General features: G+C 43.9%; 1 protein-coding gene across 2 annotated transcripts; it reads left to right on the forward strand.

Annotated features, from left to right (window-relative positions):
• Nucleotides 1-247: 247 nt before the first annotated feature.
• MAPK11 (mitogen-activated protein kinase 11) lies at nucleotides 248-79329 on the forward strand. Of its 2 annotated transcripts, XM_069764926.1 has the most exons (13): nucleotides 248-416; nucleotides 16801-16882; nucleotides 18391-18520; nucleotides 25894-25952; nucleotides 37073-37184; nucleotides 50798-50827; nucleotides 51508-51555; nucleotides 61758-61872; nucleotides 64392-64463; nucleotides 65840-65919; nucleotides 67259-67337; nucleotides 67654-67827; nucleotides 77838-79329. In XM_069764926.1, exons 3-13 carry the CDS (start codon nucleotides 18506-18508, stop codon nucleotides 77909-77911), a joined length of 858 nt encoding a protein of 285 aa, XP_069621027.1. In that variant the 5' UTR covers nucleotides 248-416; nucleotides 16801-16882; nucleotides 18391-18505; the 3' UTR covers nucleotides 77912-79329. The 2 variants fall into 2 exon arrangements, with proteins under 2 accessions (XP_069621027.1, XP_069621028.1); XM_069764927.1 differs by lacking the exon at nucleotides 16801-16882 and having other exon boundaries at nucleotides 252-416.
• The last annotated feature ends 64850 nt before the right edge of the window (nucleotides 79330-144179 follow it).

The following is a 144179-nucleotide window of genomic DNA, read 5'->3' on the forward strand; positions in this document are numbered from 1 at the left end:
TGACACAACTTGCATGTGTGCCACCATCTGTCCACATGAATTCCCCCTCCATCTCTGTACATTGTGTATTAGGAGGCAGCTGCTGCTGAACATGTCCTGAGCCTACGGTCTGTGGTAGTGATGATGGCGGCTCCGAGTTCCTGGACAGCTGCTGGTACACGGTGTGTGGCATGGAGGTGCTTCCCACTATGGTGCCTCTCGAAGTCCTCTCTCCTCCCCCACCCGCCCAGACCGCTCCTCCTTCCGCCTCCTCCCGCCTCCTTCCTCCCGGGCAGCCAGAGCTGTGTCTGCCGGTTCCACAAAATGAGCAGCCGCGGCGGATTTTACCGGCAAGAGCTAAACAAGACGGTATGGGAGGTACCGGAGCGGTATCAGCATCTCACCCCTGTAGGCTCCGGGGCCTACGGCTCGGTCTGGTAGGTGAATGGGCCAGGAACAAGTGCTTCCCTCCTTCCCGGGCCCCTGTGTCCGAGGCTGGGAACACCGCAGTATATGGTGGTGCTGTGCCTATAGGTGCCAGGTGCCCTATAGAGTGCTGGTGTATAGGCTGTATGTGCCCTATATAGTGTATGTGCTGCTGCCCTATATAGTGTATGTACACGGTGTGTATGTGCTGCTGCCCTATATAGTGTAAGTACACAGTGTGTATGTGCTGCTGCCCTATATAGTGTATGTACACAGTGTGTATGTGCTGCTGCCCTATATAGTGTATGTACACAGTGTGTATGTGCTGCTGCCCTATATAGTGTATGTACACAGTGTGTATGTGCTGCTGCCCTATATAGTGTATGTACACAGTGTGTATGTGCTGCTGCCCTATATAGTGTATGTACACAGTGTGTATGTGCTGCTGCCCTATAGAGTGTATGTACACAGTGTGTATGTGCTGCTGCCCTATATAGTGTATGTACACAGTGTGTATGTGCTGCTGCCCTATATAGTGTATGTACACAGTGTGTATGTGCTGCTGCCCTATAGAGTGTATGTACACAGTGTGTATGTGCTGCTGCCCTATATAGTGTATGTACACAGTGTGTATGTGCTGCTGCCCTATATAGTGTATGTACACAGTGTGTATATGCTGCTGCCCTATATAGTGTATGTACACAGTGTGTATGTGCTGCTGCCCTATATAGTGTATGTAGCTAGTGCGTATGTGCTGCTTCCCTGTATAGTGTATGTAGCTAGTGTGTATGTGCTGCTGCCCTATGTAGTGTATGTACACAGTGTGTATGTGCTGCTGCCTTATATAGTGTATGTACACAGTGTGTATGTGCTGCTGCCCTATATAGTGTATGTACACAGTGTGTATGTGCTGCTGCCCTATATAGTGTATGTAGCTAGTGCGTATGTGCTGCTTCCCTGTATAGTGTATGTAGCTAGTGTGTATGTGCTGCTGCCCTATGTAGTGTATGTACACAGTGTGTATGTGCTGCTGCCCTATGTAGTGTATGTACAGTGTGTATGTGCTGCTGCCCTATATAGTGTATGTACACAGTGTGTATGTGCTGCTGCCCTATATAGTGTATGTAGCTAGTGTGTATGTGCTGCTGCCCTATATAGTGTATGTAGCTAGTGCGTATGTGCTGCTTCCCTGTATAGTGTATGTAGCTAGTATGTATGTGCTGCTTCCCTATTTAGTGTATGTAGCTAGTATGTATGTGCTGCTGCCCTATTTAGTGTATGTAGCTAGTGTGTATATGCTGCTGCCCTATGTAGTGTATGTAGCTAGTGTGTATGTTCTGCTGCCCTATGTAGTGTATGTACACAGTGTGTACTGCTGCCCTATAGAGTGCTGGTGTATAGGCTGTATGTGCCCTATATAGTGTATGTGCTGCTGCCCTATATAGTGTATGTACACAGTGTGTATGTGCTGCTGCCCTATATAGTGTATGTAGCTAGTGTGTATGTGCTGCTGCCCTATGTAGTGTGTGTAGCTAGTGCGTATGTGCTGCTTCCCTATATAGTGTATGTAGCTAGAGTGTATGTGCTGCTGCCCTATATAGTGTATGTAGCTAGTGTGTATGTCCTGCTGCCCTATGTAGTGTATGTACACAGTGTATGTGCTGCTGCTCTATGTAGTGTATGTATCTAGTATGTATGTGCTGCTGCTCTTTGTAATGTATGTGCCTAGTGTGTATGTGTTGCTGCTCTATGTAGTGTATGTGCCTAGTGTGTGCTGCTGCCCTATGTAGTGAATGTACATCGTGTGTATGTGCTGCTGCCTTTTATAGTGTATGTACCTAGTGCGTATGTGCTGCTGCCCTATGTAATGTATGTACCTAGTGCGTATGTGCTGCTGCGCTATGTAGTGTATGTACCCAGTGCGTATGTGCTTCTGCCCTATGTAGTGTATGTACCCAGTGCATATGTGCTGCTGCCCTTTGTAATGTATGTACCCAGTGCTTATGTGCTGCTGCCCTATACAGTACAGACCAAAAGTTTGGACACACCTTCTCATTTAAAGATTTTTCTGTATTTTTATGACTATGAAAATTGTACATTCACACTGAAGGCATCAAAACTCTGAATTAACACATGTGGAATTATATACTTAACAAAAAAGTGTGAAACAAGTGAAATTATGTCTTACATTCTAGGTTCTTCAAAGTAGCCACCTTTTGCTTTGATGACTGCTTTGCACACTCTTGGCATTCTCTTGATGAGCTTCAAGAGGTAGTCACCGGGAATGGTTTTCACTTCACAGGTATGCCCTGTCAGGTTTAATAAGTGGGATTTCTTGCCTTATAAATTGTGTTGGGACCATCAGTTGTGTTGTGCAGAAGTCTGGTGGATACGCAGCTGATAGTCCTACTGAATAGACTGTTAGAATTTGTATTATGGCAAGAAAAAAGCAGCTAAGAAAAACGAGTGGCCATCATTACTTTAAGAAATGAAGGTCAGTCAGTCTGAAAAATTGGGAAAACTTTGAAAGTGTCCCCATGTGCAGTTGCAAAAACCATCAAGTGCTACAAAGAAACTGGCTCACATGAGGACCGCCCCAGGAAAGGAAGACCAAGAGTCACCTCTGCTTCTCAGGATAAGTTTATCCGAGTCACCAGCCTCAGAAATCGCAGGTTAACAGCAGCTCAGATTAGAGACCGGGTCAATGCCACACAGAGTTCTAGCAGCAGACACATCTCTACAACAACTGTTAAGAGGAGACTTTGTGCAGCAGGCCTTCATGGTAAAATAGCTGCTAGGAAACCACTGCTAAGGACAGGCAACAAGCAGAAGAGACTTGTTTGGGCTAAAGAACACAAGGAATGGACATTAGACCAATGGAAATCTGTGCTTTGGTCTGAGGAGTCCAAAGTTGAGTTCTTTGGTTCCAACCACCGTGTCTTTGTGCGATGCAGAAAAGGTGAACGGATGTACTCTACATGCCTGGTTCCCACCGTGAAGCATGGAGGAGGAGGTGTGATGGTGTGGGGGTGCTTTGCTGGTGACACTGTTGGGGATTTATTCAAAATTGAAGGCATACTGAACTAGCATGGCTACCACAGCATCTTGCAGCGGCATGCTATTCTATCCGGTTTCCGTTTAGTTAGACCATCATTTATTTTTCAACAGGGCAATGACCCCAAACACACCTCCAGGCTGTGTAAGGGCTATTCAACCAAGAAGGAGAGTGATGGGGTGCTACTCCAGATGACCTGGCCTCCACAGTCACCAGACCTAAACCCAATCGAGATGGTTTAGGGTGAGCTGGACCGCAGAGTGAAGGCAAAAGGGCCAACAAGTGCTAAACATCTCTGGCAACTCCTTCAAGATTGTTGGAAGACCATTTCCGGTGACTACCTCTTGAAGCTCATCAAGAGAATGCCAAGAGTGTGCAAAGCAGTCATCAAAGCAGAAGTTGCCTACTTTGAAGAACCTAGAATATGAGACATATTTTCAGTTGTTTCACACTTTTTTATTAAGTATATAATTCCACATGTGTTAATTCATAGTTCTGCCTTCAGTGTGAATGTACAATTTTCATAGTCATGAAAATACAGAAATTTTTTTAAATGAGGTGTGTCCAAACTTTTGGTCTGTACTGTATAGTGTATGTAGCTAGTGTGTATGTGCTGCTGCCCTATATAGTGTATGTAGCTAGTGCATATGTGCTGCTGCCCTATATAGTGTATGTAGCTAGTGCATATGTGCTGCTTCCCTATATAGTGTATGTAGCTAGTGCATATGTGCTGCTTCCCTATATAGTGTATGTAGCTAGTGCATATGTGCTGCTTCCCTATATAGTGTATGTAGCTAGTATGTATGTGCTGCTTCCCTATGTAGTGTATGTACACAGTGTGTATGTTCTGCTGCCCTATAGAGTGCTGGTGTATGTGCTGCTGCTATATGTAGTGTATGTATCTAGTGTGTATGTGCTGCCTTCTATAGTGTATGTATCTAGTGCATATGTGCTGCTGTTCCGCTATGTAATGTATGTACCTAGTGTGCATGTGCTGCTGTTCCTCTGTAGTGTATGTACCTAGTGCGTATGTGCTGCTGTTCCTCTGTAGTGTATGTACTGTACATAGTGTGTATGTGTTGCTGTTCCTCTATGTAGTGTATGTACCTAGTGCGTATTTGCTGCTGCCCTATATAGTGTATGTACATAGTGTGTATGTGCTGCTGCCCTATGTAGTGTATGTACCCAGTCCATATGTGCTGCTGCCTTATGTAGTGTATGTACATAGTACACCGTGTTCCAAATTATTATGCAAATTGGATTTAAGTGTCAAAGATTTGTTTTGTTTTTCAAATAAACTCATGGATGGTATTGTGTCTCAGGGCTCAACGGATCACTGAAATCAGTCTTAAACACATGTGATAATTAGTTTTCCAGGTGATTCTAATTAAAGGAAAACTACTTAAAAATGATGTTCCAAATTATTAAAGGGAACCTGTCACCCCCTTCAGGCGTTTGTAACTAAAAGCGCCAACTTGTGCAGCACTAATGCTGCATTCTGACAAGGTGGCTCTTTTAGTTATGATGCTTGCACACGATGAAATAAATGTTTATAAAATGTGCCCCCTCATACTGTGAAACCGTCCCAGGGGCGGGACTTTCCTTCCTAATCACGCAGCACAGCTGTCACTCCGGGCCTGTGCGCGCTGGGCGCCGTCTTCTCTTGCAGCATTATCGTCCCCGGCGCCTGCGCATTAAGTTTTTTGGGGGGCGTGCGCAGTTGTGCTGCCCTTTGTACTTACAGCGCAGGCGCCGGTAACGTTTATTTCAGCGTGTGCAGGCATCATAACTAAAAGCCACCTTGTCTGAATGCAGCATTTGTGCTGCACACGGTGGCTCTTTTAGTTACAAACGCCTGAGGGGGGTGACAGGTTCCCTTTAAGCAGGCCACAGTTTTCAAGTAAGATGGGAAAGAAAAAGGGTCTCTCTGCTGCCGAAAAGCGTTGAGTAGTGCAATGCCTTGGTCAGGGTATGAAAACATTAGATATTTCCTGAAAACTTAAGCATGATCATCATACTGTTAAGATATTTGTGGCTGAATCTGAGCACAGACGTGTTCGTGCTGATAAAGGCATAATGAGGAAGGTTTCTGCCAGACAAATTCATTGGATTAAGAGCAGCTGCTAAAAAGCCATAACAAACCAGCAAACAGATATTTGAAGCTGCTGGTGCCTCTGGAGTCCCTCGAACCTCAAGGTGTGTAGGATTATTATTATCATTTATTATTATAGCCCCATTTATTTCATGGTGCTTTACATGTGAGGAGGGGTATGCATAATAAAAACAAGTACAATAATCTTAAACGATAAAAGTCACGACTGGTACAGTAGGAGAGAGGACCCTGCCCGCGAGGGCTCGCAATCTATAATGGATCTTTCAAAGGTTTGCTGTGGTGCATAAACCTACCGTATTTTTCGGACTATAAGACGCACCGGACCATAAGACGCACCCCAAATTTGGGGTGAAAATTGCAGAAAAAAAGATTTTTTATAAGATGGGGGTCCGTCTTATTGTCCGAATTTACAGTATCTTACCTGAGGGCTGGCGGTGGCAGAGCAGGGTCACAGGAGGCAAGGTGTCGGCAGAGGTGGGGTGGTGCTGGGATGAGGAGGTGCTGGGATGAGGAGGTGCTGGCATGAGGAGGTGCTGGGATGAGGAGGTGCTGGGATGAGGAGGTGCTGGGATGAGGAGGTGCAGTGAGAGGTATGGCGTGAGAGGGGTCCCAGGCTTACCGTGCAGGCAATGCAGGCTTACCGTGGCGGCAGAGGTGCGGTGGCAGAGGTGCAGCGGCAGAGGAGGCGCAGTAATCGGGGTCCCTTTCCCCGGTATGGTGATTCAGCAGCCCGGTAAGCAGCAGAGCCGGGTGAATCCTGTTGTTATCGGTGGGCGCGGCCATCTTCCTGAGGCCGCGCGTGTGCAGATGAAGCCCTCTGCTTCCCAGGGCTTCAGGAAAATGGCCGCGGGAGGCCGCGCGTGCGCAGATGGAGATCGCGGCGGCCATTTTCCTGAAGCCCCGGGAAGCAGAGCGCTCCATCTGCGCACGCGCGGCCTCGGGAAAATGGCCGCCACCACCGATAACAACAGGATTCACCCGGCTCTGCTGCATACCGGGCTGCTGCATCACCTCACCGGAGAAAGGGACTCCGCTTACTGCGCCTCCTCTGCCGCCACACCTCTGCCGCCACACCTCTGCCGCCGCACCTCTGCCGCTGCACCTCTGCCACCGCACCTCTGCCGCCACGGTAAGCCTGCATTGCGACTATTAGACGCACCCCACATTTCCCCCCCTTTTTTTGGGGGGAAAAAGTGCATCTTGTAGTCCAAAAAATACGGTACTATTCGGCCACTCCTAAACATTATTCACAAGCAGAAATGGTTGCAGTGGGCCCAGACATACTGGAAGACTAATTTTCAAACAGTCTTGTTTACTGATAAGTGTCGAGCAACTCTGGATGGACCAGATGGATGGAGTAGTGGATGGTTGGTGGATGGTCACCATATCCCAACAAGGCTGCGACGTCAGGAAGGAGGTGGAGGAGTAATGTTTTGGGCCCGAATCATGGGGTCAGGGCTGCCACTAGAAATTTCGGGGCCCCATACTGGCAAAATTTTCGGGGCCCCCTTGAGACTCCGCCCAGGCTCCACCCCAGCCCCGCCTCCAGGCTCCACCCCTCGAACTGTCCACAGTCCCACCGCTCTCTCTTGGAAAATCTCCACTTCTCACCTATCACACATTAACAGTTCCCATCACCAGATCACACATATAGCCGGCCGCTTTTGTTTTGGCAAAAGATTTTTTAAGCCGCCACCAGAACACGGTTGACGCTTTTGGCCGGGCCCTACTGTACTGTAGCCTACTAAATATTTGTTAAAATATGCAATACAATTTAGGTATATTTTTATTTATTTTTCAATTTTTAAAATGACCTATAATACTACATACAAGGAACAAATACCACAGCACTATGACCAGATGACATATTACCACCACAGTGACCGAATAATATCAAACACAAGGAACAAATACCACAACACCATGACCAGACCGCATATTACCACCACATAGTGACTGAATACTACAATACTGATCAGTAATAAAAAAAAAAAAAACCCACAATACTATCACCATCAGTGCCATTATACACAGGAGATCTGTAATTAGTAAGCAGTGTCTACAGGTAATACAGTGATCACCGGTGACATTATACACAGGAGCTCTGTATATAGTATACAGTGTATAGTGTCAGTGTATAGTTAACACTGACTCACCAGTGACGTCTCTAGGTGAAGTCCTTCATCTTTCATCCAGCACAGACTGCCATCATTTCTTCCAGCCAGGACTCGTCTCTGCAGGAAATAACACAGTTATCTCGAGTTCCACTTGCAGAATACATAACTTAATTTTCACAGCCTCTACATTACACCACATAAAGAAGGTGACATAGTATCACTCTGCACAGTAACAGGACCTCCCCCCATTTAAAACAGTATACTCAAAAAATAAAATAAATACATCACTGCAATAATAATATCCCTTAATTAGCCCCTATGGTAATATTCGCCATCCTAGCCCCCGTGTGTCTCATTGCAGGCTCCAGCCATATGTTCTCCCATCCTGCCCTCATGAGTATCCATTCTGCCCCATATGATCTCCGCATCCTGCCCCATCTGTCTCCATCGTATCCATCCTGCCCCATCTGTCTCCAATCCTGCCCCATCTGTCTCCAATCCTGCCCCATCTGTCTCCATTCTGCCCCATCTGTTTCCAATCCTGCCCCATCTGTGTCCAGCACTCTGCCCCATCTGTGTCCAGCACTCTGCCCCATCTGTGTCCAGCACTCTGCCCCATCTGTGTCCAGCACTCTGCCCCATCTGTGTCCAGCACTCTGCTCCATCTGTGTCCAATCCTGCCCCATCTGTGTCCAGCACTCTGCCCCATCTGTGTCCAATCCTGCCCCATCTGTGTCCAGCACTCTGCCCCATCTGTGTCCAATCCTGCCCCATCTGTGTCCAGCTCTCTGCCCCATCTCTGTCCAGCGCTCTGCCCCATCTCTGTCCAGCGCTCTGCCCCATCTCTGTCCAGCGCTCTGCCCCATCTCTGTCCAGCGCTCTGCCCCATCTCTGTCCAGCCCTCTGCCCCATCTCTGTCCAGCCCTCTGCCCCATCTCTGTCCAGCACTCTGCCCCATCTCTGTCCAGCGCTCTGCCCCATCTCTGTCCAGCACTCTGCCCCATCTCTGTCCAGCCCTCTGCCCAGCACTCTGCCCCATCTCTGTCCAGCACTCTGCCCCATCTCTGTCCAGCGCTCTGCCCCATCTCTGTCCAGCGCTCTGCCCCATCTCTGCCCAGCCCTCTGCCCAGCACTCTGCCCCATCTCTGTCCAGCACTCTGCCCCATCTCTGTCCAGCGCTCTGCCCCATCTCTGTCCAGCGCTCTGCCCCATCTCTGTCCAGCGCTCTGCCCCATCTCTGTCCAGCCCTCTGCCCCATCTCTGTCCAGCACTCTGCCCCATCTCTGTCCAGCACTCTGCCCCATCTCTGTCCAGCACTCTGCCCCATCTCTGTCCAGCACTCTGCCCCATCTCTGTCCAGCACTCTGCCCCATCTCTGCCCAGCACTCTGCCCAGCACTCTGCCCCATCTCTGTCCAGCACTCTGCCCCATCTCTGTCCAGCACTCTGCCCCATCTCTGTCCAGCACTCTGCCCCATCTCTTCCCAGCACTGCCCCATCTCTGTCCAGCACTCTGCCCCATCTCTTCCCAGCACTCTGCCCCATCTCTGTCCAGCGTTTTGCCCCTGTGTCTTCCCTGGGCCCCCGGATCGCCGCTCTCAAGAAAAAAAAAAAAAAGACGTTCTTCTTACCTGCCGCGCTCCTGCGGCGGGCGAAGTCTCCACGCAGCTGCAGCGTGCATGCACTCGCCGGCGACTGACAATGATGTCAGACGCCGGCGACATGCACGCACGCTGCGGCTGACGTCAGCGCCTGCCAGCCTCAGATTGGCTGGCGGTGCCGCGGCTGTTAACTATTGACGTGCGGGCCCACGCCCGCACGTCAATAGCTTTAAACAGCTGCAGCGTCGGCGCTAAGGGCCCGGTTCAGCCTGCGGCTGCCGGTAGGAGCCCGGTGAGCAGATAAGACGGGGCCCGATGCGGGCCCCCTCTGCTCACCGGGCCCCATACGCCAGTCACGGCCGTCATGCCCTGATGGCGGCCCTGCATGTGGTAACAGCTGGTAGGACCCTTTAAGGTTCCTGAGGGTGTGAAAATGACCTCTGCAAAATATATAGAGTTTCTGACTGACAACTTTCTTCCATGGTATAAAAAGCAGAAACGTGCCTTCAGGAGCAAAATCATCTTCATGCATGACAATGCACCATCTCATGCTGCAAAGAATACCTCTGAGTCATTGGCTGCTATGGGCATAAAAGGAGATAAACTCATGGTGTGGCCACCATCTTCCCCTGACATCAACCCTATAGAGAACCTTCGGAGTATCATCAAGTAAAAGATCTATGAGGGTGGGAGGCAGTTCACATCAAAACAGCAGCTCTGGGAGGCTATTCTGACTTCATGCGAAGAAATACAAGCAGAAACTCTCCAAAAACTCCCAAGTTCTATGGATGCAAGAATGGTGAAGATGATATCAAAGAAGGGTTCCTATGTTAACATGTAACTTGGCCTGTTAGGAGGTTTTGGAGTTAAATAGCTTTTTTGTTCAGTGAATGTGGCCTCATAATGCTGCAAATTCCACAAATTAGCATTTTCAGTTCTTTAAAACATATCAAATGTTTAGAAATTCTACTGTGCCTAATAATTTGGAACAGTACAGAGTTTTTATTTATTTTGGAGATTATACTGTTATCATTGGGAGGTTTCTTCAATAAAATTTGATGTATAACCTAACGGGTGATGACTTTTATTAGACTGACTGTCATTTGCACCAACCATTTAGGAAAATCCGAGAAAAATGTCATTTGCATAATAATTAGGAACATGGTGTATGTATGTGCTGCTGCCCTATGTAGTGTATGTACACAGTGTGTATGTGCTGCTGCCCTATGAAGTGTATGTACCTAGTGCATATGTGCGCTGCCGTATGTAGTGTATATACACAGTGTGTATGTGCTGCTGCCCTATATAGTGTATATACACAGTGTGTATGTGCTGCAGCCCTATGTAGTGTATGTACACAGTGCGTATGTGCTGCTGCCGTATGTAGTGTATGTACACAGTGTGTATGTGCTGCTACCCTATATAGTGTATGTACCTAGTGCGTATGTGCGCTGCCGTATGTAGTGTATATACACTGTGTATGTGCTGCAGCCCTATGTAGTGTATGTACACAGTGTGTATGTGCTGCTGCCCTATGTAGTGTATGTACACAGTGTGTATGTGCTGCAGCCCTATGTAGTGTATGTACACAGTGTGTATGTGCTGCTGCCCTATGTAGTGTATGTACACAGTGTGTATGTGCTGCAGCCCTATGTAGTGTATGTACACAGTGTGTATGTGCTGCTGCCCTATGTAGTGTATGTACACAGTGTGTATGTGCTGCAGCCCTATGTAGTGTATGTACACAGTGTGTATGTGCTGCTGCTCTTCATAGTGTGTACATTCCTCCCATGTCTGTATGCACTGTCTATAGATAATGAGGGTAGCCCCCCTGATAACTGCGCCAGTGTGTCACTTTAGTGTAGCCCCTGCCGTGGTCCTCATCACAATGACCGCTCTTTCATGCATTGCCGTAGATTAGTGCCAGCTTTAGCATGGAGAAGTACAAGACTGGGGCAGTAAGGTGAGCGGTGCTAATGTCCCCACTGTGATGATCGTCAGTGTGGGCGCTTTGTGGCACGCGGCATAACCGTCACAAAAAATCCAAAGCTGTTTGCAAGACGCAGGTCACTTTGCCATCACAGACTACAGTGTCGCTTTTTGTGACTGCGACTCTTCGGGCTGGTCTGCAGTTGGGTTGTGGCTTTGTTTTTTTGTCAGTTCTAAGAATGATTGCAGGACAGCAAGTTTCAGACATATCACATGTATGGTGTCCTGCAAGCAAGGTAGTCCTAGCCCAATGATTGCTTAGCAAGCAGGTCACCTCCCAATTACTTCCACTCCATGTCAGGAAAAGTGGAGAGGCCGGACACGCATGGCTTTCAGCTGGAACGCGAATCCGTTCATGGAAGCTTCTACAGGAACTGGTGCAATGTGACCACTAAGTACTCCAGTATACGTCATTAGTCCGTAGTGTGACTGCGCCTACAGCCGCCACCAGCTCGTGGGCAGGAGTTGTGTTATAGACATACAGAGTATGCTTATCCCATAGAGGAGCCACAATAAGCCACATTAAAGGGTAACTGTATTTTAAAGTCACTTCTTCAGGTTAGGTTTTGTTCGTGTGTAATTGAGGAATAGCACTATCTGGCCATTATATGACTTGTACCCTGCATTTTATTTTCCAGTTTTTGCTTTTACAGGCTCAATTTCTTAAAGAGCTATTCCTAAAATGAAAGGTTATGCCTCTCTTGTTGATGGGTCTGTCGGAGAAAGTCGAGTGCGGTTTCTGTTTTCTCTGGCAGACCCATTGACAATGAATGGAGCAGATGCCGAGAATGTAAATCTCCGATCTAGGGATTGCTGGGGGTCACAGCGATTAGATACATAGTGATCAGCAAGTTATCCCCTAACTTGTAGATAGAGGATAACATGTTTTTTTATATAACTCTTTGCTTTGCAATTGACTCTGAGCTGGTGGGAAGAGACTAGCTGCTATGATCTCTCCCATATACAGCAAAGCACACAGAGATGGATTCCGGCTCTTCATTCCTTATCACTCAGATGAGCAGCAGAATGGAAGACATTAAGCAGTGTAGATGTGAATCCAGCACTGGGGTGAAGTAAGAGACTTATTAGAAGGCTCAGCACGATCTTTGTGTATTTTGTATATTCAGTTATGTATTTCTGAGTGGATGAGTTTAGAGAGGGGGGGTAGGGGAAGCGTAGTGATTAGGGAAGGAAGCTGCATTCTCTGATAAGATCTGTTATATTTGCCTGCTGATTTATACATGCTTTGTTGAAGGTCGTTCCATTTACATTGAATGCATTGCCTCCATCCAAGGTGGGGGTACACAGATGGGTCACAGAATCTTGTCATCTTCTCATCCCTGGTCCTCTCCAGGATTTTCTGCATTATAGGATGTTTTGTAGATAGTAAGAAAACAAATGAAATACTTGCTGCTTTATCTGCATATTTAGTAGTGGATATGTCAGGGCTCTATGACAAGGAACCAGACTGTTGTGTAGTATCAGGAAGGCATTAGAAAATGTACGATAATGCTATTTCTGAGAACCCTGATTAGCTGAGCCGATAATATCTCCAGTGCATGGGGGGGAAAATGTCACATTTGCCCTATATGTCCTCCCTTTTGCTATAAAAATAAGTCCCAAGTTTAGTTGAGACTGAACTGAGGCAAATAAAACATATCTGCTGTCGTCTGGCTGGAAAGTAGCCATGTGCTAAGAGGTGTATGCATATTTAAAGAGCAGTTCCATTCTCTATAGGGAAGCTGTGTTAGTGGAAATAGCACAGCCTAAATGGAGAAGACACCCCAACATATAATCCAATGTGCCCTTAGGCTTAATTGCGTTCACAGGGTCTGTCACTTAGTAGGGCGGCAGAAACACCCCCAACAGATTACTGTCAAATATTTAGCTGTCATGCTAGAAAAATGCATTACAGACACCACCTTATTACTGTTCTGTACAGCTAAGGTACCAAGACGGACCCTCCATGGCAGTCACAACACATGGGGCGCCTTTAAGAGATTTCCCTATTTTTTGCACTTATGGCATATTAAAGGGAATCTTGTAAGTTGGATAACCCTGACAAGCCGTCTATATGGGCATGTAGGTTATTGGATGTTGCATAAAATGATGCCTTGACATCTGCCATCCAATGTTGTTTTTCTAGAGAAATCCAAGGTGGTCTTAATATGTAAATTGGAGGTTAAGAATTGACTAGCCGTAGCCTTAGTGTACGCGCTGTAATGTCTCTCCGGTGCCGGCGGCGGCCATGTGAACACAAGTATGTGATTTGCATGCATGCGGCAACATGCCATAGAGACGTTCGCAGCCTTACTCAATGCAAGTGTATTGAGCGAGGCTACACATGTCTAGTCGGAATGTGGCCGTAAGTATGCAAATCACATACTTTCTGTCACATGACTGCCCACTTCCTGCAGTGTGGATTCACTAGTCTTGGGACTGTAGACCACCTCCTGGTAGCTTCTCCCCATCCGCTGCCATTGGCTGATGGGTCTCTCACAATACACACATTCAGGGGAGACCAGTCATTCCAGAGGAGCGGCGTGGAGCAGCCTGTTGGACTAGTCACCCTTGTGGTTCGGTCATCGGCCAGCTTATAAAATGTGCTTTCACTGAAACACTGGAGCTTTCTAGAATCAAACATTCATGGCGGACGTCCTACAGCCAGTGCCTGACGCATGTTGGATTGGGCAGCAGGTATCTCCTGCCAGGTTCCCTTTAGAGATAAATCTATATTCATGTATGTTACTGATTTCTGAAATGTAAAACAATGTGGTTACTCTTTAAGGTTTGCGTTAAATACCTAAATCATAAAATGGTTCAAGTAAAAGTCCATGAAAACTCCTTGCTCTCTGGGGATTTCTAACCATAACCGCCTTTCTCCTCCTGCAAAGTGCTGCCATCAAAGGCTATTTTGCCCTGGATGAGACGGAATTGGCAGGAATTGGTCATGTGATGGCATTGTGAGCGCGATATTATTGGGTGCATAATTTTATGTTTTACGCCATAAAAGAGCAGACTAGGGGGCAACTGTTATTTCATCAGAGGTTCTGAAGGAAACTCGAAAGAAGGTCTGTTTTAGAGTTGAGCAAAAAAAGATCTGCACAATCCTAGTCTAGTAGCCACATTTGTAGTCCATGGCTGCCCAACTAAAGCCCTGAGAACTGCCTTCTATATGCTGGCATTCCCTGTGCCTCTTATGATGTTTTGCCAGGATTACTAATCAGGAGTGCGTCACACCGATGACGATCAGCCTACTAATCAGAAGTGCCAGGGATGTGAACGGGTGAAGGATGTTCACAGGGCTCTATGAACGTAGCCGCAGCAGTGGACCCTGCAAGCCTTTTTGCTCAACTCTTGTCTCCATGACTAAAAGTAAAAATCTGTAAGACTTGTGAAAGCCTTGGCACGCAGTGCTGCTGCCATCTCCGGTGCCCACTGCTCCCTCGCCTACACGCCGTCCCATCCATACTTGTATATAGTGACGTGTCCTCGCCATGTCTTGGAATAACACCTCTACACCATTTATCATCTCTGCCTTTATTTTTAAGCTTCTTGTCCTATAGAAACCCGCTGAGCTGTGGGATTGGGTTAATAGCTTAATCCAATAAAAGTATTTCAGGTCTTGGAACCAGTCGTTCCAGTTGTATGGATTCACTCCTCCCTGCATTTTTAGAATATTAATATAGCAAGGATACTCATTAGTACATTACTAGTCACCGAGTGCTCGTGTCAGGGCAGCAGGTTTGTAATGGTGGGCAGGTTCTTAGAAATGTTGTATCCTGTGGTTAGCGTTCACACTTAGCACACTGATGTTACTAGAGGCCGAGACACCCTCCTAAATTATAAATGAACTGATCAGAGGAGCACAGCTTCTCTAGGCATAGATCTTTGTGCATCTGATATAGGAAGAAATCTGCTTCGTGGCTAGAAAAAAAATCGCTGCAAAAACCGAGCATCTGTACAGTAAGAGACATAGAGGTTTCCTATGCAGTACATTTATCACTGGTCTGTGGGGCACTCGATGAGCAATTCTCATGGATCTGCCCTTGTGCACCAGGACCGAGAAATGACCAAATCTGCTAAATATGTAGGAGCAGGTTAGTCTGACCTCTTTTTTAAAGGCACCGCAAGGCTGGTACTACTACTGATTGGGGGATCCTGTGTAGTATTTTTGAAACGAGAATTCAATTAATTTTTCCCTAGAGAGCTCCGTACTTGTTCCCTCAAAGCCAAGGACAGTTTTAATCAGGGCTGTGGAGTCTGAGTTATGGAGAGGGTGTCATGGAAATTAAGTCGGAGGTTTGGCTTACCGACTCCACAGCCCTGGTTTTAATGCACCACTCCAGCGTTGTTGGTGTTTTTTAATTTCAGAGCTGGAGTGGTGCCACTAATGTAAGTTCCCTGACCCCTAGAATTATGCTTACTAGCCGCTGTCTTCAGCTGTTCCTGCCACCACTCCGGTCCTGCACCATCTTCTGGCTCACCGGAAGCTAGTTAACAATCACAAGCTCTTAGTGTAAGTCTAAGAGCCTCGTTCTGCCCTCATTCTGGCTCTCATCGACTTACATTAGGTAGTGACTTCCAGCTTGCCCAGCATACACTGGAGTGATCCTGCAGGTCACAAACTGCAGAAGACAGGTGAAGGCGGTTTTCTAGTGAGTAGAACACTCCATTGGTGCGAACAAAACACACATTTACTATGGATGTCTATGATCACAGCTGGATATAAAATGAGATAAACTATCATAATTGTTTATCTTTCCATTATTGCTTTCCATAGGTCTAGCTGGATAGACATGGTCTTATAATTTACCTTATTTGCCTACAACCAGTATATTTGTATTTTTATCCCTTCTCTATATGATGGTCTTATGAGTGCCTGGTTTAGTAATCACTGTGTTATATATATCTGGGTACTCTGATCACCCATTGTGGTGGATTTGAATATCTTTTGCTCATATAGTGTTATTGCCCATTTTTTCTATCAGCAGTCCTCACCAGATATCTTTTGTTGTATTCTCTACCCATGGGTAACTGACCACTGTGTGCAGAATAGGGTACGATCATCTCCCTAACACAAAGTGGATCAGTCCTCATATTTATGGTCTATTACTTCCATCATTATATCTTGATTTAGGGCTTTATCAGGGTATTTAGGGCTGCCAATGTTCAGCAGGGTCCCATACTGTTTCACAGTAGGTTGGGTGCCAACCCCCACAGTCAGGCAGCGAGAGGCAACAGGTCTCATTAGGATGATTAGAGGCCCGTTTTTACATCCACATTTGATGTTTACCTATAAATATGTCTAGTGAAGGCTGTTGGTGAATAAAGACCTTTTTCATTTCATAAAAAGGGTATGGGGACTTTTGCTACCTGTTTAATAAGTTCATAACCTCATTTCCTGTTATGATTTTTGTATTGAGTTTTGTGGGAATTTCTTGAGACCTTTTAAATTATCAATAAAAGTTATATTTTATTGGGTCATTTTTTTCTCTCTGATTTTCCTGGCTGTCTTTAGAAAAACTGCATGAACCAGTGCTCATATCACTGAACGCCTGCTCTCTCTTCCCGTGGACAGAACACTGCTCAGACAACACAGGGTGAGGGTAAAACCGTGTGGCAATGATTTTTTTGAACCACCAACACGCAATAGCTTAGAAAACAGTCTCAGAAAATACCCAAAATGTGCAAATTAGAGTCTCACCCTCCCACTGACCGGGATTAGAGTTGCTTCCAGGGCCGACTACCCCCAACAGTGACTTATTGCTTTTGGTGGACTCCCACTGAGAGGAGGTAACAACAAGCTTAGGAAGCTATCCAAGAGCAGTGAGGTATGTGGCCAGGTGACCTGATTGTCCCAACTTGGAATCTTTCAATGTCTTTGGGGTTTCAGTGATGGTCAATGAAGCAGTCATGTGCTCTTCCAGCTGGGGCCATGGTCCCCTAAGCTGACATCCTGTAGAGTATCTTGGAAAAAGTCTCCTTATATAGTTCACAGCTGGCCTTCAACCAGCATCCAGAGGTCAATAGAAATATGTGGATGAGGTTAACTGGCATTGTTCGATTATGTAATCTATTTGCATAGTTTTTCCTCCTCTGTTTTTCCAAGTCAACAAACTAGATGGCCTGGACAATGTTTAATCAACATATCAGCAAACATCATTGTTCTGTGACCCTGTATTACTGTCTTGCAAATATAGCAGACAACAAGTTGTAGGAGCTTATTAGCATTAGCAATTCATCCATTTAAAATTATCAGTTTAACATACAAGAAGAGTCAATACTTCAGACAACAGTTTATGATTCTGGGCCTATTGAATTTACGTCTGGCATAATTAAGAAGAAATGCTGTATCGCCACAGCATGGTTTTATGATAAGTCTGCAGTGTAGACAGGTTTCCGATCACCTGATGAGCGGCCAAAATGCTCATTCATCGGGTGAAATGATCTTTTCTGCAGAACTGGGGCATCCTATGTGCATTATATGTAACAAATGGCTCAGTGCTCATCGCTTACTTTGGTCTGCTTATGTAAACAGGCTATTGAATGACCAATGGTTAGTAAAGGTTTACTGATCATCGGCCGTATTCTGCCACCAGCCAATCTATGTAAACTGTCCTTTAATCACAATGGCAGGAGAACCTGTTTTGTCTACTTTGACATTTCTAGTTCTCAGAAATCTCTAGGCATGTATGCAGAGTAATTGATTATATTCGCACATTTCTGTAAGCTGCGCTTTTATTAGCTGTTGGCTTTACACTTTGTGCTTCTAATAATCTGGTTTCCAGAACCATGTTCCCTCCTGGCATTACTCATCAAAGCTTTCAATGCATCCCGACAGCTAGGAGAAGGGTTTTGGAAACGTTTCCTTTGTGGCTGGATTCATTCCCAGCCATGAAAAATGATAACTAGGAGAACCAAACACAATTTCTGAGTTCTTCGGCATAGTTTTTTCACTTTTAGTAGTGTGTAAATAAGAGTGGGCTGCACTGGAGAAGCGAGACCACACTATACACAAAATTGGTCACGTTTTTCATGTTACATGCTCTGGTATGCATTGGTCTCAATTTTTTCCTTGCGCTGATATTTATTTTCCTTTCTTTTCCAGTTCGGCATATGACACAAAGACGAGACAGAAGGTGGCCGTAAAAAAGCTTTCCCGACCTTTTCAATCCCTTGTCCATGCACGGCGGACCTACAGGGAGCTGCGTTTGCTGAAGCACATGAAACATGAAAATGTAAGCAATGCTTTCCTACTAGGAAAGTGTCAGTGCAGGATTAGTCACTGTGTAGGTGTTCCACTGTATAAAACTATTAGGATATATTCACACATGACAGATTTATGGCCAACATTTCTGCAACTCCATCATACATGTGTACAAGGTTTCTGCATCAAGCGTGTGGTTCTCCTCAAGCCCCCTTTAGATGATGGTAGAGTCACAAACGCTAATAATTCTTAAATGTGGATCAAAAGAACAGTGACCCGCTAAGCAGCTCAGTAAGCAGTGATGTTTTTGGGTTTTTTGCTGACCGCTAGTTCTCTAAATAACCCCGTAGACTATAATGGATGTGTTTTGTCTGTGAAAAATAGAAAACCCATACATGACTCACAGAAGTGTTAATGAGGCCTAAAGGACACATATAAAAGATTCAGTGTTTAGGAGCTAAGCAGCCACTGTGCTATGTATGGCAGCTGATAACCATCGCTGGGCGAAAGTGGGTTAGCATGGCAGCCAGAGGCCTTCCGAAGGCCCCATTATTGTTATGTTAGTCTTCCTAAGGCCGGTTTCACATTAGCGTTGCGGACGGCTGCAGACTTCCTCTGTGAAGCCTTGCCCTCGGCCGCACCTCCGCTGCTAGCTCCGCCTACTTCTGCATGCGGCATGCATGCGGCCTGCGTACCTATCTTTAACATTAGGTATGCAGGTTGTGCCGCTGTATGCGGATGCTTCCGCATGCGTTGTTTTGACGGTGCAGCGACCAGCGTAGAACGCAGCTTGTAGCAATTTCTTTTTTCTCTGCATCGTCAAAACGACGCATGTGGAAGCATCTGCATACAGCGGCACAACCTGCGTACCTAATGTTAAAGATAGGTACGCAGGCCGCATGCACGTAGGCGGAGGTGCGGCCGAGGGCGGGGCTTCACGGAGGAAGTCCGCAGGCCTCCGCAGCTCCTCAAAACGGTAGTGTGAAACTAGCCTAAGAAGTTTAGACCATAGTATAAGTGATCACTTGACAGGTTCAGGTACGCTGAGAGAACTGAAATCTAAAGTGAGAGTAATTAAAAAAAAGTTTTAAACTGCGTAAAATAAGCAAAAGTTTAAATCGCCCTCCTTTCCGCAGTTCAAAAATAAAGAAACTTAAAAAGAATAAACACATTTTCATATTTTGTGTTAGTGCAACCATAAAAGTCCGGTCTATCAAAGTATAAAGTTACTTAAATTATCAGTTAAACTTAATATAAAATGACCTAGTCATGAAATGGCTAAATCTACAAATGAAGTGTGTTTTACCATGACTGGTGTAATAAACATTGATTTTCTGGTGAGTGCACAGAGGCTGTACGCCACTATTATGGGGGCCACCATGTGTCTAAGGCAGTGCGGAGACGTAATGTGAGTGCATGAGCCCTGTGGTCGATCTTGGCACTGACTGTTTGGTCAGAATGATTTATTTTACTGCCATTTTCTAATTCAATCAGCTCATTGGTGAGCGTAGAAAAGATTTCACCTGACATTTAATCCTCGGATCTTTGTCATATCACATTATACACAAAGTGACATTAAAAAGGAGCACAGTTCTAGGTTTCCTTCATTATCAGCGTATTTCTAGTAAATGCTGCAGGAAAGTATTTCTTCAGCTTATCTTGTTACAGGAAAGAGCAGCCACAGCGGTGTATTACATAATGTGTAACCTGCCATGTGAGAATTGCACAAATATGTCCCCTTTCAGGAGAGATGTCCATTACAAAGAAGAAAAAAACATAAAAAAGTAATGCTCCATTTAAAGAGTTACCCTCATTGTAATTTTTATTTCATAAAGCTATAATACTTTGTATTATATCTGATCCGAGAAACCTGCTTCTTTCTCTTCCAGGACTAATACTTTGTTTTCAAAATTCTCAATTTACAGGTAAAATCTGTATTCAGTGAAGACAGATTATGTTACTTAGATAGAAGGTGGTGGTTACTACTGATAAGATTCTGTGCAGAAAGGAGGAGAGAGAAAGTGGGAAAAAATGTTTCTATCTCCTTTCTTCTCCTCCCCCCATCCCCTCTACACAGAATCTTATCAGTGGCAGCTGCCAATGTAACAATCTGTCTTCACTGAATACAGATTTTACCAGTAAACTGAGAATTGTGAAAATGAAAGAGCAGTCCTGGCCGAGAAAGAAGCAGATTTCTCTAAGATTTATTACAAAGTTGCTTATTTTCATGTGTACCAGTGATTTATGAACGATAAAATGCCAGTTACACTTTAAATGGCTGCTGATTGGCTTACACAATTCACCGAGGGGAAACCTCAATGGCAAAAAATATTAAAATACAACTTTTATTTAACTAATTTAAAAGGTGAAATAAACACACACCACCAAAGTATGATATTGACACTGAATTTACCCTACCTAACAGCAGAGGATGACACCCTAGATCCTGCACACTGGCGCCCCCGCTCGTCATCGGCTCACCCTACTGGCCCTATCGGCCCTGATAGGAACTGGGGAGAAGGAAAGAAGACACAACGATAAATGGGAATGTCAGAAATTAAAGTGTATATGTGGCACTTTTCAATCTATAGTGGTTGATTTCACAGATTACCTCTTTATTTGGAAAGTGTTGTTAATCTATTTAGCCCTGTGTTCTTCAAAACTGCCTGACAGCTGGGGTTGGCACCCTAAATGCAATGATAATGGCGCCCCCGCTCCTCGGCGGCTGTCCCTCCTATCCCTTGTTAGATATAATTTTGAAGGAGAGAGTAAAATGGTTAATACCGACAGCTATAGAGATGCACGTTTTTGCCACACAGGGTTTCACACTAAATGTTGCCACTAGTGATGAGCGAGTGTACTCGGGGTTTTCAGAGCATGCTTGGGTGGTCTTGTAGATTTTGTGTCTCCACAGCTGCATGATTTGTGGCTGTTAGATAACCTGAGTACATGTGGGGGTTGCCTGTTTGTTATGGAATCCCCACATGTATTCAGGCTGTCTAGCAGCTGCAGGGACACAAACATAATTTCGAGCACACCCAAGATACTCGGTGACCACCCAAGCATGCTCGGAAATCTCGAGTAACGAGCACACTCACTCATCACTAGTTGCTTGGAGGTCCAGCATCATATGGACCTTATGCCTCTCATCTTTCTATCAACTGCCAGATAAGTCTATACTGTTTACTCACTCCTGATGAACCTATAGGAGTGATAGTGTAAAGGTGTGCAGCCTTTCAAATGTGAATCTAGTACAGATTGATTACTTTTGCTCTGCTGGCCATGTTGAGCTTTTTATTTGACTAGATAAGTAGGGTATACTTGTCTACAGTTTGGGTGTCATTAAATGCACCTTTCGATTGTTGGATGTGAATAAGGCACTAAGCACTTTATCCGGTCTGTATTTGTGAAAATGTATCAGTGACACAAAGCCATATACTGTTTACAAAATCTATATCCTAGAGTGCAAGATGTGACTTGTTGGTTATGATGTCACATTGTGCTTATGGCTCTGATGGCCATTCTGAACCCCTCCTCCTTTTTTAACCACCTCATTAACATAAATGTAGGTGATTTCTAACGAACCTGCTACATTTTCTGTTGCTAACAAAGCACTAAGCAATTTTTCCGAGTATCTTCATATTGCTAATTGAGCAGTTTAATGCCATATATTATAATCTTGGCACTATATGGTTATGTTCTTGTCTTTTTAATGTGTGTGACAGCACCTAGTGTGAGATCCTGTGTGGCAATAAGGTGTATCTGTATAGCTGTTGGTATTAACCACTTTACACTCTCCTTCAAAATGATATCTAACAAAGGATAGGAGGGACAGCCGCCGAGGAGCGGGGGCGCCATTATTGTTGCATTTAGGGCGCCAACCCCCGCCGTCAGGCAGTTTTGAAGAACACAGAGTTAAATAGATGAACTCTTTATTTGGAAAGTGTTGCTAATCTGTGAAATCGACCGCTATAGATTGAAAAGTGCCACATACGCACTTTAAATTCTGACATTCCCATTTATCGTTGTGTCTTCTTTCCTTCTCCCCAGATCCTATCAGGGCCGATAGGGCCAGTAGGGTGAGCCGATGATGAGCGGGGGCGCCAGTGTGCAGGATCTAGGGTGCCACCCTCTGCTGTTAGGTAGGGTAAATTCAGTGAAGCATAGGGACAGGCACCTCCCTAGGGATTTTCTCTAAGTGTCAATATCATACTTTGGTGGTGTGTGTTTATTTCACCTTTTAAATTAGTTAAATGTTGTATTTTAATATTTTTTTTCAATTTGGGTTTTCCCTTTGGTGAATTGGTTATTTCAATATAGTCCCAATTTTTTATTTTTTTTTTCTGTGATGTTTAAATACAAGTAGCCAATCAGCGGTTGTCTGACAGCATTTTTATATAGTTTTATATAGTCCAATTGCACTTCGATGCGCATAGAGTGATCATTACTACAATCTTTCTGTGCGAATATCAGGTCTTTGTTCTCGAAAGCTCACATTCTGTTTACACGTGAGAACATTGATTTTAACCAATCTTAAAAATAATTTCAACAAACGAGCACTTAGCATTTTAGACAGGCAGATTATTGGGAAATGACCGTTCCCGGGAATGCTCGTTTCTTATAATTGGCTCGTGTAAATACTCTCCAACATTTGACACTTCTGCAACTAACGTCAAAAGATGGTTAATGATTTTCCAATCCACCTTTATTGACCAGGGAACATACAGTATTTATAAATGTTATCTATATTTGGAAATGAGTGGACATTTCCTCACCAGATTTTATCACAAGTACAGGCATTTAGGAGGCTGGAGAATTCTGCAGAATAGTACTCATCCGTAGCCGTAAATCCCTATGAAATACAGGATAGAACAAGAAGCGGTTTCATAAAGGGGTTCTCCGTTTTTAGAAATATGATTACTGTAGTAAAAAATAACAAAGCCAGATAGTAATTGCCCTACCATTAGTGCCGGCTCTATGCAGATGATCTGGTCTCTGTTTTGGGTGAAGCAGTGAAGTCAGGTTGACTGCGTGCATGACCACTGCAGCTAATCGCTGAGCTCAGTCAGTTTAGGCTAACGGACTAGCTTTTAGAAGTATCTTTACAATCTGTAGACACCATGTTTGTCAAGAACTTAATTTTTATTGCTACTTGGTGCATTTATTTAGTAATTTTAGGAAGTAAAGTTCAGCATATAGTAAACTAACCACTGCTTGGATTCCTTACCCCCTGTTTATAAGCCTCATCAGTAACGGGGCGACTCACCCACCGAGGTTGTTTTTCCTCAAGTCGGAATGAGCAATGTAATAAAAAGCTAGCACAATTATAAGACGCATACAATAAACTCTGCCATAGGTTACACATGGTCAGACTGCAAAATCTGATACAATGACTTTTTTTCTTCTTTGAAGACATATGGAAATATTTATCGATTCTGGTCCAGGCACGCCTCGATAATATCACTGTTCCTTGTTTTTAGACATCAGATGTCTTCGTGTAGTTCCATGAAAGCATCGTCGGCACGAGTCACTGTCATCTCCACATTGTGCACCCTACTTACACGTACATTAATTTCTGCTGTCATTTTACCGTGGAGGCCGTAATATCATGTATTAGCCGCAGATAAATGGAGGAATGGTGAAAGAAATACTTTCCTGTTCTAAAGAATATGTTATGAAATATCAGCCTCGGTTCCTTTTTAGGCTCATTTTTATCATTGATTTCTATGCTCCAATCTTATTATAACTGCTGATCTAATCCATCAGAATGTGATTTATGACGGTCTCTGAAAAGTACTCCTACGTGGAGATGTTCTAATTGAATTAACCCTATTGGTGAATGTATAAAAGGCTTTTGCAGGCTATAAATCCTCAGTCTGTCATCTAACCGCCGTCTGTATGTCACATCTCATTAGTTACTCTCTAACAAGACACGTCTTAAAATGGCGTTAGAGTTGTCTTCTCTGTGGCAGTCAACTTCGTCAGGCTGGGTTCACACCAGGGTTTATCACCGTCTGCAATGCCTGGTCTGGCGGCTGGTCTTCTGAATTTGCTGCCTGGTGTCTGTGGGGCGGTATCTTGTTAGTCAGTTTGGGCATTGCCATCCGATGGACTAAAAAAAGGCGTTCTTGTGAACCCAACCCTAGCAGGGAAAATTTAGTGATGAGCGTAAATGCTCGTTAATTGAGTTTACCGAGGGTGCTCCGGTATGTAGAGAGTATCGAGGGTGCACGAGTGAGATGTTAACGTGCGGGAACGGGGACGCCAACATCTCACTCGCGCACCCGCGCATACTGGGGCACCCTCGGCAAACTCAAGTAACGAGCACTTAAGCTCATCACTAGCAAAATCGTAACTTGCTTTTAAAAACAAGCAACTTTGCAATTTACCTAGTTTTTAAAAAATCTCTCTGTAAAAAGAGGGATTTTTAGTGCTGTTTTTCTTGTTGCCTAGGTTACTAGCCACTTCTGGAGTCTATCAGAGGTGACCAGTATCCTAGTCCAAGGGGCATGCTCTTACAAGCTTATTGCTATACAGCTTGCGAGTTCATTTCTGGAGTCGGCCAGCTGCCACGCCCCTATTTTTGCCATTCAGATGCCCAAATTGTAAATCTGAGAGGGCACAACTCGCTGTGGATACCAGAAAGCTAGGAGGCAGGAGAGCGGTGCTGCTCCTGAAGATAGACAACCCTATTTAAGTGTTCCCATATTAGGCTACATTCACATTTGCGTTGTGCGGTGCTGCGTCGGCGACGCAATGCACAAAGCAAACAAGAACGCATGCAAAACGCATAGTTTGTGACGCATGCGTCCTTTTTTGGCCGGATTTTGGGCGCAAGAAAAATGCAACTTGCTGCGTCCTCACGCTTGCGGCAAAAAAGACGCATGCGTCACAAAACACATGCAAACGCATGTCCATGCGCCCCCATGTTAAATATAGGGGCGCATGACGCATGCGTCGCCGCGGCTGCGCCCGAAGCACCACTGCAAGACGCTAATGTGAACGTAGCCTTAGTCAGTGACATGCCAGATATGGTATGTGGCCTCCAGATTTGCCGTTGGAACCATTTCTATTATATATAATGCATATAGAAGGTATTGCCTTTCTAAGAAATAGAATGAGAACTGTCTCTTTATCTCTGCCTGATGGTTATTCATCAGGTAACAAGCCATCGCTGGCTGGCTGCTACATTTCTGGATCCTCTAGTTACCTGCCATAACTCTATATTCAGTGCACCTTTATGAGCCTTTAAATCTCAGTAGATGTATTTTGCAAGCAGAGCTGCGTGACACCTTCCTTCTATGACATCTTTAGGATAAAATAGATCAGTGGTTTTCTCCTATTTGAACTCGATGTCTTTTAACTTTGCAATGTTCTTGACTGAATATGTCACTTGTTTTTCAGGTGATAGGACTACTCGATGTCTTTACCCCATCTACTTCAGTTGAAACTTTTAATGAAGTGTAAGTATTTTCATGCCATGGTGTACACATCTGATTGAGTGTTCATACAAAAAGTCCAGACTGGTCACGAGGAACTATTTTTTTTAGATAGAATTTAATGCAATTTTACGTTACCTTGAGAAAGCACTAGATGGGTTAAAGAAGAATTCTGGTGACCCAGGCTTTCCTAATATTACTATAACATATTGGTGTATTTATACTGTCACATCTTGCTCAGCTGCTTTTCTTTGACTCCATGAATTACCCTGGGCCAGCAGCAGTGAGGAAGCTTGTATTGGATCCTGCGATCAGATTATCGCTTGGGGTCATAACAGAGGCCGAGATTATTTTTAACACTTTGTTGGCTTGTTCTTATAACTGGAGCTCCTATTCTTCCGTGAAAAACTGAATAATAATCCTAAAAATGCAATGACCTTAAGAGATTTATGCATGTGTATTCATAAATATATGTATAGAAGTGCACACACATACATATATAATGTGTGTGTGTATAAAAAGAATCAAAATTACAAAGTGATATGCATCCTCAATCACCACTGAAAAAATGTTGAAATTTCACCCTTGTAGAACACCACCTCAAAGTGAAAAGTTATTGTGCAGCTAAATAATGTAATGTAGAGTGCTTGGACCAAGTGTACAAAGAGAAGAGATGCACGTAACCATACCCATGGCACGCCAACCTACAGACAACGCTTTCATTATAAACTATAGCTTATCAGGAGTTTTTTACTTTTGTGAAAAGCCCCTCGAAAGTGAGACAACGCCTTTCATCAATGGAAACGTGCATGATTTTCTCCAAGGTGATAATATAGTTAAGTATATTGACAACTGAGGTTGTTGTCCACTGTACACTTTCTGATGTTTTACAATATGGAAAGGATCTTTAAAATGAAATGTATTTTTCAGATTTGCACATAGTGGAGCACAATCTTGGCTAGAGATGAGTGACCAATTCACAGGACACTGGCGTAGAGGACACATCAGTGCTCCACTCCCTGCGAGCAGCCTCCTACCTGCCGGTATCTCGCCATTGGTGTAGACCTTGCACAACGTTGCCTCTTGCTGCAAAGGTGGCCTTGCACCAGGCACACTAATCAAGAAGAGGCGCCGTGGATTACAGAAAGCAGGCGGCGCTACACAAGGCTCCCATGTCAGACACCTGCTAAATTGATTCGCTCATCTCTAATCTTGACTCCTGATGTGTCATTGAAAGAGTTTTATGGTTTTCTATACATAAAGCTTCGTCAGTGTTTCCTAGCAGAGGATGTCCTCTCTGAGTTATGTTGTCTGTACAATGTCCTGTTAGCTACATACATCATCAGCGTGAATCTCTCCTCTTTACAACACTGCATGTCTTGCGTTCAGACTGTCTAGCTTAAAGCTGGAAAACCCCTTTAATGAGCATGTGACAGTAGAGCGGGCTTGTAATGATGTACATTTATGAGGAGGTGACAGTTCTGCTTACACCTCACCATGTGTTTCCTTGCTGACCACCACTGATGGCTTTGGGCACCTTCTCATTTCTGTTTTAAGAGCCCAATTCCTGTTTTTTTTTCTATAAATCCTTGTTGCTTACACCTAAATTGAATATACAAAATAAGCTACTTTTCTGTTTTTTTGTCTACCACTTTAGCTCAGCAGCTAACAGTTGCAGAAACTGATACCTCATTCTTTTTACAGGTCTTTTTTTTTGCACACTTTTGCAAGGGATGGGGTTATCTCACAACAGGGGTGTCAAACTGCATTCCTCGAGGGCTGCAAACAGGTCATGTTTTCAGGATTTCCTTGTACTGCACAGGTGATAATTTAATCACCTACACACATAATGAGTTGGTGATTAAATTATCACCTGTGCAGTACAAGGAAATCCTGAAAACATGACCTGTTTGCAGCCCTCGAGGAATGCAGTTTGACACCCCTGTCTCACAAGACAACGCACATCAGGATCAGTACATGGTATTAGACATTGTCCATATACTAGAGACCAAAGTAAGTTTTCCTGCAAACGGGGTAATAATTTAGTTTGGTGTCCCCTCCTGTGCACAACTTAGGCAGTTTTGAGTTTTCATCATGTCACCACTCATGCGGTTCTCAGACTTGGTCACATGTCAACTAGCTTCTCTGTGTTTAGTGAAAAAAACAACTCCTGCTTCAGTGAAAAAAGCAGTAAGAGAAGCTAGTTGGCATGTGACTGTAAGCATGAAAATCACATATGAGTGGTCATTTGATTACTCTTGGAACCAGCAAGCCAAGCCAAATCCTGACCGTGAGCATAGTACACACTGTTAGGATTTGGCATGCTACAGTGCTTAATTTTATAATTAGTTCTCCTAGCATAAATACAGATATAGTATTTCTTAACTTGTCGTACTGAATAATACTTTATGAAAGGTAATCTGTCACCACATTTTTTTTCTGACGTAATCTGAGAGCACTATTTTGTAGAGGCAGAGACTCTGATTCCAATTATATGTCACTTACTGGGCTACTTGCTGTAGTTCTGATAAAATTGGTGTTTTGTCAGCAGGAGTTTATTACTAGAGGACTAGTAAACCTGCTGCCAGGTAATCATCCATATTCATGAGACCTATATAACCTCATCCCCCACCAATAATTGGCAGCTTTCTGCCCATATACTGTTTACACAGAAAGCTGCCCATCAGTGGTGAGAGTGGGCTTATACAGAGCTCAGCATTCAGAGAACTGCTAGATCTGCAGCAGATAAAATTGTATTTTTACAATTTTTAAGTCAAAATGACAACAAGCAGATTTGTAAGTGTGTCATCCCCTACATCATGCTGCTCTTAGATTACATAGTAGAAATATGGTGATATCTTCTCTTTAACATAGCCATATTTGAGGTTATCTGGCTAGTCCTGGATTGCTACATGTGTACAGAATCCGATCCAATAACAGTACAGCAATTAGAAATACATCACCAGAACTATCAGTAAATGAATACAGTTCAAGGACCATCATCAGTACTTGAATACGGTATATCCCCCAAGCTTAGTACAGCAATCAGTTGCAATATCAGACCAGACCCATATACATTTATGTAGACTACACCTATCAGCATGTCCTTAAAGGGAACCTGTCACCCTGTTTTTTTCAGTAGGAGATAAAAATACCGTTAAATAGGGCCTGAGCTGTGCTTTACAATAGGGTATTTTTTGTCCCCTGATTCCCTACCTATGCTGCCGAAATACCTTACAAAAGTGTCCTTTTTCACCTGTCAATCAGGCTGGTCAGGTCAGATGGGCGTGGTCACAGCGCTGTTTCTCCCCCACATCTTGCTTATGTTCCCGTTGGTGGCGTAGTGCTTCTCGCATGCGCAAGTGCCGAATGCACTGCGCAGCTGTAGAAAAAGAGCGCGCTCGCCGCTATTCAACGGTTTCTCGGTGGGCGCGGCCATCTTCCTGAGGCCGCGCGTGCGCAGATGGAGTCTCCTGCTTCCCGGGGCTTCAGGAAAATGGCCGCGGGATGCCGCGCGTGCACAGATGGACATCGCGGCGGCCATTTTCCTGAAGCCGAGATTCGAACTCGGCTTCAAGAAAATGGCCGCCGCGATGTCCATCTGCGCATCCCGCGGCCATTTTCCTGAAGCCCCGGGAAGCAGGAGACTCCATCTGCGCACGCGCGGCCTCAGGAAGACGGCCGCGCCCACCGAGAAACCGCTGAATAGCGGCGAGCGCGCTCTTTTTCTACAGCTGCGCAGTGCATTCGGCACTTGCGCATGCGAGAAGCACTACGCCACCAACGGGAACATAAGCAAGATGTGGGGGAGAAACAGCGCTGTGACCACGCCCATCTGACCTGACCAGCCTGATTGACAGGTGAAAAAGGACACTTTTGTAAGGTATTTCGGCAGCATAGGTAGGGAATCAGGGGACAAAAAATACCCTATTGTAAAGCACAGCTCAGGCCCTATTTAACGGTATTTTTATCTCCTACTGAAAAAACGGGGTGACAGGTTCCCTTTAACATTAATAATAATAATGACAATTAATTAATGACCTTGAAGATGGGATTAAGAGTAAAGTGTCAGTCTTTGCTGACCACACCAAACTATGTAGGATATTAAAATCTGACCTTGACATTACAATATTTCAAAATGATCTGGATAAGATGACTGAATGGGCAAACACTAGGCAAATGAGGTTTAATGTAGATAAATGTAGAGTAATGCACCTAGGACGGAGTAATCCTATGGCTGCATATACATTAAATGGCAGTATACTCAGGACTACAGATTTGGAGAAGGACTTGGGTATTCGGGTAACAAGTAAGCTGAGGAGCAGTACTCAGTGTCAAGCAGCAGCTGCCAAAGCAAACAAGATTTTAGCATGTATAAAGAGATAAAATCCTGTGATCCTAACGTATTATTACCCCTTTATAAATCACTGTTGAGGCCACATCTACAATATGGGATCCAGTTTTGGGATCCACATTTTAAAAAGGATATTCAGAAGTTACAGTCAGGTCAAACACTGGCAACTAGATGGAAGGCCTCTCATATGATGAAAGGTTGGAAAAGTTGGGCTTGTTTAGCTTAGTAAAAAGATGCCTGGGAGGGGATCTCATTTACATTTATAAATATATGTGTGGCCAGTACAAAGGACTGGCACATGACTTAAGGTACCTTCACACATAACGATTTTGTTAACGATATCGTTGCAACGTCACACTTTTTGTGACGTAGCAATGATATCGTTAACGAAATCGTTATGTGTGACAGCGACCAATGATCAGGCCCCTGCTGGGAGATCGTTGGTCGCTGGGGAATGATCAGGACCTTTTTTTGGTCGCAGATCACCCGCTGTCATCGCTGGATCGGCGTGTGTGACGCCGATCCAGCGATGTGTTCACTTGTAACCAGGGTAAATATCGGGTTACTAAGCTCAGGGCCGCGCTTAGTAACCCGATATTTACCCTGGTTACCATTGTAAAAGTAAAAAAAAAAAACAGTACATACTCACATTCCGATGTGTCACGTCCCCCGCCGTCAGCTTCCCGCACTGACTGTGTCAGTGCCGGCCGTAAAGCAGAGCACAGCCGTGACGTCACCGGGGACTTCGGCATTGTTGAAGACAGTTTCAACGAAGCCGAAGTCTTTCCCCTGATCGTTGGTCGCTGGAGAGAGCTGTCTGTGTGACAGCTCCCCAGCGACCACACAACGACTTACCAACGATCACGGCCAGGTCGTATCGCTGGTCGTGATCGTTGGTAAGTCGTTTAGTGTAACGGTACCTTTATTCCTTCCACGGACTGTCCTGAGGATTAGGGGGCACTCATTACGGATTGAAGAAAGGCGATTCTGGTAGCTAAATAGTAATGGGTTCTTTACAGTAAGAGCAGTCAGACAGGAATACTCTACCACAAGAGGTAGTAATGGCAGACACGAGAACAGCTTTTAAAAAAGGGCTGGATGATTTCCTCATTACACATAATATTGTGGGTTATAGCTAGATTAGTGACAAAATGTACAATTGGTGAAGAAAGGTGCAACTTAACGGAACTAGGTCTTTATTCAACCTATGTAGCTATGTAACATTGATGAGTAGTAGTGGGAGTCATCAAAAGTCATCCTGACACAATGCCCTTAAAAATAACAGGGTCATTATAATATCCCTTAATAAAAATATCTGCCCTTCTCTGTGACCCTAAATAAATAATTGCACTTCACTCTGCTCCCTGTTCTCTCCTATAAAGTATTCCCTCCAAACCATCCTGCCCCTTATGATCTACAACCACCACACTGCTACACTGTCCCCCGTTATTAGCCATAATCACAACACTGTCCGCCCTTGTTGGCTATAACCACCCCAGTGTCCGCTCTTATTAGCTGTAACTGCCACACTGTCTGTCCCTATTAGCTGTAACTGCCACACTGTCCGTCCCTATTAGCACCATCAAATATATCATTACGGGATCACCCTTTGCATATTACCATAAAACATCATAAAGAGAAAGAAGTATGCAAGGAAATGGGATCACCGGTACAATCTTAGTGAACAAAATATTCAATTTTATTTATTGAGAACAACACACAAAGAACATTTAAAAACATTTAAAAAGCCTCCACCACATAAGTAGAGGTGGCGGGTCCACAATATAACTTTATACAAACATTTTATTGCACAAGAATCCACTGACAGGCCACACAAGGTAGATATTGTACATAGACCATAATAACAATAGATTCTACATGAGAAAATTCATAAATAGTACATAATCAGAGTACAAAAGAAGTATATGCCACATAAGTGTAGGCAAACCCCCCTGATGAGAGGTCTAATTGTATAACCCTAATAGGCACTCCAATACAAAGCACACAGGGCAATACATAATATAAAGAGGGTACCAAGAAGGTGTGCAAATGGCAGGCTACTGTTAGGCTACTGCCCCAATAGCGCAGGTGTAGTACGGCTATAGCACCAAAAAATGCCCACACCTGTATTAACAGGCTAGATATCAACACAGCCCCAGCTACAAATAAAGCAGGGCGTATCAAAATAGTGCCACCATTCTTACCCAACCTACAACAAACGCGGCGCCCAACGTCCTAGAGCCCTAGTCTGCTGGGCATAGTGTGTCATATTGGCCCTGTCAGAGTCCTGGACCAACACGTGTCGACGCACTCAGCATCTTCCTCAGGGTCAGAGTAATTAGCTGTAACCGCCACACTGTCCGTCCCTATTAGCTGTAACTGCCACACTGTCTGTCCCTATTAGCTGTAACTGCCACACTGTCCGTCCCTATTAGCTGTAACTGCCACACTGTCTGTCCCTATTAGCTGTAACTGCCACACTGTCTGTCCCTATTAGCTGTAACTGCCACACTGTCCGTCCCTATTAGCTGTAACTGCCACACTGTCCGTCCCTATTAGCTGTAACTGCCACACTGTCTGTCCCTATTAGCTGTAACTGCCACACTGTCCGTCCCTATTAGCTGTAACTGCCACACTGTCTGTCCCTATTAGCTGTAACTGCCACACTGTCTGTCCCTATTAGCTGTAACTGCCACACTGTCCGTCCCTATTAGCTGTAACTGCCACACTGTCCGTCCCTATTAGCTGTAACTGCCACACTGTCTGTCCCTATTAGCGATAACTGCCACTTTGTCTGCCCTTTATTAACGATAACCGCCACACTGTCCGTCCCTATTAGCTGTAACTGCCACACTGTCCGTTCCTATTAGCTGTAACTGCCACACTGTCCGTCCCTATTAGCTGTAACTGCCACACTGTCCGTCCCTATTAGCTGTAACTGCCACACTGTCCGTCCCTATTAGCTTTAACTGCCACACTGTCCGTTCCTTTTAGCTGTAACTGCCACACTGTCCGTCCCTATTAGCTGTAACTGCCACACTGTCCGTCCCTATTAGCTGTAACTGCCACACTGTCCTTCCCTATTAGCTGTAACTGCCACACTGTCCGTCCCTATTAGCTGTAACTGCCACACTGTCCGTCCCTATTAGCTGTAACTACCACACTGTCCGTCCTTATTAGCTGTAACTGCCACACTGTCCGTCCCTATTAGCTGTAACTACCACACTGTCCGTCCCTATTAACTGTAACTGCCACACTGTCCGTCCCTATTAGATGTAACTGCCACACTGTCTGTCCCTATTAGCGATAACTGCCACTTTGTCTGCCCTTTATTAGCGATAACCGCCACACTATACCTATCCTCAGTGTCCTCCCACCCTGCACCCTTTCCATACAGGGCCCCTCTTCACATTGTGCCTCACCCCATACTGCCCAGTCTCTTTACTGTGCCCCTTCTCACCGTTTCCCCACCCCCATACTGTCCCTTCACACTGTCTCCCTATGCTGGCCCCTCTCTATATGGTCACTTGACACTACCGAGTCTCTATACACTGTGCCTCCTCACACTCGCCTCCCCCTATTCTGTCCCCTCACACTCCTCCCTATAAATCTTCAGTTCCATTGGAGTGGTTATCTTCCACCCATCCTCTCCTACTCTGCAGAGCAGGAGTGACAGCAACAGCCATGGAGAGGTTGGGAGGTGACAAATTGCCACCCACTGGGAAACACCTCATGTTGTGCCATGAAGTGAGATACTAATCTGACTGCACATGTGCACATGCAGTATATAGGTCCCCACCCCCAAGTTACGCCCCTGCCATCAGCAACTGTACATGATATTAGGCATTATCCATATACTCCACTGACATCACGTGAACATGACTTGACAGTTGCAGCCAATCACAGAGCTCAGAAGTCCACTGCCGTCTACATCGGCATCACTGCTAAGTCCATTGATTGGATACAATTGTCACATCATGTCAACATCATTGCTGCAGTTACAATAAGACCAGAAGGGTGGCTGATTGGGCAGTGATTTAGTAGAGCGGTCTTTATTTGTGTGCACAGGAAGCTGATGGATTACAAAAAAAAAATTAAAATAGAAAACCCAATTTGTCCAGCTATAACATCAGGATCACTATTTCACAAATTCCACAAATCTGCTTGAATATTGAAATAAAATCATCAGTGTCTCCTTATTAACATGTCAGTCCCATTAAGTGTTGGCTTACACTCAATGGGACTGACTTACTAAAGTGGTCCTAATTCATAGCCCAGCATCCACTGTCCATGGCGTGATAGGCAGACACTCAGTGGGACTGACTTACTAAAGTGGTCCTAATTCATAGCCCAGCATCCACTGTCCATGGTCTGATAGGCAGACACTCAGTGGGACTGACTTACTAAAGTGGTCCTAATTCATAGCCCAGCATCCACTGTCCATGGTCTAATAGGCAGACACTCAGTGGGACTGACTTACTAAAGCGGTCCTAATTCATAGCCCGGCGTCCACTGTCCATGGTCTGATAGGCAGACACTCAGTGGGGCTGACTTACTAAAGTGGTCCTAATTCATAGCCTGGCGTCCACTGTCCATGGTGTGATAGGCAGACACTCAGTGGGACTGACTTACTAAAGTGGTCCTAATTCACAGCCCGGCGTCCACTGTCCATGGTCTAATAGGCAGAGACTTAGTGGGGCTAACTTACTAAAGTGGTCCTAATTCATAGCCCGGCGTCCACTGTCCATGGTGTGATAGGCAGACACTCAGTGGGGCTGACTTACTAAAGTGGTCCTAATTCACAGCCTGGCGTCCACTGTCCATGGTCTGATAGGCAGAGACTTAGTGGGGCTAACTTACTAAAGTGGTGCTAATTCATAGCCCGGCGTCCACTGTCCATGGTGTGATAGGCAGACACTCAGTGGGACTGACTTACTAAAGCGGTCCTAATTCACAGCCTGGCGTCCACTGTCCATGGTCTAATAGGCAGACACTCAGTGGGGCTGACTTACTAAAGTGGTCCTAATTCACAGCCCGGCGTCCACTGTCCATGGTCTAATAGGCAGACACTTAGTGGGGCTAACTTACTAAAGTGGTCCTAATTCATAGCCCGGCGTCCACTGTCCATGGTGTGATAGGCAGACACTCAGTGGGACTGACTTACTAAAGCGGTCCTAATTCACAGCCTGGCGTCCACTGTCCATGGTCTAATAGGCAGACACTCAGTGGGACTGACTTACTAAAGTGGTCCTAATTCATAGCCCGGCGTCCACTGTCCATGGTCTAATAGGCAGACACTTAGTGGGGCTAACTTACTAAAGTGGTCCTAATTCATAGCCCGGCGTCCACTGTCCATGGTGTGATAGGCAGACACTCAGTGGGACTGACTTACTAAAGCAGTCCTAATTCACAGCCTGGCGTCCACTGTCCATGGTCTAATAGGCAGACACTCAGTGGGGCTGACTTACTAAAGTGGTCCTAATTCACAGCCTGGCGTCCACTGTCCATGGTCTAATAGGCAGACACTTAGTGGGGCTAACTTACTAAAGTGGTCCTAATTCATAGCCCGGCGTCCACTGTCCATGGTGTGATAGGCAGACACTCAGTGGGACTGACTTACTAAAGCGGTCCTAATTCACACCCTGGCGTCCACTGTCCATGGTCTAATAGGCAGACACTCAGTGGGGCTGACTTACTAAAGTGGTCCTAATTCATAGCCCGGCGTCCACTGTCCATGGACTGATAGGCAGACACTCAGTGGGACTGACTTACTAAAGCGGTCCTAATTCACAGCCTGGCGTCCACTGTCCATGGTCTAATAGGCAGACACTCAGTGGGTCTGACTTACTGAAGTGGTCCTAATTCATAGCCCGGCGTCCACTGTCCATGGTGTGATAGGCAGACACTCAGTGGGACTGACTTACTAAAGCGGTCCTAATTCATAGCCCGGTGTCCACTGTCCATGGTCTAATAGGCAGACACTCAATGGGACTGACTTACTAAAGTGGTCCTAATTCATAGCCCGGCGTCCACTGTCCATGGTCTAATAGGCAGACACTTAGTGGGGCTAACTTACTGAAGTAGTCCTAATTCATAGCCCGGTGTCCACTGTCCATGGTCTAATAGGCAGACACTCAATGGGACTGACTTACTGAAGTAGTCCTAATTCATAGCCCGGCGTCCACTGTCCATGGTCTAATAGGCAGACACTCAATGGGACTGACTTACTGAAGTAGTCCTAATTCATAGCCCGGCGTCCACTGTCCATGGTCTAATAGGCAGACACTTAGTGGGACTGACTTACTAAAGTGGTCCTAATTCATAGACCGGTGTCCACTGTCCATGGTCTAATAGGCAGACACTCAGTACTACAACATTCATTATCTGTGTCTGGTAATCGTTACTCACACATTGGAGCAGACGGCCCAGTCAGCAGGGTGGAGGCAACGGCAGCTTCACTACAAAGGCCTGAGACGTTACTGGTCACTAGCCCAGCTCATCTTCTGGGTTTATTATGGGACCTGTAAAGACTATTTATAAGCACATCTAACCAGTCTGTGTTTGTAGACTCACAAATATGTGCTCCAGTATTACATGTATGGAGTCAGTAAAGCCTTCCTTTGTCATAATGATGTGATAAATGGTTTTATACCCAGAGATGACTGACGTTCGTATGTTACCTGCTGTGGAGGAAGCTTCTTCTCAGGATAATGGTCTAGTAGGTAAAGTGCTGAGTATGGTGGTGCTGCTGTCTCATGCTATAATCTTCTTACTTGTTTCTATTCTACAGGTATCTAGTAACCAATCTAATGGGAGCGGATCTAAATAACATTGTGAAGTGCCAGAAGCTGACAGATGATCATATCCAATTCCTTATATATCAGTTACTTCGAGGACTAAAGGTGATACATCTACACATCTGCTAGTAGCAGCTTATATAGTGCCATCATATTCCACAGCACTTTACACACATTATCATCGCTATTCCCTATCAGTATGTCTTTGGAGTGTGGGAGGAAACCGGAGAACCCGGAGGAAACCCACACAAACACGGAGAGAACATACAAACTCCTTACAGATGTTGTCCGTAGTGGGATGTGAACCCAGGACCCCAGTGCTAACCACTGAGCCATCATGCTAGCCCTGCCCATTTTCATTTACCTCCAAAAATGTGGACCTGTTGTGTTCAGACCCCAAACAACCAACAAAACAATATAGTCTCTTTATACTGAACGTACCAGGAGGGGGCCACATGAAATAGGTCTATGAGGGTTTTACCAGATTAAAGAAAAAACTTTACCTTCTAAAATAATACCACTTGTCTGTTCTGTGTCTGGTATGACAACTTAATTTCAGTAGGTTCAGAATTCAGTGTTTTTTAATTTCCTAATATATTTTTATAGTGATCAGTTTCTGTTTTTTTCATGCAGATTCCCTGCATTGGCATTGGTCACCAGTAGAGGGAGCATTGGGATTGGAGCAGAGTATCAGTACAGCAGCTCTGATTGCTATAAGCATACATTAACTGGTTTTTCTGGGACTGTTGTATTGATGCTATCCTTATCATAGGTTATGTACAATGAATCTGTCAGTAGGATCGGTCCTCCTAATGTATGGGCATGCAGGTCATAGGAAGCTGCATAAAATGATATCTGATGTTTTATTCCAGAGAAATCCATAGTTTTCTGCATGGCAATTTGCTCCAGGCGTTATTTTAACCCCTTTGCATCCCTGTCTTAGATGTGAGCTCACATCTTTCCCCACACTTGATGGCGGATTTAATCAACCATTTAGTTCTTTTAACAGTCGATCATATTTTGATAGATTGTACATTTCTGAACACAGCGATATCAAAGTGTATTTTTTATTTTTGGTTGTTTTATTTTCAATTGGCTAAAAGGGGGCGATTTGAACTTTTGTGGGTTTTCTTACTTTTAGAACTCTTTTTCACACTTTTTTCTGACTCAAAGCTACTATCGATTGTTGGATCGCTTGTGACCTGTATAGTAGAATTCTCCATGGGCCAGCATTCACAGCAGATTCACAATGACAGGCTGGGGCATTTCAGAGACAAACAAATGCATGTTGCCCACAGATTGGGTATGTGCCATGCTAAGTTTTTGTTACAGTCATTTCTGCAGGATAATCGATGAATTAAAAAAAATAGTTTTGCATGTATTGTTTATGCACTTTGGAAGGTTTTTTTAGTCATTAGAGTGGATAAATGCTGCAAAAATACTGAAAGAATTGACATGCTGCAGATTTGAAACTGCTTCAAATCTGTAAGAAAAAAAATAAGCAACATAGGGATAAGATAAGACTTTTTTGTATAAATCAGGTTTATTGAAGCAAATAAACAATACAAACAATGGTACAGTGCTGAAACAATTGTTAAACATTACGGGGTACAACCCGTAGATCGTACAAAAGGAGAAAGTCTCAGCAAGTATTAAATGTAGTTGGCCACTGCCAACGATAACACTTTCAAGTTAGCAATGATACTTTTCATAGTTGAAACATATAAACAGCATCAAAGGCAATCAAGCATTACTAGCTATATTTAATCGTTTATATTAGTATAAAATGTCGCTAGATATAAGAAGTAAGCAGAAGTAGAAAGAAGTAAAGAAACGGAAAGAGGAGGAAAGAAAGAAGAGAAAAAGATTTTAAAAAAAGGGGGGGGGGAGGAAAGGGGTGGGGAGGAGGGGGGGAAAGGAAAGCGGGTGAAGGTAAGAGGGTACGCTAGGTATGAGGAATGCTGCACCCCTCCCGGGCTGATCATAGGCCCCATGTAGTGGAGAGAAGAACATTGAGTCACCAACATTGGCTTTAGGCCACGACAGCAGGCCAGAGGGTAGGGGCAACAACCATTATGCGAACGCTCCCATATCGGCTCCAGATATGAATTAGGACCTGGACAACCATACGTCCAACTCCGGGGTCTCCCTGAATACAATCCATGAAGCCCAAGTGTTAAAAAATTTTGCCGAATCCCCCATGGATTCACTTATCAATTGTTCCATTCTGTAAATGTTGTTAAGCTCCGCAACAAAATCAGAGCCTGAGGGGTAACGATCCTGCTTCCAGTATCTAGGAATCAAATTCCTGGCAGCCGTAGGAAAATGTCTGAGAAGACTCCTCTTAAAACCAGAGATCGACATGTCACACAGAGACAAGAGGGCTAGTTCCACTGTGGGTTGTATTTTGCGAAAGGATAATTTGTTATGGAGATCGAAAACTAGCATCCAGAATTTCTTTATGGGTGGACATTTCCACCAGATATGGACATAAGTCCCTTTTTGTGATGTGCATCTCCAACAAATATCCGGTATCACCGGGAACATAGTATGAACCTGGCAGGGGCATCTATACCACCTCGACAGAACCTTGTAACTCCTCTCCTGTGACACAGCCGACAGCGAAGTCCTAAAGGTGAACAAAAAAATCTTATCTCTTTCCTCTTGGGACAATGAAATCCCCAAGTCACTCTCCCATCTTGAGAAAAACGTTGGGAAGTCATGTGTTGGGGTCTGACTCTCCTGGAAAAGATTATATAAGAGGGACACCTTACGAGACAGAGGCTCCTCAGTGAGACACATTTTCTCGAAAGGGGTTAACACCCCCATGGACTTATTAAGTTCAAATGATGTGCCTATGAAGCTCTTTAGCTGTCCGTAAAAGAACCAAGAGCCCTCAGGAGGTTCCTTCCCCCCCCCGGTATATTTCGTGTAGGGACTTAATACCTGTCTGATTTATGAAGTCAAATATAATGGGTCTTGAAGCTCTATTTTTACTCAGGAAATTTTCCCTACGGAGACCTGCGGGGAAGTGAGGATTGTCGTAAATTGGGGTTAGTGGACCCGGGGCTGTAGAGGTTATAGTATTTCTGCCACTCTGTCGTACAAGTAGAAGCATGTTCCTAGTCATGAATGGAAGGTTCGACCCCCCCCCCCCCCCCCCGTGTTCCATAGTAACGTCTGAGGATCCCCGCCAACGAGATCACCCTCCAGGCCCACCCATTTCTTGTTGTTACTGCTGTGGTATAAGTCTAAAATGCAAGTACCGAATGAGGCACGACTATATACTAGGAAATCTGGTAGGCCAATTACCCCCCTCTTCTTGGACCTGCTTAATACAAAATGTGATATTCTTGATCTAGCATGAGACCAGACGAATCGGATGACCGCTTTCTTGAGTCGCGAGAAGAAGGACGCGGGAAGATATAACGGGATTGTCTGGAAATAATATAAAAGGCGAGGCAATAAGTCCGTTTTAATTACATAAACTCTACCAAACCAAGACAGTTGAAATTTATGCCACTTCTCTAAGTCCAGCTCCGCTTTTTGCAACGCCTTTTTAAAGTTTGCATCGTACAAACCAGATGTTTTGGCTGTTATTCTGATCCCCAGATATGGAAGTGAATCGAAGCGCCAACCAAACGGGAAAGAGGTTCGCAGCCCACTCACCTCAGATGGTGGTAGGGATATGTTTAAGGCCATGGATTCATGGGAATTAATTTTGAAATTGCTTAGGTGACCGAATTTCGATAATTCTAAAATGATATTGGGTATGCTAGTTATGGGGTAGGTAACATATAAGAGGATATCACTTGTGTTCCTCTGATCTCAATTTAACTCCTCTTATGGAGGGGTTATTGCGCAAAATAAGACTTTTTATAGTGTGTGTGTGTGTGTATATATATATATATATATATATATATATATATATATATATATATATATATATATATATATATATATATATATATATAATGTGTGTGTGTATTTATAGTGACAAGCAAAAAGGGTAACAATGTTTTGAGCTTTTGACTTTCAGGCTCCATATCTCACTATCCACTTCTGCTTCCCAGGTGAAGCCATCATCATTTTATAGACAATCATCTTGGCTATCTCATGCATAAATTTGACTTGCAACTGTTTAGCATATGATTAGTTATAAAGATTCCTGTCATGTTACTAGATTGTTACGGTTTTGCTCCTGGTGGTGGTAAAATCTTTCTTGTATACTACAATCTACAACCTGTTGTCACATTCCCTAATAGTGCAGTGTGTTATTAGGTTGATTCCCAAGGAAAAGGTCATAGGCTCCAATCGAGAAGCAGCCATGAAGAAGATTTACCAAGAAAAGAGAAACCGCATCATCCAGCTCATCCATGGCGGTCACCCAGCCAAGAAAATTGACACACTACATCATGAAAGTGCCATGACAGTTGGAAGAACACAAAATGAAGTCCATCCATTCAGAAGCCAAGAGATGAACATCCAGGCAAAATATTGGAGTCAACAAGTCGGCTCATCCAAAGGTCTATCCGTTCTGGCACAACAAACGTGGCTCATATACTTCGTTATAGTGAGATCACAGATGTCCATGAGAGCACCGTGTGACGTATGTTGCATAAGTCTGGAATGGTGGCTTGAGAAAAGTGAAAAAACCTCGAGTTCAATATTGTCATAAGAAACATCGGCTCAAGTTAACACAAAAGTATGAAAGGTGAACAGTAGAAGATTGGAAATGGGTGATTTGAAGTGATAAGAAAAAAGTCAATAGACTAGGCTCTGATTGGTGCAAATGGGTCTAGAAGAAACAAGGGAAAAAGGGTCTAGAGAAATTGAAGGTATTGTCAAGTTTGGTGGAGGAAGTCTGATGAAAGGCGTTGGATACTTGGCCAGGATCTATGGTGGTCTCAATGCTGAGCTAGCTATATGTGAGTATAGACGAGTTACTTTGTACACTCAAGTACTATGGGTATGACAAGGAATGCAGTGTTCCAGCAGGTCAACAACCCGAACCACCCATCAAGATTGGCGAAGAAATGGTTCAATGACCATGAAGTAGAGGTGATGGATTGGCCTCCACAGTCCCTACACCTCATCCCAATTGAAAACTTGTGAGTAGAGCTGGATAAAAAGCTGTATACATTCCCAAGTGAATCGACCTGTATGCACCAACTTTGGGAACGTGTAGAAGAGACCCGGGATCAGATTTCGGTCGAGATATGCTTTTATCTGATCAAGAGCATGTCCAGAAGGATTCAGGCAGTGTTGAAAGCCAATGGTGGATTTACAAAATAATTAAAATGTAATTTTTTTTTTTAGGAGAAAAACAGTAATAATGCAGTGTCATGACAGGAATCTGCTAAACTAATCATAGGCTAATTAGTTGCAAGTCAAATCTATGTATTATATAGCCAAGATGATTGCCTATAAAATGATGGTAGTCTTACATTTGGAACCTGAAAGTCAAAAGTTCAAAACAGTGTTACCCTTTGCTCACCTAATTTAAGCAACAGGTCATTTTCTGATGACACATTCCCTTTAAGGACGACAGAGTGATGTCAGTTATTTCAAGTGTGTCTTAAGTCATATAATTGTACTCTACCTGTAGGCAGCGAAAAGCAGAAATGTGCTGTTGCAACCTATTGAACGCACAGTTAGAGCTCGCATGAATATACATGTGTTTCCAGGGTCCCTCCTATTTCTTTATCGTATGTGAATGCCTCCTTTATGTTCCTTTTATTTCTCTTCTCTGCACAGATGACATTCACGGCATTATCCATTATTGTTTACCCTTACACAAAAACAATGCTAGTCAGAATGCGTATTCTCTTCTGCGCACATTTCAGACCATATTAAGGAATTGCATAAATGTCAGACTTAGAACAATATAATAATGCTTATATGTGGTGTTATTGTTCTGTGGCGCTCACCTTAGCACTTCACGTGGGATGTTTATCAAAAATTGTTTTAGATGCTAATATATGCTTACCATTATAAAAGAATTGATCAAAATATTAAAGGGAACCTGTCATAAATTTTATGCACGCTTGATACAATGGGCAGCATAAAATCATCATTACAAAGAATTATGTTTTACTCTAAATTGCTGCAGAGCAGTTTTAGGCCACATTCACATGGTCAGTGTTCGGTCAGTATTTTACATCAGTATTTGTAAGCCAAAACCAGGATTGGAACAATCAGAGGAAAAGTATAATAGAAACATATGCATCACTTCTGCATTTATCACCCACTCCTGGTTTTGGCTTACAAATACTGACCAAATACTGACCATCTGAACATGGTATTAAAGAGGCTGTCCAGTCTACACATCTGCAGTCACTCTGTGACTGCAGACTGGTGAATTCTCACTGCGCCCACGCTGCGTGCTGTGAGGATTCTCTTGCGCCATCAATGAGCAATCATGTGATGGTAAGTATGAGATTTGTATAGTTATGGTCATATTCCATTCCAACTAGACTGTATCCGGCATCTCTCAATACACTTGCATTAAGTGAGGCCAGATACAGTTTTGTTGGCATGTGACTGCAAGTACCCAAATCTCATACTTGCAGTCACGTCCCCTCCTCTCTCTGCACCAACTTCAGAGAATCCTCATAGAACATGTTGTGCGAATGTGAGATTTTACAAGTCTACAGTAAAATGGAGTGACTGCAGGCTTGTAGTTTAACCCCTTCCTGACCCATGACGCCACGTAGGCGTCATGAAAGTCGGTGCCAATCCGACCCATGACGCCTATGTGGCGTCATGGAAAGATCGCGTCCCTGCAGATCCGGTGAAAGGGTTAACTCCCATTTCACCCGATCTGCAGGGACAGGGGGAGTGGTAGTTTAGCCCAGGGGGGGTGGTTTCACCCCCTCGTGGCTACGATCGCTCTGATTGGCTGTTGAAAGTGAAACTGCCAATCAGAGCGATTTGTAATATTTCACCTATTATAACTGGTGAAATATTACAATCCAGCCATGGCCGATGCTGCAATATCATCGGCCATGGCTGGAAATACTAATGTGCCCCCACCCCACCCCTCCGATCGCCCCCCCCAGCCCCCCGATCTGGCCGGTACACTGCTCCGGCTCCCCTCCGTCCAGTGCTCCGCTCCCCCCCGTGCTTGTGTCCGCTCCCCCCGTGCTCCAATCACCCCCCCGTGCTCCAATCACCCCCCCTGCACTCCGATCCACCCCCCCCGTGCTCCGTTCCAGCCCCCCCGTGCTCCGTTCCAGCCCTCCCGTGCTCCGTTCCACGCCCCCCGTGCTCCGTTCCACGCCTGCCACACTCCGATTCCCCCCCCCCCTGTGGTCCCCCCCCCACCCCATCATACTTACCGATCCTGTCGGGGTCCCGTCCGTCTTCTCCCTGGGCGCCGCCATCTTCCAAAATGGCGGGCGCATGGGCAGTGCGCCCGCCGAATCTGCCGGCCGGCAGATTCGTTCCAAAGTGCATTTTGATCACTGAGATAGATTATATCTCAGTGATCAAAATAAAAAAAATAATAAATGACCCCCCCCCCCTTTGTCACCCCCATAGGTAGGGACAATAAAAAAATAAAGAAAAATTTTTTTTCCACTAATGTTAGAATAGGGGTAGGGGTAGGGTTAGGGGTAGGGTTAGGGGTAGGGTTAGGGTTAGGGTTAGGGCTAGGGTTAGGGTTTCGGTATGTGCACACGTATTCTGGTCCTCTGCGGATTTTTCCGCTGCGGATTTGATAAATCCGCAGTGCTAAACCGCTGCGGATTTATGGCAGATTTACCGCGTTTTTTTTCTGCGCATTTCACTGCGGTTTTACAATTGCGATTTTCTATTGGAGCAGTTGTAAAACCGCTGCGGAATCCGCACAAAGAAGTGACATGCTGCGGAATGTAAACCGCTGCGTTTCCGTGCAGTTTTTCCGCAGCATGTGTACAGCGATTTTTGTTTCCCGTAGGTTTACATTGAACTGTAAACTCATGGGAAACTGCTGCGGATCCGCAGCGTTTTCTGCAGCGTGTGCACATACCTTTAGAATTAGGCTATGTGCACACGGTGCGGATTTGGCTGCGGATTGGCCGCTGTGGATTCGCAGCAGTGTTCCATCAGGTTTACAGTACCATGTAAACATATGAAAAACCAAATCCGCTGTGCCCATGGTGCGGAAAATACCGCGCGGAAACGCTGCGTTGTATTTTCCGAAGCATGTCAATTCTTTGTGCGGATTCCGCAGCATTTTACACCTGTTCCTCAATAGGAATCCGCAGGTGAAATCCGCACAAAAAATGCTGGAAATCCGCGGTAAATCCGCAGGTAAAACGCAGTGTCTTTTACCCGCGGATTTTTCAAAAATGGTGCGGAAATATCTCACACGAATCCGCAACGTGGGCACATAGCCTTAGGGTTAGGGTTGGAATTAGGGTTGTGGTTAGGGTTGTGATTAGGGTTATGGCTACAGTTGGGATTAGGGTTAGGGGTGTGTTGGGGTTAGTGTTGGAGGTAGAATTGAGGGGTTACCACTGTTTAGGCACATCAGGGGTCTCCAAACGCAACATGGCACCACCATTGATTCCAGCCAATCTCGTATTCAAAAAGTCAAGTGGTGCTCCCTCACTTCCGAGCCCTGACGTGTGCCCAAACAGTGGTTTACCCCCACATATGGGGTACCAGCATACTCAGGATAAACTGCGCAACAATTACTGGGGTCCAATTTCTCCTGTTACCCTTGTGAATCTAAAAAAATGCTTGCTAAAACATCATTTTTGAGGAAAGAAAAATGATTTTTTATTTTCACGGCTGTGCGTTGTAAACGTCTGTGAAGCACTTGGGGGTTCAAAGTGCTCACCTTACATCTAGATAAGTTCCTTGGGGGGTCTAGTTTCCAAAATGGGGTCACTTGTGGGGGGTTTCTACTGTTTAGGCACACCAAGGGCTCTGCAAACGCAATGTGACGCCCGCAGACCATTCCATCAAAGTCTGCATTTCAAAAGTCACTACTTCCCTTCTGAGCCCCGACGTGTGCCCAAACAGTGGCTTACCCCCACACATGGGGTATCAGAGTACTCAGGAGAAACTGGACAACAACTCTTGGGGTCCAATTTCTCCTGTTACCCTTGGGGAAATTAAAAAATTCTGGGCTAAATAATTATTTTTGAGGAACGAAAACGTATTTATTATTTTCACGGCTCTGCATTATAAACTTCTATGAAGCACTTGGGGGTTCAAAGTGCTCACCACACATCTAGATAAGTTCCTTTCGGGGTATAGTTTCCAAAATGGGGTCACTTGTGGGGGGTTTCTACTGTTAAGCCACATCAGGGGCTCTGCAAATGCAACGTGACGCCCACAGAGCATTCCATCAAAGTCTGCATTTCAAAACGTCACTACTTCACTTCCGAGCCTCGGCATGTGCCCAAACAGTGGTTTACCCCCACATATGGGGTATCAGCGTACTCAGGAGAAACTGGACAACAACATTTGGGGTCCAATTTCTCCTGTAACCCTTGGGAAAATAAAAAATTCTGGGCTAAATAATTATTTTTGAGGAAAGAAAACGTATTTATTATTTTCACGGCTCTGCATTATAAACTTCTATGAAGCACTTGGGGGTTCAAAGTGCTCACCACACATCTAGATAAGTTCCTTTGGGGGTCTAGTTTCCAAAATGGGGTCACTTGTGGGGGGTTTCTACTGTTAAGCCACATCAGGGGCTCTGCAAACGCAACGTGACGCCCACAGAGCATTCCATCAAAGTCTGCATTTCAAAACGTCACTACTTCACTTCCGAGCCCAGGCATGTGCCCAAACAGTGGTTTACCCCCACATATGGGGTATCAGCGTACTCAGGAGAAACTGGACAACAACTTTTGGGGTCCAATTTCTCCTGTTACCCTTGGGAAAATAAAAAATTGCAGGCTAAAAATCATTTTTGAGAAAATAATTTTTTTTTTTTATTTTCATGGCTCTGCGTTATAAACTTCTGTGAAGCACTTGGGGGTTCAAAGTCCTCACCACACATCTAGATTAGTTCCTTTGGGGGTCTAGTTTCCAAAATGGGGTCATTTCTGGGGGATCTCCAATGTTTAGGCACACAGGGGCTCTCCAAACGTGACATGGTGTCCGCTAATGATTGGAGCTAATTTTCCATTTAAAAATCCAAATGGCGTGCCATCCCTTCCGAGCCCTGCCGTGCGCCCAAACAGTGGTTTACCCCCACATATGGGGTATCAGCGTACTCAGGACAAACTGGACAACAATATTTGGGGTCCAATTTCTCCTATTATCCTTGGCAAAATAGGAAATTCCAGGCTAAAAAATCATTTTTGAGGAAAGAAAAATTTTTTTATTTTCATGGCTCTGCGTTATAAACTTCTGTGAAGCACCTGGGGGTTTAAAGTGCTCAATATGCATCTAGATAAGTTCCTTGGGGGGTCTAGTTTCCAAAATGGGGTCACTTGTGGGGGAGCTCCAATGTTTAGGCACACAGGAGCTATCCAAACGCGACATGGTGTCCGCTAACGATGGAAATAATTTTTCATTCAAAAAGTCAAATGGCGCTCCTTCCCTTCCGAGCCTTACCATGTGCCCAAACAGTGGTTTACCCCCACATGTGAAGTATTGGTGTACTCAGGAGAAATTGCCCAACACATTTTAGGATCCATTTTATCCTGTTGCCCATGTGAAAATGAAAAATTGAGGCTAAAATAATTTTTTCGTGAAAAAAAAGTACTTTTTCATTTTTACGGATCAATTTGTGAAGCACCTGGGGGTTCAAAGTGCTCACTATGCATCTAGATAAGTTCCTTGGGGCGTCTAGTTTCCAAAATGGGGTCACTTGTGGGGGAGCTCCACTTTTTAGGCACACGGGGGTTCTCCAAACGTGACATGGTGTCCGCTAAAGAGTGGAGCCAATTTTTGATTCAAAAAGTCAAATGGCGCTCCTTCCCTTCCAAGCCCTGCCGTGCGCCCAAACAGTGGTTTACCCCCACATATGAGGTATCAGCGTACTCAGGACAAATTGGACAACAACTTTCGTGGTTCAGTTTCTCCTTTTACCATTGGGAAAATAAAAAAATTGTTGCTAAAAGATAATTTTTGTGACTAAAAAGTTAAATGTTAATTTTTTCCTTCCATGTTGCTTCTGCTGCTGTGAAGCACCTGAAGGGTTAATAAACTTCTTGAATGTGGTTTTGAGTACCTTGAGGGGTGCAGTTTTTAGAATGGTGTCACTTTTGGGTATTTTCAGCTATATAGACCCCTCAAACTGACTTCAAATGTGAGGTGGTCCCTAAAAAAAATGGTTTTGTAAATTTCGTTGTAAAAATGAGAAATCGCTGGTCAAATTTTAACCCTTATAACTTCCTAACAAAAAAAAATTTTGTTTCCAAAATTGTGCTGATGTAAAGTAAACATGTGGGAAATGTTATTTATTAACTATTTTGCGTCACATATCTCTCTGGTTTAACAGAATAAAAATTCAAAATGTGAAAATTGCAAAATTTTCAAAATTTTCGCCAAATTTCCATTTTTATCACAAATAAACGCAGAATTTATTGACCTAAATTTACCACTAACATGAAGCCCAATATGTCACGAAAAAACAATCTCAGAACCGCTAGGATCCGTTGAAGCGTTCCTGAGTTATTACCTCATAAAGGGACACTGGTCAGAATTGCAAAAAACGGCAAGGTCTTTAAGGTCAAAATAGGCTGGATCATGAAGGGGTTAAGACTGGACAATCTCTTTAAGCTCTCCTTAAATATCCACGGGTGCTCTCCTCTGACTTTTCCCTGCCCCGTTCTGCCTGATTGACTAGTCTCTATGTGCAGATGGGGAAATACTAGTCAATCAAAACAAATGATGCTTCTGGCTGCATAAAGTTAGTGACCCCTTTTAAAGGGGTTTAAATATTTTTGTAATCCGGTTTGTGTGTGATGCATCAGCACTAAGTAGTCTAAGGCTGGTTTCACACAAGCACTCGGCAGGGCTGCGGATGGCAGCCTTCTTCCTCCGTTAAGCCCCACCCACTGTCGCGCCTCTTCATTTAGCTCCGCTTACGTCTGCATTCGTCCTGCGTACCCTATCTTTAACATTGGATATGCAGGCCAAGCGAATGTATGCAGATGCCTCCGCATGTGTCGTTTTCATGCTGCGCCGACTGCAACAAAATGCAACATGTTGCACTCGACGCAGTTCAGCACAGAGTCAAAATGATGCATGCGGAGGCGTCCACATACATCCGCATGGCCTGTGTATGTTAAAGATAGGTACGCAGGACACATGCAGAAGTATGAGGAAGTAGCCGGGGCTTAACAGAGGATGTACGCAGCCCTCCGCAATGCCCTCGAACACAAATGTGAACCCGGCCTAAGTCACATGCTTAGTGAAAGGAAGTCCACCTGTGTGCAATCTAAGTGTCACGTGGTCTGTCCGTATATACACACCATTCTGAAAGGCCACAGAGGCTGCATCTCCATTAAGCAAGAGGCACCACTAACCAAACAACACCATGAAGACCAAGGACATCTCCAAACAAGTCAGGGACCAAGATGTTGAGAAGTACAAGTCAGGGTTGGGTTATTAAAAAAAAATCCCAATCTCTGATCATCCCCGGAGCACCATCAAATCCCTAATCAAATGGAAAGAATATGGTACCACAAAAAACCTGCAAAGAGGGCCACCCACCAAAACGCTCAACCCGAGCAAGGAAGCCAAAAATCAGAGAGACAGCACAGAGACCAAAGATAACCCTGAAGGAACGGCAGAGTTCCCAAGCAGAGCCTAGAATATCTGTCCATACGACCAGAGTAAGCCATACATTCTATAGAGGTGGTTTTTATGGAAGAGTGGGCAGAAAAAAGTCTTAAACTTGTTTGCCAAATGACATGTGGAACACTCCCCAAATGTATGGAGGAAGGTGCTGTGGTCAGATGAGATCAAAATGTATCTTTTTAGCCATTAAGGTAAACACTATGCCTGACGCCAAACCAACACAGCTCATCACCTCAAGAACACCATCCCCACAGTGAAACATGGTGATGGCAGCATCATGCTGTGGGGATCTTTTTCAGCAGCAGGGACAGAGAAAATGGCCAGAGTGGAGGGGAAGATGGAAATACAGGGAAGCAAACCTTGTTTTTGTCAGTGATATGAGACAGGGACTGAGGTTTGCCTTCCAACAAGAAAATGACACATAGCATACTGCCAAACAACACTCGAGTGGTTTAATGGGAAACGTGTAAATGTTTGGGAATGACTGACAGCCTTCTGTTTACTGTGCATAGGCAGAAATCTACCAGTCAGTGGTGAGGGCAGAGTTCATGAATATGGAGAACTGCATGGCAGCAGGTTTACTAATCCTCTTGGTGATAAAACAATGATTTTATTAAAACTACAGTAAGTGAACTGGAGTCAGGGTTTCTGTCCCCACATTATGATTAGGTAGGAAAAACCTGATGACAGATTCCCTCTAAGGCAATGATGATATTTAATTGGTTATCTTCTGTTTGCTACCAGTTTTGTCCTGATCAGGCGATGCTCTGTCGTGAGATATGGATATGTCCCTATTGACTATCGGCAAACATTTGCAGTGTACATAGCATTTACTTAGCAAGTTGGAGACTACTGTGCTGTTACTCTACTCAGTGCTGTATTGGACCAAAAAAAGCAATATTGCAAAACTGATATGAATGGACAAATTCTAAAAATATTAATGTATGCTTTGTTTGTTTCCACAGTACATTCATTCGGCAGGAATCATCCACAGAGTAAGTAATGTATATCTCTATACATCACAACACCACCCCATTAAAATCAAGCACATACAGAATCAACAGAGAATATACTCTGAGCCCAACAAATGCAATGGTTGTAAATAGCCTGGTACCCAAGTCTGAGGTGGCCACAGAATCGGCTCCAACCTGATTGGACAAATTCAACCTAACAGGGAGATGCTGCTCAGAGAAAATGCTAAAATAAAATCAATCTTGCATGTCAAATGAAGTGACCCTATCCTAAGACATTCCGTTTTCGGCTTGGTTTGATTTGCAGGCTCATGTGAATACAGACAAGTCAGGTCAGCGTGTGTCCCTGCTAGTCTGTTAGTCTTTGTATGGAAAGGGCTGGTTATGTTGGTATATAACATTCCTCCATAACCTTTAAGGGTTTGAGGGCCCCAATGTTGCCTTGAACCAATCCCAAGGGCCTCAGTACAACGTAAAGGCATGTTAACATTGGAACCCTTATTGAAAGTATCTGCCATAAACGATGGCTGCCAATTCCACTTCTTAGTCTAGAATCAGAACGGTCCCCGTCTCACATGTCTGCCCTCCAGAAATGATCAGGGTGTGTTATTTTTTTCTTTATTGGACTCTAATCCTTTCATATGTTGCTCTATATAATGTTTCCCCATCAATGGGATTACATATTAATTTTTGCTATTTTATAGGACTTGAAGCCCAGCAATTTAGCTGTAAATGAAGATTGTGAATTAAGGGTAAGCATGCCACTATCTGTCTCTCTGATTTGCTTCTTGCTGAAATCCTTAAAGGTATTAATTCAAATCAGTTTTTGACACACTGCCGATTTTGCAAGTTTTCCCATCTACAAAGAGCGGATAGATCTGTAATTTCTATTGTAGGTACACTTCACTTGTAAGACAATCTTAAAGAAAATAAAAACCGAAAATGAGTGTGTGATTTTTTTTTTTGCACAATTTAATATTATAATAAATCCCCCCCCCCTTCCCTTACCCCCACCATTATTAACAATTATCCAACAATGTTACAGTTTACCATGAGTTTTGCGCTACAATGGTACAGACAGGTGTCACTCTAATTGATCCTATCCAACCATGGCTGCTATAGTTTTAGTTGGAAATATTCCTGTTTATTCCTCTTGGTGTAAATACTTCTTTCATGTTAAATTACATGTATATGTCAGTGGGTCCCTAGGGATGATGCACCCATACACCATGGTTTAACACTAAGATCCAAAAGGAGGACAATCTGTGACAATGCCAAAGCATATGCAGTGTGTCTGCCTTCCTGTAGCTCTTGACCAAGTTTGTGCACACTACTAGCAGGGATTTTGGCCCACTCATCCATGCAGATCTTCTCCAGATCTTTCAGGGCTGGCCCTTCTATTAGGTTCAGGTCTGGCGTCTGGCTAGGTCACTCCAGGACCTTGAAATGCTTCTTATGGAGTCACTCCTTAGTTGCCCTGGCTTTATGTTTTTGGTCATTGCCATGTTGGAAGACCCAGCCACAGCCCATCTTCAATGCTCTTTCTGAGTGAAGGAGGTTGTTGGTCAAAATCTTGCAATACATGGCCCCATCCATGCTCCCTTCGATTCGGTACAGTCGTCATGTCCTCTTTGCAGAAAAGCATTCCCCAAAGTATCATGTTTCCCCCACCATTCTTTACTGTTGGGATGGTGTTCTTTGGGTTGTACTCATCCTTCTTCCTCCAAACATGGCGAGTGGAGTTAATACCATAAAGGTTTATTTTGGTCTCATCTGACCGCAGAACTTTCTCCCATGCCTTCTCTGGATCATCCAGATGGTAATTGGTGAACTTCAAACGCACCTGGACATGTTCTGGAGTGAGCAGGGGAACCTTGCGTGCCCTGCAGGATTTTAATCCATGACAGCATATTGTGTTCCTAATGGTAATGTTTGTGACTGTGGTCCCAGCTCTCTTCAGGTCATTGACCAGGTCCTCCATGTAGTTCTGGGCTGATTCCTGACCTTTCTGAGAATCATCCTTATCCCACGAGGCGAGGTCTTGTATGGATCCCCCGACCGAGGAAGATTGACAGTCATCTTGTGTTTCTTCCATTTTCTAATAATTACTCCAACAGATGTTTCCTTCTCACCAAGCTGCTTGCCTATTGTCTTGTAGCCCATCCCAGCCTTGTGCAGGTCTACAATTTTGTCCCCAGTATCCTTAAACAGCTCTTTGGTCTTGGCCATGGTGTAGAGCTTGGAGTGTGATTGATTGTGTGTGAACAGGTGTCTTTTATACAGGTAACAAGATCAAACCGTGATCAAAAAAAAAAAAAAAAGTAAATAAACCCTCCCTCCCTTTATCACCCCCTTAGCTAGGGAAAAATAATAAAACAAAATATATTTGGTTCCAATTTCCTATTAGGGTTAGAGTTGGACTAAAGTTAGGGTTGGGGCTAAAATTAGGGTTAGAGTTGGGATTAGGGTTAAGGTTGGGATTAGGGTTAGGGGTGTGTTGGGATTAGGGTTGGGGTTAGGGTTGAGATTAGGGTTGGGATTAGGGTTAGGGGTGTGTTGGGGTTAGGGTTGTGATTAAGGCTGCCTTCACACATCAGGTTTTTGGTTTCAGGCTAAATCCGGCAAATTTGCCAAAAAACTGATCCGGTGTAAATTGTGAAAAACTTATGCACCGGATCCGTTTTTTTAGTTGGATCCGGCTCTCTTTACTGCGCATGGATTTTTGACAGAGAGAGAGAGAGACACACGGATTCGGTAGCCGGAAACGTTCATTCACACATCCGTTACATGCGTTTATTGCCGGAAACGTCCCTTTGGGCTTTCGCCGGACACCAAAAACGTTGCAGGGAACGTTTTTTGTGTCCGGCAAAAAAGCCTGAAGGGACGGATCTGGCACAAAACGGATGAAACGCGTGTCCTTCAGGCACAATCCGGCGCTAATACAACTCTATGGGGGAAAAACGGATCCGGTGTAAGAAAAAAAATGGATCCGAATTGTGCCTGAAACTGCCGGATTGTGCCTGAAAGAAAAACCCTGATGTGTGAAAGCAGTCTAAGGTTATGGTTAGGGTTGGGATTAGGGTTAGGGGTGTGTTGGGTGTTATGCTGTGCTATCAGGCAACACAGTGTGCAGTAATCAGCGCACATACAGTGATATGGCAATAACCCAAAAACAATAGAACAAGCTCTGAGACGTGGAATCTCTGCAGACTGCACACCTGAACCTATCCTCACACAACTAAAAGCAGCAGTGGATTGCGCCTAACACTACCTATGCAACTCGGCACTGCCTGAGGAGCTGACTAGCCTGAAGATAGAAATACAAGCCTGACTTGCCTCAGAGAAATACCCCAAAGGAATAGGCAGCCCCCCACATATAATGACTGTTAGCAAGATGAAAAGACAAAACATAGGAATGAAATAGATTCAGCAAAGTGAGGCCCGATATTCTAGACAGAGCGAGGATAGCAAAGAGAACTATGCAGTCTACAAAAAACCCTAAAGCAGAACCACGCAAAGGGGGGCAAAAAGACCCACCGTGCCGAACTAACGGCACGGCGGTGCACCCTTTGCGTCTCAGAGCTTCCAGCAAAAGAGAATAGCACAGCTGGACAGAAAAAACGGAAACAAAAACAAAGTAACACTTATCTAGCAGAGCAGCAGGCCACAGGAAAGATGCAGTAGCTCAGATCCAACACTGGAACATTGACAAGGAGCAAGGAAGACAGACTCAGGTGGAGTTAAATAGCAAGGCAGCCAACGAGCTCACCAAAACACCTGAGGGAGGAAGCCCAGAGGCTGCAATACCACTTGTGACCACAGGAGTGAATTCAGCCACAGAATTCACAACAGTACCCCCCCCTTGAGGAGGGGTCACTGAACCCTCACCAGAACCCCCAGGCCGACCAGGATGAGCCACATGAAAGGCACGAACAAGATCTGGGGCATGGACATCAGAGGCAAAAACCCAGGAATTATCCTCCTGAGCATAACCCTTCCATTTGACCAGATACTGGAGTTTCCGTCTAGAGACACGAGAATCCAAAATTTTCTCCACAATATACTCCAATTCCCCCTCCACCAAAACAGGGGCAGGAGGCTCCACAGATGGAACCATAGGTGCCACGTATCTTCTCAACAACGACCTATGGAATACATTATGTATGGAAAAGGAGTCTGGGAGGGTCAGACGAAAAGACACCGGATTGAGAATCTCAGAAATCCTATACGGACCAATAAAACGAGGTTTAAATTTAGGAGAGGAAACCTTCATAGGAATATGACGAGAAGATAACCAAACCAGATCCCCAACACGAAGTCGGGGACCCACACGGCATCTACGATTAGCGAAAAGCTGAGCCTTCTCCTGGGACAAGGTCAAATTGTCCACTACCTGAGTCCAGATCTGCTGCAACCTGTCCACCACAGAATCCACACCAGGACAGTCCGAAGACTCAACCTGTCCTGAAGAGAAACGAGGATGGAACCCAGAATTGCAGAAAAATGGAGAGACCAAGGTAGCCGAGCTGGCCCGATTATTAAGGGCGAACTCAGCCAACGGCAAAAATGACACCCAATCATCCTGGTCAGCAGAAACAAAACATCTCAGATATGTTTCCAAGGTCTGATTGGTTCGTTCGGTCTGGCCATTAGTCTGAGGATGGAAGGCCGAGGAAAAAGATAGGTCAATGCCCATCCTACCACAAAAGGCTCGCCAGAACCTCGAGACAAACTGGGAACCTCTGTCAGAAACAATATTCTCAGGAATGCCATGCAAACGAACCACATGCTGAAAGAACAAAGGCACCAAATCAGAGGAGGAAGGCAATTTAACCAAGGGCACCAGATGGACCATTTTAGAAAAGCGATCACAGACCACCCAAATGACCGACATCTTTTGAGAAACGGGAAGGTCAGAAATGAAATCCATCGAAATATGTGTCCAAGGCCTCTTCGGGACCGGCAAGGGCAAAAGCAACCCACTGGCACGTGAACAGCAGGGCTTAGCCCTAGCACAAATCCCACAGGACTGCACAAAAGCACGCACATCCCGTGACAGAGATGGCCACCAGAAGGATCTAGCCACTAACTCTCTGGTACCAAAGATTCCTGGATGACCAGCCAGCACCGAACAATGAAGTTCAGAGATAACTTTACTAGTCCACCTATCAGGGACGAACAGTTTCTCGGCCGGACAACGATCAGGTTTATTAGCCTGAAATTTCTGCAACACTCTCCGCAAATCAGGAGAGATGGCAGACACAATGACTCCTTCCTTGAGGATACTCGCCGGCTCAGATAACCCCGGAGAGTCGGGCACAAAACTCCTAGACAGAGCATCCGCCTTCACATTTTTAGAGCCCGGAAGGTACGAAATCACAAAATCAAAACGAGCAAAAAATAACGACCAACGGACCTGTCTAGGATTCAAGCGCTTGGCAGACTCGAGATAAGTAAGATTCTTATGATCAGTCAATACCACCACGCGATGCTTAGCTCCCTCAAGCCAATGACGCCACTCCTCGAATGCCCACTTCATGGCCAGCAACTCTCGGTTGCCCACATCATAATTACGCTCAGCAGCAGAAAATTTCCTGGAAAAGAAAGCACATGGTTTCAACACTGAGCAACCAGAACCTCTCTGTGACAAAACCGCCCCTGCTCCAATCTCAGAAGCAGCAACCTCGACCTGGAACGGAAGAGAAACATCTGGTTGACACAACACAGGGGCACAGCAAAAACGACGCTTCAACTCCTGAAAAGCTTCCACGGCAGCAGAAGACCAATTAACCAAATCAGCACCCTTCTTGGTCAAATCGGTCAATGGTCTGGCAATGCTAGAAAAATTACAGATGAAGCGACGATAAAAATTAGCAAAGCCCAGGAATTTCTGCAGACTTTTCAGAGATGTCGGCTGAGTCCAATCCTGGATGGCCTGGACCTTAACCGGATCCATCTCGATAGTAGAAGGGGAAAAGATGAACCCCAAAAATGAAACTTTCTGCACACCGAAGAGACACTTTGATCCCTTCACGAACAAGGAATTAGCACGCAGTACCTGGAAAACCATACTGACTTGCTTCACATGAGACTCCCAATCATCAGAGAAGATCAAAATGTCATCCAAGTAAACAATCAGGAATTTATCCAGATACTCACGGAAAATGTCATGCATAAAAGACTGAAAAACAGATGGAGCATTGGCAAGTCCGAACGGCATCACCAGATACTCAAAATGACCCTCGGGCGTATTAAATGCCGTTTTCCATTCATCTCCCTGCCTGATTCTCACCAGATTATACGCACCACGAAGATCAATCTTAGTAAACCAACTAGCCCCCTTAATCCGAGCAAACAAGTCAGATATCAATGGCAAGGGATACTGAAACTTAACAGTGATCTTATTAAGAAGGCGGTAATCAATACACGGTCTTAGCGAACCATCCTTCTTGGCTACAAAGAAGAACCCTGCTCCCAGTGGTGATGACGATGGGCGAATATGTCCCTTCTCCAGGGATTCCTTCACATAACTGCGCATAGCGGCGTGTTCGGGCACGGATAAATTAAATAAACGACCCTTAGGGAATTTACTACCAGGAATCAAATTGATAGCACAATCACAATTCCTATGCGGAGGTAGGGCATCAGACTTGGGCTCTTCAAATACATCCTGAAAGTCAGACAAGAACTCTGGGATGTCAGAAGGAATGGATGACGAAATAGACAAAAATGGAACATCACCATGTACTCCCTGACAACCCCAGCTGGTTACCGACATAGAGTTCCAATCTAATACTGGATTATGGGTTTGTAGCCATGGCAACCCCAACACGACCACATCATGCAGATTATGCAGTACCAGAAAGCGAATAACTTCCTGATGTGCAGGAGCCATGCACATGGTCAGCTGGGCCCAGTACTGAGGCTTATTCTTGGCCAAAGGTGTAGCATCAATTCCTCTCAACGGAATAGGACACCGCAAAGGCTCCAAGAAAAATCCACAACGTTTAGCATAATCCAAATCCATCAGATTCAGGGCAGCGCCTGAATCCACAAACGCCATGACAGAAAACGACGACAAAGAGCATATCAAGGTAATGGACAGAAGGAATTTGGACTGTACAGTACCAATGACGGCAGAGCTATCGAACCGCCTAGTGCGCTTAGGACAATTAGAAATAGCATGAGTGGAATCACCACAGTAGAAACACAGCCTGTTCAGACGTCTGTGTTCTTGCCGTTCAACTTTAGTCATAGTCCTGTCGCACTGCATAGGCTCAGGTTTACTCTCAGACAATACCGCCAGATGGTGCACAGATTTACGCTCGCGCAAGCGACGACCGATCTGAATGGCCAAGGACATAGACTCATTCAAACCAGCAGGCATAGGAAATCCCACCATGACATCCTTAAGAGCTTCAGAGAGACCCTTTCTGAACCAAGCCGCCAGTGCAGATTCATTCCACAGAGTGAGTACTGACCACTTCCTAAATTTCTGACAATATACTTCTATATCATCCTGACCCTGGCATAAAGCCAGCAAATTTTTCTCAGCCTGATCCACTGAATTAGGCTCATCGTAAAGCAATCCAAGCGCCTGGAAAAACGCATCAACATTACTCAATGCAGGGTCTCCTGGCGCAAGAGAAAACGCCCAGTCCTGTGGGTCGCCGCGCAAAAAAGAAATAATAATCAAAACCTGTTGAATAGGATTACCAGAAGAATGAGGTTTCAAGGCCAGAAATAGCTTACAATTATTTTTGAAGCTCAGGAACTTAGTTCTGTCACCAAAAAACAAATCAGGAATAGGAATTCTTGGTTCTAGCATAGATTTCTGATCAATTGTATCTTGAATCTTTTGTACATTTATAACGAGATTATCCATTGAGGAGCACAGAGCCTGAATATCCATGTCCACACCTGTGTCCTGAAGCACTCTAATGTCTAGGGGAAAAAAAAAAAAAAAAAAAACTGAAGACAGAGCTGAGGAAAAAAAAATGATGTCAGGACTTCTTTTTTCCCTCTATTGAGAATCATTGGTTTTGGCTCCTTGTACTGTTATGCTGTGCTATCAGGCAACACAGTGTGCAGTAATCAGCGCACATACAGTGATATGGCAATAACCCAAAAACAATAGAACAAGCTCTGAGATGTGGAATCTCTGCAGACTGCACACCTGAACCTATCCTCACACAACTAAAAGCAGCAGTGGATTGCGCCTAACACTACCTATGCAACTCGGCACTGCCTGAGGAGCTGACTAGCCTGAAGATAGAAATACAAGCCTGACTTGCCTCAGAGAAATACCCCAAAGGAATAGGCAGCCCCCCACATATAATGACTGTTAGCAAGATGAAAAGACAAAACGTAGAAATGAAATAGATTCAGCAAAGTGAGGCCCGATATTCTAGACAGAGCGAGGATAGCAAAGAGAACTATGCAGTCTACAAAAAACCCTAAAGCAGAACCACGCAAAGGGGGGCAAAAAGACCCACCGTGCCGAACTAACGGCACGGCGGTGCACCCTTTGCGTCTCAGAGCTTCCAGCAAAAGAGAATAGCACAGCTGGACAGAAAAAACGGAAACAAAAACAAAGTAACACTTATCTAGCAGAGCAGCAGGCCACAGGAAAGATGCAGTAGCTCAGATCCAACACTGGAACATTGACAAGGAGCAAGGAAGACAGACTCAGGTGGAGTTAAATAGCAAGGCAGCCAACGAGCTCACCAAAACACCTGAGGGAGGAAGCCCAGAGGCTGCAATGCCACTTGTGACCACAGGAGTGAATTCAGCCACAGAATTCACAACAGTTGGGGTTAGGGTTGGAGTTAGAATTGGTGAGGTTCCACTGTTTAGGTAAATCAGGGGTTCTCCAAACGTGACATGGCGCTACCATTGATTCCAGCCAGTTTTGCGTTCGAAAAGTTCTGAGCTCTGCCGTGTGCCCAAACAGTGGTTTACCCCCACATATGGGGCATCAGTATTCTCAGGACAAATTGGACAACAACTTTTGGGGTCCAATTTCTCCTGTTACCCTTGGGAAAATAAAAAATTGGGGCTTAAAAAAAACATTTTTGTGAAAAAAAAATATTTTTTTATTTTCACGGCTCTGCGTTATTAACTTCTGCGAAGCATTTGGGCGTTCAAAGCGCTCACCACACATCTGGATAAGCTCCTTGGGGGGTCTAGTTTCCAAAATGGGGTCACTTGTGGGGGGTTTCCACTGTTTAGGCACATCAGGGGCTCTGCAATCGCAACATGACACCCTCAGACCATTCTATCAAAGTCTGCATTCCAAACGGCGCTCCTTCTCTTCCAAGCCCTGCCATGCGCCGAAACAGTGGTTCCCCCCCCACATATGAGGTATCAGGGTACTCAGGACAAATTGCACAACAACTTTCTTGATCTAATTTCTCTTGTTACCCTTGTGAAATAAAAATTTGGGGGAGAAAAGATCATTTTTGTGGAAAAATATTTATTTTTATTTTTATGGCTCTACGTTATAAACTTCTGTGAAGCACTTTGGGGTTCAAAATGCTCACCACGCATCTAGATAAGTTCCTTAAGGGGTCTAGTTTTCAAAGTGTTGTCACTTGTGGGGGGTTTTTACTGTTTAGGCACATCAGGGGCTCTCCAAATACATCATGGCGTCCCATCTCAATTCCAGCCAATTCTGCACTGAAAAAGTCAAATGGTGCTCCTTCTCTTCCGTGCGCCCAAACAGTGGTTTACCTCCCTCATATGCGGTATCGGCATATTCAGGAGAAATTGCACAACATATTTTGTGGTTCATTTTCTCTTTTTACACTTGTGAAAATAAAAAAAATTGGTCTGTGAGAGCCAGGATTCTTGCTGGTTGGTAAGTGATCAAATACTTACTTCATACACTGTGATTTTCTGGTTTTTATGTCTCTCACAGTTGAAGTACACCTACGATAAAAATTACAGACCTCTCTATTCTTTGTAGATTGGAAAACTTGAAAAATTGGCAGTGTATCAAATACTTATTTTCCCCACTGTATATCAGTTTTTATGTAGAAGTACTGATATCTTTTTCTGTGTTTTAATACTCTGGTATTAGATTTATTTTTATTTTTTTGCTGTACATGATTATGTTGCAGTCTGATTCCATTATTCAGAGCTGTGCCGAGCCGCAGCCAAGTGTGCTTGGGAAACCATAGACCGTGTGTTCTGACTTCTATGGAAGAGTTTTCCAGACATGCTTAGTCATGTTGTAAGTGGTCACTGAGCAGGGAGAAGGGAGTAGGTGAGCTGTGACTAGCTGCACCTGACCGTTGTCAGTAAAATAATCTCAAGAGAACTGGGCCTGGCAACCTATTAGGCTTGGGGACCACAGTGAAAAACTGCCAGAATTTAGCATTTATTTTTTAATAGTGATATGGAAAATGTAAAGAATACCGGTAAATTTCAGCCCTGGATTGGTGCAACAAACAAAAGATCCCTGCGCCTAATGTTATGCCTCCCCCCTCATCATAGTCCACTCTCCCCAGTGCTGCTGTGGTCCCGCGGCGCCATCTTCTGGCTGAATGGAAGTCAGAGGTAATGGTCACAAGCTCTTAATGCAAGTCTGAGGGCTAGCACCAGGCTCTCATAGACTTATATTGAGGAGTGACCTCTGGCCCGCTCCAGCAAACACTGGAATGATCCGGCAGGTCAGAAGCTGCTGGAGACCGACCGGAGCAGCACCGATAAAAGGTGAAGATGGGGCTGGTAAATATGAGACTAATGGCAGAGACTTTATATTCGTATATTCGTAACACCACTCCAGTGCTGAAATAATAAAAAAAAAACCACTGTGATACTGCCACGAACAAAATAGAATTTTAAAGATAAGTCATTTTGTGATGACATTCACTTCAAGACCTCATCTTATTAATTAATGATAGGAGTCATAGATAACGCATGGTATTTATGCTTATTCTCCATCTTGCAGATTTTAGATTTCGGGCTGGCAAGGCAGACAGATGATGAAATGACTGGCTATGTAGCAACCAGATGGTATCGAGCTCCAGAGATCATGCTGAATTGGATGCACTACAATCAGACAGGTAGTGGAAACAAAGATGCACAAAATCATAAACTCGAGCTTTTATAACATTGGTGATCTGAGCCTGATGAAGGGCCCTGAGTAGTCTCCAAAGCTTATTTGTTACCATCTTCTCAGTTAGCACTGAAAAGGTATCAACCACTGAGGACTCTGAAATTGTAATATTTTTCTATCTACTGACTAACACGGTACAAAGATATATTTTTCCTGTATCAAAAATTAAGTTACTGGGACATATTTATCAATGCTTTCTAATTTTAAGGAAGTGCCCACTGAGACTGGGCAGTCTTAAAATGTGCCAGATTTATTAAAGTGGTTCATGATGTTTGATAAAGCTGTCTAATTTTAAGACTGTGTGGTCTAAGTTTACACCAACTATAGGTTGGCTTATTTTGTGCCTGAAACATGTGCCAAAATGTTAGCGCACTGAGTTACTTAGCCACGTTCCTGGTTAGGCGAGGCCACACACCCCTCATCTTACATGGTGGAGAAAGTGGCTACAACACATGAATATGGCAGAAGTCATGAGACCGGTTTTTGACCGAATCACAGGCAGCATGTACTCCAGCATTTGATAAAAAAGCGTGATCAGTTACTTGGTGACTAGGTGTTCTCGCGTGCTCACCGAGAGTGACGGGTCTCTTTCTGTGCGTGCATATGAAGAGAACCTTCATACAAACTGCTTGGACTAGTCACTTTGTCCCCGGCTGCAATTTTATCAGTGCTTTTCTCTGAAACGCTGCTGCGGCAGGAGCGGGTCTTTACTTTCTGCTGCCTGTGGTCCGGAGAATCAGAGAATCCCTTTACACGTCGTTTTAGACTGACGAACAAACATTTATTTGGACCTAGAACAACAATAGGAAATGGGGTGCATTAAAAGAGGTCTGGATACACATGATGAGAGCATTATACTGCCTCTGTACAAATCCCTAGTTAGACCGCACATGGAGTACTGTGTCCAGTTTTGGGCACCGGTGCTCAGGAAGGATATAATGGAACTAGAGAGAGTACAAAGGAGGGCAACAAAATTAATAAAGGGGATGGGAGAACTACAATACCCAGATAGATTAGCGAAATTAGGATTATTTAGTCTAGAAAAAAGACGACTGAGGGGCGATCTAATAACCATGTATGAGTATATAAGGGGACAATACAAATATCTCGCTGAGGATCTGTTTATACCAAGGAAGGTGATGGGCACAAGGGGGCATTCTTTGCGTCTGGAGGAGAGAAGGTTTTTCCACCAACATAGAAGAGGATTCTTTACTGTTAGGGCAGTGAGAATCTGGAATTGCTTGCCTGAGGAGGTGGTGATGGCGAACTCAGTCGAGGGGTTCAAGAGAGGCCTGGATGTCTTCCTGGAGTAGAACAATATTGTATCATACAATTATTAGGTTCTGTAGAAGGACATAGATCTGGGGATTTATTATGATGGAATATAGGCTGAACTGGATGGACTTACTAACTATGTTACTATGTTACTTTTCCCGATAAGGTGTCATACAGCCAAAAGCTACATTGGCCTTTCTGTTGTTTCTAATTGATTTTTCATCGGTGTTCACTTATTTTCATCTGTTTAATTAGACAAAGATTATACTTTGAAAACAAGACCACTAAGGGCCAAATATACAATAGGGTGCTACAACAACTGATCCCCATGTGGGAATCTGCACCACAAGGACACTCCCGAGATAATGTTATAACCCAAATAGAACAAAAAATAGGAGTAAAGAACGTCCAAATAGAAAAGAATAATTTTATTAACAAATATAGAAACAATGTAATGGACTGGGATCAAATAGTGATGGCCACTAATGTCCGGACACACAGAAAACATAAATGGGCAAGTACATAAAGTGCTACGTGCATATTGTAAATAAGGGAATCAGAGAATGCAAGGCATAAACCATCTAGCACCGCAACGGCGGTGAAACAATTGTGTACACAATAGACAAGGCTCCCGTTCCCTCCTCTTATCCTAGCTTACCCATAATGTGACTGCGGCCGGACAAGCGCCACGCCAGCACCGACGCGCGTTTCGCTAAACTTCTTCAAGGTGCGCACCTTGAAGAAGTTTAGCGAAACGCGCGTCGGTGCTGGCGTGGCGCTTGTCCGGCCGCAGTCACATTATGGGTAAGCTAGGATAAGAGGAGGGAACGGGAGCCTTGTCTATTGTGTACACAATTGTTTCACCGCCGTTGCGGTGCTAGATGGTTTATGCCTTGCATTCTCTGATTCCCTTATTTACAATATGCACGTAGCACTTTATGTACTTGCCCATTTATGTTTTCTGTGTGTCCGGACATTAGTGGCCATCACTATTTGATCCCAGTCCATTACATTGTTTCTATATTTGTTAATAAAATTATTCTTTTCTATTTGGACGTTCTTTACTCCTATTTTTTGTTCTATTTGGGTTATAAAGATTATACTTTATATCTTTTATAATACAAAAGTTTGCTTTTATTTTTTCACATGTATTTTTTTTTATGTACCTTTACAACTATTTTATGTTTGCAGTTGACATTTGGTCAGTCGGATGCATTATGGCGGAGCTTTTGAAAGGAAAAGCCCTTTTTCCAGGGAATGACTGTATCCTCTTATCACCGTTTAACTTAATATTTTAGATGACAAATTGTAAAATGGAAATTATATTGAAAATAATTCCCTTTATAGATCACTGATCTTGATAGCTTGAAAAATATTCCTTACAAGTTAGATGGCAAGATGTCAATTATTCTAGTTTATCGGTAATTGTGTCAAAATAAATAATAAATGTTCTTAATAATATTATACTGGAGATAAAGTGATGTAAAACTAAAAAAAAACGTGTAGAGGCACGGCTACTGTTTTTTGATGGGACAGTAAGCAGTATCCATACTTTTTTTTTTTTTTTTTACACAATAGGAATCATTAGCAACAGGATCCAACTTTAGAAAATATAATAAATATAGAAGAGTCATAGGCTCCAATAGCAGAAATGGAAACTGTCACACACTTGATTTGTTAACTTTGAGAAAGGCGCTGGTCTGGCATAGAGATGCGTTGGTATTAATAAAAAAAAACGTTTGGAATCCCAAGGATCTTCATTCTCGCAGCGCAGCCTGTCTAAACATTCCAGTTTCCGTTTTTGCTATTATACATCTTCTACACATTCTCCTCCAGCCACGCCGCAGCGGCTTTCCACGCTTTTATAGGAGATGTGCGTGCATCCGACACCTTCAGTTGAGCGCTACCATGGCTTTCACTTGTCCATTGCCCTATTTTGTGCGCTTCTGTCCCTCTCCAGAGCATCTCAGGAGGCTCCAGTACACAGATACGGTAATTATTGTATTTAGCCGTCTATCCACGGAAAATGACAAATTGCTTAAATGCGTTTTTTAATATCCCAATCTTTATTTAAAAATAAATAAATAGTAATTTGCAATTTTCTCACCAGCCAATGGTTTTTTTTGTAGGCACACACTTTCTGTCCTTTCAGGAAGTGTAAACAGGATTACAATAACTGATAACACCTCTGTACACTGCTCATAACAAAGGTTCCACCATTCACAATGGGAGATTTGATAATGGACAATCCTCTACCTCCCTTCACAATGACCTTTTCGCACACTAATTTGATACTTTAGTACAAAAGATTGTATTTGGACTTTGCTGATTGTGGCTATGTACATGTGTTATTTCCTGAAACAGTCTACAAAAAGCTCTAGTGGCCGGTGTGAAAATTGCAAGATTTATTTTTTTTATGTTTAATACAAATTGTAATATCTGATTTAAAAAAAATAAAAATAAACTTTCCCAAAATAAAAAAAAAATACACATGTATTTTTTTTGATTACTTCCCTTTAAACTAGCGTTCATGGGAACCTTGAGTTGCATGAACAGACATATTAAATGTAATTCGTGAAGGAACAGTCAAGTGTTTTGTTATTTTGTAATATACATACCATTTTCCTAAATAAGTTCAGATATCGATCAGTTGAAAAGGATAATGGAAGTTGTCGGCACACCTAATTCTGAATTTCTTATGAAGATCTCATCCGAACATGTGAGTTCTTTATGCTTAAAGCTATGATCTCATGTACCGATAATTTAGATCTGTTGTTATTGGGCGATCATATTGATAATTGTCAATCCCTAAAGTAAAACAAAGAAGTAAAAACGATTAAAAGTTTGGCAATATTATATATTGAAATATCCTTGTGTCGTATGTCCAATATTTTAATTGTCACACACTCTAAAGGTACCGTCACACTAGACGATATCGCTAGCGATCCGTGACGTTGCAGCGTCCTCGCTAGCGATATCGTCCAGTGTGACAGGCAGCAGCGATCAGGCCCCTGCTGTGCTGTCGCTGGTCGGGGAAGAAAGTCCAGAACTTTTATTTGGTCGCTGGACTCCCCGCAGACATCGCTGAATCGGCGTGTGTGACACCGATTCAGCGATGTCTTCGCTGGTAACCAGGGTAAACATCGGGTAACTAAGCGCAGGGCCGCGCTTAGTAACCCGATGTTTACCCTGGTTACCATCCTAAAAGTACAAAAACAAACACTACATACTTACCTACCGCTGTCTGTCCTCGGCGCTCTGCTTCTCTGGTCTGGCTGTGAGCACAGCGGCCGGAAAGCAGAGCAGTGACGTCACCGCTCTGCTTTCCGGCTGCTCGGCGCTCACAGCCAGACCAGAGAAGCAGAGCGCCGAGGACAGACAGCGGTAGGTAAGTATGTAGCGTTTGTTTTTTTACTTTTAGGATGGTAACCAGGGTAAACATCGGGTTACTAAGCGCGGCCCTGCGATTAGTAACCCGATGTTTACCCTGGTTACCGGGGACCTCGGGATCGTTGGTCGCTGGAGAGCTGTCTGTGTGACAGCTCTCCAGCGACCAAACAGCGACGCTGCAGCGATCCGGATCGTTGTCGGTATCGCTGCAGCGTCGCTAAGTGTGACGGTACCTTAACCTGTGCTACAAAGCAATGACTTATGATGAGGATTCTGCTGATCCAACAAACATTTGGTGTCTGTTATAATTACTGGCCAGGTCCGTGGCCTGGGAAATTTCTATATGGAATAAAAAAAAAATTCTGTTTCAAGTCAAGACTAGTAAGTACTAGAGATGAGTGAACATTTTCGAATAAGGTGTTATCTGAGCATGCTCGTGTGCTAACCCAGTGACTTCAGTGTGCTCAAGAAATATGTTAGAGTCCCCAGCAGCTGCATGTCTCAGGGCTGTTCGACAGCAACAACACATACAGAGATTGCCTGTTTATTAATCATTCCCTGCATGTGTTGTGGCTGTCTAACAGGGACTCGGGCATAGTATCCGAGCACACTGAAGTCACTCTGTTAGCACCCCTTATCAGTAATCCCAATTGTGCTTGTCTAACTAGGCTCGGCGGTATATTGAGTCCTTGCCACACATGCCGCAGCAGGATCTGAACGAGGTGTTCCGCGGTGCCAACCCTCTAGGTATGTGCCTCCTCTTCTGCAGTATGCCTGGAGCAGGGAGCTCATCACAGTATATAGTAGTTCTGGTAGCCATTACCATTATTGTCATCTAATCAGTATTATCAAAAAAGCTGTGCAAGACATGGAAATATGAGTTGGGAAATGATCCAGAATGCGCCCGACCAGCGGCCGTGTCTGTAACTCTCTGCATCACTGGAAATGCCCAGACTCCTCATTCACGCATCTTCGCTTTTAGCGAACATGGAAGCTCTTGTTACTGTTATCTCATCACTTTCAAAGCCGCGAGATTTTGACAAGAGATGTCTTCTCTTTTTAGCAATTGATCTGCTGAAGCGGATGCTGATTTTAGACAGTGATAATCGGATCACAGCCACGGACGCCCTGGCACATCCTTACTTTGAGCAGTATCACGATCCCGAAGATGAGCCGGAGGCTGAGCCATATGATGAGTCTACAGAGAATAAAGAGCGCACAATAGAGGAATGGAAAGGTACAGGGATATGCTCGAGTGTGCCGCATAAAATGACTGATTGCAGCATCCCCCTAATTGCTTGCTAGGCGTACCTATATGTACATGTTATAGAAGCTGTGCCTGCAACCCAGTGTCATTGAGGTGATGCCTGATATGGCCACTACTGAATGTGCAGAGCTGTGACTGCTATGTAACCGAGGGATGAGCATTCCAGTTAAATCTGACCTCACCAACGTGATATTGATTAGCCATCAAGTCCCAGAAAATGCCTTTAACTCCTTAAAGGGGATTTGTCAGCAGGTTTTTGCTATGGAATATGAGAGATGCATGATGTAGGGGCAGAGAACCTGATTCCAGTGATGTATCACTTATTAGACTGCTTGGTGTAGATTTTATAAAATCCCTGTTTTCCGCTGTAGATGTAGCAGTGGTCAGAATGCTGAGCTGTGTAGAACACCATCCACACCACTGATTGACATCTCCCAGTGTACACTCTACATTGTTAGCAAGCTTCCAATTGGTGGTGGGGTTGCAGAGATTAGCTCATCACGTGACACCTAGTCTGGCAGTAATAATCTTCTGCTGGTAAAACACTGATTGTATTGACACGACACAAGCTGCTGAGCAAGTGAAACTTTCTGGGAATCGGGCTCTCTGCCCCTATGTCATGATATTCTCAGATTAATTGGCGAAAACCTGCTGACGGATTCCCTTTAATGAAAATAACTTGCTGTATATGCATTGGATATATAAAAAGCCATGTTTTTTTCCATGTAAAAAAGTCATGCCAAGAGGAATCGTTTCAGAACTTTTCCATCTTTAGGGCTCATTCCCACTTGCGATGCAATCAGACCAGTGCAAAAAATCAGATTGCACTCGCCCCAATGTTTCTCTATTGTACAGCTCGCATCTGCAATTCAGCATGTGAAAAAAATAGCAGCGTGCTGTGATTGCACCCGAGAATCTGATCACTCGCACCCATATAAGTATAAGGGTGCTTGTGGAACATTGCGCTGCACTCAGATATCACCCGGGTGCAGTGCGTTTCCCACCGGCAGCAGAGGAGATGGAGAAATTAATTTCTCCTTCTCCTCCGCAGCTGTGCTCTGATCCTGTCATGTCAGGGGATCGGAGCATGGAGCACTGACACTCAGCTCCCGTTCACAGCAGAGCAGGAGCCGAGGGTCATTGGAATATCTCATCGGACGCTCTCGCATGAGAGAATTATCAGATGCCGTACGCTAATGGGACCCCGCTCTTAATGTGACCTACAATCTGTACAGTTCAATTGAAAAATGAACTGAAATCAATTTTGGGTGGAAAAAAAATTAATAATGTGGTTGACTTAGACTTCCTCTCAACAAGAATGAATGCTGTCAATCAGCATGGCAGATCTAGAATTGGCAAATTTTGCCCACTTTTCCTTGCCTTAGCGCAAGGAAATCTGTGTACAGCGCAAATCTGTCAGATAGCAAGGGAATCTCCTGTGTGCATCACCCTCTTTAGATCAACCCACAGACTTTCAATTGGATTCATGTCTGGGCTATGATTTGGCCATCCTAAAACTTTGATTAATTTCTGGGGAAGCCATTCATATGTTGAGTTGATGTATGTACATGGTCATTGTCATTCTGAAAGGTGAAATTCCTCTTCAGCTTCAGAGGCTTGAAGGCTTTGTCTCAAAGTTGACTGATTTTTGGGACTGTTCCTAATTGCTCCCACCTTGATTAAATGCTGCCTCCACCATATTTCACTGTGGGATTATTATTATGTTGTTGTTGTACACTGTTGGCACTGTTTCAGAATTATTGCCAAAAAGTCCAACCTTGGTTTCATCAGACCATAGCGAAGACCAAAAGAAACCTATATGATAAGGTCCCAATTATGTACAAAAACAAAAACAAAAAAGGGCCTCTAAAATGTAACTTTTATTAGTAAGTTTAAAACAATTTCGCAAAAATAGGTTAAAGGGATATAGCACAAACAGTTCATAGCAAAGCAATGAAAAATACATATTTAAATGTATTAATTATTAATACTACTGAAAGAATAAATTGAAAGACTCCCAAAGAATATACTTTTGTAAAAAATAGGGTTATAGGGGAACAGGAAACCCTGAAGGAGTGCACATAAACCAGAGAATGCGTGGGCAGATATGTCCTAAAATTCCCTAGGGGATGCCCTACCTATCAGTGGAGGTTGGCACCCTAAGTTTCTATTTTATGGAGCCTCTAATATACCCTTAACCTGTGTAGTAAAACCAAAAAAACACAAACACGGCTATGTGTAAAGAGGCGACCAAGTAATGAACAATGCAAGAGAATATGTGGTATCACAAAAATAGGTGATAGTCTGAATTAGGGTAGATATCCCTTTTAAATCCTAGAAAGTGAGTATAACGTATTGGCTATTTATCAATTACTGCGTTCAGGAGTGGGTATCGCATATATTAAATAGTTAAAATGTCCTCAGATCTAATAAAAAAAAGTCTGTAAATGGAAGCATAGAAATAGATGATATGCTTATCTGTAGTGATGAGCGAGTGTACTCGTTGCTCGGGTTTTCCACAGCACGCTCGGGTGACCTCCGAGTATTTATGACTGCTCGGAGATTGTTTTCATCGTGGCAGCTGAATGATTTACAGCTACTAGCCTGCTTTATTACTTTATTATATCTGGGGATTCCCTAGCAACCAGGCAACTCCCACATTTACTCAGCCTGGCTAGTAGCTGTAAATCATTCAGCTGCCACGATGAAAATTTAGGATAAGTTCACACAGGACGTTTTTGCTGCTTTTTTTTCTGCAGCAAAACCTGATCATCTTGGCAGGAAAGAAGCTGCACCAAAAATGTAGGTTTAGGTGTGTGTTTTGTTGCGTTTTTTTATGCGTTTTTTTGTGCTTTTTTTTCTCTTTGTCCATGCTAATGTTTTTGGATTTTCAGCAGTAAAAACGCAGCAAATGATGATACCTGCGTTTTTGCTGCATTTTTGCTGAGTTTTTTTCAACACCCATTCAAGTCAATGGGTGAAAAAATGCAGCAAAAACGCTGAAAGAAGTGACATGCTCTATGTAAAAAAAAAAGCAGCAAAGCACAAAATACTGATGATACAAAAAACCAATGTGTGTGCATGAGATTTCTGAAATCTCATAGGCTTTGCTGGTACTGTAAAAAGCAGCTGAAAATTAGCATAAAAAAGCAGCAAAAACGTCCTGTGTGAACCATAAATCTCCGAGCAGTCATAAATACTCGGAGATCACCCGAGCGTGCTCATGAAAACCCAAGCCACGAGTACACTCGCTCATCACTACTTATCTGCAATCTATATACATAATTGTCTAAGGGGTACTTCCGTCTGTCTGTCCTTCTGTCACGGTTATTCGTTCGCTGATTGGTCTCGGCAGCTGCCTGTCATGGCTGCCGCGACCAATCAGCGACGGCCACAGTCCGATTAGTCCCTCCCCTACTCCCCTGCAATCACTGCCCAGCGCCCGCTCCGTAATCCCCTCCACTCACCGCTCACACAGGATTAATGGCAGCGGTAACGGCCCGCGGTGTAACGAACTCCGTTACCGCTGCTATTAACCCTGTGTGTCCCCAACTATTTACTATTGATGCTGCCTATGCAGCATCAATAGTAAAAATATGTCATGTTTAAAATAATAATAATAATAAAAAAAACCTGCTATACTCACCCTCCGCTGCCTTTCTCGCTCCTCTCCACGCTCCCGGGATCGCTCCATTGCAAGCGGCAGCTTCCGATCCCGTCCCAGGGCTGGTGTGCGACAAGGACCTGCCGTGACTTCACGGTCATGTGACCGCGACGTCATTATAGGTCCTGCTCACAACAGCCCTGGGAGGGACCGGAAGCTACTGCTTGCAATGGAGCGATCCCGGGAGCGTGGAGAGGAGCGAGAAAGGCAGCGGAGGGTGAGTATAGCAGGACTTCAACGGGCTATAGGTGAGTATATGTTTATTTCTTTTTTTTTTTAAGTCTCTATACTACGTGGCTCTGTGCTGGGCAATATACTATGTGACTGGGCAATATACTACGTGGCTCTACTATATACTATGTGGCTGGGCAATATACTACGTGACTGGGCAATATACCGTACTACGTGGGCTGTGCTATATACTATGTGGCTGGACAATATACTACGTCGCTGGGCAATATACTACGTGGCTGGGCAATATACTATGTGGCTGGGCAATATACTACGTGGCTGGGCAATATACTATGTGGACATGCATATTCTAGAATACCCGATGCGTTAGAATCGGGCCACCATCTAGTGTCTAATAGTTTTGTTAAATTTCTCATAAGAGCCAAACCCATATAATAAGCATCATTTACAGTGTCCCGAAACCTCTCAGCTGCTGCACTCACAAAAAAATATATGATGTCCCCAATATTAACCATACAAAGACATAACCAGTGTTTAATAAATAAGTCTTTAAATAGAGGCATAATAGTAGATAATATATTCATCTGCAATGTGTACTACCATATTGAAGTTCTTATAGAAGTCAGACCCATATGTAGTAGGTATCATTTGCAATGTCCCAACGCATTTATCCCCAGAAGCACTGGGGTTCATCAGGGAAATGCTGGCTGTGACCTGTGGCTACAAACAGGTTCCCATAATGAACCCCAGGGCTTCTGGGGAAAACACGTTGGGACATTGCAAGTGATGCCTACTATATGGGTCTGGCTTCTATAAGAACAGGCTGGGTATCAGGAGCTCCGTAATAAAGCACGGGGGTCTTCAGCAGACCCCTGGCTGTCACAGCAACCCATCAGCTACCTGTAATTCTACTAAATAGTGAATGGGGTTCCTGAAAAGTTATATACCGTATTTTTTCGGACTATAAGACTCACTTTTTTCCTCAAAATTTGGAGGAAAATGGGGAGTGCGTCATATAGTCCCGATGTACCTGCTGTGGCTTTGGATGGGGAGGTGGGGGAGCCGCAGCAGCAGAGCAGCGGGTCACAGGAGGCAGGAGTCGGCTGCATGGCTAACAGTTGTGCCCATTGCTAAAGAGAAATTAATATTCACTGCTCTCTACGCCAATGGGAGTGGAGAGCAATGAATATTAATTTCTCTTTAATAGCGGACACGCTATTAGCCGAAGCCACCTGCTTCCTGCAGTTGCTGGGCTCTGAAGTGTGCCTGCTACTTAAGGGAATGAATATTCACTGCTCTTCACTCCCATGGATGTGAATATTCATTGATCTTTAATAGCGGGTACAGTAGTCGCTTCCTTCAGCTTCTGGGCGATCATGTGTGCCCGCTATTCCTCTCTACGCCCATGGGAGCGAAGAGGAGTGAATATTCATTCCCTTTAATAGCGGGCACATGTGATCGCCCGGCCGTTGCAGCAAGCCAGCGGCTGAGGTTACTGTACCCTTTATTAAAGATCAATGAATATTCACTGCTTTACACACCCATAGTCCCGGCGTGAGGAGCAGTGAGTATTCCGGCAGCTGTCCTCTGCTTGGAAGCAGCGCATGGCGTCACGGCCATGTGCTGCTTACAAGTATAAATCAGCTGCAGGCATCAGAATAGTATTATTTAGTAGCATATGGTAATTCCAATCTAAATAGATAGAAACTAGCGTATTGGAGTAATGATTGGTAATAAAACTAATAAACTTTATTTTTAAATATTTAAAAATTAATAATAAAAAGTGCACATGCAAAAGACAGACAACAAATATCATGCTGCATACCCAAAGGTCAATATAGGCTGATTTCAGCACGTTTTCTCCCGTCCCTCTGCCTGGGTGCTCATATTCGAAGATAGAAAAATGATGTAGTAAATTTGATCTGAAACTAGACCCCAAGAAGGGAATCGTACATTGTGTGCAGTCCACATAGACACAATATCCTAAAGCAAGCTTGCGGAAAAAATAAAATTCCCATCAATGACCAATTCATAGGTCTATTAGACGCATTGCAGTTAGTGCCTATGAAAGCATTTGTACAGTTAGCTCCATATATATTTGGACAGAGACAACATTTTTCTAATTTTGGTTATAGACATTACCACAATGAATTTTAAACATAACAATTCAGATGCAGTTGAAGTTCAGACTTTCAGCTTTCATTTGAGGGTATCCACATTAAAATTGGGTGAAGGGTTTAGGAGTTTCAGCTCCTTAACGTGTGCCACCATGTTTTTAAAGGGACCAAAAGTAATTGGACAATTGACTCCAAGGCTATTTCAGGGACAGGTGCGGGCAATCCCTTCGTTATGTCATTCTCAATTAAGCAGATAAAAGGCCTGGAGTTGATTTGAGGTGTGGTGCTTGCATTTGGAAGGTTTTGCTGTGAAGTAACCATGCGGTCAAAGGAGCTCTCCATGCAGGTGAGACAAGCCATCCTTAAGCTGCGAAAACAGAAAAAACCCATCCGAGAAATTGCTACAATATTAGGAGTGGCAAAATCTACAGTTTGGTACATCCTGAGAAAGAAAGAAAGCACTGGTGAACTCATCAGTGCAAAAAGACCTGGGCGCCCAAGGAAGACAACAGTGGTGGATGATCGCAGAATAATCTCCATGGTGAAGAGAAACCCCTTCACAACAGACAACCAAGTGAACAACACTCTCCAGGAGGTAGGCGTATCAATATCCAAATCTACCATAAAGAGAAGACTGCATGAAAGTAAATCCAGAGGGTCCACTGCATGGTGCAAGCCACTCATAAGCATCAAGAATAAAAAGGCTAGACTGGACTTTGCTTAAAAACATCTAAAAAAGCCAGCTCGGTTCTGGAAGAACATTCTTTGGAGAGATGAAACCAAGATCAACATCTACCAGAATGATGGAAAGAGAAAAGTATGGCGAAGGCGTGGTACAGCTCATGATCCAAAGCATACCACATCATCTGTAAAACACAGCGGAGGCAGTGTGATGGCTTGGGCATGCATGGCTGCCAGTGGCACTGGGTCACTAGTGTTTATTGATGATGTGACACAGGACAGAAGCAGCCGAATGAATTCTGAGGTATTCAGAGACATACTGTGTGCTCAGATCCAGCCAAATGCAGCAAAACTGATTGGTCGTCGTTTCATACTACAGATGGAGAATGACCCAAAACATAGAGCCAAAGCAACCCAGGAGTTTATTAAAGCAAAGAAGTGGAATATTCTTGAATGGTCAAGTCAGTCACCTGATCTCAACCCAATTGAGCATGCATTTCACTTGTTAAAGACTAAACTTCAGACAGAAAGGCCCACAAACAAACAGCAACTGAAAAACACCGCAGTGAAGGCCTGGCAGAGCATCAAAAAGGAGGAAACACAGCGTCTGGTAATGTCCATGAGTTCAAGACTTCAGGCAGTCATTGCCAACAAAGGGTTTTCAACCAAGTACTAAAAATGAACATCTTGTTTAAAATTATTGAATCTGTCCAATTACTTTTGATCCCTTTAAAAACAGGGTGGCACATGTTAAGGAGCTGAAACTCCTAAACCCTTCATCCAATTTTAACGTGGATACCCTCAAATGAAAGATGAAAGTCTGAACTTCAACTTAACTTGTTTTGCTTAAATTCATTGTGGTAATGTCTATAACCAAAATTAGAAAAATGTTGTCTCTGTCCAAATATATGTGGACCTAACTGTATTACTAAACAGACAAGTGGTTCAACTTCCACAAGAATATTAGCATCAAATACTCGTACTCATCCAGTGGTCTAGCTGTAGCAATCAACAGAATCCCTTCAGGAATAGCAGCCATTCGACCACCTGGTCATCAGCAGCACATGTACATTATATATTTAACAAGGCAATAGTATAGGGGAGGGTTTATAGGTCATTCAAATCATCGCATGCTGCTTTGCCCATAATTAAGTCCTTCTTAAGCCCATATTTGACCCCTTATAACCGACTCTTTCTTAAAATTGTTTAGAGGGTTATTGCGACTATTGTAAATTAAGGAATGGTCTCACCCGATCTAGTAATTATTCGTGGACTTCCATCTCCTGGTATCTCCTTTCTCCCGACGCGTTTCGTCATTAGCTCATCAGGGGAGTGATCAAGGATTCAACATCAACATGTCGCAAGTGGAGGTTGCCGATGATTTGACGTACTTCTTAGGAACACTGACAGAACTACAGAAAGCTGGACCTTACAAGACTGACAAATGACCAAACCTTAAACTCTGACTTTTATTAGATGAAGGTTATGCCGACATACCTCCCCTTCGTGAGCTCATCTGGGTGCTGGTCATGGGATCTGCTAGGTCTTTGTGAACTTTGAGATCCCCAACTTTTAGGATATCTTCTTCCCAGGAAGTCCCATGTGGGAGATACTGTATCATTGTCATGTTTCCTGTTACCATTTTACCTTTCTATAGAGATGAAACATGGCATGGATAGCATTATCCATCTGCCGATATTTAAGTTGGAGGTGTTAGAATATCCTTGCTGTGATGTGAGTGAATGTGTTATGGTCGTCATTTCGCTACAAAGCTGAAAATATTTCTCCCATAAATATCAAATTGATCATTGACCACTGGCTCCAGAAAGTCTAAGATAACTTTTTTGAAAAGAGGAAGCTCTTGCCTTGGAAGTGTACTTCTCCGCCTTGGAGTAGAGGAATCCTAGCGTTTTTGACTGGTTCTCATCAGATTCCTTGTTGTAATTGTGTGTTCACGGCAGGAGGCACTCTACTTCAATGGAGGTTGACTGTCAGCTCTGTCTCAAGGCCCCGTCACACATAGCGAGATCGCTAGCGAGATCGCTGCTGAGTCACAAGTTTTGTGACGCAACAGCGATCTCCGTAGCGATCTTGCTATGTGTGACACGTAGCAGCGATCAGGCCCCTGCTGTGAGATCGCTGGTCGTGTCGGAATGGCCTGGGCCATTTTTTGATCCTTAAGGTCCCGCTGACATCGCTGAATCGGGGTGTGTGACGCCGATTTAGCGATGTCTTCGCTGGTAACCAGGGTAAACATCGGGTTACTAAGCGCAGGGCCGCGCTTAGTAACCCGATGTTTACCCTGGTTACCAACGTTAAAGTAAAAAAAACAAACGCTACATACTTACCTACCGCTGTCTGTCCCCGGCGCTGGGCTTCTCTGCTCTGGCTGTGAGCGCCGGGCAGCCGGAAAGCAGAGCACAGCGGTGACGTCACCGCTCTGCTTTCCGGCCGCTGTGCTCACAGCCAGAGCAGAGAAGCCCAGCGCCGGGGACAGACAGCGGTAGGTAAGTATGTAGCGTTTGTTTTTTTACTTTAACTATGGTAACCAGGGTAAACATCGGGTTACTAAGCGCGGCCCTGCGCTTAGTAACCCGATGTTTACCCTGGTTACCCGGGGACTTCGGCATCGTTGAAGACAGTTTCAACGATGCCGAAGTCTTTCCCCTGATCGTTGGTCGCTGGAGAGAGCTGTCTGTGTGACAGCTCTCCAGCGACCAAACAGCGACGCTGCAGCGATCCGGATCGTTGTCGGTATCGCTGCAGCGTCGCTAAAGTGTGACGGTACCTTCACTTCCCCAGTTATAATTCAATGTGAGGGGGACATGTCCCTTGTCCGGAGATGTCTTTATGAATTTTACAATTTTTCTCTACGACCGTATTTATTGTAGAAATGTTACAAAACATAAATAACTGTATAAATTTATTGCTGCAATTGCACTGACCCACACAACAAAGTTAAAATTGTATCTGCACTGTGAATATTGTCAAATTTGAAACCGAAAAAAAAAAAAAAACACAAAACAGTAATTCTGCTGTTTTGATCAATTTTGGAAAAAAAATTCTGGCATCCAATGATTAAAAAAAAATAAACAAAATAAAAATGTTTGGTGTCGGCTGCCCACATAGGCCTAGGCTTCATGTGTTTAATGTCCCCAGAGCAAAGCCTGGCACCATTTTCCTTATTGTCACTGAAGGCAAATAACAACTACATGTTTCTTATTCACACTACGCTTTTTTTTACATATTTTTATGTGAAATGTTAATATTGAAGCTATTTTATTTTATGTGTTGAATAATTTTATTTTGCTTTGCTTTTCCACCAGAGATTACATATGAGGAAGTGGTCAGCTTTAAGCCGCCTGATATTAAAATCGATAATCTTGAAATTGAACAGTAAAGATTGCCATTTCTCCTCCTCACAACGGACAATTACAGTATTGGCTTTGGCTTTTGCACCGTGAAAGGCTTCTGTTGACCAAAGACAAGAGTGTTCTGAAGATACCATCACTGTAGCTCATAACTGCTGCCATAAACCCATCACCTTTTCTGGAAATATCATTTTCAATGAGAACCTGTCATTTTTCTAATGCTACACACAAGCACAATCGCATGTAATTTTCTAAACTTCATGTTCTCTAGACATCTGCTATATGAATGTCAGTGAAGGTATCAGATGTCTGCGGAACAATACTTGGAGTGTAGCCTTATTCATTGTCATCCACAGGCCAGTAACGTTCTCCTTGGTCTGAGCATTGATCAAGGCCGAATTCATCTAGCTACATAAACAAGGTCGGGTCACAAGCGTGAACGTTGAGCAGCTGGATGATTTCACATAGAGGGCTTTTAGTACAGATGGACGTTGACTGTGCAGACCCTTAAAGTACATTTGTGGTTACCATAAAACCACACTTGGCAGCATTACTGCTATTGAACTGATGACATATAGTACGGTTAATGCAATATATGGGGGTCACTTTTGGGCTAATTGGGAGCATACTCTCCAACATGAATAATTGCCATCCCTTCCATCCTTTGGTTATTGTCGTGAAGCCGAGAACTACTGCAGACATATGACACCAGCCTACATTTTATGTCTATCTAAGACATGTAGGTAAACTGATCTCTAGATTAATGTAATGGAGATAATAAATATATATAATTACTAGCTTGTACCACTCCGGTTGTAGTAAATCTTTCTTATATCGCTGTAATCTGAATATTGCGCACAACTGTCCCTAATGATGGCCTGTTCAGTCCAACCAACTCTGAAATGTTTTGTGACAAACAATTCTCAAACAAATATATTTGTCAGATTCACTGTGGGACAGAATCTGTTGTAGACATTCTTGTTCATCCGCACTTCCTTCCCATCTATAGTAATGATAGCCTTCCATGAGCACGGCGATGTGTGGGCGTTCAGAGGTGGCTTTGACATGTTGCGTAAACAGCGTGGGTGACCGTTATTTATATGCTTTGCTATATCATGGTGCAGCACGGCATGTACATTTACAGCGGCATAAATATTTCCCATGAATGTGAAAAAGCTGCATTTTAGTGTGATTTCTGCATGTTACTGATATGTTTCCAATGATGATAGATGGGGAGCTCCACATCAAATTGATCCACTGATCAGGTAAGGTTTACTCCTTGGACCGAAAAGATTTTTGCCAGCTTTAAAAGCGGGTGCCTTCATATGGTGGCTGGGCACAATACTGCCTGCTAGTGATTTGTTGACTGTATGGGAGGGTAATGTAAAAAAAAATGCTGGTGAGCCTTGTATTTGTCCTGCTGCAAATAAAATCAATCTTTTAATTATTTCTCGTCTTCACCTTGTGTGTATCACTCTCACTGAAGCATAGTAAGTGACTAAAGAAGTAATGATCGATAACCTACGTTGGTAAAATTCATCACTTATTCTTTCTTCTTCTTTCTTGTTCTTTCTTGTTTCTTGTAAAATTCATCACTTATTCTTTCTTGTTCCCAAAGGAACAGGATTAACATGCAGCATATATATAAATCTATGTGTTGATACAGGAAAGATATATGCCTTGGTACCGTGTTAGCCAGTAGATAGAAAAATATTTAGAATTGAGAGTCCTCAGAGGTTGATACCTTTTAATGGCTAACTGAAAAGTTGGTAACAAATTGCAAGCTTTCGAGACTACACAGGTCTCCTCTCCCTAGTCTCGAAAGCTTGTAATTTGTTTGTTCCAGTTAGCCATTAAAGGGTATCAACCACTGAGGACTCTCAATTCTAAATATTTTTTTTTCTCTCTCTCTCTTTCTCTCTCTCTATATATATATATAGGTGTTGTCCAATGACATCAAAACCCTATATAAGGTGTGCTTAATTATTAGGCAGCTTCCTTTCTTTTGGCAAAATGGGTCAGAAGAGAGATTTGATGGGCTCTATGTATTATATATATATACATATACATATATATATATATATATATATATATATATATATATATATATATATATATATACATATATATACACATATATATACACACACACACACATATACAGTACAGACAAAAAGTTTGGACATAAAGATTTTTTTTGTATTTTCAGGACTATGAAAATTGTACATTTACACTGAAGGCATCAAAACTATGAATTAACACATGTGGAATTATATACTTAACAAAAAAGTGTGAAGCAACTGAAATTATGTTCTAGGTTCTTCAAAGTAGCCACCTTTTGCTTTGATGACTGCTTTGCACACTCTTGGCATTCTCTTGATGAGCTTCAAGAGATAGTCACCGGGAATGGTTATCACTTCACAGGTGTGCCATGTCAGGTTTAATATGTGGGATTTCTTGCCTTATAAATGTGTTGTGTTGTGCAAAAGTCTGGTGGATACACAGCTTTAGTCCTACTGAATAGACTGTTAGCTGCTTTTTTCTTGCCATAATACAAATTCTAAGTAAAGAAAAACGAGTGACCATCATTACTTTAAGAAATGAAGGTCAGTCAGTCCGAAAAATTAGGAAAACTTTGAAATATGTGATTCAGACGGAAACCATAATAGAAGATTCCCTATAATGAGGCAGATGGAGGCGCTGTGGGTGCAGTCTGAACTGTGATCGACTGTGTCCATCTTTTTAGACATGCATAAAAGCACAGTCCGTCACAGTTTTGTGCACTTCTGAAAAGGACAACACCGCTGAACAAAGGCCAGACGGAGTCCAGAGTAAGGCCAGAGTCACAACTAGCCTATAGCATCTGATGCGAAGTCATCTGAGTCACGTCACTTGTAGATTTAGATGGAAATACCAATGTAAGTGCTCAGCGTAGAGTGCCGGATAAATGTGATCCCAAATGTTATGTAAAATGTTCCCAACAAAAAGCTTCAACTCCGTCCACAAAAAAGCAAGTCCCCACTTTTGTCCGTCATCTGTTAATCTACTATATAATTGTCTAAGGGTCACTTCTGTCTTTCTTTCTGTCTGTCTGTCTTTCTTTCTGTGTGTAACGGAAATCCCAAGTCGCTGATTAGTGGCGGCAAAATGGCCACGACCAATCAGCGACGGGCACAGTCCGGCGGCAAAATGGCTGCTCCCTACTCCCCTGCCGTCAGTGCCCGCTCCATACTCCCCTCCAGTCAGCCCCCACACAGGGTTAGTGGCAGCGTTAACGAACCGCATTATGCTGCGGTGTAACGCACTCCGTTAACGCTGCTATTAACCCAGTGTGACCAACTTTTTACTATTGATGCTGCCTATGAAGCATCAATAGTAAAAAGATATAATGTTAAAAAAAATAAAAAAATCATTATATTCTCACCTTCCATCGCCTTTCCCGCTCCTCACGACGCTCCGGTGACTGGTCCATGCATTTCGGTCTCGTGAGATGATGACGTAGCGGTCTCGTGAGACCGCTACATCATCATCTCGCGAGACCGCAATGCACTCTTGGGACGGGAGCGTCACGAGGAGCATCGGTTAACGCCTGGGCTGGATCCAAGGCCGACGGAAGGTGAGTATATCACTATTTTTTATTTTAATTCTTTTTTTTAACAGGGATATGGTGCCCACATTGCTATATATACTACGTGGGCTGTGTTATATACTGCGTGGGCTGTTATATACTGCGTGGGCTGTGTTATATACTACATGGGCAGTGTTATATACTACGTGGGCCGTGTTATATACTGCATGGGCTGTGCTATATACTACGTCGGCTGTGCAATATAATATGTGGCTGTGCTATATACTACGTGGGCTGTGTAATATACTTCGTGGCTGTGTAATATACTGCGTGGGCTGTGTTATACTGCGTCGGCTGTGCAATATACTATGTGGCTGTGCTATATACCAGGGGTCCCCAACTCCAGTCCTCAAGGCCCACCAACATGTCATGTTTTCAGGATTTCCTTAGTCTTGCCCAGGTAATAATTGCATCACCTGTGCAATGCAAAGGAAATAGTGAAAACATGACCTGTTGGTGGGCCTTGAGGACTGGAGTTGGGGACCCCTGCTATATACTACTTGGGCTGTGCTATATAATACGTGGACTGTGCAATATACTAAGTGGCTGTGCAATATACTACTTCGCTGTGCTATATACTACATGGGACTACGTGGGCTGTTATATACTGCATGGGCTGTGTTATATACTACATCGCTGTGTTATATACTACGTCGGCTGTGCAATATACTACGTGGCTGTGTAATATACTGCGTGGGCTGTGCAATATACTATGTGGCTGTGCTATATACTACGTGGCTGTGCTATATACTATGTGGGCTGTGCAATATACTACATGGCTGTGCAATATACTACGTGGCTGTGCAATATATTACGTGGCTGTGCAATATACTACGTGGGATGTGCAATATACTACGTGGGCTGTGCTACATACTACGTGGTTGTGCAATATACTACGTGGCTGTGTTATACACTACGTGAGCTGTGTTATATACTACGTGGCTGTGTTATACGCTATGTGGCCGGCCACGAACAATCAGCGACAGGCGCAGTCCGGCCGCGAATTGGCGCGGGATTTGAACCATGTTTCGCTATTTGGTAACGCCCGGCCAGCCGAATTCTGTGTATTTATTGTATTATTCTAAAATCTTCATAAATAAACTACATACATATTCTAGAATACCCTATGCGTTAGAATCAGGCCACCATCTAGTGGAAATATAAAGGGCTTCCATGTTACTGACAGTACAAAGGCTCTGGAAAAGCGCAATAGCTCCTCATACCCCAAAAGAAATTCTGCGCTCCCAAATCCAAATAACCCCCTCCTTCTGAGCCCCACAGGGTGCCTAAACCACATGTAACATCCACATGTTTGGCATTTCTGTAGCGATAACAGGCCACCAATTTACAGGTGCATGAGTTTTGCACCACAATGTACTGGTGACTACAATGGCAGTTTTCAATTTTCACACAGCAACATCCACTACTGCTTGTTTCAAGAAAACACCCATGGAGTCAAAATCTATACCGGTAGATAAACTTTCAAAAGGGTATAATTTCCAAAATGTGGTCACTTGAGGGGGAATTATGCTCTTCTAGCACTTAGGGGGCTCTATATATGGAGTCCGCAAACTGTTCTAGCAAAATCTGCGCTCCAGGAGGCAAATAGCAGTCCGGCCCTCCCGAGTCTCTCCGTATGGCTAAGCAGTACTGTAAAGCTACATATGAGCTATTGCCACATTGAGCAGAAATTGTGGGACAAATTTTGGGGCCTTTTTCCTCATTTGCCAGTGTGAAAATGTAAAATCAGGGGCTAAAACAAAATGTTTGTGTTTAAAAATGTACTTTTTTTTTCACTGCCCAATGGTATAATATTCTGTGAGGCACATGTAGTGTCAATATGATCACTGCACCCCTAGATTAATTCATTGAGCGGTGTAGTTTTTTTTCTTTTTTCTTTTCACTGCTCAGCATTATTAATTTCTATGAAGCATCTGGGGGTTCAAGGTGCTCACCACACATCTAGATAAGTTCCTTGAGGGGTCTAGTTTCCAAAATGGGGCCACTTGTGGGGGCTTTCCATTCTTGAGGCACATTAGGGGCTCTCCAAACGTGACATGGCGTCCACTAATGATTCCAACAAATTATGCATTCAAAAAGTCAAATGGCGCTCCTTCCCTTCAAAGCCTTGCCGTGCACCCAAACAATAGTTCTCCTGTTGCCCATGAGAAAATAAAACAAAATGGTCTAAGGTAAAAAAAAAAAAATGGGGGGGGGGGGGGAGTTAAAATATTCATTTTTTTTTTTATTTCCACATTCCATTAATTCCTGTGAAGCACTTGAAGAGTTAATACACTTTTTGAATGTGGTTTTAAGCACTTTGAGGGGTGCAGTTTTTAGAATGATTTATCTTTGGGGGTATGGGTATTTTCTGTAATGTAGGCCCCTCAAAGTCACTTTAAATGTGAGGTGGTCCCTAAAAAAAAGCTGTAAATTTTGTTGTGAAAATTAGAAATCGCTGGTCAACGTTTAACCCTTATAACTTCCTAATGAAAAAACAAATCATGCTTCAAAAATTGTTATTTATTAACTATTTTGTGTGACATAACTTTCTGATTTATGGGCATAAAATAAAAAATTTGAAAATTGCAAAATTTTCACCAAATTTCCATTTTTTTTTCACAAATAAACACAAGTCATATCGAAGCGTTCCAGAGTTATTACCACATAAAGTGTCACCAGTCAGAATTGAAAAAAATGGCCTGGTCAGGAAGGTGAAAACAAGCTTCAAGGTGAAGGGGTTAAAGTATGGCGTTTGAAGAAATGTATTTTGCCTCAGAAATCTTTAACAATAAATAAAAGGCTAAACAAAAAGTTCCTGAGATAGACAAATCAGAACATCGTGGTATCCTCACCAAAATCAATTTAAAACCCAGCATGAAACAATAATCCCAATGACAGCCATGTACTGAGTGTGGAGAAGTGCCCAAAACACCTGTCATCGCGAAACAAATAAGAGACTGGAATGACAGCCGGCTGCTCAGACCAAGCAGAACCCATCAAGAAGTCATCAGAACAATATTCTTAGCAGAGAAGAGAAAGGAGACTGTGGAAGTGCAAACTTGGAAATTACATAAGAAAGTAACCCACTTTGGGGGTTGTAAAATACACTGTATAAGTTTGCACAGTATTATATATATATATATACAGTGGGGCAAAAAAGTATTTAGTCAGTCAGCAATAGTGCAAGTTCCACCACTTAAAAAGATGAGAGGCGTCTGTAATTTACATCATAGGTAGACCTCAACTATGGGAGACAAACTGAGAAAAAAAAATCCAGAAAATCACATTGTCTGTTTTTTTAACAATTTATTTGCATATTATGGTGGAAAATAAGTATTTGGTCAGAAACAAAATTTCATCTCAATACTTTGTAATATATCCTTTGTTGGCAATGACAGAGGTCAAACGTTTTCTGTAAGTCTTCACAAGGTTGCCACACACTGTTGTTGGTATGTTGGCCCATTCCTCCATGCAGATCTCCTCTAGAGCAGTGATGTTTTTGGCTTTTCGCTTGGCAACACGGACTTTCAACTCCCTCCAAAGGTTTTCTATAGGGTTGAGATCTGGAGACTGGCTAGGCCACTCCAGGACCTTGAAATGCTACTTACGAAGCCACCCCTTCGTTGCCCTGACGGTGTGCTTTGGATCATTGTAATGTTGAAAGACCCAGCCACGTTTCATCTTCAATGCCCTTGCTGATGGAAGGAGGTTTGCACTCAAAATCTCACGATACATGGCCCCATTCATTCTTTCATGTACCCGGATCAGTCGTCCTGGCCCCTTTGCAGAGAAACAGCCCCAAAGCATGATGTTTCCACCACCATGCTTTACAGTAGGTATGGTGTTTGATGGATGCAACTCAGTATTCTTTTTCCTCCAAACACGACAAGTTGTGTTTCTACCAAACAGTTCCAGTTTGGTTTCATCAGACCATAGGACATTCTCCCAAAACTCCTCTGGATCATCCAAATGCTCTCTAGCAAACTTCAGACGGGCCCGGACATGTACTGGCTTAAGCAGTGGGACACGTCTGGCACTGCAGGATCTGAGTCCATGGTTGCGTAGTGTGTTACTTATGGTAGGCCTTGTTACATTGGTCCCAGCTCTCTGCAGTTCATTCACTAGGTCCCCCCGCGTGGTTCTGGGATTTTTGCTCACCGTTCTTGTGATCATTCTGACCCCACGGGGTGGGACTTTGCGTGGAGCCCCAGATCGAGGGAGATTATCAGTGGTCTTGTATGTCTTCCATTTTCTAATTATTGCTCCCACTGTTGATTTCTTCACTCCAAGCTGGTTGGCTATTGCAGATTCAGTCTTCCCAGCCTGGTGCAGGGCTACAATTTTGTTTCTGGTGTCCTTTGACAGCTCTTTGGTCTTCATCATAGTGGAGTTTGGAGTCAGACTGTTTGAGGGTGTGCACAGGTGTCTTTTTATACTGATAACAAGTTTAAACAGGTGCCATTACTACAGGTAATGAGTGGAGGAAAGAGGAGACTCTTAAAGAAGAAGTTACAGGTCTGTGAGAGCCAGAAATCTTGATTGTTTGTTTCTGACCAAATACTTATTTTCCACCATAATATGCAAATAAATTGTTAAAAAAACAGACAATGTGATTTTCTGGATTTTTTTTTCTCAGTTTGTCTCCCATAGTTGAGGTCTACCTATGATGTAAATTACAGACGCCTCTCATCTTTTTAAGTGGTGGAACTTGCACTATTGCTGACTGACTAAATACTTTTTTGCCCCACTGTATATATATATATATATATATATATACAGTACAGACCTAAAGTTTGGACACACCTCATATAAAGATTTTTCTGTATTTTCTTGACACATTCTTGTACATTCACATTGAAAGCATCAAAACTATGAATTAACACATTATATACTTAACAAAAAATTGTGAAACAACTGAAATTATGTCTTATTTTCTAGGTTCTTCATAGTAGCCACCTTTTGCTTTGATGACTGCTTTGCACACTCTTGGCATTCTCTTGATGAGCTTCAAGAGGTAGTCACCGGGAATGGTCTTCCAGCAATCTTGAAGGAGTTCCCAGAGATGCTTAGCATGTGTTGGCCCTTTTGCCTTCACTCTGCGGTCCAGCTCACCCCAAACCATCTCGATTGGGTTCAGGTTTGGTGACTGTGGAGGCCAGGTCATCTAGCGTAGCACCCAATCACTCTCCTTCTTGGTCAAATAGCCCTTACACAGCCTGGAGGTGTGTTTGGGGTCATTGTCCTGTTGGAAAATAAATGATGGTCCAACTAAAAGCAAATGGTGGCTACTTTGAGGAACCTTGAATATAAGACATAATTTCAGTTGTTTTACACTTGTTTGCTAAGTATATAATTCCACGTGTTAATTCATAGTTTTGATGCCTTTAGCGTGAATGTACAATTTTCATAGTCATGAAAATACAGAAAAATCTTTAAATGAGGTGTGTCCAAACTTTTGGTCTGTACTGTTTGTGTATGTATATGTATGTGTGTGTGTATATATATATATATATATATATATATATATATATATATATATATATATATATATATATATATATATACCGAAAAAAAGGAAAACAGCACTGTAAAGAATGAAATTACAGTGCTGTTTTCCTTTTTTGCCGTTTATATTTTGAGTCGCCATGAACAGTGGCTTGGGAAGCTCTGCACATTTTTTTAGGTAGTATTTTGATGCTGTTCCATTTTTTTCATTATATATATATATATATATATATATATATATATATTAGATGGTGGCCTGATTCTAGCACAGCCCACGCAGTATATAACACAGGCCACACAGTATATAAAAGCCCACGTAGTATCTAACAGCCCACATAGTATATAGCAATGTGGGCACCATATCCCTGTTATAAAAAGAATTAAAATAAAAAATAGTTATATACTCACCTTCCGGCCGCTCCCGGATCCAGCCCAGGCGTTTAGCGATGCTCCGGTCCCAAGAATGCATTGCGGCAATAATACGTGATGATGTAGCGGCGAGACCGCTACGTCATCTCCAGTCATTGCCGCAATGCATGCTTGGGTCCGGAGCATCGCGAGGAGCTGGAAAGGCGCCGGAAGGTGAGAATATCACAATTTTTTATTTTTTTAAATTATTTTTAACATTAGGTCTTTTTACTATTGATGCTGCATAGGCAGCATCAATAGTAAAAAGTTGGTCACACAGGGTTAATAGCGTTAACTGACTGCGTTACACCGTTATGCCACGGTGTAACGCAGTCTGTTTAACGGACTGCTAAAACGCTATGTGGGCGCTGACTGCAGGGGAGTAGGGAGGGGGCACTGACTGGAGGGGAGTAGGGAAGAGCAAATTCGCGGCTGGACTGTGCCCGTCGCTGATCATCGACGTGGGATTTCCGTGACAGACAAACAGACGGAAGTGACCCTTAGACGATTATATAGATAGATATTATATACTGTATAAGTAGCATAAAATATTAGCGGAAGTTATGTGAGCTAAAAAACTATAAACTTTATAGAAATGTATAATAAAAATATGTAATGGAATAAGCCTGTGGCTACAAAGCTTCTTCAGCAGTTACTGTATATTGCAGTGGAATGCAGGTGAGTGGGGATAGTGCCAGCAAGTCACAAAAAAATCTAAGGGAATGTGCCCACGATCAGGAGTAGCAACGTTTTGGACGCAGCACACTTACTCCGTGTTCAAAACGCCGCGTTCTAGGTTACTAGGCTTCTATGTGACATTGTGTATACTGACCCGCGACGTGGGTACACAAACACGTCAATTTCTGTCAGTGCTGTGGAGTCGGTAAGCCACAGTTGCGACTCCGACTCCTGGATTTTATCAGGTTCCGACTCCGACTCCTTCATAAATGGCCAATTCGTAACAATAAATTTAATGTTGTCAAATATTAACATCGTGCTTATTCAGTTTCTCACCATCATATAAGTAATCAGACCACTTAGAGCAAAAACTATATTTATTAGAATATAGCAAATAACTTTTATAAACTTTTCTAAACTCTTGTAAGTAAATATGCAATAAACACTGTTATGCAGTTAATAAGAAGAAATCTATAAATTTGTCCTCAGAAAAAGTATTGCCTCTGTCAGATCCTCCTTCAAGGATGCCCTCAAATCTGATTGAATTATTTTGAGAGCAGAGAACAACCTCTCTACACTAACTTGGGTTGGTGGCAAAGCAGTAACCACTCGGGCAACATCTCTGACAATGTCAGGATACAGAGGAATCGCTTGCTGAACTGTTGTTTTTGATGAACGGTCAAATTTCTCAATTTCTTTTAGTGCACATGAAAAATTCTGATGAAATGTACTGGCTGTGTTCTTATCTGCTTATCATTGTTGTTCATAGTTTGATAGAACATATATATTTGAGTAACAGTTATAAAATTCTTATGAAAGTTCAATTATGAAATATTAATACATTTTTTTTTAATGCTGGAGTCGGAGTCGGTACATTTCTACCGACTCCAACCAAAACTAACTCCGACTCCACAACTCCGACTCCACAGCCCTGATTTCTGTTGCTCAGATGCTAGTATCTGCAACAGAAACTTCCGCAATAAATATGTATTAGATGCGGTAAATCAGTGAACACATGCAGATTTACCTGCGTGATTAGAACACAGTTAAAATACGCTGCGTCCAAAGCTCTGCTATTTCCTGATCATGGGCACGTACCCTAAATAGTTCTGACTTTTTGCAACTTGTTTGTTGTGGTTGCGATATTCCAGTGGTCGTAATGCTACCACATTATACTGCATTATTTTACAATGTACAGTGGCTTGCAAAAGTATGCAATACTTTGCATTTTTTGTCTTTTGCTACCGCACAACCTTGGATTTCACTGTTTGGTTTTTTTTTTTTATGGTTTGCATCAGTTCATGCAAACACATCCCTGGAACTGTGAACATTTCGATTTTCTTTTTATTGTGAAGCAAACAACAAACAGAACAAAATAACTGAACACTGCATTGTGCATAAGTATTCATCTCCCTCAAGTCAGTACTTTGTAAAGTCTCTTTTTGTGGCAATTACAGCTGCAAGCCACTTTGGATAAGTCTCTATGAGCTTTCCACAACTTGCCACTGGGATTTTTGCCCATTCCTCAAGGCAAGACTGCCCCAGCTCCTTCAAGATAGATGATTTCCAGAGAGTTTATCTTGATATCCAAAAAGTTTCATTTTGTTCTCATCTGACCACAGCACCTTCTTGAGTCTCCCACATGTCTTTTGCCAAACTTAAAGCAAGCCTAACAATGTTTGTGTGTCCGTAAAAGGTTTTTTTCTGCCCACTCTTCCATTAGGGCCACCTCTATGGAGTGTACGGCTTATTGAGGTCGTATGGACAGATATTCCAGTCTCTGCTTGAGAACTCTGCAGTTCTTTGAGGGTTTCCGTTGGTCTCTGTGCTACCTCCCTGAATAATGCCCTCCTGCCCCGGCTGAGAGTTTTTGTGGGCGACCCTCTCTCGGCAGGTTTGTTGTGGTATCATGTTCTTTCCGTTTAATGATAATGGATTTGTTGGTGATCCAGCAATTGCTTTCAGACCTCAAATAATGCAAAGAAAACAAGTTCATAATCATTTAGAAACAACAATACTAATGTTTTAACTCAGGAAGAGTTTAGAAATCAATATTTTGTGGAATAACCATGATTTTTAATCACAGCTTTCATACGTCTTGGCATGCTTTCCACCAGTCTTTCACACAGCTTCCGGCACAAAAATGTAAGCATTTCTTCTTTATTTGATGGCTTGTGACTATCCATCATCCTCTTGATTACATTCCAGACGTTTTCAATGGGATTCAGGTCTGGAGATTGGGCTGCCCATGACAGGGTTTTGATGTGGTGATCTTTTAATTTTTGCCAGAGCTATATTGTATGTGTGTGTACATACATATAAGTTCTTCTCACTAAATTAGAATATCATCAAAATGTTAATGTATTTGAGTTCCTCAATACAAAAAGGGAATCTCCTATATAGAGTCATTACAAACAGAGTGATCTATTTCAAGTGTTTTTCTGTTATTGTTGATGATTATGGCTTGCAGCCAATAAAAACCCAAAAGTCATTATCTCAGTAAATTAGAATAATTAACAAAAAATACCTGTAAAGGCTTCCTAAGCGTTTAAAAAGGTCCCTTAGTCTGTTTCAGTAGGCTACACAATCATGAGGAAGGCGGCTGATTTGACAGATGTCCAGAAGGCAGTCACTGACACACTCCACAAGGAGGTTAAGTCACAAAAGGTCATTGCTAAACAAGCCAGCTGTTCAGAGTGCTGTATCCAAGCATATTAATGGAAAGTTGAGTGGAAGGAAAAAGTGTGGTATAAAAAGGTGCAGAAGCAACCCAGATAGCCGCAGCCTTGAAAGGATTGTTAAGAAAAGGCAATTCAAAAATTTGGGGGAGATTCACAAGGAGAAGACTGCTGCTGGAGTTATTGCTTTAAGAGCCACCACACAGAGACGTATCCAAGACATGGGCTACAAGTGTCGCATTTCTTGTGTCAAGATACTCATGACCAATAGACAATGCCAGAAACGTCTTACCTGGGCCAAGGAGAAAAAGAGCTGGACTGTTGTTCAGTGGTCCAAGGTGTTGTTTTCAGATGAAAGTAAATTTTGCATTTCACTTGGAACTCAAGGTCCCTAAGTCAGGAGGAAGAGTGGAGATGCACACAATCCAAGCTGCTTGAGGTCTAGTGTGAAGTTTCCACAATCAGTGGTGGTCTGGGGAGCCATGTCATCTGCTGGTGTAGGTCCACTGTGTTTTATCAAGATGAAAGTCAGCGCAGCCCAGTACAAAAAAGGAACAGCATCCCATCCAGGTGATGAAAGATTAAAAGTGCTTTATTCTGCCATCATATCAGCGCAGCCGTCTACCAGGAAATTTTAGAGCACTTCATTTTTCCCTCTGCCGACAAGCTTTTTGGAGATGGAAATGTGATTCTCCAACAGGACTTGGCACCTGTCCACACTGCCAAAAGTACTAATACCTGGTTTAAAAACAACAGCATCACTATGCTTGATTTACCAGCAAACTCGTCTGACCTTAACCCCATAGAGAATCTATAGGGTATTGTCAAGAGGAAAATGAGACACCAGACCCAACTGCAGACGAGCTGAAAGCTGCTATAAAAAGCAACTTGGGTTTCCATAACACCTCAGCTGTGCCACAGGCTTATCGCCTCCATGCCACGCCGCATTGATGCAGCAGTTGATGCAAAAATCACCCCCAACCAAGTATTGAGTTCATTTACTGTACATACATTTCAGTAGGCCAACATTTCGGATTTTAAAATAATTTTTTAAGCAGGTGTTATAAAGTATTCTAATTTACTGATATTAGTTTTGGGTTCTCATTGGCTGTAAGCCATAATCATCAACATTAACAGAAAAAAACACTTGAAATGGATCACTCTGTTATGACTATATAATATGGGATTCACTTTTTGTATTGAAGAACTGAAATAAATTAAGTTTTCGATAAAATTCTAATTTAGTGAGAAGCACTTGTATATATTCAAACTTCAGCATTTTTTATTTCCACACTGGAGTGGTGCTACTAATCTAAGTCCCTTATCCTAGTCTTATACTTTTATACTTACCAGCCGCAATCTTCAGCTGCTCCCGACACCACTCTGGTCCCACGCCCCCTTCTTGTGATCGCAACTTCTGACTGACCGGAAGTCGGAGTAATGATCGTAAGCTCTCAATGTAAGTTTGTTACAGGTTTTTTCTGGCTTTCATTGAGTTGTGACTTCCAGATCGCCCAGCAACCACTGGAGTGATCAGGCAGGTAACAAACTGCAGAAGACGACTGAAATGGTGCTCATAAAAGATGACTTTGTCTGGTAAGTATAAGACTAGGGACAGGAAACTTAAATTAGTTACACCACTCCAGCGCTGCAATAAGAGAAAAAATTGAGATTTGCTTTAAGCTAGCCATGAAGCTTCTAAAGCTACTAAAGCTGCTGATGACTTCACTTTTAAGCCTCTTTCACATGTCTTTGTTGTGACAGTTTTCACACGTACTGGAGACACAAGTAGACTGAACCAAGTGAATGGGTCTGTGCACATGTCAGTGTGTTTCCACGGACCATATGTCAGTGTGTTTCCATGGACCGTGTGTCCGTGGGCAAGAAACGCTGACGTGTCCATTTACAAGCCGCAAATCGTCCCGCAAACGTACACATGGGCATGTCATCCGTGTGACACACACCAGCGTCTGAGAAGCAGCGGTACAGTAATCGGTGTTCCCCGGCGCCGGGTGCCGAAGACTACTCTCATCATTCTCCCCTGCTTTGCTGGCGATCAACGTGAGCAGGGGAGAATTCTGAGAGATATATTCAACTATTAACAGCGTTTAATACTCCCCTCAGCCACCACCTGCTCTCACTGGTATTAGCAGCAGCAGGTGTAGGCTGATAGGAGTTATAGTCCCATCAGCTGCCACCTGCTGTCTCTATTATCAGTTGAATATAGGCGTCATCATTCTCACCTGCACCGATCTTCAGTACCCAGCCCAGCTTCTCAGAAGCTAGTGTGCCACAAGTATTACACACACAGATACTGACATCCCCAGTTCCGGTTTTTAACGTAGCGGAAATACCAGGACGTTTGAAACAGGCCTAAGAAAGAGAGCAATTTTCACACCTATAAAGATTTTCAAAAAATAGAAACTTCTTAGACTTCAAAAGGTTCTGTTCATTGACTGGAAAATGTAGACCATGTATGTAGTAATCCAAAACTGCCGTAGAAGTCAATTATTGTAGAGCAAGTTAGCTATTTCAGAGGTCCTACATAACTAATGACAAGTAGTCCAGTCAAAATAAGGTTTGACCCGGAACAAATTCCAAGAAAGCGTTTTATGATTTTTTTTATTACTATTATATGTGGGGAACAACATATTAAAAGTTTTCCAAAAACTGATCACCACAAAGGTCCTAACTATGATGTCATGAGACGATGACAGCCATCGCACTAAAAATAACGAATATTTCCATATTTCAAAGCTGTAGCTTTAGGTTACAGAAGAGTTTACATTTTGTATACAATATATTTTCATATAACAATTTTCATACAAAGTTTTATACTAGCTACAGTACAGACCAAAAGTTTGGACACACCTTCTCATTTAAAGATTTTTCTGTATTTTCATGACTATGAAAGGCATCAAAACTATGAATTAACTGAAGGCATCAAAACTATGAATTAACAAATGTGGAATTATATACTTAACAAAAAAGTGAAACAACTGAAAATATGTCTTATATTTTAGGTTCTTCAAAGTAGCCACCTTTTGCTTTGATGACTGCTTTGCACACTCTTGGCATTCTCTTGATGAGCTTCAAGAGGTAGTCACTGGGAATGGTCTTCCAACAATCTTGAAGGAGTTCCTAGAGATGCTTAGCACTTGTTGGCATTTTTGCCTTCACTCTGTGCGGTACAGCTTTCCCCAAACCATCATCTTGCCAGGTCATCTAGTGTAGCACCCCATCACTCTCCTTCTTGGTCAAATAGCCCTTACACAGCCTGGAGGTGTGTTTGGGGTCATGGTCCTGTTGAAAAATAAATGATGGTCCAACTAAACACAAACTGGATGGAATAGAATGCTGCTGCAAGATGCTTTGGTAGCCATGCTGGTTCAGTATGCCTTCAATTTTGAATAAATCCCCAACAGTGTCACCAGCAAAGCATCCCCACACCATCACACCTCCTCCTCCATGCTTCACGGTGGGAACCAGGCATGTAGAGTCCATCCGTTCACCCCTTCTGCGTTGCACAAAGACACGGTGGTTGGAACCAAAGATGTCAAATTTGGACTCATCAGACCAAAGCACAGATTTCCACTGGTCTAATGTCCATTCCTTCTGATCTTTAGCCCAAACAAGTCTCTTCTGCATGTTGCCTGTGCTTAGCAGTGGTTTCCTAGCAGCTATTTTACCATGAAGGCCTGCTGCACAAAGTCTCCTCTTAACAGTTGTTGTAGAGATGTGTCTGCTGCTAGAACTCTGTGTTGCATTGACCTGGTCTCTAATCTGAGCTGCTGTTAACCTGCGATTTCTGAGGCTGATGACTTATCCTCAGAAGCAGAGGTGACTCTTGGTCTTCCTTTCCTGGGTCGGTCCTCATGTGAGCCAGTTTCTTTGTAGCGCTTGATGGTTTTTGCCATTGCACTTGGTGACACTTTCAAAGTTTTCCCAATTTTTCGGACTGACTGACCTTCATTTCTTAAAGTAATGATGGCTACTCGTTTTTCTTTACTTTGCTGATTTTTTCTTGCCATAAAACAAATTCTAACAGTCTATTCAGTAGGTCTATCAGCTGTGTATCCACCAGACTTCTGCACAACACAACTGATGGTCCCAACCCCATTTATAAGGCAAGAAATCCCACTTATTAAACCTGACAGGGCACACCTGTGAAGTGAAAACCATTCCCGGTGACTACCTCTTGAAGCTCATCAAGATAATGCCAAGAGTGTGCAAAGCAGTCATCAAAGCAAAAGGTGGCTACTTTGAAGAACCTAGAATATAAGACATGATTTCAGTTGTTTCACACTTTTTTGTTAAGTTTATAATTCCACATGTGTTAATTCATAGTTTTGATGTCTTCAGTGTGAATGTACAAATTTCATAGTCATGAAAATACAGAAAAATCTTTAAATGAGAAGGTGTATCCAAACTTTTGGTCTGTGCTGTACATGGACAGGCGAAGTCATGACGTCATCCATGACGTCATGACATACATGTACATTTCTACAAATTATAGAATTAATACACAGTGCATTTTAAGACCTACTTCATCACTGAATAAGCGTGTCAGGTCAATAATCACTATTTTCATCATCAGACACTGCTTCCTCACTCATATTGTCACAATGCCCTTCTTGACATGGTCCGCATACCCGTGAACAGGTAAGTCTGTGTCTTTTGCAAGTGCACCGAAGTGTACTACAACCACGAGAACAATTGCAGTGAATTACTTTCAGAAGTGTTTCTGGCGCGGGTGAACTATCCATCATCACTGGAACTAGACTGTTGTTCTGCAATTCCCATCCCCATTCAGTAGTGTCCATGGCCTCACCATTGTCCATCCAAAGCATGACTTGGAGGTAACTCCAAAGGGCATGATAATTCGTTACAGAGGAGGTCGTTGGCAGTCGTTCAGGTGTAACAAAGATTTTGGCTGAACCAACTTTTTTGCAGAGAGTAGAATACCTGATTGCAGACAGATTGTCTCCAGGTTTACCCCCAAACAATGCCACCATCGCTTTAAGGTACTGTCACACTAGACGATATCGCTAGCGATCCGTGACGTTGCAGCGTCCTCGCTAGCGATATCGTCCAGTGTGACAGGCAGCAGCGATCAGGCCCCTGCTGGGAGATCGCTGGTCGGGGAAGAAAGTCCAGAACTTTATTTCGTCGCTGGACTCCCCGTAGACATCGCTGAATCGGCGTGTGTGACACCGATTCAGCGATGTCTTTGCTGGTAACCAGGGTAAACATCGGGTAACTAAGCGCAGGGCCGCGCTTAGTAACCCGATGTTTACCCTGGTTACCATCCTAAAAGTAAAAAAACAAACACTACATACTTACCTACCGCTGTCTGTCCTCCAGCGCTGTGCTCTGCACTCCTCCTGCTCTGGCTGTGAGCGTCAGTCAGCCGGAATGCAGAGCGGTGACGTCACCGCTCTGCTTTCTGGCTGCCCGGCGCTCACAGCCAGACCAGAGAGGCAGAGCGCCGAGGACAGACAGCGGAAGGTAAGTATGTAGCGTTTGTTTTTTTACTTTTTAGGATGGTAACCAGGGTAAACATCGGGTTACTAAGCGCGGCCCTGCGCTTAGTTACCCGATGTTCACCCTGGTTACCGGCATCGTTGGTCGCTGGAGAGCGGTCTGTGTGACAGCTCTCCAGCGACCAAACAGCGACGCTGCAGCGATCCGGATCGTTGTCGGTATCGCTGCAGCGTCGCTATGTGTGACGGTACCTTTACATCCAGCGTCTTCAATCTCAGCTCTGTTTTTGTTAGGTGTGGAAAAGATTTTAGCACAGCTATTTAAGACCGAGTCTCCCTTCAAAACCGCGGAAGTGGTATCGCAACCCGTGAATGCATGAAGGAACAGAAGACTGCTGCAGGCATGATTCCCCAGGAACTTCTTCATAACCTTAATGTCGTATACTGTTGCAGGACTCCCTTTATCTGAGTAGAAATAAAGCTTGCTGCCATCGCTGGTTGACGCGTGATGAAGTAACAACACCAAAAGATCTGTATCTTCGCCAATGAGACTAGTACTTTTGTTGGATGACATTGACACTGCTGCCTTAGCAATCTCCACATCTGCATCCCCCTCTGATTGTATTATGTGGCAACCTTTGTCATTCATGAGCTGTGAAACGAGATTGATACGAGACTGTTTGTTCTCCACTTTCGAAAGGAAGTCTTCCTTTTTCCCGACAAATTTCATTCCTTCAGCAATGTTCACTTTGTTACTTGTTTGTTTTTTGCGCTGTGGCTGATGGGTAAAGGTACCGTCACACTTTAGCGACGCTGCAGCGATACCGACAACGATCCGGATCACTGCAGCGTCGCTGTTTGGTCGCTGGAGAGCTGTCACACAGACAGCTCTCCAGCGACCAACGATCCCGAGGTCCCCGGTAACCAGGGTAAACATCGGGTTACTAAGCGCAGGGCCGCGCTTAGTAACCCGATGTTTACCCTGGTTACCATCGTTAAAAAAAAACAAACGCTACATACTTACCTACCGCTGTCTGTCCTCGGCGCTCTGCTTCTCTGGTCTGGCTGTGAGCACAGCGGCCGGAAAGCAGAGCGGTGACGTCACCGCTCTGCTTTCCGGCTGCCCGCCGCTCACAGCCAGAGCAGAGAAGCCCAGCGCCGGGGACAGACAGCGGTAGGTAAGTATGTAGCGTTTGTTTTTTTTACTTTAACGATGGTAACCAGGGTAAACATCGGGTTACTAAGCGCGGCCCTGCGCTTAGTAACCCGATGTTTACCCTGGTTACCAGCGAAGACATCGCTGAATCGGTGTCACACACGCCGATTCAGCGATATCAGCGGGACCTCAACGATCAAAAAATGGCCCAGGCCATTCCGACACGAGCAGCGATCTCACAGCAGGGGCCTGATTGCTGCTACGTGTCACACATAGCGAGATCACTACTGAGATCGCTGTTGCGTCACAAAACTTGTGACTCAGCAGCGATCTCGCTAGCGATCTCGCTATGTGTGACGGGGCCTTTATGTCCTTAGTCTTTGGTCCTCCAATGTAACCATCAAATACTATCGAAGCCTTACCATAGTGCTTTAGTGTGAAACATGCATAGTCTTCAACGATTGAACAATATGTCTTTCCTTCTGACCACTTCAGTCGATGGAGAAGAGAACCTCCATCAAGAACATAATGTTCCACTTCGGGTACATCCTTGAGTACTGCATCATGTGAACTCTTTTCTTTTATAGCAGCCATCAGTTGTGCTTTGTTTGGTTTGCATAAGAGATGTTTTGCCTCAAACAGGGATGGTGGGTATGGTGAAAGTTCATAGGCCATCACCTCATCAAGGGAAAGATCAGCAGTTTGAGACACCACAAGAAACCTTTGGAACAAAAGAGCGGTGTCTATTGTTTTGTCCTTATCAACGTCAATAGCCTCACTGGATGCCAGGGTCTTGGCTTTCATTGACCGCTTGTACTTAACTCAAAACAGTGATTGACCCTCCATTGTTGCCACTATTTCTCTGCCAATGGTGAACAGGTTATGAACATTCACATCCTTATTTGCATTGACACCGGTGATAATGTTGCGAAGAGACACTTCATCAGAGAAAGATGAAAAGGTCTTGAGTTTATCTACAATTTTCTCCAGGTCTTCACAATCTCTTCTCGTCCTTGACGTTCTTGCCTCCTTGTGTTGTTCACTGGTGACAAAGCTCTGGTGAGTGAAACCCTGCACTGCATCACTGTAGGAAGAGGACACTGGCACAGACCGAGTCCACAAGGCCCTCTGATGTTCGGACATTCCACTTCCTCTGGTGAGTCCTCCTGCATTTTTTAGGGAGTACATCAGAGCTTGCTCGATGACTAGGTCGCCACCTAGGCCTCCCCAGTACTGATCAGTCCGCCTTACAACATGCAAGCCATTCATAAATCTATGGAAGACTGGTGGCATATCATCTTCCAGAGTGATCATAGACTGGAGGTAAAGGTAGGCGGCCTTCACATAGTTCCCATGCCCAGTAGCTGCAAGAATGGGCAAACATTCGGCTACAGCATGAAGGTGCATCAGCCAGGATCCTGTACGATCGGCCTCGATAAGCTCCCTTGCTATTCCAACCATCTGTTGGTAATTCAGCCATAGTTTACTGGTACGAGAGTGAGCTGATAATCCGTTTCTTTTGGTGGACAAGAGGTGGACAATTTGATAGACACTGCAAGGCGAGTCGCATTTAAAATTTTACAGCTTTGGCGGCCATATTCTTTGATGTCACATTTGGACCCTTTGTGGTAGCCCTATCTTGGTAAACTTTTAGTATGTTTTTCCCTACATGTAATACTACAAAAAAAACTATAAAACGCTTTCTTGGAATTTATTCAGGGTAAAGTATTTTTTTTTCTTATTTTGACTGGACTAAAGGGGCAGACAACAGCTAAATGGCCATGTGCAAAAATTTCCAGCTGCAAATGGAAGACCACCCGTGATGTCACAGCAGCTTACCTGACAGAGTTTTGATGTGAAAAATGTCTGCAACACTCGTGTGATATTTTGTGGCTTACCTTACTAAAGCTAGTTATGTCACAACATGTTATCTGTATGAAACCCACTTAACAAGTTACATCAGATTACCTTTCTTCAACCCTTTACTGCCGAAGCCTGTTTTCACCTTCATGACCAGGCCAAATTTTACAATTCTGTCCAGTATCACTTTATGTGGTAATAACTCTGAAACGCTTCATCTTACCTCTATCAGTCTAGGATTGTTTTTTCGTGACACATTGTAGTTCATGTTAGTTGTAACTTTAGGTTACATAGTAACATAGTAAGGCCGAAAAAAGACATTTGTCCATCCAGTTCAGCCTATATTCCATCATAATAAATCCCCAGATCTATGTCCTTCTACAGAACCTAATAATTGTATGATACAATATTGTTCTGCTCCAGGAAGACATCCAGGCCTCTCTTGAACCCCTCGACTGAGTTCGCCATCATGACCTCCTCAGGCAAGCAATTCCAGATTCTCACTGCCCTAACAGTAAAGAATCCTCTTCTATGTTGGTGGAAAAACCTTCTCTCCTCCAGACGCAAAGAATGCCCCCTTGTGCCCGTCACCTTCCTTGGTATAAACAGATCCTCAGCGAGATATTTGTATTGTCCCCTTATATACTTATACATGGTTATTAGATCGCCCCTCAGTCGTCTTTTTTCTAGACTAAATAATCCTAATTTCGCTAATCTATCTGGGTATTGTAGTTCTCCCATCCCCTTTATTAATTTTGTTGCCCTCCTTTGTACTCTCTCTAGTTCCATTATATCCTTCCTGAGCACCGGTGCCCAAAACTGGACACAGTATAGGGATTTGTACAGAGGCAATATAATGCTCTCATTATGTGTATCCAGACCTCTTTTAATGCACCCCATGATCCTGTTTGCCTTGGCAGCTGATGCCTGGCACTGGCTGCTCCAGGTAAGTTTATCATTAACTAGGATCCCCAAGTCCTTCTCCCTGTCAGATTTACCCAGTGGTTTCCCGTTCAGTGTGTAATGGTGATATTGATTTATGATTTGCATTTATTTATGAAAATGTTTTAAATTTGAAAAAAAATTGTTTTAAATTTTGCAATTTTCAAACTTTGAATTTTGATGCCCTTAAACCAGATAGTTATACCATACAAAATAATGTCTAAGAAAATTTACTACGTGTACTTTACATCATCATCATTTTTTTAACATCTTTTTTTATTAGAAAGTTAAAAATGTATCAACAATTTTTCATTTTGGTCCTCACTACGCCTCTTACCCTTGCCGGTCATGTGACTACCCACGTCACGCCAGGTCCTGCTAGTCTACTCCATTACTACAGACTTCAATCACGAACTCTCGCACGCCGGCAGGGAACAGTCTCAGGGAGCGTGTGTCACCGGCTGGGACCGCGCTCCTGAAAAGCTTTTTTCTTTTTCTCTGGCTGCTACTATCTTCAGAGAAGATTTCCACATCACGGACTCCAGCATCTTGATCTTAGAGGTAACATTAATATCACGCATTATATACCACTGCTTCAAACCCACTCAGCGTGGGGGACTCTATGCATCAATCGTTCTAACTCCATATGCTTCGGAACTAATCAACTTAACATCTGGAACTTTTTTGGTATTTATTTTATGTGGATCCTAATATGATCAGCCGATTGGCTGAATTCAGTGTGTTATGGATTTTATAATAAATGTTTGTTTTTTTTCCACAAGGTATTTTTGCGCAAACTATATAGTTTATTAACATTTTTTATTTTTGCAACAAAATTTACAGAACCAATTTTTTTAGGGGCATCACATTTGAAGTGACTTTGCCCATATGTGAAAGAAAATATCCCAAAGTGACACCATTTTAAAAACTACACCAATCAGTGTTCAAAACCACATTCAATAAATGTATTTATCCCTTTAGGAGCTTCACGGGAATTAAAGCAATGTGGAAGGAGAAATTTGAAAAAGATTTTCCTACAAAAATGTTGCTTTAGCCCCAAGTTTTTCATTTTCATCGGCAAAAAAGGAGAAAATGGACCACAAAATGTGGTGTGCAATTTCTCCTGTGTATGCCAGCACCCCATATGTGGTAGAAAACTACTTTTTGGCGTACTACAGAGCTTGGAAGGGAAGGAGCATCATTTAACTTTTGGAGCACAAAATTGGCTGGAATAGATAGCAGATTTCCATGTCATGTTTGCAGTCGCTGTTGTCATAAACTATAGAAACCCCCCACAAATTATCCCATTTTGGAAACTACACTCGTCCAAATAATTTATCTAGAGCTGTGAAGAGCACCCTGAACCCATAGGTGCTTCACAGAATTTTATGGCACACAGCCAGGAAAATTACAAATTAAATTTTTCTCACAAAAATGTTGCTTTATTCCAAGATTTTTCATTTTCACAAGGGTAAGGGTGATTTCACACTTGCGTATTTGTCTGCAGCGTTTTTTTTCAAAAAAACGCATGCGTTTTTTTTTCCTATATTTAACATTGAAAACGCATGCGTTTTTGTTTGTACGTGTTTGGTCGCGTTTTGAAACGCATGCGTTTTTTTACTGCATGCGTTCATTTTCAGAAATGCAACTTGTAGTATTTTTGAGAGGCGTTTTTTTTTACCAAAAAAAACGCATGCGTTTTCATGCGTTTTTTTGGGGTCAAAAAATACATTGGAGTCAATGGGGACGCATGCGTTTTTTTGTGCATGCGTTTTTTTCTATTAAAAAACCAGAAAACACTGATATGCCACCCCCCAACATAAAGGTGATAAAGGGATCCTAACCCTACCCCTAACCCTACCTCTAACCCTAACCCTAACCTTACCCCTAACCCTAAACCCTAAGGGATCCTAACCCTACCCCTAACCCTAAAGGATCCTAACCCTTCCCCTAACCCTAAGGGATCCTAACCATAACCCTACCCCTAACCCTAAGGGATCCTAACCATAACCCTACCCCTAACCCTAAGGGATCCTACCCCTACACCTAACCCTAATCCCTTTAGGGTTAGGGGTAGGGTTAGGATCCCTTAGGGTTAGCGGTAGGGTTAGGGTTAGGATCCCTTTAGGGTTAGAGTTAGGGTTATGATCCCTAACCCTAACTCTTTCTGTTTATAGTGGGTTTTTTACTTTATTTTGATTGGCAGCTGTCACACATTTCTCAGCATCCGTTTAAAAAACGCAAACGCATGAAAAAACGCATGTAAACGCGTCAAAACGCCGCGTTTTTTTCACCACATGCAAAAACGCATGCGTCAAAAAAACGCAGCGTTTGCACGCGTTTACATGCGTTTTTTCACCATGCGTTTTTTTTGCGTTTTACCGCAAAAACGCACCCAAAAAAACGCAAATGTGAAACCAGCCTAACAGAAATAAATGGACCCCAAAATGTGTTTGGCAATTTCTCCTGGGTACACCTATACCCCTCATATGTGGTTGAAACCTGCTGTTTGGGCCAAAGCAGGGCTCTGAGGGTAAGAAGCGCCATTTTACATTTGGAGCACAAAATTGCCTGGAATAGATAGTGGACACCATGTTGTGTTTGCAGAGCCCGTGATGTTATTCCTATAGTCATAATTAGAAAGGCTAAAGGTACCGTCACACATAACGATATCGTTAACGATATTGTTGCTTTTTGTGACGTAGCAACGATATCGTTAAGGAAATCGTTATGTGTGACAGCGACCAACGATCAGGCCCCTGCTGGGAGATCGTTGGTCGCTGAGGAAAGTCCAGAACTTTATTTCGTCGCTGGACTTCCCGCTGACATCGCTGGATCGACGTGTGTGACACCGATCCAGCGATGTCTTCACTGGTAACCAGGGTAAACATCGGGTTACTAAGCGCAGGGCCGCGCTTAGTAACCCGATCTTTACACTGGTTACCAGCGTAAACGTTAAAAAAACAAACACTACATACTTACCTTCAGCTGTCTGTCCCCAGCGCTGTGCTTCTCTGCACTCCTCCTGCATCCTGTGTCAGCGCCAGCCAGCCGGAAAGCAGAGCGGTGACATCACCGCTCTGCTTTCCGGCTGACCGGCGCTGACAGTGCAGAGGAAAGCACAGCGCCGGAGGACAGACAGCTGAAGGTAAGTATGTAGTGTTCGTTTTTTTAACGTTTACGCTGGAAACCAGGGTAAACATCGGGTTACTAAGCGCGGCCCTGCGCTTAGTAACCCGATGTTTACCCTGGTTACCGGGGACCTCAGGGTCGCTGGAGAGCTGTCTGTGTGACAGCTCTCCAGCGACCAAACTGTGACGCTGCAGCGATCGACATCATTGTCGGTATCGCTGCAGCGTCGCTTAGTGTGACGGTACCTTAAGGACACTTCATCAATATATAATCAACATAATCTACTATGGTAAGGTGCCATATAGATAAGAAGTGATAAGAGACCTGTGTGTTGATAAAAGAATATCTTTATTGAATAACAATAGTATAAAAGCAAATAAAAAAAAAACAGGGCAGAAAAGGCCTCCAAAATGGTGGGGAAAAGTAACAGCAGCTGGTATCAATGAAGTGCAAGACAAAGAACAAAATACCAGCACCAATATAAAGGAGAAAACAGGGCAAATGTATATGGTACTTCTTAAATCCAAGACCTGGAAAGGTTAAAAGGACTGAATAAAGCACTATAATGCGACTTTATACAGGTCCTTCTCAAAAAATTAGCATATAGTGTTAAATTTCATTATTTACCATAATGTAATGATTACAATTAAACTTTCATATATTATAGATTCATTATCCACCAACTGAAATTTGTCAGGTCTTTTATTGTTTTAATACTGATGATTTTGGCATACAACTCCTGATAACCCAAAAAACCTGTCTGAATAAATTAGCATATTTCACCCATCCAATCAAATAAAAGTGTTTTTTAATAACAAGCAAAAAAACCAACAAATAATAATGTTCAGTTATGCACTCAATACTTGGTCGGGAATCCTTTGGCAGAAATGACTGCTTCAATGCGGCGTGGCATGGAGGCAATCAGCCTGTGACACTGCTGAGATGTTATGGAGGCCCAGGATGCTTCAATAGCGGCCTTAAGCTCATCCAGAGTGTTGGGTCTTGCGTCTCTCAACTTTCTCTTCACAATATCCCACAGATTCTCTATGGGGTTCAGGTCAGGAGAGTTGGCAGGCCAATTGAGCACAGTAATACCATGGTCAGTAAACCATTTACCAGTGGTTTTGGCACTGTGAGCAGGTGCCAGGTCGTGCTGAAAAATGAAATCTTCATCTCCATAAAGCATTTCAGCCGATGGAAGCATGAAGTGCTCCAAAATCTCCTGATAGCTAGCTGCATTGACCCTGCCCTTGATGAAACACAGTGGACCAACACCAGCAGCTGACATGGCACCCCACACCATCACTGACTGTGGGTACTTGACACTGGACTTCAGGCATTTTGGCATTTCCTTCTCCCCAGTCTTCCTCCAGACTCTGGCACCTTGATTTCTGAATGACATGCAAAATTTGCTTTCATCAGAAAAAAGTACTTGGGACCACTTAGCAACAGTCCAGTGCTGCTTCTCTGTAGCTCAAAAGTGGCTTTACCTGGGGAATGCGGCACCTGTAGCCCATTTCCTGCACACGCCTGTGCACGGTGGCTCTGGATGTTTCCACACCAGACTCAGTCCACTGCTTCCTCAGGTTCCCCAAGGTCTGGAATCGGTCCTTCTCCACAATCTTCCTCAGGGTCCGGTCTCCTCTTCTCGTTGTACAGCGTTTTCTGCCACATTGTTTCCTTCCAACAGACTTACCATTGAGGTGCCTTGATACAGCACTCTGGGAACAGCCTATTTGTTGAGAAATTTCTTTCTGGGTCTTACCCTCTTGCTTGAGGGTGTCAATGATGGCCTTCTTGACATCTGTCAGGTCGCTAGTCTTACCCATGATGGGGGTTTTGAGTAATGAACCAGGCAGGGAGTTTATAAAAGCCTCAGGTATCTTTTGCATGTGTTTAGAGTTAATTAGTTGATTCAGAAGATTAGGGTAATAGGTCGTTTAGAGAACCTTTTCTTGATATGCTAATTTATTGAGACAGGTTTTTTGGGTTATCAGGAGTTGTATGCCAAAATCATCAGTATTAAAACAATAAAAGACCTGACAAATTTCAGTTGGTGGATAATGAATCTATAATATATGAAAGTTTAATTGTAATCATTACATTATGGTAAATAATGAAATTTAACACTATATGCTAATTTTTTGAGAAGGACCTGTATATACTAAGTTTTGCAAGTGCAATATTAATTACCTGCCTAGAGAAAAAAATGGAAAGAGAAAAAAAAGCCCAGAAAGGTAGAAGATAAGGTGCTTATGAATTGTAGGCCATAAAGGCTAATTTCTTTGATTATACATGTACCAGTAAATCACCAGTAAAAGAGCAGGTATTTTAAATGTTAAAGACATTTCATGTTGGTTAAATACCTGCTAAAGACCAGTACTGTGAAGCTGTGTGGTGGGATCTGCTGCTGCTAAGGATCCCCTCACCCGACGAATGCCATTTCGCAAGGTTGCTTCTTCCTGGGGCGTTGCAGGTATGTAGGTGTAGGGGAGATATAAATACCATGGTGCAAAGTGCCGATTAGATGACGTATTGGTGCAGGGATATTCTCCGGGGACTTGTTTAGCGCATTCATGCTGGGACCGCCTCCTTTTGCTAAGGGGACTTCCAAAATTGCGTTTCATGACACGCAGTGGAACGCACTGCGGTCACTTGTTGGAGCACTTCCAGGGGTCACAAGGAAAGTTCAGGCCCGGCGCATGCGCAGTAGACCACCGGAGCAAGGAAAGCAATGGGAGGAGGATCGAAAACTGGAGCCGGCGTAGGACGCAGAGACAAGATCAGGGGAGTGAAAGAGGATGGAATAAAAGGGGGAGGAGGTAATCAGGCCCATGGGTGTGAAAGGGGCAGATAAAGTGAGGAGAGCCCGTGATGTGCCTAAGCAATAAAAAGGAAAGTCCCATTTGACTTTTTGTATGCAAAATTTGCTGGAATCATTAGCGGACGCCATGTCACATTTGGACAGCCCCTGATATTTCTAAAGAGTGGAAACCCCAAACAAGTGACCACATTTTGAAAACTAAACCGCTCAAGGAATTTATCTAGAGGTGTGAGCACCTTGAACCCACAAGTGCTTCACAGAATTTTCTAACATTGAGCTGTGGAAATTAAAAATATTTTCCCCACAAGAATACTGCTTTAGCCTCAAATTTTTCATTTTCACAAGGGTAACAGGAGAAAACGGACCCAAAAATGTGTTGAGCAATTTCTCCTGAGTACATCAATGCCACATATGTTGGGGAGAACTACTATTCAGGCATACACTAGAGCTTCAAAAGAAAGAAGCCTCATGGTTCAGCCTCAGCACCATTATCAACATTAGAAGACTCTGATTAATTAAACTGTGCACACACAGGCCTAGACAAGAACTGTCCCTGAGCTGTGCAATGGCGACACTGAGCCGAGTGCGGCAGTGCTGGTCCTTTTATAACCCCTGATGAGGAAATGCGGTCAGCCAATCAGTAATGCCACTACTAAGTTGGCTTCGACATTACAGTGACTTGCAGGCAATCCCTGCATGCTTATTGGCTGTGTAACAGGCGCCAAACGTGGGGCGGGGATTCAAGTTTCAAATTCAAGCACTACCCAATACTCGCCGAGTAACGAGCACATCCAAGCACCCAGATATTCGAGAAATATCCCTATCTGTGCTTCTTTGGGGCAACTTCCCACAGAGCTTCCAGCAAATTCAGAAACTGTTTCCAAGACACCAGAGAGATAAAATAATTTAATTGTTTAACCAAAATGCATCATAAAAGCAATGTTTCTGCAAGCAAGCAGCCTTTTTCAATCATGAGCAAAATGGAAGACAGCTAACATGCATGCAGTACTCAGAGCCATTTTACATATGGGAACTAGGGTTGAGCGAAACGGATCGGTCAATTTCATAAGTCGCCGACTTTCGGCAAAGTCGGGTTTCGTGAAACCCGAGCCGATCCCAGTGTGGGATCGGCCACGCGGTCGGCGATCTTCGCGCCAAAGTCGCGTTTCATATGACGCGTTCAGCTCCATTTCTCAGCCAATGAAGGTGGAAGCAGAGTGTGGGCAGCGTGATGACATAGGTCTCAGTCCCCACCATCTTAGAGAAGGGCATTACTGTGATTGGCTTGCTTTCTGCGGCATCACAGGGGCTATAAAGGGGCATGCACACCGACCGCCATCTTACTTCTGCCGATCTGAGCACAGGGAGAGGTTGCTGTAGCTTCGTCTAAAGCAGGGATATTGTTAGGAAGGGAATATTAACCCCCAAACCGCTTGTGCTGTAGCGATTTCCACTGTCCAACACCACCTTTTCTTTGCAGGGACAGTGGAGGCTAGATTTCTGTGCATCAGCTCTGTAGCTTATAAGGCTCCCTGATAGCTGCATTGCTGTTTGTATGCCGCTGTGCAAACCAACTGCTTTTTTCAAAGCAAAAATCCTGTTGCTCCTTCTTTTCTGCACAGTTCTCTTGTTTCTTTGTCCACACTCTTGTGTGCAGCAGTCCTTTTTATTGCTGCCACACTTGTCCTTTGATCATTGTAGGGAGATTGAAATTTTACTACAGCCCTTGTATTTTTTTATATATCTGTCATCCACCTTCTGCCACTCAAACTATTGTGTAATACAGTGGGCCTGATTTTTTCCTGCATTCTCCCACACATAAAAAAGGGAGATTTGTATTGCCACTAAGTGCACCTGCGTCAGTCCTGTTTGTGGCATATCTGTCATCCACTTTCTGCCACTCAAACTGTGTAGTGTAATACAGTGGGCCTGATTTTTTCCTGCATTCTCCCACACATAACAAAGGGAGATTTATATTGCCACTGAGTGCATCTGCGTCAGTCCTGTTTGTGGCATCTGTCATCCACTTTCTGCCACTCAAACTGTGTAGTGTAATACAGTGGGCCTGATTTTCCCAGCAGTCTCACACGCCTATAAAGGGAGATTTAAATTCACAACAAGTTTACGTACACCTTCTAACTGGTTTTACAGTACCATATAACGTTTGTTAGTTTGGTTACATTTTTTCAAGAATGAGGAAGTCCGGTGGAAGAGGTCGTGGCCGTGGGCGGTCATTGCCAGCTGGTAATGATGGTAGTTGTGGTGGAGCATCAGGTGGTCGTGGGAAAAGCAATATAGCACCTAAGTCTCGAGTTGTTGAGCCAGCGTCATCGTCTGGCTACACAAGGCATTTGCAGCTGCTGTATGTCCAGCATACGACATTTTTACACCTCCCTAAATGGGCTGATTCCCCCCACGGGGCCATGGTCACCACTTGGCGAAAGCACCCATGAGAGTGCCATTTGTCTGAAGAGGTGGGTGTGCCCACTTTTGGGCGACGGCACTGGCACAGGGTCCCTCATAGTACAATGAAGTGTCTCTGGCGGTGGTGGTGCGCACCCAACGTCAGACACACCGTTGTAACATGAGGGGCCCTGGGCCAGTACCACCGTCCACGAGAGAGTGTCCCCCCAAGCTCAAACAGTGCTCTACCACTTGCAAAATTATCTCTCACTGATCCACCACTGTTTAGTCTATGCGGTTAAATCCTTCAATGGCATTGCCAATACCAATTTGTTGACATAAATGATGCTAGTAAAAATATTCACTGGCCCTGTCCTACATTTACTCCAGCTAATACTTTGCCCCAAATACCACTGTCTGCAAGTCAGCAGAGGAGCCCACCCCTGTACCTAGGTATGCCACCTGTTTATTTGTTACATTTTTTTTTGCCAGACATTAACCTCAATTTATTATTTTGGCTTACTAACTGTCAGACACTCCTTCCAATTGTCCTCCGCTGACCACACCAATGCTGCCCGTGTACCCCTGGAACCTATTTAAAAGTGCATAGAGACTATTTTTTTATATTAGGCCTAGTAAGTCTGTCTGCGGTCCCTCCTTCCAATTGTCCTCCACTGACCACACCAATGCTGCCTGTGTACCCCTGGAACCTATTTAAAAGTGCATAGAGCCTACTTTTTTATTTTAGGCCTAGTAAGTCTGTCTGCGGTCCCTCCTTCCAATTGTCCTCCACTGACCACACCAATTCTGCCTGTGGACCACTGGAACCTATTTAAAAGTGCATAGAGCCTACGTTTTTTATTTTAGGCCTAGTAAGTTTGTCTGCGGTCCCTCCTTCCAATTGTCCTCCGCTGACCACACCAATGCTGCCCGTGTACCCCTGTAACCTTTTTTAAACTGCTTTGAGCCAACTTTTTGGTTTAAGGCCTACTACCTGTGTCTGTCTGCGCCACTCAATACAGCTGTCCTCTTAAAAAAAGCTGAGCATCAATTGTCAGGTTTTCAGCCTATCGGAATTTGAAAACTGCATTGGGACTACTAGTTTAGTTGGGACCTACTAACGGTGTCTGCCGCTCCTTGGTGTTCTCCTGGTTTCCTTTCCTGAGCTTCTATCTTCAGGCTTTCATTAAGTAGTTTTAATATTACACTGCATTTGGCCTACTAGTTTGGTTGTGGCCTATTAACGGTGTCTGCCGCTCCAAGGTGTTCTCCTGGTTTCCTTTCCAGAGCTTCAATCTTCAGGCTTTCATTAAGTAGTTTTAATATTACACTGCATTTGCCCTACTAGTTTTGTTGGGGCCTACTAACGGTGTCTGCCGCTCCTAGGTGTTCTCCTGGTTTCCTTTACTAAGCTTCTATCTTCATGCTTTCGTTAAGTAGTTTTAATATTACACTACATTTGGCCTACTAGTTTGGTTGGGGCCTACTAACGGTGTCTGCCGCTCCAAGGTGTTCTCCTGGTTTCCTTTCCAGAGCTTCTATCTTCAGGCTTTCATTAAGTAGTTTTTAGATTACACTGCATTTGGCCTACTAGTTTGGTTGGGGCCTACTAGCGGTGTCTGCCGCTCCTTGCTGTTCTCCTCCACTGAACAAAGCAGTGCCGCCTGTTTACTACTGTTACCAATTTTGAACTGCATTTAGCCTACTTACTGATTTGGGCCTACTCACTGTGTCAGCCTCACATTACAGTTGTCCTCCACTGAACAAAGCAATGCCGCCTGGTTAGTCCTGTTACCAATTTTGAAATGCATTTAGCCCACTTTATTATTTGGGCCTATATCTGTGTTTCCTCCTCATCCTGCCCATTGCCCAGCCAGTGCTAAATGACTCTGCTGGTACATTGACCCAGACCACTACATTCCCCTTGCACGCTACACAGCCAGAATTTGACCCTGCTGAAAGTCAGGTTCCCCTTCCCGCATGCTATACCACCTTACACGGGGACAAAGAGGAAGGTGCAGATGAAAGTGCAGGTTCCTTCATCAGGTGGGGGGGAAATACTCGTTGGCGTCACTGGCACAGGGCCCCTCATAGCACGCAAAAGTGTCGCTGCCGGTGGGAGGCGCCCCCGCCGTGCAAACACACCGCCGTACTTTGAGGGGCCCTGTGCCAGTGCCAATGCGAACGAATGGGCCCCCCCGCTTGCTCAGGATCACAGCACTTGCAAAGTTAAAATACTTGCCTCTCCCTGCTCCACTGCCATGACGTGGTCCACGTTTCCTGGGCCCACTAAATACTTGAACCAGCCATACCCCCCACAACTTTAGCCAAATCACCCCCAATGTCCAATGCCTAACTATTATTATAAGGTAAATTAAGATTGACAAGCTTCAGTAACAAGAATGGATGTTTTTGCCATTAAAATTGGCACTGTAGGTGTTTTCCTGGCCTCCACTCACTGCCGACTATGCTTCCCCATTGACTTGCATTGGGTTTCATGTTTCGGTCGATCCCCGACTTTTCGCGATAATCGGCCGATTTCACTCGACTCGACTTCTGAGATAGTCGGGTTTCGCGAAACCCGACTCGATCCTAAAGAAGTAAAAGTCGCTCAATCCTAATGGGAACCATTGGGCCACTCCTTCCGCATATACTTTTTTCTTGTCTTGAAAGCATTGGCGATGTCACAAATCATTTTTGGTTTTGTGGCAGCTCTGATTCCACTATAATTTAAATGTAGTTTTTTTTCCTTTCGGGCCAGCAAAGGTATTTAATGTCAGTTTCCCTTGCTGGCAGCTGCTTTGTTTCTAGTCTCTGATGTAGCTGGTGACCACTTCCACCATCCTTTAAAAAGTCACATGACCCATCAGCTGACTGTCGGTGATAGAGTAATCTATGTTGACCAAGCCTGGAGTAAATACCTCTCTGGTTGCAGTAGTGAATCTGCTGTTTTCGTGGAGTTCGTGGTCCTGGTGTCTTACCCTCTGCTGTGTGGAGCAGAGACAGGTGTTAAACATAGTTTTCCCTCTGTCTGTCTTGTGTTTTGCCACTTTCTCTCTGGTAAGCCTGCAGAATAGTCCAGTCAAAATACGAAAAAAAAAAAAAATTACCCTGAACAAATTCCAAGAAATCATTTTATTGTTTTTTTGGTAGTATTACATGTAGGGAAAAACATAATAAAAGTTTACCAAGGTTACCACAAAGGGTTCAAACATGATGTCAAAGAATATGGCCGCCAAAGCTGTAAAATGATAAATGTGACTCGCCTTTCAGTGTCTATCATATTTCTTTTACAATTACTACTATTATTATATTTATTATTTAACGATTTATTTATCTTCTTTTACAGAGCTGAGAATGATGGGAAGTCAAGAAACTTTCCCCTTATGCAGCCATGAAGTAGAAGATGACAGAGAAAGAGTGGAGATTGGTGCGAAAGGAGCTGAAGGGATCAGTAAAGCCAGTATTGAGAGAGGCGTTAGCACTGTTAGCTGCTGGAGCAGTGGTGCACAAGAGATGTCGCATGAACTACATAAACAAGAAGCAAATAGACTTGCATAAGAAAGCTACTTCTGTTCATTGTTCACCTGCCAAGAGAGGTGCACGGGTGTCTACTGGATCCTATGATAGCACGACGCAGTCTTTGTTCTGTGGATATGAAGTGGTGAAGACAAGATCTAGTAGTGATTTCGATGACTATAGCTTTGTTAAAACAGATGGATTTGTAAGGTCCATCATGTCACATTGCAAACAGCGTAATGATGACTGGGCAATCACCATTCAAGGGAGAATCGTGTACTTTGGGAAGGACTTACATGCTGCAGACTGTCTGTATCATCGTTCATGTGACATTAACTTTTGAACAAATTACGGAATTCATATGCGTCATGGTGGTGGATCTACTACAAAGAAACCGCGGAAGGTAGGGAGGCCGATGAACATGGACCAAGAGCAAGCGTTCTTGAGAATGTGTGCATTTCTCGATGACAACGATGAAGAGCAACTGACTGTCACAGATCTTGCAAAGAAAATGATGGAGTATCTTGTAGAAGGAGACAGTGCTGCCTATAGTAATAAATGGCTGAGGTATAGGCTGGAGGAGAGGAATGGCGATTCGCTATTCATAGCAAATTGTGAAGGGTTGCCTAACATTGTAAAATTCTGTGAAAAGACCAGAATAATCCTGAGGGACTATTTCCATAGTCAGGAAATGGATGAAGAAGCCCAGAAGAGAGCCATCATAGAGACTGCGGCCAAACTAATCAAGAGCGATATCAAGTCTAAGATCCCATCTTCAACCGATGAATATCCGAAGACTTCTTCGCTTGAATGTCAGTCTGCCTTAGATTATCTCCCCCTGATTTTGCTTTGCTTGCTTGAAACCCTCTTCGCTGGAAAGGACATTCACAGGAGGGTCGCAAGCATTGGACAATCAGTTGTTCAGGCTGTACGTACCAGGGCTGTAGTAGCTCCATTGCAGCTTGGGTTAGCAGTCCAGCTCCATCATCATTTTTGGTCTCTATTTCTTGTAGACAGTCAGCTATGGGATATTGCTCATCATATTCAGAAGTTTAGCAATTCGAGGAAAACGCTGCCGCTTCTGTTGGCCAGAATGTACTCGGTGGTACCATAGTCAGACTGGATACGGCCCTGCTGTTCACTGCGGACAACGTCGATCATAATATCATCACGTTAGATGGGAAGGGGACTTTCCACTGCAATTTTTCTCGTGGTTGTAGTACACTTCGGTGCACTTGCAAAAGACACGGACTTACCTGTTCACGGGTATACGGACCATGTCAAGAAGGGCATTGTGACAATATGAGAGGAAGCAGTGTCTGATGATGAAAATAGTGACTATTGACCTGACACGCTTATTCATTGATGAAGTAGGTCTTAAAATGCACTGTGTATAAATTCTATAATTTCTAGAAATGTACATATGTCATGACGTCATTGATGACATCATGACCTCGCCTGTCCATGTAGTTAGTATAAAACTTTTTATAAAAATTGCTATATGAAAATATATAGTATACAAAATGCAAACTCTTCTGTAACCTAAAGCTACGGCTTTGAAATAGGGAAATATTCGTTAATTTTAGTGCGATGGCTGTCATCGTCTTATGACGTCATAGTTAGGACCTTTGTGGTGATCAATTTTTGGAAAACTTTTAATATGTTGTTCCCCACATATAATAGTAATAAAAAAAAATCATAAGGCCGGTTTCACACGTCAGTGGCTCCGGTACGTGAGGTGACAGTTTCCTCACGTACCGGAACCACTGACACACGTAGACACATTCAAATCAATGCATCTGTGCAGATGTCATTGATTTTTTGCGGACCGTGTCTCCGCGTGCCAAACACGGAGACATGTCAGTGTTCGTGGGAGCGCACGGATTACATGGACCCATTAAAGTCAATGGGTCCGTGTAAAACACGTACCGCACACAGACGTTGTCAGTGTGCAGTCCGTGTGCCGTGCAGGAGACAGCGCTACAGTAAGCGCTGTCCCCCCCACTGGTGCTGAAGCCGCCATTGATATCTTCTCTGCAGCAGCTTTTGCTGTAGAGAAGATATGAATATTTCTTTTTTTTTTTTGTTTCTCATGTTTATAATAAAGATCCATGTCCCTACCCCCCTCCCACCCCCTGTGTGCCCGCCCGCTGTTCTTAAAATACTCACCCGGCTCCCTCGCTGGCTGGCGTTGCTTCCTGTCCTGGCCGCACCTTCTACTGTATAAGCGGTCATGTGGGGCCGCTGATTACAGTCGTGAATATGCGGCTCCACCTCCCATAGGGGTGGAGCCGCATATTCATTACTGTAAATGAGCAGCCCCACGTGACCGCTTATACAGTAGAAGGTGCGGCAACTCGTCCCGCAAAAAAACAAGACCTCACATGTCCCTGTGGACCCAAATATGGAAAAATTATAGCTCTCAAAATGTGGTAACGCAAAAAATATTTTTTGCAATAAAAAGCGTTTGTTAGTTTGTTACAGCTGCCAATTATAAAAGTCCTCTAAAAAACTCGCTATAAAAGAAAATCAAACCCCCTTTCATCACCCCCTTAGTTAGGGAAAAATTACAAAATTAAAAAAAGTTATTTCCATTTTCCCATTAGGGTTAGAGCTAGGTTTAGGGTTGGGGCTAAAGTTAGGGTTTGGATTACATTTATTGTTTGGAATAGGGTTGGGATTAGGGCTACGGGTGTGTCAGGGTTAGGGGTGTGGTTAGGGGTTACCGTTGGGATTAGGGTTAGAGGTGTGTTTGGATTAGGGTTTCAGTTATAATTGGGGGGGTTTCCACTGTTTAGGCACATCAGGGGCTCTCCAAACGCGACATGGCGTCCAATCTCAATTCAAGCCAATTCTGCGTTGAAAAAGTAAAACAGTGCTCCTTCCCTTCCGAGCTCTCCCGTGCGCCCAAACAGGGGTTTACCCCAACATATGTGGTATCAGTGTACTCAGGACACAGTGGACAACAACTTTTGGGGTCCAAATTCTCCTGGTACCCTTGGGAAAATACAAAACTGGGGGCTAAATATAATTTTTGTGGAAAAAAAGAAAGATTTTTTATTTTCACGGCTGTGCGTTATAAACTGTAATGAAACACTTGGGGGTTCAAAGTTCTCACAACACATCTAGATAAGTTCCTTGGGGGGTCTAGTTTCCAATATGGGGTCACTTGTAGGGGGTTTCTACTGTTTAGTTACATCAGGGGCAGTGCAAACGCAATATGACGCCTGCAGACCATTCCATCTAAAGGTACCGTCACACTAGACGATATCGCTAGCGATCCGTGACGTTGCAGCGTCCTTGCTAGCGATATCGTCCAGTGTGACAGGCAGCAGCGATCAGGCCCCTGGTGTGCTGTCGCTGGTCGGGGAAGAAAGTCCAGAACTTTATTTCGTCGCTGGACTCCCCGTAGACATCGCTGAATCGGCGTGTGTGACACCGATTCAGCGATGTCTTCGCTGGTAACCAGGGTAAACATCGGGTAACTAAGCGCAGGGCCGCGCTTAGTAACCCGATGTTTACCCTGGTTACCATCGTTAAAGTAAAAAAAACAACCGCTACATACTTACCTACCGCTGTCTGTCCTCGGCGCTCTGCTTCTCTGGTCTGGCTGTGAGCACAGCGGCCGGAAAGCAGAGCGGTGACGTCACCGCTCTGCTTTCCGGCTGCCCGGCGGCCCTGCGCTTAGTTACCCGATGTTTACCCTGGTTACCGGGGACCTCGGGATCGTTGGTCGCTGGAGAGCTGTCTGTGTGACAGCTCTCCAGCGACCAAACAGCGACGCTGCAGCAATCCGGATCGTTGTCGGTATCGCTGCAGCGTCGCTTAGTGTGACGGTACCTTAAGTCTGCATTCCAAATGGAGCTCCTTCTCTTCCAAGCCCTCCCATGCGCCCAAACGGTGGTTCCACCCCACATATGGGGTATCAGCGTACTCAATACAAATTGGCCAACAACTTTTGGGTCCAATTTCTCTTGCTACCCTTGGGAAAATACAAAACTGGGGGCTAAAAAATAATTTTTGTGGGAAAAAAAGAATTTTTATTTTCACGGCTCTGCGTTATAAACTGTAGTGAAACACTTGGGGGTTCAAAGCTCTCAACACATCTAGATGAGTTCCTTAGGGGATCTAATTTCCAAAATGGTATCACTTGTGGGGGATTTCAATGTTTAGGCACATCAGTGGCTCTCTAAATGCAACATGGCGTTCCATCTCAATTCCAGTCAATTTTGCATTGAAAAGTCAAATGGCGCTCCGTCCCTTCCGAGCTCTGCCATGCGCCCAAACAGTTGTTTATCCCCACATATGGGGTATCAGCATACTCCGGACAAATTGTACAACAACTTTGGGCATCCAATTTCTTCTCTTACTCTTGGGAAAATAAAAAATTGGAGGCGACAAGATCATTTTTGTGATAAAATATGATTTTTTATTTTTACGGCTCTGCATTATAAACTTCTGTGAAGCACTTGGTGGGTCAAAGTTCTCACCACACATCTAGATAAGTTCCTTAGGGGGTCTACTTTCCAAAATGGTGTCACTTGTGGGGGGTTTCAATGTTTAGGCACATCAGGGGCTCTCCAAACGCAGCATGGCGTCCCATCTCAATTCCTGTCAATTTTGCATTGAAAAGTCAAATGGCGCTCCTTCGCTTCCAAGCTCTGCCATGCGCCCAAACAGTGGTTTACAAATTGTACAACAACTTTTGGGGTCCATTTTCTCCTGTTACCCTTGGTAAAATAAAACAAATTGGAGCGGAAGTAAATTTTTTGTGAAAAAAAAATTAAATGTTCATTTTTTTTAAGCATTCCAAAAATTCCTGTGAAACACCTGAAGGGTTAATAAACTTCTTGAATGTGTTTTTGAGTACCTTGAGGGCTGCAGTTTTTAGAATTGTGTCACACTTGGTTATTTTCTATCATATAGACCCCTCAAAATAACTTCAATTGAGATGCGGTCCCTAAAAAAAATGGTGTTGTAAAAATGAGAAATTGCTGGTCAACTTTTAACCCTTATAACTCCCTAGCAAAAAAAAATTTTGGTTCCAAAATTGAGCTGATGTAAAGAAGACATGTGAGAAATGTTACTTATTAAGTATTTTGCGCGACATATCTCTGTGATTTAATTGCATAAAAATTCAAATTTGGAAAATTGCTAAATTTTCAAACTTTGCGCCAAATTTCAATTTTTTTCACAAATAAACACAGGTAATATCAAAGAAATTTTACCACTATCATGAAGTACTATATGCGATGACGTCATCACTGCGCGCTCAGCCTCTCTGTCCTGAGCATTGCAGAGACGCTGAGTGCAGCGGACCTGCGGTGGGAACGGGAGAGGTGAGGATTTTATTTTTTTCTTTTCTTTATGTCTGGGGCCCATAATAATTTATGGAGGAGCGGAGGGGGGGCATAATACCGTGCAAGGGGTGGGCATAATACTGTGCAGGAGGGGGGGCATAATACTGTGCAGGGGGGCATGATACTGTGCTGGGGGCATAATACTGTGTGGAGGAGCTGGGGGGGCATAATACTGTGCGGGGGGCATAATACTGTGTGGAGGAGTTGGGGGGGCATAATACTATGTGGAGGAGCCGGGGGCCCATAATACTGTGTGCAGGAGCTGGGGGGCATAATACTGTGTGGAGGAGCTGGGGGGGGGCTTAATACTGTGTGGAGGAGCAGGGGACCCATTATACTGTGTGGAGGAGCAGGGGGCCCATAACACTGTGGATGAGCGGGGGCCCATAATACTGTGTGGAGGAGCAGAGGACCCATAATACTGTATGGAGGAGCTGGGGGCATAATACTGTGTGGAGGAACTGGGGGGGGGCATAATACTGTGTGGATGAGCAGGGGGCATAATACTGTGTGGAGGAGCTGGGGGGGCATAATACTGTGTGGAGGAGCTGGGGGGATGTAATACTGTGTGGAGGAGCGGGGGACCCATAATACTGTATTGAGGAGCGGGGGGCATAATACTGTGTGGAGGATCTGGGGCATAATATTGTGTGGAGAAGTACGGGGCCCAAAATACTGTAGGAGCAAGGGGCCCATGATGTGCTGTATGGAGGATCATTATATGGGGCCCATAATACTTTATGGAGGACTATGTGGTTCGCCATAATACTGTATGAAGGAGCATGCGTCCAAGGAGTATGGGGCCAATAATACTGTATGGAGGAGCATTATATGGGGCAATAATACTGTATGGTGGACTATGTGGTTGGCTATAATACTGTATGGAGGACTATGAGGTGCCCATAATACTGTATGGAGGAGCATTATATGGGGCCAATAATACTGTATGGAGGAGCATTATATGGGGCCAATAATACTGTATGGAGGAGCATTATATGGGGCCAATAATACTGTATGGCGGACTTTGTGGATGGCGATAATACTGTCTGGAGGACTATGTGGTTGCCCATAATACTGTATGGCGGACTATGTGGTTGCCCATAATACTGTAAGGTGGACTATGTGGTTGCCCATAATACTGTATGGAGGAGCATTATATGTGGCCAATAATACTGTATGGAGGACTATGTGGTTGGCCATAATACTGTCTGGAGGACTATGTGGTTGCCCATAATACTGTATGGTGGACTATGTGGTTGCCCATAATACTGTATGGCGGACTATGTGGTTGCCCATAATACTGTATGGAGGACTATGAGGTGCCCGTAATACTGTATGGAGCACTATGTGGTTGCCCATAATACGGTATGGAGGACTATAAGGTGCCCTTAAAACTGTATGGAGCACTGCATGGTGCCTATATATTGTACTAGATCTTTTTTTTATCTGTGCATCCGGAATCGTGGCATGTGTTAAAGGGGCCCACTGATACTCTTTCGCCCGAGGCCCATGAAAACCTGGAGCCGACAACGCACATCAAGATGAATGCCGGCTGCAGCTGTGACAGGGTGCTCTGCTCTGTGACAGGCCATGTATTGAAGTCACATAGCAGTTTTGTTAAATGACTCCTGCAGCCTTTGATAGGCCAGCGGCCTTTCAATGTTACTGCTATGTGACGTCAACGCGCGGCCTGTCACAGAGCAGAGCGCCCTGTCACAGCTACCGGCGACAGCCATTGTAATGATCACGTCGAATATGAAGCCACAAAAGGATGCCGGGGAGCGCAAAAAGGTGAGAAGAATCTCCCCCTCTGTAGTTGGGCAAGGTAGTGGCCATAAGGATGGACATAGGGGCCCAGGGAGGGTACATTAAATAAAGGGGCCAAGGATGAGGACATTATTACTGGAAGGGGCCCAGGATAGGGACCTTATTAAGGTGGACATTGGGGTCCAAGATTGATACATTAAATAAAGGGGCCAAGGATCTGGCATCTTATTAAGTAAAGGGATGACATAATTACTGTATTGAGGTCAGGATGAGGAACATACATTATTGGTTTATGGTGGCAAGTGGGGACATAATTACTGTAGGGGCCATTCAGGGGACATTATTACTGCTGTAATTTACTTTTGATTTTACTGTCTTCCATTGGCAGAACAAAAGGGGGTCCTGCTACTGTGCAGGGTGGCACTATGTATTTTTTCTTCATCTGACATAGTATAGAAGTCGAGGAAAATAGTGGGGAATGTGCTATGGAAGCGATCAGCTATAGCTAACTGTGTTATTTTCTGCAGAGATGAGTCTTTGCTGGAAAAAGTAATGGCGGTCTGCACTGGATGAAGAAAAAAGACCTCAACTACAGATGTCACTGGTGAGTCAGTGTGTTGCTTGTACACTTACACTATATGCTGTATACTGTGTGTACAGAGCTCCTTTGTATAATGTCACTGGTGATCACTGTATTATGTGTACACTGACACTATATATAGAGCTCCTGTGTATAATGTCACTGGTGATCACTGTATTATGTGTACACTGACACAATATACAGAGCTCCTGTGTATAATGTCACTGGTGATCACTGTATTACCTGTACACTATATACTGTATACAGAGCTCATGTGTATAATGTCACTGGTGATCATTGTATTACCCGTAAACTATACACCAGGGGTGTCAAACTGCATTCCTCGAGGGCCGCAAACCATGCGTGATTTTAAGATTTCCTTAGCATTGCACAAGGTGCTGCAATCATTATGTGTGTAGGTGATTAAATTATCACCAGTGCAGTACAAGGATATCCTAAAAACATTACCTGTTTGCAGCCCTCGAGGAATGCAGTTTGACACCCCTGCTATACACTATATACAGAGCTCCTGTGTATAATGTCACCGGTGATCACTGTATTACCTGTACACTATACACAGAGCTCCTGTGTATAATGTCATTGGTGATCACTGTATTACCTGAACCTTTATATACAGAACTCCTGTGTATAATGTCATTGGTGATCACTGTATTACCTATACACTATACAGCATATAAAGAGCTCCTGTGTATAATGTCACTGGTGATCACTGTATTATGTGTACACTAACACTATATACAGAGCTCCTGTGTATAATGTCACCTGTGATCACTGTATTACCTGTACACTATACACCATATACAGAGCTCCTGTGTATAATGTCACTGGTGATCACTGTATTACCTGTACAATGACACTATATACAGAGATCCTGTGTATAATTATGGTGATCACTGTATTACATGTACACTATATACAGAGCTCCTGTGTATAATGTATCTGGTGGTCACTGTATTACCTGTACACTGACACTATATACAGCTCTCCTGTGTATAATGTCACTTGTGATCACTGTATTACCTGTACACTGACACTATATACAGAGGTACTGTGTATGTTGTCACTGGTGGTAATAACAGTGTTGTTAGTATTGTGGTTTGTATTCATAATCAATATTGTAGTATTCGGGCACTATGTGTTGGTAATTTGTGGTCTGGTCACGGCGTGGCAGTATTTCTCCTTGTATGTGGTATCATATAGTCCCTATATGCTGGTAATATTTATTTGTAGTCATTTATATAGCGCTATTAATTTCACAGTGCTTTATAGAGTTTATTGCCACTGTCCCCGATGGGACTCACAATCTAGATTCCCTAGATGTCTGTCTTTGTAAATGTGGGAGGAAACCAGAGTACCTGGAGGAAACCCACGCAAACACGGGGAGAACATACATTGCAGATGTTGTCCTTGGTGGGATTTGAACTCAGGACCCCAGCGCTGCAAGGTTGCAGTGCTAACCTCTGAACCGTGCTGTCCTAATATGTCATATTATTCGGTCACTATGTGGTGGTAATATGTGATCTGGTAATGGTGTGGCGGTATTTGTCCCTTGTATGTAGTATTATTCGGTCACTATGTGGTCTGATCATGGTGTAGTGGTATTTCTTCCCATATGTAGTATTATTGGTCTTCGTATAGTGGATTGTGTTATGTATAGCGGTCATTTGTTCTCTCTGACATTAATTAAGAGAAGATTGTTTATTTCCATTAGAGTTCTAATGCTTTGTACACAGCGGCGGAGATGCACTTACAGGGGGTTTCCTGTGGAAAAAAGTAATCACCTCTCCACAGGATAAGTGATAACGTACTGATTGGTGGGGTCTAAAGGCCCCTTCACATTAAGCGACGCTGCAGCGATACCGACAACGATCCGGATCGCTGCAGCGTCGCTGTTTGGTCGCTGGAGAGCTGTCACACAGACAGCTCTCCAGCGACCAACGATGCCGGTAACCAGGGTAAACATCGGGTAACTAAGCGCAGGGCCGCGCTTAGTAACCCGATGTTTACCCTGGTTACCATCCTAAAAGTAAAAAAAACAAACACTACATACTTACCTACCGCTGTCTGTCCTCCAGCGCTGTGCTCTGCACTCCTCCTGTACTGGCTGTGAGCACAGTGGCCGGAAAGCAGAGAGGTGACGTCACCGCTCTGCTTTCCGGCTGACCGACGCTCACAGCCAGTACAGGAGGAGTGCAGAGCACAGCGCTGGAGGACAGACAGCGGTAGGTAAGTATGTAGTGGTTGTTTTTTTTTACTTTTAGGATGGTAACCAGGGTAAACATCGGGTTACTAAGCGCGGCCTTGCGCTTAGTTACCCGATGTTTACCCTGGTTACCAGTGAAGACATCGCTGGATCGGTGTCACACATGCCGATCCAGCGATGTCAGCAGGAGTCCAGCGACAAAATAAAGTTCTGGACTTTATTCAGCGACCAACGATCTCCCAGCAGGGGCCTGATCGTTGGTCGCTGTCACACATAACGATTTCATTAACGATATCGTTGCTACGTCACAAAAAGCAACGATATCGTTAACAATATCGTTATGTGTGAAGGTACCTTAACTGCTTTGACCCATTCAGCAAAATGAGGAACTTTTTATCCCCATTAGACTGGAGTGGCATGTCCGACTAGAGCACTGATCCATATTCATTCCTTCAGTGGCTGCACTTGTTTTTTTCTGGAAGCCCCAAAGAGAATGAATGGAGCTGTGGTCAGACATCCCACCTGCCGCTGCATTTTAAAATAGGGATAAAAGTGTCCTGTCAGGGATAAAACTTCCCATGCAGTTTCTAATGGTCGGACCTAAGCGATCACCTATCCTGTGGAGCCCATGGATGGGTGATAACTTGTTTTAACCAAGAACCCCATTAATGTAAACTACCGATATTATACATCCCAGTTATTCGGGCGCACAGTAGATGTACAGCTGATGCTCCGCTATAATGCCAGATATTTGCATATAGCTGTAGGGCGGGCCCCTAGAGTCCATTCCCCTGGTGGGCCCCAGACACCCCAGTCCGACCCTGCTTGGGGGTAAAGGGATTAACATCTATATCTCACATAAGAAAGATTAAATGCCGTATGTAGTTGAGAAAAAAAAATGAAGTGAAAAAACAACTGAGAGACAATGTTTTTTATGAAATGGATATTTAACACCACCAACGGCTAAATCTTAATAGTGAAGCTTTTTAACAATCCGCTGCCTTTCATCCATACCTCCCACCTTCTCTGCTAACTTTCTCCATCCCCAGACAGAATTCATATTGCAGACATGTATTCACTTTATTAATCACTGCTTCTACAGAAGGTGATTGTGTAGATTTCCATGCAGTGGTGAATTCTCTACGAGCTGCACATAAGATTTTACAGACTCCCCACCCAGAACCAACCTGGACTGTGTCAAATGTTAAGTTGAATAGCGCCAATTCAGGGGTCGGTGACATATTTATGTTGGATAATCTGGCTATAATAGCAATAATATCCACTCGAAAGCATTAACTCTCAGTAGCTTATCTGAATAAAACCCACGTATGGTGTCACAATTGCTTCATTGACTAAAACAATTGTGAACAGTTTCCTCAAGTAAACCGAGTTGGTGTCACTGCAGCTTCCAATATCCCTGGGTAGGCAACAGTGTATAATTTATGTGGGGGTGAATACTTTTCGGAATCCCTCTGTTATGGATTTGTAGTAAACAGTATACTCGAGCAGGCCACATTTAAATGGGTTATGCCTGGACTTAAAAATTAAATGAGGGTTATACTTTATTAAAAAAAAATCTATTGTACACATGAAAATAAGAAACTCTGTAATATATCTTATGAGTAGTGTTGAGCATTCCGATACCGCAAGTATCGGGTATCGGCCGATACTTGCGGTATCGGAATTCCGATACCGAGATCCGATACTTTTGTGGTATCGGGTATCGGTATCGGATCCATAGGGATGTGTAAAATAAAAAGAGAATATCTGCGCTGGAAAAAACAAACACTAGAGGACCATAAAAACTAATAAATACATACGTGGATCTCACAAAAAAGAAGACTCAAACCGTGTTAGGATATAAATAAAACTAAAACTAAAAACAACACCATATGCAACTGGGAGAACAACCTACTACCGCCAAATGTATAAAAAATAAATAATAAACACTATAGTGTCACTACCTGCCAGAGTCGTCCAGGGAGGATAAGGATAAATGCAATATAGTAGGTTGAAGTATCCCGGTGTGGTGTAGAGAAAAGTCCGTGACAAATGGCCACTATGCAGGAAGCGGTGGAGCGGCTCGTTCCGATATCCTTAGATACTAGCAATACCCGGAGGAGGCCAGGTGAAAAGAGTATCGCAAATGGTCCGGTACGGATCAAGGTGGTAGACACTGCCCCGGCCGGTGGCAGCGCTAGCCGGCATTCAATGTGGCGTGTCCACGCTGCTATACAGAGCCGTTAGGTGTGCTGCAGGCGCAGGACCTAATGTGATGGGCCCATCACGTGATTCTTCACGTGATTGTGACGTCACATTAGGTCCTGCGCCTGCAGCACACCTAACGGCTCTGTATAGCAGCGTGGACACGCCACATTGAATGCCGGCTAGCGCTGCCACCGGCCGGGGCAGTGTCTACCACCTTGATCCGTACCGGACCATTTGCGATACTCTTTTCACCTGGCCTCCTCCGGGTATTGCTAGTATCTAAGGATATCGGAACGAGCCGCTCCACCGCTTCCTGCATAGTGGCCATTTGTCACGGACTTTTCTCTACACCACACCGGGATACTTCAACCTACTATATTGCATTTATCCTTATCCTCCCTGGACGACTCTGGCAGGTAGTGACACTATAGTGTTTATTATTTATTTTTTATACATTTGGCGGTAGTAGGTTGTTCTCCCAGTTGCATATGGTGTTGTTTTTAGTTTTAGTTTTATTTATATCCTAACACGGTTTGAGTCTTCTTTTTTGTGAGATCCACGTATGTATTTATTAGTTTTTATGGTCCTCTAGTGTTTGTTTTTTCCAGCGCAGATATTCTCTTTCTCTTTTTTAGATTTATCTATGTTTTTGCGGGTGGGTGGTTCCGCTACTATATCTGCTGCAGGTTTTTTCCGAGTGTGAGCGCTACAGGTCTCTCTTTTATGTGTAAAATAAAGAATTAAAATAAAAAATATTGATATATTCACCTCTCCGGCGGCCCCTGGACATCACGCTGGTCGCCACGCCACGCGACCAATCAGAAGCCGCGACGTCATTCTCATTCACTAAACTCCTAATTCTAGGAATTTAGGACCTGCGAATGACGTCACGGCTTCTGATTGGTCGCGTGGCGGTCACATGGGCGGCACGCGACCAATCAGAAGCCGGGACGTCATTCGCAGGTCCTAAACACGCGCATTTTAAACAAAGAAGCCTGCCGGTGACCAGCGTGATGTCCAGGGGCCGCCGGAGAGGTGAATATATCAATATTTTTTATTTTAATTCTTTATTTTACACATTAATATGGATCCCAGGGCCTGAAGGAGAGTTTCCTCTCCTTCAGACCCTGGGAACCATCAGGATACCTTCCGATACTTGGTGTCCCATTGACTTGTATTGGTATCGGATATCGGTATCGGCGATATCCGATATTTTTCGGGTATCGGCCGATACTATCCGATACCGATACTTTCAAGTATCGGACAGTATCGCTCAACACTACTTATGAGAGAAATACACTTCTCCTCCTGGATTGATCTTTAACTCTTAATTCAGAGGTAAAATGTGTAATAATTGAAGACAGACTTTCAAATTACTGAGATAGGAGATGACTGTTGGTGCCTATAAGGCTGCCGTCACACTAGCATTATTTGGTCAGTATTTTACCTCCGTATGTGTAAGCCAAAACCAGGAGTGGGTGATAAATGCAGAAGTGATGCATATGTTTCTATTATACTTTTCCTCTATTTGTTCCACTCCTGGTTTTGGCTTACAAATACTGATGTAAAATACTGACCAAATACTGCTAGTGTGACGGCAGCCTAAGACTGTACGGCAAAGTTTCAGGTGGTGATGTGTCCTTTCTCAGGCTGAAACAGGACCGATATCACAATATTGCAACCATGAAATGGTTCACGTGTAAATATAGAATACCATTACATATAATTGAAAACAAAGCACAGGATGAAATGCTTCTGTAAATCGTATCAGTCAAAAGATTGGATACCTGACAGAATTTTTTTTACATACAGCACAGACCAAAAGTTTGGACACACCTTCTCATTTAAAGATTTTTCTATATTTTCATGACTATGAAAATTGTGCATTTACACTGAAGGCATCAAAACTATGAATTAACACATGTGGAATTATATACTTAACAAAAAAGTGTGACACAACTGAAAATATGTCTTATATTCTAGGTTCTTCAAAGTAGCCACTTTTTGCTTTGATGACTGCTTTGCACACTCTTGGCATTCTCTTGATGAGCTTCAAGAGGTAGTCACCGGAATGGTCTTCCAACAATCTTGAATGAGTTCCCAGAGATGCTTAGCACTTGTTGGCCCTTTTGCCTTCACTCTGCAGTCCAGCTCCCCCCAAGCCATCTTGATTGGGTTCAGGTCTGGTGACTGTGGTGGAGGCCAGGTCATCTGACGCAGCACCCCATCACTCTCCTTCTTGGTCAAATAGCCCTTACACAGCCTGGAGGTGTGTTTGGGGTCAGATTAATTTTAACAATGCAACACTACCAAATTATGATCGATAATACGGTAACTACAGCAAAATACCAGCCGCTAAACATCCTGCAATGTGGATCCTATAATTGGGAATGCAGAAACTAAACCATAACAAAGGGGTAGCCACAGTCTGACTACCTGTATAATGACATTTGTGGTGCCTCAAAAACTATTATACCGCATGTATTGTAGCCAACTCTAATAACTCACTAATTCACAGATTTTACTTCAAGAAACCACCATTACATACAGTAGCTGGGCTGTGCAGTAACCAATTCTTAAACCCACTTACTAATACTACCCAAAAAGTGATGAGTGTATATAAAGAGAAAGATACTATAAACAAGAAGTAACTAAAAGCCATACACAATGTAATATCGACATTATAACCGATCATTAAATAATTTAAATAATTTCTGTAATATTTGGACATAGTAAATGAAATAAGCCTATAGCAGAAAAGACTACAAAGGCATTATTAATAACCTTGTCACGCCATTGTTAATTGCTTTAATAATAATAATCTTTATATTGCCTTACAGGTACTTGATAACCTATACCAATAACCCTCTCCAACTGGGACAAAGGCATTGGGAATAGGCACATCGCCCTTCGTGTTAATGCACTTGATTTCTTCACCCTTATTCGCTCCCACTGACTCCAGGGCACCCATATCAGGTACATTGCTCTTCAGTTTAATGCCCCAGATTACTGCATTGTCCAGACAACAACCTTGAAAGAAACAGGAGTTGGTCAATATAAACAGTCAAAATCTGTGCCTCAACATTCTCAAGTCATATGAAAAAAAAAAGAGCGTCCTTGAAGCTACATACTGTATTGTATTGAAATGCATGCCTACCATTTTTTTTTCCCCAGCTATGGTTCCTAGCTCATAGGACCCAATTTAATTTGTAGGCATGTAGAATATGATTGCCATGACCACAGGGACTTTACCATAGCAGGGTCTTGTAAGATATAAATGCTTCTGCGGACCAGGGGGCCATACCGTGATGGTCACCCCTCCAAACAGGGGCCATACCCGAGATGTTTACTCCTCCACACAAGGGGTGATACTATGATGAACACCCCCCTAAACAGAGGGTCCATACCGGAGATGGTTACCCCTACTGACCAAATTATAATTAGCTTCAAGAACCCACTAAAAAAGGAAACAAATAAGTGCTTTTTTTTTTTATACACACCTTTATTAAAATTAACATACAATAATCCAACAAAGCATAAATAACCTTAGTTAGCTGGGAGGAGTCCTTGAAGCTCATAAGATCTGGAGATTACCAAGCATAAAGTGAACATAAAATGTACCAACAATTACTCCCAGCCGTTACCCCACTGGCTCGGGAGCACCATAACCACAGGGTTCCAATGTTCACATGAACTTCCTGAGAATCCGACAAACCATTGCCGAAACTCTCCTCCACATTTCACCAGATCCAGAACCATATTTAATACCAAAAGGAAGAATCCATATCCCAATGGATCCCCCAGACCAATTTATGACCAACTTCAAGGACCCCCCCAACTGCCCGGCTCCAGGTTATCCACTCAGTCTGTGTTATCCACCATCTTAGGTAATATAAAATTAAGCTCTCGGTGGATATACACCATTCCTGCAAATATATATAGGAAGGAGACAATATAAGAAATAAAACAGCATACAATAAAACATCAAAGCATAAAGAACATTAACATGCTGAGAGGAGTCCTTGAAGCTCATAAGATCTGGTGATTACCAAACAAAAAGTGAACATAAAATGTACCAATTACTCCCAGCCGCTACCCCACTAGCTCGGGAGCACCACAACCACAGGGTTCCAATGTTCACCTAAACTTCCTGAGGATTCAACAAACCCTTGCTGAAAATCCTCTCTACAATTCACCAGATCAAGAACCAAATTAAATTCCAAGAAGAGGAATCCATATCCCAATGGATCCCCCAGACCAATTTAGAACCAACTTCAAGGACCCCCCCCCCAACTGCACAAGATGTGGGATAAGTGAAGATGAAAACACCATGTAAGTTTACAACCAAGGTATATTACAGGTTGATACTGGAAAATGTCCCATCATAAGATCAGATACATTCGATGATGAGCAATGCTGTGTTTTATGCTGTAACAATAAAGAAGAAGCCGCCTGCTCCTCTGCAGCAGTTACAGACAGGCTCTCTAATCACCAGCTGCACATACATCGTAAGAAAATAAATATGTAGTCTAGTCTAGTATAAGCTGCCTGCAGCCATAAGTGTATGTGCAGAAAACTGCAAGGTCTGTGTTCCCAGTCAGTCACGCTACAATAGACGAGAGACAGGGTTGAAAACTGGGCCCATGATGTGTTCTCCAGAGCAAGGTGCAGCATCACACTAGGAGTGCCCACTCACTGCCCGCCATGTGCTGAGTTATTAGTGCCCACTCACTGCCCGCCATGACTGTGTTAGTAGTGCCCACTCACTGCCTGCCATATGCTGCGTTTTTCGTGCCCACTCACCACCCCGCCATGTGCTGAATTACTAATTATTGACACCTGATAAAATATATATAGTAAGGCTCCAGGTAATCCACTCAGGCTTGTGCTATCCACCATCTTAGGTAATATAAATAAGCGCTCAGTGGGTATAACCCGATCCTGCAAACATATGAAGGGGACAATATACAGAAAAAGGGGGTGAATATATCAGGCAGGACAGCATGCAACATAATAGGACTAAAGGCTGTCATATCTCCAGAAATAAAGCACGGATTTGGAAGTCGTGCACAGATTATATGTGCAGCAAGGAAAATAACCTGGAGACCCGGGATCTAACATGTACCGTATTCAAAGTCTGTATACATGATAAGCATGCTGCGCAGAGATGGAGCCTTTACTCATATATCACATATAGATAGTAAGAGTAACCTGGTTATGCTGGATCTGTAGAACCAGCATCATCAGACTGTACTGTAGCAAAGATGAGGTCACATTCCGGTCACCAGACTCCATAAATGGGAGGGGGGAATCAGCACACAGCAGCATGCAATGCACAGACATGAAGTGCAGCCTCTTACCATCATATATATATACGGTATTTATATATATGTGTCCAAACTTTTGGTCTGTACTGTATGTAAACACGTCACAATTGATACTTAATAAATGCCATAATCATACAAGCCAAGTACTCAATAGATGTCATAACCAAAAAAGCTAAAGGAAGTATGTAAAAAATATAAAAAACATAGATTAGTATTTAGCTATACTCCTATCTGATGCCAGTGCCATTCCAGCTGATTGGCTGCAGGGATTGTGTGACATAATGTCACGAGAGCCAGTACCCACAATGCTGGAATGGCACTGGCACCCGAGCTAAGTATAGATATAACTATATTACTTGCGTAAAATATAGTGATTGGAAATGAGTTGTCTGAGTAGTGGACAACCCCTTTATGAAAATAATCCATTGTTGGTTTTTTAAAATATATGATGGCTTGGAGAAAGGTCATTGTGTACTTAGGTAAGGTTGGATAAATTCTCAGTGCATAGTTTTCTTGCAAATATTAACCCCTTCCCGACCCATGACGCCACGTAGGCGTCATGAAAGTCGGTGCCAATCCGACCCATGACGCCTATGTGGCGTCATGGAAAGATCGCGTCCCTGCAGATCCGGTGAAAGGGTTAACTCCCATTTCACCCGATCTGCAGGGACAGAGGGAGTGGTAGTTTAGCCCAGGGGGGGTGGCTTCACCCCCTCGTGGCTACGATCGCTCTGATTGGCTGTTGAAAGTGAAACTGCCAATCAGAGCGATTTGTAATATTTCACCTATTATAACGGGTGAAATATTACAATCCAGCCATGGCCGATGCTGAAATATCATTGGCCATGGCTGGAAATACTAATGTGCCCCCACCCCACCGATCGCCCCCCCAGCCCCCCGATCTGGCTGGTACACTGCTCCGGCTCCCCTCCGTCCAGTGCTCCGCTCCCCCCCGTGCTCTTGTCCGCTCCCCCGTGCTCCAATCACCCCCCCGTGCTCCAATCACCCCCTCTGAACTCCGATCCACCCCCCCCGTGCTCCGTTCCACCCCCCCGTGCTCCGTTCCAGCCCCCTCGTGCTCCGTTCCACGCCTGCCGCGCTCCGATTCCCCCCCATGCTCCGATCCCTCCCCCCCCGTGCTCCCCCCCCACCCCATCATACTTACCGATCCTGCCGGGCTCCGTCCGTCTTCTCCCTTGGCGCCACCATCTTCCAAAATGGCGGGCGCATACGCAGTGCGCCCGCCGAATCTGCCGGCCGGCAGATTCGTTCCAAAGTGCATTTTGATCACTGAGATTGATCACTGAGATATAATCTATCTCAGTGATCAAAATAAAAAAAATAATAAATACCCCCCCCCTTTGTCACCCCCATAGGTAGGGACAATAAAAAAATAAAGAATTTTTTTTTCCCACTAATGTTAGAATAGGGTTAGGGGTAGGGGTAGGGTTAGGGGTAGGGGTAGGGTTAGGGCTAGGGTTAGGGCTAGGGTTAGGGTTTCGGTATGTGCACACGTATTCTGGTCCTCTGCGGATTTTTCCGCTGCGGATTTGATAAATCCGCAGTGCTAAACTGCTGCGGATTTATGGCGGATTTACCGCGTTTTTTTTCTGCGCATTTCACTGCGGTTTTACAATTGCGATTTTCTATTGGAGCAGTTGTAAAACCGCTGCGGAATCCGCACAAAGAAGTGACATGCTGCGGAATGTAAACCGCTGCGTTTCCGTGCAGTTTTTCCACAGCATGTGTACAGCGATTTTTGTTTCCCGTAGGTTTACATTGAACTGTAAACTCATGGGAAACTGCTGCATTTTCCGCAGTGTGTGCACATACCTTTAGAATTAGGCTATGTGCACACGGTGCGGATTTGGCCGCAGCAGTGTTCCATCAGGTTTACAGTACCATGTAAACATATGAAAAACCAAATCCGTTGTGCCCATGGTGCGGAAAATACCGCGCGGAAACGCTGCGTTGTATTTTCCGCAGCATGTAAATTCTTTGTACGGATTCCGCAGCGTTTTACACCTGTTCCTCAATAGGAATCCGCAGGTGAAATCCGCACAAAAAACACTGGAAATCCGCGGAAAATCCGCAGGTAAAACGCAGTGCCTTTTACCCGAGGATTCTTCAAAAATGATGCTGAAAAATCTCACACGAATCCGCAACGTGGGCACATAGCCTTAGGGTTAGGGTTGGAATTAGGGTTGTGGTTAGGGTTGTGATTAGGGTTATGGCTACAGTTGGGTTTAGGGTTAGGGGTGTGTTGGGGTTAGGGTTGTGATTAGGGTTATGGCTACAGTTGGGATTAGGGTTAAGGGTGTGGGGGGGTTAGTGTTGAAGTTAGAATTGAGGGGTTTCCACTGTTTAGGCACATCAGGGGGTCTCCAAACGCAACATGGCGCCACCATTGATTCCAGCCAATCTCGTATTCAAAAAGTCAAATGGTGCTCCCTCAATTCCGAGCCCTGACGTGTGCCCAAACAGTGGTTTACCCCCACATATGGGGTACCAGCATACTCAGGATAAACTGCGCAACAATTACTGGGGTCCAGTTTCTCCTGTTACCCTTGTGAAAATAAAGAAATGCTTGCTAAAACATCATTTTTGAGGAAAGAAAAATGATTTTTTATTTTCACGGCTCTGCGTTGTAAACGTCTGTGAAGCACTTGGGGGTTCAAAGTGCTCACCACATATCTAGATAAGTTCCTTGGGGGGTCTAGTTTCTAAAATGGGGTCACTTGTGGGGGGTTTCTACTGTTTAGGCACACCAGGGGCTCTGCAAACGCAATGTGACGCCCGCAGACCATTCCATCAAAGTCTGCATTTCAAAAGTCACTACTTCACTTCCGAGCCCTAACGTGTGCCCAAACAGTGGTTTACCCCCACACATGGGGTATCAGCGTACTCAGGAGAAACTGGACAACAACTATTGGGGTCCAATTTCTCCTGTTACCCTTGGGAAAATAAAAAATTCTGGGCTAAATAATTATTTTTGAGGAAAGAAAACGTATTTATTATTTTCACGGCTCTGCATTATAAACTTCTATGAAGCACTTGGGGGTTCAAAGTGCTCACCACACATCTAGATAAGTTCCTTTCGGGGTCTAGTTTCCAAAATGGGGTCACTTGTGGGGGTTTCTACTGTTTAGGCACATCAGGGGCTCTGCAAACGCAACGTGACGCCCGCAGAGCATTCCATCAAAGTCTGCATTTCAAAACGTCACTACTTCACTTCCGAGCCCCAACGTGTGCCCAAACAGTGGTTTACCCCCACATATGGGGTATCAGCGTACTCAGGAGAAACTGGACAACAACTTTTGGGGTCAAATTTCTCCTGTTACCCTTGGGAAAATAAAAAATTGCAGGCTAAAAGATGATCTTTGAGAAAAGATGATGATTTTTGAGAAAATAATTTTTTTATTTTATTTTCATGGCTCTGCGTTATAAACTTCTGTGAAGCACTTGGGGGTTCAAAGTCCTCACCACACATCTAGATTAGTTCCTTTGGGGGTCTAGTTTCCAAAATGGGGTCATTTCTGGGGGATCTCCAATGTTTAGGCACACAGGGGCTCTCCAAACGTGACATGGTGTCCGCTAATGATTGGATCTAATTTTCCATTTAAAAAGCCAAATGGCGTGCCATCCCTTCCGAGCCCTGCCGTGCGCCCAAACAGTGGTTTACCCCCACATATGGGGTATCAGCGTACTCAGTACAAACTGGACAACAATATTTGGGGTCCAATTTCTCCTATTATCCTTGGCAAATAGGAAATTCCAGGCTAAAAAATCATTTTTGAGGAAAGAAAAATTATTTTTTATTTTCATGGCTCTGCGTTATAAACTTCTGTGAAGCACCTGGGGGTTTAAAGTGCTCAATATGCATCTAGATAAGTTCCTTGGGGGGTCTAGTTTCCAAAATGGGGTCACTTGTGGGGGAGCGCCAATGTTTAGGCACACAGGAGCTCTCCAAACGCGACATGGTGTCCGCTAACGATGGAAACAATTTTTCATTCAAAAAGTCAAATGGCGCTCCTTCCCTTCCGAGCCTTACCATGTGCCCAAACAGTGGTTTACCCCCACATATGAGGTATTGGCGTACTCAGGAGAAATTGCCCAACACATTTTAGGATCCATTTTATCCTGTTGCCCATGTGAAAATGAAAAAATTGAGGCTAAAAGAATTTTTTTGTGAAAAAAAAGTACTTTTTCATTTTTACGGATCAATTTGTGAAGCACCTGGGGGTTCAAAGTGCTCACTATGCATCTAGATAAGTTCCTTGGGGCGTCTAGTTTCCAAAATGGGGTCACTTGTGGGGGAGCTCCAATTTTTAGGCACACGGGGGCTCTCCAAACGTGACATGGTGTCCGCTAAAGAGTGGAGCCAATTTTTGATTCAAAAAGTCAAATGGCGCTCCTTCCCTTCCAAGCCCTGCCGTGCGCCCAAACAGTGGTTTACCCCCACATATGAGGTATCAGCGTACTCAGGACAAATTGGACAACAACTTTCGTGGTTCAGTTTCTCCTTTTACCATTGGGAAAATAAAAAAATTGTTGCTAAAAGATAATTTTTGTGACTAAAAAGTTAAATGTTCATTTTTTCCTTCCATGTTGCTTCTGCTGCTGTGAAGCACCTGAAGGGTTAATAAACTTCTTGAATGTGGTTTTGAGTACCTTGAGGGGTGCAGTTTTTAGAATAGTGTCACTTTTGGGTATTTTCAGCCATATAGACCCCTCAAACTGACTTCAAATGTGAGGTGGTCCCTAAAAAAAAATGGTTTTGTAAATTTCGTTGTAAAAATGACAAATCGCTGGTCAAATTTTAACCCTTATAACTTCCTAACAAAAAAAAATTTTGTTTCCAAAATTGTGCTGATGTAAAGTAAACATGTGGGAAATGTTATTTATTAACTATTTTGTGTCACATATCTCTCTGGTTTAACAGAATAAAAATTCAAAATGTGAAAATTGCGTAATTTTCAAAATTTTCGCCAAATTTCCGTTTTTATCACAAATAAACGCAGAATTTATTGACCTAAATTTACCACTAACATGAAGCCCAATATGTCACAAAAAAACAATCTCAGAACCGCTAGGATCCGTTGAAGCGTTTCTGAGTTATTACCTCATAAAGGGACACTGGTCAGAATTGCAAAAAACGGCAAGGTCTTTAAGGTCAAAATAGGCTGGGTCATGAAGGGGTTAAAGGATGTATCCGGGACTTTACAAAAAAAAAAAAATATATCTAAGCACTAACAGGCAGGTAATTGCAGGATACCTGCCTGCTGTGTCTGTCGCTATTCTTCCCCGTCACAGACCGGACTTCCGAAGTCATTCTGATTGACAGCCATTTCCCTGCTGCCTAACTTGGGAAGCCGGCTGTCAGTAAGAAAAAATGTATCTAAGCACTAACAGGCAGGTAATTGCAGCATACCTGCCTGCTGTGTTTGTCGCCATTCTTCCCCGTCACAGACCGGACTTCCGAGGTCATCCTGATTGACAGCCATTTCCCTGCTGCCTAACTTGGGAAGCTGGCTGTCAGTAAGAATGACCTTGGAAGCCCGCCCCATCGCTTCAGCAGAAGCAGCTGAATCCCCAGCAGCAGCAGTCTGTGACCACTCTGCATCGGGGAAGAACGGTGCTGTGGGCAACAGGCAGGTAAGCTGCAATTACCTGCCTGTTAGTTCCAGATACCCTCTTAATGCTAGTGCAGGTTTGGAGATCTGCAGGTATTAATTCAGTAGAACATTGGCAATTTAATCCTTTATGCGCCTTAACATTCATCAAAACCCTCACAACTTTACTTGTTCTCCACTTTATAGCTCAATTTCTCTGGTTCTTAAACAATTCTTTTCAATTATACCATTGATAGCTGATAGGTGAATATTTAGGAGGGAAATAATTTTCACAAACTGACTTGTTAGAACGCAGCCATCATATTACTGTACCAAGCATGAATTTAAAGCGAGCCTGTCAGCAACATTTTGCTCAGAAAACTACAGACACTATCAGGTCAGCGCTGTTATACTGATTACAATGGTATCTTGGTTGATGAAATCCATCTTGTGGTTGTTGTTTAATCTGAATTTGCAGTTTTCAGTTACATAATGCATATAAACTGCAGGCCGATAAATTTTTTTAAAATGGTGCCGGCATCTGCATAGTAACATCTATCTCTTACCGATAGATGCTACTGCACAAGTGTCACCACAGGCGCCTTTCTGCTGCAGTCAATTTTTTTTTATCTCCAGCAAAATGGCACTGGTGGTGGCACATGCGGAGTAGCATCTATCACTTGATGATAGATGCTACTGGGCAGGTGTCATCGCCATTTTGCTGAAGGAAAAAAATTGGCTGCAGCAAAATGGTGCCGGCGTTTGCACAGTGACATCAATCTGTAAGAGATAGATGTTACTGCACAGGCGCCGCCACCTCCGCCATTTTTCGGGATGCAACAAAAAAAATTCTAAGCCTACAGTTTAAATGTCAAATGAAAAAATAGGTATTAAGCTTACCGTTAATTATGTTTCCAGGAGTCCATACTGACAGCACCCTGGAGGACGTCCTCGTCCCCTTGCTGGGACAGGAAACACACGAGAGTTCAAAAGGGCATGTCCCACCCCCCAATCCTCAGTGTTGTAACAAGAACCACCTCACGGAAATGCAAAAAAATAACTTTAATAAAAAATAAATATATTACATCATATGTCAGGAACATATTTCATCATATGCCAAAAACATATTACATTATACCTCTTATGCCAGAAACATAATACATCTTATGTCAGGCTACCTTACATAATGCATAACAATATCACCAGGGAGGGAACTACCAGTGCTGTCAGTATGGACTCCTGGAAACATAATTAACGGTAAGCTTAATACCTATTTTCCAGGACGTCCCTCCTGACAGCACCCTGGAGAGTACCAAAGCACCTCCTTAGGGTGGGATTACCGCTTGGAGAACCTTTCTCCCAAATGCAGTATATTGACCAGACAAAACATCAAGCTTATAGTGTCTACAAAAGGTGTTGGCGCTAGCCCAAGTTGCTGCCTTACAGATCTGTTCAAGAGAGGCACCTGCCCTCTCCGCCCAGGAAGTAGCTATCTCTCCAGTAGAATGTGCATGGAGGCCCTTTGGAGGAGGAAGCCCTTCTGACTGGTAAGCCTCAGAGATCACAGAAGTGATCCAACGAGCGATAGAGGCCTTAGAGGCCTTCTTTCCCTTATTCTTACCTCCAAATAAAATGAACAAATTTGGGTCAATACGCCACGAGTTAGTGGCTGCTAGGTAGTCTAAAACTGCCTGTCTGACATCGAGAGAATGGAGAGCTTTTGCTTTTTTATTAGCCGGTTTATTACAAAAGGACGGTAACACAACTTCCTGATTTCTGTTTTTAACCATTCCCACCTTTGGAATAAAAGAGGGATCCAATCTAAGGATTAGACTATCCTCTCTAATCTGAAGGTACGGGTCCCTAGTGCACAGGGCCTGAATTTCCCCCACCCTCTTAGCCGTAGTAATCGCCACTAAGAAAGCTGTTTTACGAGTGAGGACTGGAATGGGCATATTATCTGCCGAGGCGTAGACGTTTTTACAAAGGAATTTGAGGACCAGATTAAGGTCCCAGGACGGTGACAATTGTCTAATAGTGGGGCGCAACCTCTGGGTGGCTCTGATAAATCTAACTATCCATGGGTGGGATGCTAGGAGATAGTCGAAAAAAGAGCTAAGTGCCGAGATCTGCACTTTCAAGGTGCTTGGTTTGAGACCTTTGTCAAACCCAGCCTGCAGGAAATCTAGGATTCTGGGTAAGTCGGGAGCGTCTGCCGTAACCTCAGACCTGCCACCCTCCAGACAGAAACGCTTCCAGATTTTCAAATAAATTGCCGATGTGACTGGCTTTCTGCTGGATTTAATAGTAGCTATCACTTGATCCGATAGCCCTCTTGCCTTCAGGATGTTCCTTTCAGGATCCATGCTGAGAGATGGAGATTCTCTGGGTTCGGGTGGTACACCGGACCCTGGTGGATTACGTCTGCCTTGAGAGGAAGCTCTACTGGGCTCTCGATTGCCAGATCCACCAGGAGGGAGAACCAGCTCCTTCTCGGCCAAAATGGTACAATCAATATGACTCGGGCTCGATCCTCTTTGATTTTTCTGAGAACAGCTGGAATCAGTGCTAGAGGCGGGAATGCATAAGAGAGGGGTTCCGTCCATTCCTGGCTCAGACCATCGATCCCTTCCGGGAGATCTTGAGGGTTCAGCGAGAAGAATCTTGAGACCTTTGAGTTCTTCCTGTTTGCAAATAGGTCTATACTGGGAGTTCCCCAGCGAAGACATAGATCCTGGAAGATCTCCTGATTGAGTTCCCACTCTGTTGCAAACACTCTTCTCCTGCTCAAGTAGTCTGCTATGACGTTCTGCGAGCCTTCTAAGTGGATTGCCGAGATGGATAGGACCGATTTTTCTGCCCAACGAAATATTCTTCCCGCCAGCTCCTGAAGCGGATAGTGTCTTGAGCCTCCCTGATGCTTCAGGAAAGACACAGTTGTAACATTGTCGGACAGTATCCTGATATGGCAATCTTTGAGGATGTGTTGGTTTCTTCTTAACGCCTCCCAGACAGCATACAACTCTTTGAAGTTGGAGGAGCTGTGAACGACATCTGCTGGCCACCTCCCTTGTAAGATCCTGCCCTTTAGATGGGCTCCCCAGCCCCAGGCGCTGGCGTTTGTAGTTACTACTACATAGGGATTGGTAGACCATAACACCCCGACTCTTAGCTTCTCTGGTTGTTCCCACCAGAGGAGAGATCTTCGTACTGGATACGTCAGCCTTAAAGTACTGTCCAGAGAAGACTGACGACGGTCCCATTTGGAGAGAATTAATCTTTGCAGAGGTCTTGAATGGAACTGTGCCCATCTTACACACGATATGCAAGCCGTCATCAGACCTAGTACTCTCATGGCCGTTCTTATTGATGCTCTGCGTTCTAATAGGAGCCTGATCTGGATCCGGATTGCCTCCAGCTTGTTCTCGGGTAACCGGGATATCCTGTTTCTTGAATCCAGACATACTCCCAGGAACGTCTTTTTGCATTCCGGAGTCAGGTCGGATTTCTGCCAGTTTATGATCCATCCTAACTGTTCCATCTCCGATATAGTTCGGTTCCTGTGATCTGACAGAACCTCTGTTGTTCTTGCGACCAGGAGAAAATCGTTGAGATATGGGACTATCTTGATCCCTTGGTTTCTCAGGAAAGCGACAATTTCTGACACCAGCTTTGTAAACACACGAGGTGCTGAGGCAAGCCCGAACGGAAGGCATTGGAACTGGTAGTGACAGGTACCGGATGGCAGCACCACCGCAAACCTCAGAAGCTTCTGAGATGAGGGGTGGACGGGGACCTGATAATAGGCACTCTTCAGGTCGAGAGTGCACATCACAGCGTCCCGATCTATCAGGAGGATTGCAGAGCGTATGGACTCCATGCGAAACCTCTTGTACCTGACCCAGGCATTTAAAGGTTTCAAATTTATTATTGTGCGAGAGTCGCCAGAAGGCTTCATTATAGAAAATAGGGAAGAGTAGTGACCCCGACCTACTTCTAGTGGTGGTACTGGAATTATGACTTCTGAGGAAAGCATATCCTCTAAGTCTAACATCATGGGAGAGTCCTGCATGACCATCATAGGTACGATGTATCTGTCCGGTGGAGGGGAGGAAAGCTCGATACTGTAACCTTCTGAAACGGTCCGAAGAACCCACTGATTTTGGGTGACTCGGGCCCAAATCTCCACAAAATGGCGGAGCCTTCCCCCTATAAGGGTGGCGTCATTGCGTCTTAGGCTTTGAGGATGGGCTAAAGAAGAAACTCCTGTTTCTATTGCCCTGGCTACGGGAACCTCTACCGAATCCTCTATTGGATCTACCCCCTCTGTAATCGGACTGTCTTCTGAAGGGAAAACCTCTCCGAAAGGACTGAGCCTTTTTAGGTTTGTCCTCTGGAAACCCCTTTTTCTTATCCGAGGCTGACTCTAGGATAGTATCTAGGGAAGGACCAAATACCCTCGCCCCTGAGAAAGGAATAGAGCATAATTTGGTTTTAGAGGCATTATCCCCCGACCAGGATCTTAGCCAGACCGCCCTTCTAGCCACATTGGATAAAGAACCATTTCTAGCTGAAAACCTGACCAATTCAGCAGTCATGTCAGATAGGAAGGCCATGGCAGATCTCATAATAGGAAGGGAGCTTAAAATCTCAGACCTGGGGGTCTTATTGGAAAGATGTTCCTCCAATTGACCCATCCATGAGTACATAGACCGAGCTACCGAGGTAGCTGCTATGTTGGTCTTAATTAGGGCTGCAGAGGACTCCCAGGCCCTTTTTAGCAGTATGGCGGATTTCCGATCCATGGGATCGCGCAGATTTGAAGAGTCCTCGAATGGTAGGGCTGTCTTTTTAGCAACCTTTGCCACCGGAACATCTACTTTGGGTATCTCCTCCCAAAGTTTGACTTCTTCTGGCTCGAAAGGTAGACGAGCATTGAAGTCTTTAGGCAAAACCAGCCGATGTTCTGCCTCCTTCCACTCCTCCAGTATCATGGCCTTGATATGTTCACTAACTGGGAATACTGTCTGCCTACGTGACATAAGTCCCCCAAACATCAAGTCCTGCCTGGATTGAGGCTTAGATGTCTCTTCAATCTGCATTGTGGTTCACACCGCCTGCACAAGCTCATTCGTCTCCTCAGCCTGGAAGAGGTATTTTCTCTGGTGGTCCTGACTCCCTGAAGGAAGTTCCCCTTCCTCTTCTGAGACGAAGTTTTCAGATGCAGACTGGTCCTCAGAGCTATACTCTGGCTCTCTTAAGTCTCGTTCCCGTCTGGCTCTCTTGCGGCTGGGAACAGGGCTGGACCTTTCCACAATACTGGACAAAGAAGCCTGAACTTCTTCCCGTATTAGGGACCTCATCTCTGACAAGAGTGTCAGCTGTTCGTCCCTCATAACCCTGGAAGTGCAATCTGCACACAAGGCTTTAGCATGAGGAGGAGGAGCTTCACGCTGCATATAGGGCATCTACTGGTTTTCCCAGAGGATTTGCCGGACTTCTTAACTTGAGCAGGAGGGGCAGCGGGGGTTCCCTTATCCTTAAACGACATAAGATAGGGAGAAGTAATGGGGTGAACCTGAGCCTATGTGTGCGGCTAGGGTGGACAGCGCTATGCGCACTCACCCCTTCCTCCGCTGGCATGCCTTCCATAGAGATCCTGGTAGCAGGTCCCCGCAGCTTCAACGCTGGATTAGGAGCGATTTGGCTGCTGCGTGTCCCACGCTGGAGCGCACACACTCTCCCCGCACTTTATCACGTCACCGGAAGTGACGGTAACAGATGCCACGAAACCGGAAGTGACGTGGTTCCTCGGGACTTCCGTTAGAAGACGCCGAGCCAGACGCCGCACCGCTCTGGATGCCACGCCGCATGGAACCGCGTCGCAGCCAAGAGCCTCCCACCGGGAGGAGCGGCTGCCACAGGAACTTCGTCCTTCCTGTTCTTTGGAGCAGAGGGACCCCCCTCTGGAGGGTTTCTGCCCTGAGCCTCTTGACAGGGGGAAGGGTATTGGACGAGGCGCACGATCCCCCTGAGCTCCGGTAAGCTTGCGCAGCTTCTCTCGTGCGTCCCTTGCAGGGACAGGAAAAACACTGAGGATTGGGGGGTGGGACATGCCCTTTTGAACTCTCGTGTTTCCTGTCCCAGCAAGGGGAGGAGGACGTCCTCCAGGGTGCTGTCAGGAGGGATGTCCTGGAAAATGGAGCTAAAACAACATTTTTCTGGGAACATTTTGTTTCTTCATTTTCACAGATTAACGTCAAATTTTGTGAAGCACCTGTGGGATCAAGGTGCTCACCATGCATCTAGATTAATTCCTTGATGGGTCTAGTTTTCAAAATGGGTTCACTTGTAGGGGGTTTCCACTGTTTAGGTATTTCAGGGGCTCTGCAAATGTGACATGACACCCGCAGACCATCCCAGACCATTCCAAAATGTCACTCCTTCCCTTCTGAGCCCTGCTGTGTGTTCAAACAGTAGTTTTCCCCACATATGGGGTATCAGCATACTCAGGAGAAATTGAACAACAAGTTTTGTTTTCACTGTTACCCTTGTGAAAATAAATTTGGGGCTAAAAAACATTTTTTGTGGGAAAAATGTGATTTTTTTTCATGACTCTACGTTACCATCGTCTTTGATGCACCTTGGGGTTCAAGGTGCTCACCACACATCTAGATACATTCCTTTAGGGGTCTAGTTTACAAATTGTGGTCACTTGTGGTAGATTTTCAATGTTTAGGCACATCAAGGGTTCTCCAAATGCGATATGGCGTCTGCTCTTGATTCCAGCCAATTTTGCATTCAAAAAGTCAAATGTTGGTCCTTCCCATCCTTGCCTTAGTTTTCCCCCATATATGGGGTATTGGTGTTCTCAGGAGAAAATAGAACCCAAAATATGTTGTGTAATTTCACTTGTTACCCTTACGAAAATAAAAATATTTTGGTCTAAAGAAAAATTTTTGTGAAAAAAATACAATGTTAATTTTTTCCTTCCACATTGCTTTAGTTCCTGTGAAGCACTTGAAGGGTTAGTAAACTGCTTGAATGTGGTTTTCAGCATCTTGAGGGGTGTCCTTTTTAGAATGGTGTCATTTTTGGGCATTTTTCAAAGTCATATAGGCCCCTCAAAGTCACTTCCATTGTGATGTGATCCCTAATAAAAATTGTTTTGTAAATTTTGTTGGAAAAATTAGAAATTGCTGGTCAACTTTTAACCCTTCTTACTTCCTAACAAAAATTAAAGGTTTGAGGCTATGTGCACACGTTGTGGATTTTTCCGCGTAGATCCTGCAAAATCCGCAGGTAAAATGCCTGCCGTTTACCTGCAGATTTGGTGCAGTTTTTGTGAGGATTTCACCTGCATTTTTACACCTGCGGATTTCTATTAAGAAATAGGTGTAAAACGCTGAGGAATCCGCACAAAGGATTGACATGTGGAACGCCCACTAGGGCCGTGGGGTACTCATTACCGGTTATGGTCCTTAAAGGGATGTGTCACGTTGGCGACGACCCGGTCCTTGGCTCTGGGCGCCCATGTTAAAGGGATGGTCTTTAAAGAAATTAGCTAAATAATAAAAGTTCGTGAAGCCACCTATGGTATTCGGTCAGGGGTAACCTATGCTGTTTAAAGAGGTCCACTGGGGTGATGTTATGACAGCAGGATTGGTATGGCTTCCCACAGGTGAAGCTGGGTCCCCAGGGCTCCCGCTGTAGTAGGGACAGGTCGTAGGTGGTGTAGTAAGAAACGGAGTGCACAGGGTTGCAGTCTCTGCATCTCTTTACTTGGTGTAAAGCAGCCACAGTTCAGGGTACTGGATCACAGGTGATTGTATGGTCTGGCCAGCTTGGAAGCAACTCAGGAATCCACCTAACCAGGTGGGGTTGGAAGCCTTCCTTCTAGCGCTGTGTTGTAGTCCCTTGCTGCCTTAGGCCTTACTCAAGATCCTCACATTCTCTCTCTGTCCCCCTTTAGGTAGGACACTAACCTATACGACAGGTAACTCGAGCCTTTTTACAGGATCTTTATCATGACCCGGGCTCTATCTGTTACTGTGTCCTCGGGTGTTAATGGTGGACAGGTAATTTGAAATCTAGCTGTCTGCCGGTTTCTGCCGTGGGGCATAAAGTTACCCCCACAACCTCGGTCTTCCGGCTACCGGTAAATGCGCTCAGCGTGGAGGAAGTTCAGATGCAAGTTCTCTCCAGCTCTTCACTTCGCCTTTGCTCCTTCCTCCTTTCAGTCTCTTTACAAGTTGCTCTGCTCTCCTTTTCCTTCCCAGGAGCTGCAAAATTACTCATCTGCACGGCCCCAGCTTTCCTTCCTCACTCCTTGCTCTCTTCTCACCAACTGTCTAACTCTCCCTAACTGCCTAGCAACTGCCTAGCAACTGACTCCTCCTCCTGACCAGAGAGAGCAGCTCCCCTGCAGTCGAGTGTAGAGCTCCCTCTTCTGGCCTGGAGTCAGAACGGTGTTGTATGTGATGAATCCCTGTTAAAGAGATCCTTCCTCGATTCCAAGCATGACATCACTCTCCCCGTGAGGAAAGCAATGCCACTGTAACAACCGGTTACCTGGGGTGTTACACATGCTGCGGAAAATAAACCGCCGCGTTTCCGTGCAGAATTTACCACAGCATGTGCGCTGCGGATTTTGTTTTCCATAGGTTTACATGGTACTGTACACCGCACGGAAAACTGCTGCAGATCCACAGGGCCAAATCCGCTGCAGATCCACAGCCAAATCCGCAACGTGTGCACATACCCTGAAAATTTCAAAAATGTCGCCAAATTTCTGATTTTTTTCACAAATAAACAAACAAGTCACATTGAACATATTTTTCCACTATCGTAGAGTACAATATATCACAAAAAACAATCTCAGAATCATTGGTATCCGTTGAAAGATTCCAGAGTTATTACCTCATAAAGTAACAGTGGTCAGAAAGAATTGTAAAATTTGGCCAGGTCATGAAGGTAAAAACTAGCTTAGGGGGTTAAAGC

The sequence above is a fragment of the Ranitomeya imitator genome, chromosome 4 (genome assembly GCF_032444005.1).
Source record: "Ranitomeya imitator isolate aRanImi1 chromosome 4, aRanImi1.pri, whole genome shotgun sequence".
NCBI lineage: Eukaryota > Metazoa > Chordata > Amphibia > Anura > Dendrobatidae > Ranitomeya > Ranitomeya imitator.

Excerpts from the sequence above, each read along its gene's own strand:
- MAPK11 (XM_069764927.1), top strand. The coding sequence starts at position 304 with ATGAGCAGCCGCGGCGGATTTTACCGGCAAGAGCTAAACAAGACGGTA. Across the intron at positions 25,953-37,072 it reads GTTGAAACTTTTAATGAAGT|GTATCTAGTAACCAATCTAA; the intron begins GTAAGTATTTTC and ends TCTATTCTACAG. Across the intron at positions 51,556-61,757 it reads ATGAAGATTGTGAATTAAGG|ATTTTAGATTTCGGGCTGGC; the intron begins GTAAGCATGCCA and ends TCCATCTTGCAG.